The sequence below is a fragment of the Lagenorhynchus albirostris genome, chromosome 4 (genome assembly GCF_949774975.1).
Source record: "Lagenorhynchus albirostris chromosome 4, mLagAlb1.1, whole genome shotgun sequence".
NCBI classification, from domain to species: Eukaryota; Metazoa; Chordata; class Mammalia; order Artiodactyla; family Delphinidae; genus Lagenorhynchus; species Lagenorhynchus albirostris.
Window position 1 is genome coordinate 116884309 of NC_083098.1, and position 144179 is coordinate 117028487.

Here is a 144179-nt window from a genome sequence, read left to right on the forward strand (position 1 = left end):
AGGACCCCTACGGACTGCATGGCCTGGAGACGGGGGTGGGGTGGGGGTGGTGGGGGGGGGTGGGCCTGTCCCCGAGGCAGCCTCACGGGCAGCGCCCCCATCATGCGGACACACCAGCTCTGGCCTGGCCTATGGATTTAGGTCACCATTACACAACTGCAGGTTATCAGGAACTCCACTCTTTAAAAAAAAAAAAGACTTGTTTTTAAATGTTTTATTACAAAGCTTTTTTAAAAAAATGCTCAGCACGTTAACTCAAACTGGAATGACAAACGTTAGATGACAGTTTGGGGCAAAGGCTGTGCCTTGCTATTTAAAAAAAAATGGGTACATCAATGCTCATTTTAACAACTGGCTTAAAATTCCACTAATTGGCTAATAAAAACAGATACAAATACAGAACATTTAAAGTAATAACAATTCAAGTGCTGGGCTTTTTACAACAAGGGGGTGAGAAGGAAAGAAATGAAAATTCACTGCAAACTGGTCTGCTGAAAGTATCTGTTAAGGTTTACCATTTAAAAAAAAGAGAAGAGATCATAAGAAAAATAAAATGAAAGAGGACTGCCAACTGCTACCCACAGAGTGGACTGGCTGTTACAGTTTACTTAGCTCTATCGGACACCTTACAAAGACAGGCTACTATTATTACAGGTAATTCACCGAGAAGCCCCTTAGCGGACAAGATATCCCTCAAAAGAAGAGGGCTTCTTTTCATTTCGTTTTTATTTCAAACTCTTCCAGATCTTTCGATTTTACTTAAAAACCTCATCGCTAGCAAAATATACAAGAAGATTAAAACTAAAAAGTGTAAATTAAAAAAATTCAAGTTTAAAAAAAAAAGAAGCAAACAAGATTGATCCTTTTGCACTGTTAAATAAAAGCTTGAGGAAAAGAGAAACAAACATGAAGCCAGAAACAAAGAGGGAACTCTTCCACAAGTTCCCTCCGGGATGCTGACGGCTGTGCTGCGGCCGCTCCCAGGGCTCGGGGCAGGCAAAAGCAGCCAAGTTACTGTCCTTGCCAGGAGGTTACAGGTATGGAGGCGGGATGCTCTGGGAAGTGCACGGCGGAGACGGGGGAGGAAAGCTGCTCAGCTGACCCAGGGCCTGCTAGCATGCTCATGTGCTTTTTTTCTTTTGAAAAACCTTGTATGCTTTTTATTGTGGAACATGGCTCTCGCAGTAGATGAAAGGGGGTTTGGCAGTGATTGTCTTTATGGATCAGCGTCTCTAGCAGTGACCTCAGGGTGAAGTTGGTGTCATTTCTCCTTTGGGGTCGACTGGGCAAGCCGTGGAGACAGTCTGGGTGTTCAACAAGCTTCCATCTCCAGGAGAGGTCCCGGGGTCGCTGCCTTGGCTTTGCACGTGGGGAATGAGCTTCGTTTTCCACCTCAAGAAGGAACAAATAAAGTACTGTGAATGTGAACGTGCCACAGACCTTTACAGATTTTAACCTCTGTTTCATACAGCACATGTCTTAAGATCTCTGCATTTAATTAATCCATGTTGTTGATCTGGTGATGGCTAAAAGAGGTTGCCCTATGGTAGCCCTAAATCCTCAGGCTATGTTAGAGAATAAGTGTACTTTACTGAAATGTTTACCCTGGTTCCATGTATGTGTACATAAATGTACAGGGTTACGATGTGAAATACACATAATACTTTAGATCATGGTTTAAAAAAAAAAATCTGTTGGAAAAACATCAGGAGGGAATGGCCAAACATGAATCGTAATGGCAAGCAATGGCCAAATCAGGGAAGACTTGTCATTCTAAAGTGTTTGGTCTTTTTAGTCCACTGTGGGGAGCCAGTGTAGGATTTTACATGAGACTAAACCACACGCAAGTTAGTCAGTGCCCCTCACACTCCTACAACAAGCCCCCTTGTGACCGGGATGGTCTATGTCCGCTCATATTCAGTCATGAGGTGCATACGCTTCTCCAATCTTCGACTTTTCAATTCTCAAGAGTTTTTTCCTTCCTAACAACCAGGATCTCTAACGTTAGCCTTGGAATGTATACTCAACAAGTATTTAAAGATACTGCTGATAAGAGCATTCAGAAAGGAGAATCCCTACATCCCAGAAGCTTTAATAATCTGAGTTTTAAAAAGTGATTAAAAATAAAATATAACATTGCAACAAGATGAGACAAAGACAAAAGGAAAGTGAAAGCATCTCCAAGGTCAACTCCTTTCTGGAGAGCATCCGCCTCCCCTGCTTCACACCAGCTGCAGGGAAGCACCTACTCTACCTGGGTCTTTGGCACCTCAGACGCATCTCAACTCTTTGTGCTTGCAGTGTCCTTGTTATTAGCAGACATTTCCTTTAAAAAAAATTAATTCTAAAAAGTGGAGTGCATTCCCTTTATGCTTCTTATTTGAGTGGAAAGACATCTTAGAGGAGAAATAAAAGGAAGCTTTGAGATAGTTTAATAATGAAAACTCAACTCAACTCTGGGTAGCCAGTTACAGTCTACACCGCGCTGTTCAGAGAAGATGGATCTGTAGCCCGGGAGCCGTGAGGACGGGCTCTGCCAATGCCTCTAAGGGGCTCAGAGAGTGCGGGGCGCAGAGTGAGCCCTGCCATTAGGGCTCTTACCAGCCACGTGTTAGCATCATCAGAATCACGGCAACCACCACCGCTGCTGTCCCTCAAAATGACTTACCAGAGCTGAGAAGAAACTGTTTACCCGGGTGGCTAGTGAACAAACAAAACAAGCAAAAAGCAAACTGGGAGGAAATCAGCCACAGAATGTTGCCTTCAACAGAATGAGGTCTTCAATGACAGTTTCAATTCCTATTCTCCTGCTTCCCCCATTTAACAGGAAAACCACACTACAGCTTTGTGGTTTTTAAACTTGACGCAGAGTAGAGATGCTTCACACAGGAAGATGGAAGAGCTGCGAAGGGCCCTGGCTTTCCAAGGAGACAGAAGCAGAGCCCGGGCGGCGGTGAAGGCAGCGCCCGCAGACTCCTATCCACACCGTGCTCGGGCTCACCGACTCTCAAAGGCCCGGTCCCGGTTGCTCTTGCTGGTGAGGAATGGCGAGCAGCCCCGGGCTGCTGGAGACCAGTGCTGTGGTTCAGGACAGACTGGCCTCAGCCGCCAGGAGCGCCTGTCTGCTCACGGAGACAAACTGTCCCTCTGCTGGGACCCATGCCCACCCCAGCCTCAGGCTGACTCCGAAGTCAGACGGTCAGCGGCCTGCGTGGCCCTGCGGCGGCCTCCACTCTCCTGCACTGACCACTCATCGAGTCGCCCTCTCTCCTCACGGCACCCAGAGTGCCGCCTCCTCCCGCTTCTTGAGAGCATAACAACGTAATTACTAACCCGATCCTGGCTGGCCAGAGTGGCCATTTATCCCAAGGATGATACACGCTTCCCTGGGAAGAATTTCGACATCTCCTAATAAAGTCAGTGCTTTCTACAGTCTCACGTTTCCCCACTGTTGTGTCATTATCTTAGTATCCTCTTATAAATCCTCCTGAAAAGCTGGTTTCAGAGGTGCTCTGTACAACTGCCAACCAAAAAGCGACTCTTCCCCACCTGGGATGCTCTCCTTATAGTGTAGCTAGTATTTAAATAGGTGCGCAAGGAAACTGCCTATCAAATAAGCCGCCTTATTTGAACCTGGTTGCTCCTTTAGAATATCGGGTCACCAGGGCAGACCAGTCTTACCCCCAGATGGGAGAAATGGGGGTAAAAGGCCTTGCAGTGTTGCTTTACAGACATAAAACAGGTCAAATCAAGATTCTTTTCAAGAAACCACAGGCATGAGGCTCGGGAGACTGGCGACTTCCCACATCTAAGTCTTCACGGGGGGCTGCAGCTGAAGCTGGGCTGGCCAGGCGAGCCCCGCGCAGCCCAGCCCGGCGGTGGAGTCGGTGTAATCAAAGCCGCAATTACTGCGCCCGCTTCAAAGGGAGCTCGGAGCCCCGTCTTACCCGTCAGGCTTGGGCTCCCTCCACCAGCACTCACCACGCATGGGCCATTTGCTGAGTGGGTGTGAAGGAAGCACAGGAAAACACCCTCCCCCCACCGTCTCTCTGAAGCTCCTCTTCTGGACCAGACTCCAATCTGGACAAAATATCCCACTAACCAAATGGAAGCAGGAACCCAAACAGGCGGAGTCGCTTAAGAAGAGCCCAAGCGGTAAAGGGACATCTCAAGATTTCAAGAGGGACCTGCGTCTGGAAGACGACCAGCACTGACCGAGGCATTAGGGCCTTCTAGGCCTTGGCTCAAAAGATGTGATGAGAGGGAGAGGGGAAATTCCTTCTTCTTACGTGCAAACGTAAGCCTCCACTGGGAGCCAAGCGTGGGGTCAGCCCATATCCTTGAGGTCCTGCGGCCCAGCCCCCTTCCCAGGCTGTCCCCACAGCAGGAGGGGCTGCGGAATCAAGCCCATTAGAGGCCGAGGTGGGGGCGGGAGGAGGGGCGACGCGTGACCAGGACCCACCGGCTCAGCTGGAGCCGTGCCTGTAAGCTCACTTCCCCGTCCAGAAATGGTGAGTAACCCGAAAGGAAGCTGGTTGGAGTAAGAGCTCCTCCCTCCCCCTCCCACATGTTACTAGCAAGGAGTGGGAAACTTTCAAGTGTTTTTAGTTATGATGTGAAATTTGAGGGGAGAGTATCAGAGATCAGTCTGTGAGAGATGAAGAGAGGCGGGGGCTTTGCAAAGATCGCCCTCCTCACAGCAGCACACTCCGCCTCACGCCTACTGCCTAAGTTCTTCTGCCCCACCTCGGGGCAATCGGACGCAAGCCTGCCATTTCAGGGCGTGAACTCCCGCGCTGCACAAAGCCGCCTGTGGACGCAGAGAGCAGACTTCCAGAGCAGGAAGCGAGCGCGACAGAGCTGGTCTGGCCCTGCTGTCCTAGAGGGAACTGAGGCATCTGGTTGTCAGCGGCTGGTGTGAGGGGCCCCTAGAGATTCCCCAGGCCTCCTGGTTCCCCATGGGTCACAGGAGCTGGTGAGGAGGAAGGAAGAAGAACAACGTGCGCCGAGCGCTGCTGTGCCAGGCGCTGGGACACGACGTCATGCGATCACGACAGCTCCGCTGACTTCAGCGCGTTTACACACAAGGATCCTGCTGCGGGAGGGGCGAAAGGCCTTGCCTAAGGTCACCCAACCTACAGGTGGCAGGATTAGCTTTTGAGCCCTAAACCTACGTTCTCTCCAGCACACCTCGGGGCTAAATTTTCACTCATTTGCTTCTCCTTGCCTACCTGCCTGCCGTGCCCATCACTAGTCAGCATCACTGCGGAGGTGGAGGTGGTCTCCATCTGGACCACTGCCCACCCCAAGAGGCTATGCTCTGTTTGAAAGCAGGGTGAGAAAACAAAGGGCCTAAGAAAGTAACTTTGAAAATTAAATCTCTAAGATTGAAAGTATAACCTACAAAGGCCACCTTCAGGTCTTTGAAAGTAAGTACTACCCAGTATTTGAGAAAAAGAAGAGATGATAACGCATCGTTAGGAAGGTTAGTGCTGACTCTTTCTGCAGCTGAGCTAGTCCTGAAGTCCCAGCATCAAGCCAGTCAGTCCCCCAGTCGCCAGCCACAGCTCTGACACCAGATGATTCCCAGAACGTGGAGGAGGGAGGGAGGGGTCAGCGAGACAAGGGGTCACTGGCCCTGGGCTTGGATCCAGGTTATACAGACCGAGGCAGGGTCACTGAATCTATGCGGTTCCTTTCTGTGCGGTTATTCAAAGCGTAACTGTGACCAGTGAAAGCAGACTTCTTCGGTAATGCCAAGATGACGCTGAGGCAGGCCTGGAACTATTGATAAATTGCTCGAGGGGGAAATTCTGGTTTCCATCTGCAGCTGATGGTTTCTCTTCCTGATCAGCCCTTGGTGTCTCCCTCCGAGGACGTACACCACCATCGGTTGGCTGGGCCTCCCAGTGTAGGTCTCACCCACTAGACCTTCACCTCCGCTGGGAATACTACCGAAACATTCTCGAGGAAAGTTTTTAATAAGAGACCCTCAAAACCCATTTTAATTCTGTATATTAAAGTGCTTCAGGAGGACAGTAACTATGGAGACCCATCTACCCACCTCCAAATTCTTTATCCAGTTCACCTTTCTCTCTACAAGTTCTCCTGCACTTAAAATGCTAACTTCACCTTCTAAAAATGAGGCAACAGAATGAGCACACACTTCTGTGTGTTTTTCCTTTCCGCCGTCATGTAGTACGAGTCTACGTGTCTAAGTATATGGGGCCTAGGGAGGTGACAATGTGTTGTGGGTTCTGAGCATGAGCTCTGAAGACAGAGCTATCCTGAGCAAGTTACTTGAACATGCCACACCGGTTTCCTCGTCTGTGAAATGGAAATAGTTAAGTCGCTCTACCTCATAACGTGTGTTGAGGGGATGAAAGGAGATAATACACATGACAGGCTTGGTAAGTACCTGGCATCTGAAAGGGCACAATGAATGTTGGTTACTGCAGTGGGTGGAGATTTGAGTTAGAGAGAGACAGAGCCAGGTGTGAACCTGTCCCTGCTGCACACCAGCCACGTACGTGGCCCTGGACAAGTTACTGACGTTTTCTCATCCCTCAAACAGGGCAGAGATCCCTCCCCATACGGGGCTGCCTCAAGGACGGGAATGGAGAGGCTTCTATTAGAGCACCCAGGACAGGATACGTGGTCCAGAAACGTTAGTTCCATTTCTGTTGTTCCGATCTCACACAGCATGTTCGGGGGTAAAAGCAAGATTTATACTACTTACAGAACTTCCGGTGGAAAATTACGACCAATAGAGAATTCTGGAAAATCTCTCATGAAATATTACAAAATATCTTATCAAATAGGACGTCTGCAGAAACACACCGATAGCTGGGAAAAGTAATCCCAAGAGGGCAGCAAAAAATTTGTCATTATATTTACAGAGACTGTATCTAAAAATTTAGAAAACTTCGGGTTAGATTTGACTTAGGACTTAAGCAGAAAAGCGGGCACTACTGTTTGAGGTGCTTTCATTTTTTTTTCTCCTCGTTCTGTCAAATAGAATAGAGTGACTTTGCTAAGGCTCACAGACAGTTCTAGGCAGGATCACCCCACTCCTCTGGATCTGCTGACTGGCAGCTTCAGACCCAAAGGACACAGCTGAGGAAGAGGAAGTGAAAAGGCCTCAGGGCCTCACTGTAGTTATCAAGAAATTCAAGCAAAAAAAAAAAAAAAAAAAAGCATATTTATCCTTCCTAATAAGAGCACCCTCCATGCGCCAACTCAGGCCCCATTTACTTTTAATGTATATATTATTCAAATAAGCTTTGTTTTCTGGTTCCCAAATCTACAAAATGGATCAGAAGGAAAATTACTTTAGAGGAGGGGTACACAGTCCTAGACAGAACAAGAAGACACAATAAATAGAGAAGAGCAGATATTAAAAAAAAAAACCCATTATTTGGGGTCATCTAGAAGGGTCAAATGGCATCAATTCCTTGTTACCATTTACCACATGGTACATTACACTGTAGAATAATGGCATGAGTATTAAGAAATATTTCATTGTCACGTACTCTGGTGAAGAAAGAGGTGCACTCACAAAAGTGAAAATTAAAAATTACATGTTTTGATACTTAAAGAGGTAAACCTAGAGTTCTCTGGGAAACTCCGTTATCCAGAAGGATGATTTCCCTCAAGTATCTGGATGGCTCAGTGAGAAAACATTCTATCAAACTCCATTTGTCCAAAATAATTTTTTTATTCTATGAAGTCTTAGAATAATAGCATGGATCTTACTTTCATAGGGCTTTCACGAACAATACTAGATATTGCGTATCTCGAGAGGGTTGGAATAATGAGCTTCATTCTTCTCTCCGTCTACTATTATTTTTTCATGGCACGTGATCACTCTTGCTAGCCCAGGGTCCAGTTTCCTGTTTGTTTCCCAAGGCAACTTAAACACAGTTCTAGCTCTTCTGACCATTAAAGAAAGAGGGGGAAAGACCTGATGGGAAGGGCACTGTAGCACAACAGAGATTTTAAAAGCTTTCACCGTATGTACGACCCTCTACCAGTCCCTTCACGGATGCACAGTTGCCTAGATGAAATCACCCTGTCTGCTGATCTAACAGGCCCAGCCACCAGCTTATTAGTGAGCTGTGGTGGACGCCTGCTGGGTGGCAGCCTGCCTCCCTCTGGATGACCCCACTGCCAACACAGCCCCGGTGGGAGCGGTGAGCCCCCGACAGCTGTCTTGTACTGTGTGGCCATCTGTCGTGGCCACAGTTGACGGCAGATGGGGGTAGACGTTGGGCCCAAGCTGGGCTAGCCAGGGTCCCTTCTCTGGAATTTGACTTTGTATTGGTTTATTTTTTTGGCCACGCGGCACGTGGGATCTTAGTTCCCCGACCAGGGATCAAAAGCCTGTGTCCCCTGCAGTGGAAGCGCAGCGTCCTAACCACGGGACTGCCAGGGAAGTCCCCCTTCTCTGGAATTTGAGAGTTTTCTCTTTTGGAGACTGGTACTGTAAGACTATGTGAGCTCGAGGGGTTCTGGACACGTGGATCAAAGAACTGAGGAGGCCAATCTGCAGAAGGGGAGGATGTGATTTGGGGGAGGGGCAGATATAAGAGACAGCAGAAGCGTCTGGACAGTTTTCCAAGCCCACCTTCTAGTGCTCTCCTCGGCCTCCGCACGATGCTCCTGCACCCTTAAATAGAGGCGCTCAGCCTCGCGGGGGCTGTTTCTGCTCCTCGTGATGAAAAGGCTCGCGTCACATGAGCGCGCGTAAGGCACTCTGGAGAGTGATTAGAACGTGAAGACCTGCGGTCCACGCACAGCTTGGTCTAGCCACACGGTGCCGTGAGGCAGCCACCTCCGTTTCAGACCGCGTGCCCAAGGCTGCCCTTGCTATCAGTGTCTGCATTTTCCTGCTGAACGGTCTTACTAGGGAGTCCCTAGTAAGAACACTGCAGTCCAGTGTCATTGCTGTGTGAATTCTCTGCAAGTGTTCCGCTAGCTCACGACACGTCTCGCAGGGGTTTGCAGCCAGACGTTAGAGGAGGGGAACGCGGGTAGGCTACCACCCCAGGCAGGGACAGACCTCCGTGTCCTAGGCACAGCACACCTGCGATCCTGACAAGACAAATGACGCGCCTGCGGTCGTTTCCATCAGGATCCAGACGCTTGGCCAACTGGCGGGCGAGGTCCTGCACTGGCTGGGCCACCACTCAGAGGGCGCTCAGGAGGAGCCTGGGGACAGCACTGAGCGGGGTGCAGGCGGCCGTGCTGATCTCCCACCTCCGGATGTGAGGCTCCCTTCCCTTCCCAAGAGCTCCTAACTCTGCTGTATCCTGTGTGGTTAGTGGCAATTCTAGGCTAAGTGCCTGACACACTTAGTGCCTCATCGTGTGACAAAAAGATGAAGGATGGAAAACAGGGCATCGTGTTTTCACTTTCTCACTATCAAAGCCTTAATTTTTACTCTGAGACTTTGGACAAGCCTTACCGTTTCTCTAGCTGCTTCCAACTTTACTACCTTGTAAGCACTTGGCTTTGCTTTCTAAGTAGACATGCCAACCTAGGAACAAATACCCAGAGGCTCACTGATACTTACTTAATGGGGGTGACGACATACGTACTTAGGGAACAGAGTTCAGAGCAAAGATTAGGCAAAAGCATCAAGTTCCCCAGGGTGAGCTTCAAAAACTACACGAAATAAATGTTTTTCTCAAGGAGACCGCTGAAAATATTTAGACCTCTCCCCGACTCTTAGGAGGACAGGGCTAAGTCCCGAGCTTCAGACAACGCTCCTAGAAGACCTTCAGGGTCACAGTCCTCTCGCTAGTCCTGCACATGACTCCAGTCTATAATGGAAAGCTAGAGACATTTTTTTTTTTTTTCTTTGCGGTACGGGGGCCTCTCACTGTTGTGGCCTCTCCCGCTGTGGAGCACAGGCTCCGGACGCGCAGGCTCAGCGGCCATGGCTCACAGGCCCAGCCGCTCCGCGGCATGTGGGATCTTCCCGGACTGGGGCACGAACCCATGTCCCCTGCATCGGCTGGCGGACTCTCAACCACTGCGCCACCAGGGAAGCCCTAGAGACAATTTTTTTAAAGATGTAAATCCAAGCACTGCACAATTAACTGTTGCATTCTATACTGTACTAGAAATTACTTCTCCCACACACCTCTTGGTGCCAGGGAAATAAAGGCGAATGTTTTTATTTAGTAAAAAATATATACTAATTTCTCAGTTCAGCAAGTATACAAGCTGAAGATTATGCCAAGGCTAAAATCATAGTGTACAGAAGTATGTCTGTATGTGAGTGCCCGTATGTATCTCTGGGTGCGTTTAACCAGAGATTTTTTGCTTTTTAAAAAAAGATAGCTTGTTTCTACTTTTAAACTAGACCTTTGACGTTATATAATCAAATGAAATACACTGAAATATCATAAGAATATCTTTTCAATCTATATAACTTTAAGATAGTGGACTTTTTATGTTTTGCTAAAGTAAATATTAGTAAACCAACCTGTAAAGTTAAGTTTTTAAGTTAGTAAACTCAGAATGATAATTCTCTCCAGCTTTTCAAAAATTCTAATTCTCTGCTTCTTTAATTCTTTATGAATCTTGATTAAGTTAGGAAGAAAGGGAAGTTCAGTATTTGATGATAATCTCTGACTTCTGACAAACTCCTGACGTTACATATTCCAAATGAAACGTGCACCAAAATACTGGAAACTCAAAGAAAGCAACTCGATCATCGTTCTATCAAACTCAAGAATTCCCCCATGACTGGGCACGCAAGTGTTACCTACTGCAGGAGGCCTTCCTTGAGCTCGCTCTGATTTCCGTCACCTTTGTTTTTACACACTGCACTGTATGCACTTCCTTGGTAGCATAAAACATATTATTTTATAATTATCCATTTGTACGTCTGCATCCTCTTAAACGGGGAGTGCCTCTGGTAACGGACAGGGTCCATTTGGCAAGTAACCCCACTGCCTAGAGCAGTTCCTGCTTGTAGGAGCAGGCCTCACTGGATGTTGGCAGAATGAATAAACAAACAATTGGCATTTTATGATACTGGCCTGCACAGGAGAACGTGTGTAAGTCTCACTGCCTGAGGCCCTGGGCTCCCAGCTCCCACAAGCGGCAGGTTAGTTAAAAAAGCTAAGGATGAATCTGGATTTCCTGAATGATCCCACAGCTTGGGGATCACCTCCAACTTGGAGGAATGTCTTTTAAGGATCCCGTTTCCAGTAATCCTAAAGTCTGCTGCAAGGTGTTGAGACTGGGTTAATGCTCATTTTTTTGTTTCAACTTGATTTCACCAGAGTGAATATTCTTATAGAATACACAAAAGTAGAAACTCACAGGGAGATGGGGACACAGCTGGGTGTATGAAGCAACTGCAATGGCATTTCCCACCATTGGGAAATGAGAACGTATTATGTGAAACTCATGTCTTTCAAGGCACAGAAACAAGTTTTCAGAGGGCTTTTGTGTTCACAGAGGAGTCTTTTCCTGATGGGTGGGGTCTTTTCCTTATAGTCCGCTGTCCCACTCTAGTTCAGGGTACTGAGAGTTCCCTAGCATTTGAGCTACACCATGGATTGTCTAAGCTCAGTGATCTAATAGGAATTTCCTTTAAGGGCAGCAGGATAATGTTAAGTTTCGCTGTGCAGAAAGAAACCCTCTCAAAAGTCTCTTCACGTTGGAGTCAACGGTGTCCTCCCTGTCTGGGCACTGCGCTCTGTTAGCTTTACCTTCCTGCAGGGAGGGCCGTGACTTTAGAACTTCCCTTCAGAACTGAAAGCAAGTCCTGCGAGCTTTCACAGACACTATGTGCAGGAGCAAGTCTAATCAAACATTTCATCTGTCTTCGGCTTTTTTATAAGGTGGAGCCAGCACTGGCGGGACTGAAGTCTGGCAAACAAGGAGCCACGTGACGGCATCCGTGGAGAAGCAAAGCCCCAGACTAGAGGCAGTGCTTCTGGGCACTCATCCTGTGGAGGGGGAGGGGAGGCAGGAAGTGATCTATACAGGAATTGAAGAGCAAGCACATCGTGGACAAGTCGTTTTCAAGATCATACAGGTGCCTTATAGTTATACAGAGCCACTCAGACCTAGAATGAGGACGACAAATTAGTAAACAAAAAAGAGACCCGAGTCCCTTTACTAACACTGGGAGGCAGTGCAGCCCGCGGGAGCACAAAGCAGACCAGGACGTTGGGACCTGATGCGGCCGGGAGCGTAGAGGCCAGCAAAGCGCCCCTTTCACTTGTGCGTAGGAACCAGTCTCCAGCTTAAACCTACTGCCCCGGGCCATACAGCACAGGGAGGGCTAATGTGAGAGCCCAGTGTGGCCTCACTCCTAGTCTGGTCTAAGCTCTTTCTACAACAGGGTGCTCTGTTGGCCTGGTCTTTCATTTAGAACAATACACACAATACCCTCCAGGGAAAACAGCTGGTTATTAGTGAGTGTCACTTCTCAGAAGGGCCTTTCATGATCTTCAAGCCAAAGCCGACCCTCAAGTCACTCCCTGTCTTATTTTTATTATAGCACTTACACTTTCCTGTTTGCTTTAAATCAGCTGCTCTCCCCGAGATGTAAGCAGTACAGAGCGGGGACCTTCTGAGCCTTGTTCGATACTGTATTTCCAGTATTATGGAGCTAACTGGCATTTATAAAGTGCTCAAAAAATGCGGAATAATGACTAAACAAGTCAACTACTATGCAGATAGAAGTTTCTGAATTCCTAAAACAAAGAAGGGGATGGGGAAACAGTAGGGATAGTATCATTCCTAATTTGCGGAAATCTTCATGAATGCAAATCTGACCTTCTCTCTGCTTAGTAATTCTTATCAGATGACTGCCAGTGCCGCTCTCTACAACAGGATAGTGGGGAGGACAGAACTTCAAAGGCTGCATGACTGATCCAGCAACGAGAGGGGAGAGGAACACTGGGGACTCTGATTAAGTGCAGCCCAGCCGACGGGAGCCTCACTGGTCGCTGGTGAAAATATTTTTCTTGGGGGGAGGGGGGGAGACTTTGTTGTGTTTTTCTGGGACAGGGCAGAGGGGACACCCCTTGACCTTTAGAAACACAAGTTAAGTGACAAGAAAACACCATGATCACTGTAACATTGTTTTAAAAAGAGATATTTGGGACACATTCTAGGACAAAAATGCATTCAGCCTAATCGTCTAGTTTAAAATACTACATAAGGTTAATCATTAAGGATGCAAAACTAAATATCAAAGTATGAAGCAGAGAAATACATTTCTGCATGATTTTTAATAGAAATAGCATTAAAGATTTTGGTGCAAACAGAGGACACAGTAAAATCAGCGAATGTTGGTCCTTAGCACGGTATGCTTATCAGGGTTTTCTGTTTCGAGGCAGAGCATAAAAAGGGCTGCTGTCCATACCTAAGTGTTTGTTTAGTCATTAAAAGGACAATATTCTTCTAAAAAAATGCAAAGAAGAAGTACAAGAGCCTGTGCTTGCTACTAAAATTACTTCTGAACTATGATGCCATGAGCACCTGGGGGCAGAGCCTGTGCTCCTATAACCAAGCTGGGGGGCCAGCTCAGAAGAGGTCCTCAATTAATAGCCGTTAAGTTGAATTAAATATGAACATCATCTGTGATATTATTTTTCTGATACCTTGTTTGGTCACCTGTATGAAGGGCTGATCTTCTTTTCAGCTGGAGAAAAGCCTACCACTCAGCGCTAGTTTAGAAGACTTTTGATATCATAAAACAATGATGACATTTTGAAGAACCTGGGGAACGTGAATAAACATGAGGAAAGTTTCACAGAGGAGAAGGCAGCTGCATTAGGTCTTTGGGGTGGCGTCTAGGGAGGGAGGGAGGCCACATACGATAAACAAAGAACCCTAGCGGGCGGCGGTTACTGTTCCCATTTTACAGCGGAGGAAAATGAAGATTAAAAAGCTCACGCAGATTGCCGGGGCAAACAGCTGATGTGAAATTCATACCTATTTGGTACCCAAATCTCTGCAGATTCCCCTGGGAAAGTCCGCTGAAATTTGAGCACCAAAATTAAGTTCTGAAAGATTAAGCGGTCATCTGGTTCTAGTCAAGAATGAAGTGACCCGCAGGCGAATGCTCTTCTCCTAAGAAACACCACCCTCAGGCAGAGGAAACGGGCTTTCCAAGCACAGGGACAGCCCGTGCAGCGGCCTCCACCTGTCTCAGGGACGGCAAATAATTTTGTTTGGACTGAGCCCAAGACGCATGGTTGGAGGTGAGGCGGGTCAGAGAGTGGAACCCCCCAGGACAGGGGAGACGCAGATCCACCCTGACGTGGTCTGCACTGCGTCCCTCAGACAGTGGGGAGCACTGAGCGTTTTTAAGTCGGGAAGTGACACAATCCGTTTGTGTTTCAGCAGATCCCTCTGGGAGCAACACAGAGGATGAACTGGCAGAAAGGAAGTCTGGAAGCAGGAAAATTATCCAAAGGCTTATTACAATAATCCAGATGGGAAGTCTGAGCACCTGATCCGGGGCTGTGAAACTGCTGAGTGTGAGAGGAAAGACTCGAGACAGACCCAAACGATAGAGCTGACGGGACTGGGATGTGGGTTCCTAGAGAGAACAGAATCAAAGGGAGCGCCTCTGAGAAGAACTTTCACAGTGTAGACACACCGTGAACTCAAAGCCTAGCAAAGACTGAGGCAATTTACAAAGCCAGGTTCCCGCCAGGGATGGTGGTCAAGTGGTCAAAAGTCAAATAACTGCAATAAAAAGAAATGAGATAAATATCACCTATAAAGATGAGAGTGAGATCTAGCAATGGTTACCAATAAAGAACTTGATAGAATACAGTTAGTAAGTCCCCATGCCACATTTTTAAATAACAGATAAAACGAAGCATCCCTCTCTTTCTCACTGGAAACAAATACATTACTTTTTAAGCCTCTGTATATCATCTCAACTGAGAAAAAGTCTCTATACCACAAAACCTTCCAGGTCCTGGGCCAGCCTGAGCTCCTCCAACACAGCCCTGGGTTTGCAGAGTAAGATGGCATTTTGCCGGGTTTCGTTACTTGTTTGTTTCTGAAGCAGGCAGATTTGCCACTGGTCAGTAAGGAATGGCTGACAAGAGTTAGGGGAAAGAGAACAGAGAAAGATTAAAGGGGCAAAAAGGGGAAGAAGAGAAGAGAGAGACACATACTATATTGCAAATCCACAGCCGGTATAAAAACCATCAGATGTTTTAAAGCACTGATTTGATTTTGGTGGCCTTTCCTCTCTAAAGGAGCAATGCTGAATGGCATCAGTACAAGCAAGAAGATTCACAAGCAAGTGCCTCTGTTTATAACTAATGTCAGCAGTAGGACCAGAGAGTCGTTCTTACCATGTTTCAGATGTAGGCAGCTGTCATTCTTGGACCTGTACCTGCAGAAAATTGTGTCTTTAACAAATTTTTATTGAAGAGGTTTTTGTACATTCCAAATACGTAGTAGCTACAATATAATGTGGACCTGTTTGCTTTATTTTTTATGGTTCTTATACCAGCCAGTCTTATTTGTGCCGTACAAGTAGAGGCCTTATCTTTTATGAAAGAAAAGGGGAAATAAACTGGACCTCACTGATGGATGCCTTGAATTAACGTACACGAAAGATAAACCCTATCATCATGTTTTATATTTTTAAATAACCCCAAACCATAGAAAGGATTCTCAAGGGGATATAAGGTAGCATATCAGAGAGTCATCATAAAAAACTGTATTGTAAGGAGTTTTGCAAATAGAAGAACAGAAGTGTTAGAGAACACAGACAACAAAAGCAAAAACAAAACCTTAAAAACAACCACAGTTAGCAACCAGGAATCCAGGTGACAGGGTTTGCAAGAGCTTTTTAGGTGTACCTTCACATAGTCACATTTAAAAGAAAGGTCTTTCAAACATTTTGAAAGAATCTCAGGAAGAAAAGCAGAGTTCAAGAATCATATGTTATAGCTGAAGAAGAAAGCAGCGTGTAGAAAGATGCAGACTGGTCTTTAAAAGGTGCTTGTCAGAAGCACGAGAATTGGCTGGAAAGTCACATGGTGCCTACCTGATGTAGATTCCTGTAGTTTCTCTCTCTTCCTCTTCTTTTTCTTACCCTGGAAGAAGACAGGCACATGTTCATGTTATAGACTGTACTGTGAACACACGGATGAACGTGATACAAAAGGACCAGCAGGTGGTCAACCAAGAGATCAAGAGGCCTCATTTTCTCTCTCTCTTTACCATCTGTGCCTAGAAACAGGGCAAGAGAAAGAAATTCTTATCTGTGACCTCTGTCTCTATAGCTTCGCATTTAATGTCATCAGTACGGTACTGACGTAAGCAGTGGTCATACACACACACACACAGAGGATGATGATGTCCTAGGGCAGTGGCCACAGACCCCTCCGCCCCCCGCCCACCTTCAAGGAAAGCCCGCTTAATAAGGAGACCCTCCTTTTACTGCAAAGCACCACACTTAGGACCCACTTCTGGTAGTGTCGATGACAAATCTTCCTCACTGTGAATTCCACCATCTAATTAAAAATCCACAGTGTTAACTGAGGCCCCCTCAGCTCCATGGCACAGACAAGATGTAACTGAAGACAGTAGTAGAAGGGTAAGATAGAACCTGAGAAAACTTAGAAGGTAATTTTAAAGACTGATTTATGGCAGTTAAGGACCCTGCTTCCTAAAACAAACACAATAACGTGAATATGCTTGCCATTTAAAATACATTTCAAAATCATCTTAATCACAAATTTATAATTTTAGGTCCCTCTGATAGTAGTTTAATTTTCTATTTTTCTTCATAATTACTTTCCCCTCAAAAAATAATTGTAATAGGGCATAGACACGGCATATATTTGATTTCTATGAATAGTAAATGACCAACCTAGATTAGGATGGTCTTTTCAAATAAGTGTCATAGGACACATATCACATCCAGTATCTCTATCTTATGTCTGCTGTAATAATCACATTCACAAAAAATAAAACCATAAGATTATATTGAGTATATTGTGTGAATATATGAAAGTCTCTACTTTTATGCACCTCAAGATAGTTTTTCTTCATGTCACATGACCTGACCACTGAGGCTTTATATCTTTGGAAAGCTGACTGAAACTATCCTCACAAACACTAAGGCGAACAACAGATATTAGTGACCTGGGGAAATGGCGTATCAAAAATAATGGAGTCTTCTTTCAGAAGATTAAGGTGCTCCAGGAGGAGGGGCATCTGCTATCTCCCTTTCAAATGCAACGACTATGGTTTCCAGAAGGTGCAATAAGGTCGTTTCCTGTGTCTGGAGCCTTCTTCCTCACCGTCTCCTAGCTCCCATTTGCCCTTTAAGACTCACCTCAGGTGTCATCTTGTCCAGGACCCTTCTCTCCCCCCACCGCCCCCCGACGTCAGCCCCAGGCAGAGCTCACCACCATAACGTAACTCCGCACAGGTGTCATAATGGGCTGTGGCCCTGGACCCCTCAGCCACATGGCTATCGGCTCACACGAGCACCGCCCGAGTCTCAGCACATCTCTGCCACCCAGCACATGCCTAGCACGTGCCTAGAACATGCGACCGTGCCCTGACATGTCGGACTGATGTTGCTTTGTGAAATAACCTGTACTATATCCTAGGTATACATCAGTGCTTCAGAGAACTTACATTTATGGTACACAAAAGGACCTAAGGAGTTTGAATGTATTCATGTCAGCTTAACACAAAAAATTCATGTGTAGTAAACACATATAAAATTTTCATTAAAATCATATATAGTACTTGGGTTTTAAGCACCACATTTAAAAGCTCTAATAATATAAATAATACACCTAAGAAAATATGTGCACTGATTTATGAAAACCAGTTATAAAAAATGAAAGTTATAAAAACAAACTGAAGTTATAAAATCTACAATGCCATAGAATAGGACAACTTGATATTAAATCATTGAGATATATATTTAATATGATTGCAGTGAGCATCAGGATATCATTCTGACAATGAAATGCTAAGATATAGGGCATGCATCTTATTTAGACTGTACTCCTGTACTCTTATTTTAAGAATACTGTAATATCTTTAGCTAAAGTGATACCACGTGACTGACTTCTGTTTGCCTTAGTAATTAATAGGCTTATTTTGACTGTTATAAACATTTTAAGTAACAAAGCTGGGCTTCCCCTTCATTCAAAGAGATCCTAAAATCAAGTTACGCAAACAATTTCCTTTAAAAGTTGCGCAGAGGAAAATCTTTAAAGGTAAATTCACATAACACCGGTTTTCTTTAAAACTACTCTCTTCCCGTCTCTCCACATGGAGAAAAGGGGAGAGAGCAAGAGGGAGAGAACGTGTGTTTCTTTTATCTCTTTTTAAAAGTGGAAACTCACTCCTTAAGGATCAGAAACAGAAACTTCACTCAAAGACATGATATCATTCATATATGTGGAATCTAAAATACAACACACATAAATTAGGAGTTTGGGATTAACAATATACACACTACTCATATATAAAATAGATAAGCAACAAGGACCTACTGTATAGCACAAGGAACTCTACTCAGTACTGTGCAATAACCTATATGGGAAAAGAATCTGAAAAAGAATAGATATATGTATATGCATAAGTGAATCACTTTGCTGTACACCTGAAACTAACACAACATTGTAAATCAACTATACTCCAATATAAAACAAAAATGAATAAATAAATAAAAAGAAGGGTGAGTTTGAAAAAATACAACACAAATGAACATATATCTATGAAACGGAAACAGACTCACAGACGTAGACAACAGACTTTTGGTTGCCAAGGGGGAGGGGGCGATGGGGAAGGGATGGACTGGGAGTTTGGGATGAGCAGATACAAACTATTATATATAGGATGGATAGACAACAAGGTCCTACTGTATAGCACAGGGAACCATATTCAGTATCCTGTGATAAACCGTAATGGAAAAGAATATGAAAAATAATATATATATATGTATAACTGAATCACTTTGCTGTACAGCAGAAATTAACACTGTAAGTCAACTATACTTCAAAAAAAAAAAAAAAAGAGAGACAGTCAACACACAACACTAAATCTATGCAAAGTCACAGCACAGCAAAGCTCTCCCAGAGGTCAATGAAGGAAGGCCACTCTTCCCCGTAAGGCCAACCACATCCAAAAGAGATCCAGGATGGGGTTAGAGGAGGACACTTCTGAAACCCTTTAGGTGGGGGACTGATCTTCCCACTTAAAGGGCATCACGAAGGCTCTATCCAGAAAATACTAATTACGGCCCAGAGGATGGAAGCCCAGTTCAGGGAGAAAAGTCTTCAACTAAAGCAGACTTCCTAAAAAGGTCCCGGAAGACTGAGCTGGTCCACCTGGAGGAGGAGAGAAATGGCATAGACTGTGAAGTCTGGGGGACCTGGGTGTCCCCTGTAGCTTAGCCACTACATGGCCCTGGACCAATTGCCTAACCTCCTGACAATTTAACTTCCCTCATCTGTAAAATACAATAATACTGTTGATGCCACAGGATTATTAGAAGGACTAGAAAATAACACAAAAAGCATTTAAGACAGTTCTTGACCATTGGCATATAGTATTGCGCTGGCCAAAAAGTTCATTAGGGTTTTTCCATAGCATCTTACAGTACAACCCAAACGAACTTTTTGGCCAACCCAAGTAGTTATTTAAAACAATCAAGACAACAGTTCAGGAGAGATGATGAAGCTGCTGCTCCCAAGTCACGAAAGGAGGACTCTTACTTCCTGTGTCATAGTTGTATCCAATGTTCAAGCTCCAAACCCTGACCAGTAGTGACTTGGCCACACACTGGCCACACACTGATTTACATATTGATTCATGGCTTCACCCTCGCCCTATTTTTTTAATTAATTAATTTATTTATTTAACATCTTTATTGGAGCATAATTGCTTTACAATGGTGTGTTTCTGCTGTATAACAAAGTGAATCAGCTATATGCATACATATATCCCCATATCCCCTCCCTCTTGCATCTCCCTCCTGCCCTCCCAATCCCACCCTCTAGGTGGTCACACAGCACCGAGCTGATCTCCCTGTGCTATGCGGCTGCTTCCCACTAGCTATCTATTTTACGTTTGGTAGTGTACATATGTCCCTGCCACTCTCTCACTTCGTCCCAGCTTACCCTTCCCCCTCCCCGTGTCCTCAAGTCCATTCTCTACATTTGTGTCTTTATTCCTGTCCTGCCCCTAGGTTCTTCAGAACCATTTTTTTTTTTAGGTTCCATATATACGTGTTAGCATACGGTATTTGTTTTTCTCTTTCTGACTTACTTCACTCTGTGTGACAGTCTCTAGGTCCATCCACCTCACTACAAATAACTCAATTTCGTTTCTTTTTATGGCGAGTAATATTCCATTGTATACATGTACCACATCTTCTTTATCCATTCATCTGTCCATGGACACTTAGGTTGCTTCCATCTCCTGGCTATTGTAAATAGAGCTGTAATGAACATTTTGGTACATGACTCTTTTTGAATGATGGTTTTCTCAGGGTATATGCCCAGTAGTGGGATTGCTGGGTCGTATGGTAGCTCTGTTTCTAGTTTTTTAAGGAACCTCCATACTGTTCTCCATAGTGCCTCGCCCTTCTAAAAAAGGACAATTCCATTTAATGTGAAGTCTGTCCTAGCGGGCACTCTGAATGCTCGTCTCACAAGAAACATGAAAATGATCTTCAAATTTTTAAATTAAGAGCTTAAGTAATCAAAATCATTCCCCTCTATAAAATATGATACAACTAATATCACTTATAACAGTCTTTCTCAGTAGTTTTTGCTGTATCAAGACTACATGAGTAAGGTATTCAAACTCTGAAGTAATAAAATAATTGGCAATATAAATGAGGTATTTATAAATGAGGTATTCCCAATGAAATTAGTACAGCTTAAAAATATAATACCTACTCCATCTGAATAAAATATATAATAGGCATCAGGGTACGTTAATATGAAACGAACAAAAAAATGTTTTTTTTACCCGGTTTTAATTAGTCTGTGCAAAACAGTCACTGGAATATATTGTTTGTAAGAATCCATTTTGGAAAGAAATCTGACAATATATATCAAGAGGCTTTAAAATATTTATAATCTGTACTCAGCAATTTCACTAGTGCTTCACTACAATTTCACTACCGTGAGTCTATCCTGTAGAAATAAGTCCTAAAAACTGTTACGCACAATCCACTGCAGGATAATTTCCAATTATTAACAAAAGAATAGCCAATGTCTAAAAAGCAGGGAAAAAATGGTTAAGTAAATTGTGACATTCACTCAGTGAAATACTGTATACCTGTTAAAAGTGATATACAGAAACGCTATGCCGTAACAGAAAAACGCTTATTATAGATAAGAGCAAGCAGCATGATACAAAGGCATATGTAATACACAGCCACCCACCCACACATATCCAAGTAAAAGGTAAAAAGCTACGCACAACACACCGCTGTACAAAGCAATTATACTCCAATAAAGATGTTAAAAAAAAAAAAGATATGCACAGAAAAAATACTGGAAGGTAGTGTAACTAGTTATTACTAATGCTGCCTTCACATGATGAGATTATATGCTTTAAAAAAAATCTTTTTCAGGCTTCCCTGGTGGCACAGTGGTTGAGAGTCCGCCTGCCGATGCAGGGGACATGGGTTCGTGCCCTGGTCCGGGAAGATCCCACATGCCGCGGAGCGGCTGGGCCCGTGAGCCATGGCCGCTGAGCCTGCGCGTCCGGAGCCTGTGCTCCGCAACGGGAGCGGCCACAACAGTAAGAGGCCCGAGTACCACAAAAAAACAAAACAAAACAAAACAAAACAAAAACAAAACAAAACAAAATCTTTTTCACCAACATTTAAATAATAAGGTTTTCTTCGATTTAAAAAATTTTACTTAAAAATTTCATTAGCATATAGCCAAAAAAAAGCGACAGCACAAAGCTTTCAGACTGGAATATATCCATGAAATCTTTATTATAAAGTTCATTAACTTTCAAAAATAGAGAACGGTGCCAGCATTAGATACACTCTACAACACATTTCCTTCACGAGAGCAACACAGAGGGAGAACGAGTGAGAGGAGAGAGCCGTTGGTGTGCATAAAGTGCTTACATAATTGTCTCTTGCAGACCAGCCTGGATAGAGCTGCATATGTAGCTGTCTTTCCTTCCGCGCTAATTCATAATATTTAGCCTGCTCTTCACGAGAGAGGGCATGCCACTGAAAAAGAAGGGGGAAGGGGGAAAAAATCAAGTGAAAGCAAAACAGCGACAGTATTGTATGTTTCATATTTCAGACACTGAAGAAAGAAAACATTAAGCATTTAAACTTCGATTTATTTTTAAATGGCAGAAGACCACGTGTCGCAGAAATCCACCTAGAGTTCGGTGGCTGGAGTGAGACTCAAACTTTGATTTCTCTATTCTGTTCTCACGTTACATGAAACCTGTCAAAGCATCCAAAGTGAAATGGCCTGTCACCCAGCCTTTCTCTTCTCCAATACAAATTAAAGATAACATTCACTGGTGAACCTCAACACCCACCTTAGCCCTTTTTCATAGTTTGCAGCACATTCTGACATCTGAGCCCAAGCACCATTTATTTATGCAAAATGAAGTAATTTCCACAGATATATCCTCACCTCCCATGCACTCTCCCACTCTGTCATGTGAGGAATCTGAAACCTTCATCATATGATCCTGTCCATAAAGCAAGACATCAAAAGTCAGTCTGTCTCAGTCTCTTCACCCTCCCCTCACACTTATTTAAACACTAATTGTCCACAGGGAGAATACAGATAACGCTGTGTAATCAAACATGCACACTTTATGGCTGTGTTTTTTAGCTTCCTTCGGATGGAAAACAAGGAACCTGACTAAGTTTATTTTGCCATCTAGACTTTGAGACCGTAGGATCTAATCTGGGGAACGTAGCAGCTGACACCCTGCAAATTTTCCACTTCCCTTTAGGTAACATATATTTATTTATCATACAGAGCAGAAGAGTTTATGCAGGCAAGGTGCTGTTTGGGATTTTTAGCAGCCTGTACCGGCACTTTGTGTGTGTTTGCACACAACTTACCCCAGGCCCCCAGGGAGCAGTTTCCAAGTTGGTCCCCCTACTTCCCAAATGCCAGGACCTGTTGCCAGAACATCCCAGGAGAACTGGCTGCACTTTGGGGAACCCACTGGCTGGAGGTGACGGCACAGAGGCGGTGGACCCGACGCCACACCACTGCGCAGCTACATACACGTGCACATGCACGCGCACACGCTCTGCGTGAGCCTGGCTCCCAGTCCAGGGCTCCCAGCTCTAGGGTGTGTCGCTTCCCATTTTGCTAACTTCCCCTTAAAGGCTGGGCGATTCTTTCTCATTCACCTCTACCCTGCATATTGATTTTAATTACCCTGTTCTTGTTTTTTTAAATGATAAGACAAAAAGAAAAGAAAGGTGTGACTGGATTGGGGGAAGGAGGAGTGAGGGAGAGAGGCTGGTGAGCAAGAAAAGGCTGCCCTCCAGGACAGCGATCCAGTGGTTAGGATGCAGCCCCCAGAGCATGGCAGGGATGCTCTCCTCAAGAAAACGAACACCTGCTGCTCTTGCCTGTCAGAAGAACAAGAACCTGATCTCAAGGAGAGCACTAAAGCACCTTCGGCCTCCTTCCATCCTCCTGTCCAGAGGCTGTGGGGCTTACAGGCAAGGCAACCAATTCCATTTCCTTTGAAAAGCCCCTTGAAGGCCAGGGCCTCTGTGCTGGATAGAGCAGATGATTTCATTTTTCATTGCTTTATACGTGCGGAGTGTAAAGGTAAGATGCAAGGCCCACAGCGGGACTCGGCCTGAGTCTGAAGGCAAATCAGGTAACATGCTTTTCTTTTTAAAAAAAAAAGGGCGGAGGGGGGAGAGGAGATGGGGAGGTGGCAGGAAACAACAACAACAACAACAAAAAACCCCAAACACCTGGGAAAAGTTACCTGCGACACAAGTCTTTGTACTAACAGAGTAATCACAATTAGTTAAGCGGAGCCTAAGGAGGCACGTCTGGGGAGCAGTGGAAGTTTAGGCAGGAAAAGTCACACTGCCTCTGTCAACTGACAGCTTTTCTAAACCTGAGGTACTGACCTAGAGACCTTCACAGGGAGAAAAAGCCGAACTGGGCACAGCGGGAAAGATCGGCCTACACTTTTTTTTTAAAAAAGACTGACCATTAGTGTTTAGACAGTTCTGGTGCTAACATGATCAACAAGAGGCAAAGTGTTATCCAAAAGGAACAACAACAAAAAAAGAGACTAAGAGAAAAAAGGTAAGGATAGAAGTCTTACTTTGTACATCTGTTTATTCATTTGATAAATAATCTCTCTCATCCTACTGCAGTATGTCAGTATAAAGATATCTTTTTTATAAATATAATTGTTTGTAAATATATTTTATAGTATAAAAAAGCTTAAATAATTTAAAGTATAATTTTAGGTAATTTATGGCAGCTTTATAACTTGCTGAGAAAATCTGGCATTGTAAATAGAACTTATCTCCCAAATACGTATGGAGGTTGGGTCTTCTACCCAAAACAAGCAGTTAATAAACAAGCATGAATTTTTCAGTTACAGCAGGAAACTTAGGTTGACAAGACCCCAGCGAACAAAACAGCAAAGTTCAAGGAGAAAAAAAAGCAGACCACAGACTAAACTGTTTACTTGCTTACCTCAGATTGCTTTTAGTTCCTTGGTATTATTTCGAATTCACAAACGAAACATCATTTACCAGAGTAAAACAGTAGGTGAAACTATGTATTAAAGTTTTGCACTGAAAACAAGAATAAAGTCTGATGCAGACAAGAAAGATGATCTTTCTTTACAGGAATTTCTGAAACACAATTGACCAAAAATGCTTTTCCATCTCTTCTGCTTACTGAAAGATTCACCAAGTTTTTTGGAAAATACCCATTTAATTTGAAGAGACATTCTGACAATAAATATGCAATAAGTGGACTTCCTTTAGTAGCCTGGAAGGTCTGAAAACGAAAGGCTTATTTTAAAGTAGTATTTGTGTTATTATTATTCAGAATACGAAGTAGAAAACTTTGATGCATTCATATGAACGAACATTTCTATGCTAGAAATACAGTAGAAGTGAATAAAAATCAGAAGATCAAATGTTCTAGGATGAATTTCAGGCCCACTATTAAGAATTCTAATTATCCCAATGTAAAACTTCATGATTTTAAAGCTGGGAACTTTAAAGAACTAGCAAGGACTACCCTGCCAGAGGCGGAGTTATGAAAGGATAGAAAACCTGATCTTAATCAAAGATCTCAGAGATCTATAAATAGAAACAGGTGTCCAAATTAAAACCAGAGAGAGACCTTAAATGAGAGCCATCCTTTAGGACACATGCTCTGATCTGGGGATTGTTAAGGGAGCTGAGAAAGTAGCAACTGTTGGAAATGTGCATTAAAAAGAGGAAGCATACATTCATATATTCTTAACTCTATAGAGCAGGAAAATAATTCCCACTGGAGGACCATGGACCTTTAACTCAAAAAAGAAACAAACAAACAAACAAAAAAAAATCTAAGAGTTTTACACAAGCGGAAATAAGAACCCGTCTTTTCCTCTGATTTCTTCTTTTAAAGGGTCAGGGAAAATCGTCATCAGCCTTTAAGCTTTCAAGGAGGAATTCTTCAAAAAATGATGGGAATCACTCATCTGCTATGATCTGGCTTTGGAAATCATTGTAATTATTGTTATTAAGTGTTTAAGAATCCACAGGGAGATAGAGTACTGTACACAGGGCACCGAAAGAGCTATAATCTACCACTGCATCCCACCCCTGAAACCCTGGTGTCTTGCAGATTGGAAATTGCTGCATTTTTATGCTCTCCAACAGGAATCGATAATACAAGAACGCCTGCTTTCCTCCATCTGCTTCCTCACGTGGACTGGTAATCTCCTAAATGTTTTCTGTTATGAATGCTGAAATGTATTAGGTTTGTAACAAACATGACAAAAATTATCAACAACAGCTAAAACATGATCTCTAGGTCTCACAAAGGTTGTCAAGACCCTCCTTCTCCTGAATGTTCATTTGCAAATCATGAATTTCTTGAGAGGGTGCAAAAACAAATACACAGGGTCATATTTTAAGAAGCTACCGGGACTTCCCTGGTGGCTCAGTGGTCAAGAATCCACCTGGCAACACAGGAGACACGGGTTCGATCCCAGATCCGGGAAGATCCTACGTGCCCCAGAGCAACTAAGCCCGTGCACCACAGCTAAAGAGCCTGCGCTCTAGAGCCCATGAGCCACAACTACTGAGCCCTCGTGCCACAACTACTGAAGCCCAGGCGCCTAGAGCCCGTGCTCCGCAACAAGAGAAGCCACTGCAATGAGAAGCCCCGCGCACCGCAACGAAGAGTAGCCCCTGCTCGCCACAACTGGAGAAAGCCCGCACGCAGCAATGAAGACCCAACGCAGCCAAAAATAAACAAATGAAAACAAAAAAAGCTACCACACATATATGAAGAGCATCAACAAGTTAAGATGAAGCATTTCTAAAATTACAGTGTAATTACAGAAAAATGCAATTTGAATTAGAAAAATTCAAATGTTCTCCACCACCCATCAGATACCCAACTAAACCCATTTCAATCCTGAGAAAAGTACTGGGAAGGACTTGACTAGCCTCTGGGCTGGTGGCTGGACAAAGAAATCTAAGAGTGTCTGTCCTAGCTGTAAGTCCAGTTCCTGGTACATGACAGGTGCTCAGAAAAATATCTTCGCATGGGTGAAAGAAGCAACAACAAAAAGAGAGGCAGTCGAGAAACCTGGCCCATGTACACGTTAAGATTCAGAGAGCAATTTTCTAGAAAGACTTCTCAGGCCTGTGCCACTTCTTCCATTTAAAGCTTCGAGGTGGAACGATCTGCTTATGTCTTGCAAGGTGCAGCCGACCACATGTGCTTGACAGGGTTCACCCAGAAGCGTGGCTGGTCCCGCAGGCCTTTCTGTAGCCCCCTGGGTGGGCTAAGTGGTTTCCTGCTTCAGAGTGTGCACGCACACGCACGCAATGCACGCACACGCAACACACGCAACGCACGCACACACGCACTCGCACACGCACGCAACGCACGCACACACACGCAACACACGCACACGCACTCGGACACACACACACACACACACACACACACACACACACACACACACACACACACACACACACACACACACACACACACACACACAGCTTCACCTCACCCCGTTCATCACATGGCTAACCCCAGGCAGCTCTCAGGCCTCAACTACGTTCTCAGTGGGCCCTTCCCCAGCCACCCTGTGGTTCTTTCTCAGATCCTTGCTCTTCATACAATATTTATCACAATTTTAATTATATATATACTGGGTAATTATTCGTCTAATATCTGTATCCTGTCACAAAACTTCAAGCTCTACGAGGGCAAGCACTACATCTATATTATTCAGCAATAATTATCTAATGCCTACCACAGTGCCTGGTACCTAAAAGACACTCAAGATATATTTGTTTAAAGAATGATAATAGGACAAACAGTTATCATTTTCAGGAAGTTTTCTATGTGCCAGGTACCATCTCAGTTGCTTACAAGGCACTGTATCATTTACTCCTCCTAAAGGCTGTCGTGCTCTCTCTGTTACTCCCCGAATGGCGGTGGCTGGTGACTATACAATGATTCTATGACTACCTGGCATGTAAGTGCATTCGGGCAGATGTTACTGAAGAGGTTCCGTGGTTACCGTGAACATCTGCAGACCATCCCACTACTTACCCTTCTGCCTAGAATCTGGTTGATAGCGGCACTTTCCTTTAGGGTGCACTCCGCTACGACATTCGCTCTCATTTCTTTCATGTATAACATAAAGGCATTCAGAGGCTTCTTGATGTGAGGTCTCTTGGGCTCCTGCTCCTTCCTCTGTTCATGCTGAGGCTTCCTAAAGGGCGGGGGTGGGGAAGAGGTGAGCCCAGTAAGGAAGACATGGCAGGAGAGAAGCAGAGCATCTGCTTACACCACAAGTCCAGCTCAGGCTGGGACCACCCTCTGGGCTCCCTGTAAGCCCCCAGAACACCATCAACTTAGAAGAGCACCTCATCAACTCCTTGTGGATAAGGATCCTTTGGGTTGAGGAAGTTTACCTATAGCTATAGAAGGGGTGAACACAACATGGAAATGGGCTTGTGAAGATGTTCCATCTAAGCTTTTAGATGCTCCTTGGTCACCTCGGGAAAAGCTGAACATACAGTGCGGGGGGTCAGTCCTCCTCCAGAACTGAGGTTCTTAACTTTTTTGGGGTCAACGGCCCCTCTGAGAAGCTAATGAAACCTTAGACTCTCTCCCCCAAACACACGCACACTGGTTTTGCCCGTATTTGCAGGGGTTTTATGGACGATCACGTGCTCCCTGCCACCCCATCCATCCTCCCATCCCAGTACAAACCCTAGATTAAGAAACTCAATTACTAATCTCTTCGGACAATCTAGCCCTGCTGTAACAGCCTGGGATGACCCTGGCCCGACAGGAAATCCTGGGCTTGGTTTGCCCCTTTCCCTTGAATTCTGTGCTCTTGAAGCCTAGATGCAGGGCGACTGCCTTTGCAGAAGGAAATGCACTGAACCCTCCAATCTACTTCGCTCCCGTGCTCCTCAAGAATCGGAACCCAATTAAAGCCTTGGAGTAAATGGCTAAACCGCTCAAGTTACTCAGTCGCTATGCTCTGAAGGTCACCCCCCTTTGGTGAGTTTCCCTGGATCTTTTGAGGTCTGTGCTCCTCTTCAATCTCAGACCCAGAACCAGAGCAGTGAGAATCAAGCTTTTGAGGACAGAGCTTCTGAGGCGGGGCTACACTGATTTCCGTAATAACAGACAGGGGGCAGATTCAACAGCAGCGAAAGAGAAGAAACTGTGTGGTTTAAGTCCTTAGTACCATAAGGCACGCGCGGGTGAAGACGGGGCACACTTACACGTGCATTAGGTCGCTGTCAGTGTGCGGGTGTTCCTGTTTGACCTGAGGCGTTACGATAGCTGGATGTGGGATGCCAGTTGTGTGGGGACCGGGAGGACCAGGAATCATATGATGAGAAAACCTAAAAGAAGGAAAGACAAGAAAACAAAATGTACCGCTGTAGTGAAAGCTAGACAGAATTTCCAAACAATCCACTGACTGCTATTGGCTGACAGTGAAAACACACCTTCACACGCAGAAGTATTAACTCTAAGTTAGAGCAGGCTGATGATTAATTTCTTTCCTTTCTGTATTCAGGTGGAAAATATTTATAATTACGTGCCACCTCACAGATTTTTTTTCAAGCTAATGGTACAATCTGGCATTTCTCCTGGGAGGGCTCTAGGCCATAGGATTTAAAAAAAAAAAAAAAAAGTGAGTCACTTTTCTTGCAAAGCAGTTTTCAGAGAAGAATTTCAAGAACAATTACTGGAAATATAACACTATATTAAGATTTAGCTTTTTAAATGATTAAAAAATCGAAAGACATCACATTTTAAACTCTGTCTACATTCCTAAGCAAACCTTCACATTAAGAGTCTTCTTCTCCTGTTGGCTTTTTTCCTAATACTAGGAGAGAACAATTGAGAAGACAGGGGACAGGAAGATTTGTTCAGTCCCCAATTTAATAAGGTCACCATCAACATCACCCCAAATAATTTTCTACACATAAAGAAAGTAGTGTTTGAGAGATCCGGACTAATGGAAAACCGATAACAAAATTAAGGGGAAGGATTTAATTAAAGGGAAGGATACAGTTCTGCTTCAAGGTAAGAACTACGTATGCTAAAATGAAGGCTTTTTCCCAGAGTATACTTGTAGAGCATTAAACAAATCTTAAAATATCCAACTACCATCCAACACAAAGGAGGGAAACTGCCATGCAAGAAAAATAAAACAAATGAAGACAGTACTTTCAACAAGCTCTTTGGATAAGTTTGGATACGCTTTAGAAATTTTTGTTTTTCAAGCTCTTTTAAAGTCAACAATTTAATTCAACAAAAACAACTTTCTCAGGTCTTTTCATCGCCGCCTGTACAGTTAATTCCTTCTTCTGGGAAGGAAAGAAGGGACTCTGCTTGGATATGTAATATTTCAGAAACAAATTTTTAAAAATTAAGGAGGCATGGGAAAAATACAAACATTTGATCAAATCATCATGCTCTGCTAACTGTACCATTTGCAAAAATACATGATGCTGGTTATTTGCCCGTGAGAAAATCCCGTCGTCACACAATTCTTACAATGTTAAAAAAAAGTGTACAGAGAGATCTGGGGAGAAGGATAATAATTTCATCCTCTCGCAATCAGCTAGATTTACAACCTACTGAAAAAATAACGTTTCTTAAAAAGCTGAAATTCGCCACAGAAAACTGCGCATTTCATACCGATGTAAAAAAGTAAAGATTCACAACCAGTTACTAACCCGACAGTTTGACTTCTAGCATGTTAATGCTAACTCCCTTGAAAAAGCCACATTGAACACGCAGATGACACACCACAAATGTGTGTGTACATCAAAGCACAGGGCACAGAAGCCATCCTTTCCAGAGGCAAAAGCATTACACACAGCGGTGTGGCACAGCAGACCTCACAGAGCTTCGCTTGCACCAACGTGTCCACACGGGGCCTGATTCACACACTAGGACATGCAGCCCCGTATGGCCTGACAGCCTGTGAGCACCGTCCCCTCTCTTCCGACGGCCTTGGTCCCGAAGGCTCTAGACTGGGCGTTTTCAAACACTGGCACGTGAAACTGATACAACTTTCCTCATAGAGAGCAAATTAGAAAACTCAGATCAAACCAGTCTCTATTCTCCCCCCCCCGACCCCACCCCCATCATATTTTGAATCGAACAAGCTCTTCTGATAATGTCCCCTCTGGGGACGTTTCCCGTCCCACAGTCAGGTGGCAGCGAAGTCTTCTGGAGGGAGACGCGGGTTCCCGGGGCGGCCGAGTCCATCCCCCTGGTGGGCGTGGCTGGCGCTGCTGGGGAAGGACCCTCCGGGACGCCTAGTGTGGGAGCCAGGCACCCTGCGCAGACAGACGCGCGGGCCGAGCCGTGCACCCGCCCGGCCAGGACCGAGAGGCAAGCAGAGGCGCGCGAGCTGCAAGCGCAGGAAGGGCAGCCTGTCCTGGAGCGCCCGGTTCCACCTCCACCTACCTGGACATGGAAGTGTCGACTGACAGGGAGGATGGGTAGGGTTGCCTGAAGCCTCCCGTGACGGGATATACAGGCTGACCTTGCCTGAGGTCACAGAAGAAAGGAACCCATCAATGACAAAGCATGACTTACCAACCAGCAGTAAGAGTTTCAGGAGGGGAGGAACTCAACCAGAATTTGGGGGGAGTGTTACCAGGGCATTGCTTCAGTCACCCGGCTCCTTCCCTTCCTGGACACCCTCCGCCCAACCAAAGCATCATCTGCCTTGAAGGAAATCTCCCACCGCAGTCCGTGAACGACCTGTCGTCTATCCCTTCCCCTCTCCCATCCCCACGAATGCTCTGAACAACAGGTAAACAATGTTTTTACTGAATATAACAGAACCTGAGAGCGGTGAGATACTCCTTTTAGGTTAGTAGATTCTTTATCAGAATCTTTGAGCATTTCAGGGAAGGGAAGAAAGAAGGAAATAAAAGTTTATATTTATATAAAAATGAACAAAGTTTTTAAAACACTGCACTTCCCCCCCCCTTATATATCCATGCTACAGGGAAGAAATAAAAGATCGATTCATCGGAGTTATTTTCTCTCTCCTCTGAGAATTCCATCTCTCCCTCTGCTTTTCCTACATCTCACACTTTGCATTTACACGGTCTTTATTTCCAGATGCCACTGATGCAACTCGGCCCAGGATTATTGCCCCTGAGTAGCTAAGTTCAGAGAGAATAATTGATGGAGCTTTGAAAATATCTGCATAATCAATTAAATTCAGACAGAGTTATTGACTGAGAGATTTAATGCAAAGAGAAGAGAGAAAGCTGGAATTTCCATGGCAGGATGAGCCTCCTTATGAAGAAGAGATAATCTAAGGATGTCAAGGTAGGGAAACTGGGGCCTTGACGTGGGAGCTGTGGGGACTGAGAGCCAGATCAAGAAAGGAGAGAAAATATCTGCTGAAGTTGCCGCGCTCTGTCCATGGAGTGAGCGGTGGGGAGAGGAGAGGAAGGGAAGTGGGAACAGGGAAAGCCTCACGCTAACAATAAAATGACAAAAACAGGCTACATCACATGCAGTGATTCTTTCTTCCCTAAATACATTTCTTTTCCTTTACCTTTACAATTAAAAAAATTTGAAAGGAGTGTTACGGATTTTTCAGAAATAACAAAATAGAGAGCATTTGGATTCTGAAAAGAGAAGTCCAAACATCAGTTTTTCACGCCTCTGAACTCAAACTGGTGCTTATTTTATTAAAATTCAGAAGATGCTTTTGCACTTGCATTTCTCCCTAGTTATCTGTCATTTATCTCACTTGCCCATTTATAAGCAAAGATCGATATTCAATACATCTAAGGTTATGTTTCAAAAATATAAGTTGTTCATAAAGAACTAGAAAAGAAAAATCCACGCTGAACACTTTGTACAGGCATAGCAAATGCCCAAAGCCACAAATTGAATCCATAAAACTATAAGCTTCAAAGCAAATGCTACACAGCCATTTTCTACACATATTAGCAAACGAATTCAATCCATTTCAAAGTCTGTATGTTTTTAATCTTTTAAATTGAAATGAAATAAAGTTAGCACCTTGCTTGTTGATGTGAAGTTTCTTCAACTCCAGTGTTATCATTCATAAAGCTAATTTCCATGAATAGGAAGTAGAAGAACACGTGTTCAAAGGCCTAGCTAAATGTTGCAGGAAGGATCTTACCAGCCAAGAGGTGGGGTAATCTGTCCAACACCACCCGGAGACAGGGGATAGAAGGTAGGGATCTCGGGAGCTGGAGGATGTCTGGACATGCCTATTAAAAAGAACAACAGAGAGGTAGAGTTTTCAGATTCATAGGACATTCGACTTTAAGAGAAATAGAAAGGCAAGCAAATGCGTGATGTCATTAATACTTAAGCTCTAGAATGAAACAGTATTTATTTTTCAGATCCATTTAACAGAAGTCAGTTTGTTAACTTTTCTCAAGATTTCAGCATCTGAGAAAACAGGTATTAAGGTAGTACATCTTGAGGAGCTCCTGAAAGAGTAAATATGCTGCTAGTAAAACAGGCATCAAAATAAGACTTTAAAATTATTTAGTTTGCCCTCATTATAATATCACTTTGGTCAGGAGAATGGTAGACAACTGTTTTTGTGTAGAATGGAAAATGACAGCCCTTCATAAGTAGAAGGCCTGCCATGGTGTTCAAGGATTAGGTAAATTGCTACTTTCAGATTTTCACTGGCTCCCTTATGGACACATAGATTTGGGAAATGTGATACCTCAGAGGATCAAAGATTAATTAGAAATCATCTTCAGCCCCATAATGGTCGTACTTGATATGATTCATTTGGTCTCTGCCACTTCAGCTCCAGCTAAGCTCTTCATCAAGTTGAGTCCTCTGGGCTCCAAGGTCAAGCTGTTCTGGATTAGTTGTATTCCACAGAAAATGAGAGTGCCACCAAATTGTTTCTTGAGCTCACACTCCCTGGAGCACACTGCCCTATAACTGTAAAAACCACCTGAAGGGGCTTCCCTGGTGGCGCAGTGGTTGAGAGTCCGCCTGCCGATGCAGGGGACACGGGTTCGTGCCCCGGTCCGGGAAGATCCCACATGCCGCGGAGCGGCTGGGCCCGTGAGCCATGGCCGCTGAGCCTGCGCGTCCGGAGCCTGTGCTCCGCAACGGGGAGAGGCCACAACAGTGAGAGGCCCGCGTACCGCAATAAAAAAAAAATTAAAAAAAAAAAAAAACACCTGAAGATTGTACCTAATCCTAGTCCCAGATGACACCTCTTTGTTTATATCTCTTACCTTGGGTACAGAAAAGAAGGGCTAAGATGCACACATAAAAATGCAAAATAAAAACTTAGATTTAGATTTGGGGGAAAGTGCTTCGGAACAGAAAAGAGCCACATGAGTTTCTTTACATAGCTAATCTGGCTTTAAAAGGTCATTACCACGTGCAAAGACACATTCCCAGGTTTAACACCCAGCATATGCATTCAGTGGCTGTAATTATATTAGCCGGTATGCAAATTAGGTGAGTATACAGAAGATGCCCTTTAAGTATGCTGCTTTTTTTTACTATTTAAAATGTTTATGAATTTCATTTGGATCTTAAAAGATACTGAAGGCCTTGAGCATATGGGAATGGCTTAAGAAGTGTCGCCTTCAAAGTGGATGTTAATTTGACTTTGAAGTTAGGACACACTGTTTCTCAACTCTCAGAGAAAGGTCTTTAATCTTTCTCTTAACAGAGAGTTTACAGGAGATCATCTGAGGTTTTACTGTTTTTAAAAGAATAGTCTAAAATCTCCTTTTTTGATCTCTTATCACTTTCAAATTTAATGAGTATTCTTTTAATTCCTTTATATCATCAATTCACCAGAAGCACTGCATACAATGGGACCCAGGGCATTCTGCGGATCCACTCTCTCCCACTCAAGCAGAACCACTGGCAGCTGGTTTTTGGAAGCTGGAAGTTCACCTTAGCAGAGTTACCATCAAATCTCCCTTTTTTTTAAAGCGAGAAATACTGCTTCTTTTGGTCACAGTAGACCCCAAATTTCATACTCTGGGATTTTTTTTCTTGGGTCTGGGGAGGTAGGGGCAGCAGGGGTGCCTACAGTGGTGATTCTTGACGTATCAGAATCACGGGGAAGTTTCTCCAACTCGCTGCCTCCCTCACTCTGACACTCTGATACCTCTCCAAGCCTCAGGTTCTGCAGGGGGGCTACTCCGTTTTGAAAAGAAAAACCAGGCCAACTCAGAAGAACTTGGAAAACTTTGCGGAAATTTGCACTTGAAAATCGTAATTAGAGATGGAATTGTCTGAATTGTCTCCTTTAATCCCTTTGTTGGGGAGGTGAAGTGACTGTTCAGGTACCTAAAAAATGCGATTTGTCCTGGGATCTTATCTCTGGGATGCAGAGAAGTAGCCTGCTTTCAATCACATGTCTCTAAGCAGACAAGCTTGAAAGCTTGCTCTCCACTCTAGTCCATGTTCTGAGTACACTGAGAAGGCTGCACTAGTGATTCTGTGTGGGAGTAATCTGACAGAACAAAAAATACAAACTAGCTGCATCTGGTTTCACAGCTTAAGAAGAAAGGAGGGAACTACCATTTACTTAGCACCTGCTACATGCTAGTTCCTATGCTGGGTATTTAATTTGACTCTTCCTATTAAAATTCTACTCATATTTCAGATACCTCTCTCTCCTGGAATATTCTCTAACTTTTATTGCTCTGAGAAATCTTTCTTCTTTGAATTTACAACATTTCATTTGTACTTTTAACATGGTACTTAAGATAGTCTTCACTTTGCTTTATAGTGAGGTTGTACAAATGATTTCCTGCCTGAGCCTCGTACACTGCTTGGAAAAAAAGAGACCGTGTTTTCCCCATCTGTGCATCAAACTATGGCTGTCTCCGGACGAGGCTCTGAATATACTTCTAAGCGACTAAACAAATGAACAGGTGAAATAAATGGACCCATTCCCCATGCTGGGTCAGTACTATAACCGTTTTGCACGTACGTACATGATGTGGCTTAGGTCATTACATGAGTAGAAGAAAGTGGATCTGTGTTTTCTAAATAGCTTATTGTTGTTTTAAGATCCCGTTTCCAAAGATTCCTAGAAGTGTGTGCCTCTCTACCAACTCCTGCGGTACTTTAGACACATTTCACATCATTCATTTAATGAGTATGTATTGAACACTTAACTATATTCTGGAGGTTCTATGCAGTATATCCTTAAAAAATTTTTAAACTTTTATAAATAACTTTTATAAACACAGCTAAAATGATTCTGGTGTCAGACTGCATGGATACAGTCATTCTGCCACTCACTAGCTATATGGTCTTGAGGAAGTTATTTAATTATTATTCTGTAAAATCAGAATGAAAATGAAATAAGTGTTGTTGTGAGGAATAAATGCATTCGTATGTAATACTAAGAAGTGCTTGGTATATAGTATAAGCACTATGTTGAGTGTTTGTTGTTATTTATAAGGATACAAAACATATAAACAGGTACATAAACCCAGTATTTCTTAAAAGCTCTTTCAACATTTTTATCAGACACAATGAGTGGAACAAAATGAGGGGTATTAGCTTCCCTTGCTTTTCCTACAACTAACTACACCTACACACCTGCACCCCGCACCCTATCCCAAAACACATACTGAGGGAAACGTAAAACCTAATACGCTTCCTAATAGGAAATTAACCTCAAGTTATTTTCCTACAAATGAGAATGGGTTCTGCTGACAAGCAGTTTATATTTATCGGATAATTCCATCTAGGGTTAGAGTATGAACACGATATTCTTTTTTTTGGATTTGGGGGGGGATAAAGCTAACCAGCTTCCCAAGGAACTTTGAAATCAGCAACTCAGCACCACCATGTTATAACCAGCTGTATGTGATATACCAAAAGGCAGGCAGAAGGAGAGAAAAGAGAGTAAATGCAAGAGATCCAGTAAGCCTTAGACTTTTTTTTCCCTTATACTTATTTTTTGGTGATCAAGGTACCCAAATATAATGATATGAACTCAAAATCATGTAAATGAGTACTTTTTAAAAAATTAGTTCTTTTTAAACCAAGGTTTTATATCCCCCTAACTACACGGTGATGAGGTACATGAAGTCCAGGACAAAAAAAGTAATTAAAAACAGGATTTTTATATTAAAACAAATGTAGACTGTGTATGGAGTAGAATGCAAAAATCACACGAATTTTTAGAACAAAATACTTCAAAGAAACTGCAAGCAGACAATTTCTGTTCATGCCCACTAGTCCCTTCTCTAGTTCTAAAAAGTTTGTTTAAAAAAAAAGGTTGGAGGAGTAATGATATAAAGTACAATTAGCAAGGTAGGGTAGCCGTAAGATATGGAAACAGAAGAGAAAGTGTAATTGTAATTGGTAGCTAGTCAGAAAATTGTCTGTTTCAAAAAACTGAACTCTCCTAGGGACTTCCCTGGTGGTCCAGTGGGTAAGACTCTGCGCTGCCAATGCAGGGGGCCCAGGTTCTATCCGTGGTTGGGGAACTAGATCCCGCACGCATCCCACAACTAAAGCCTGGCGCAGCCAAAATAAATAAATATTTTTATAAACCAAAACAAAACAAAAAATTGAACTCTCCTAGAATTCCTGAAAGAACAACTTCTGAACCATCATGTGTTACTCCTTTAAAAATTTTTATGATGTTATTTTTTTAAACAAGTCCGTTTCAAAGTGCTCAGAACAGGGACTGGGGTATAGTAAGTACTATGTAACTGTTAAGTAGATAAATGGTTTAAAACTAAATAAAACATGCTGTTGGATTATTTTTGCTAATAGCTTGTTCGGGGCTTTTATATCTATCTTTAACTGTCACCCGCATCTTTATGGTCCTCAGAGGCCAAGGTCATATTCATCATATGGTCCCCCTTGGCCACGGCCAAGGTCATATTGGTCATATGGTCCCCCTTGGCCACGGCCAAGGTCATATTGGTCATATGGTCCCCCTTGGCCACGGCCAAGGTCATATTCGTCATATGGTCCCCCTTGGCCACGGCCAAGGTCATATTCGTCATATGGTCCCCCTTGGCCACGGCCAAGGTCATATTCTTGAGCTTCCCTCTCAAACTCAGCCTTCTTCCTAAGATGCCTATTTTAATTCCCTTTCTCACTACATATTCACAGACCTGTCTCTGATGTTTCTTATTCTTTGGAGGTCCTTGACAAAAGGAAATAGAGGAGAGGAAGGACTGGAAATGAGGAATAAAACAGAGACAAACCCAGAAACATCAGCCTTGATGATTTCTGCCTTCTCTAAGTAAAGGTACCTGGGCTCCACTCAAGCGAAGTCCAACGGTAACTAAGTCCTCAAACAGTCGTCTTTTTAATAAAGGTGGGAAATGAACATGATACATATTTAAACTAGAAGTGTTCACAGCAGTGGGAAAAACACCCAGCCTCTGAACTCCACTTTTTATTTTACATACTTACTATATTTTGTTGTTCACTATCGATCAAAGATAGGCCTGGACACACGGGTGAAGTGCTGGAGGTGGCACATTTGACCCCTATATACATTCTCTGCCTTCATGTGGTTTTGCAGGACCCTTTATTTTGAATGTCTAAAGAGCCCGTTGAGGTCCAAGTATGTGTGTACGTGGGAAGAATAAGGGCTATGCTGTGAACAAACTCCCCCTCAAAGTCTGCTCTAAGCTGACATGACCAGAAGGCTTGGGGAACCCGAGCTTTGTGTCTGACAATGAACCCCCACACACACCCATCAGGTTAGAAAACAGGTGTCTTGATTTTTCAGACCGCTTATGATGTGTGTTTCTCTGTAAATGATACAGAAGCAGAACTTGGTAATAATGTAGAGAAGCAAAGTAAGACTCACGTTGCTTTGACTTTAGACAGAGATGGTTTTGTATTTTAATTATATTTATATCTAAATTGGTGCTGGGAAACAACAAAGAGAGGAGAAAACACAACAGGGATATAAAGACCAAAAGAAATCACAAAAGGCTCAAAAAGGAAACATTTGAGGAAAAAACAATCTCCTACTTTATCCCTTTTCTACCTTTTTTTTTTTAAACACTATCATCAAACCTAGTACATGCTAAAATAAACAAATACGGCAGGGGGCACTGAGGACTGAATTTGTAATATATTTTCACAACATATTGGTTTACACTGTGATCATAGATCATCAGAGCTGTCACTTTGAAATGACCCTTCAGTATTTTTGTTCTGTTTTCTTTTTTTTTAATCCTGAAAAGAAAAGAAGCCAACAACAAATTCTTGTATGCTTATTAGATGTGGCACATATATACAATGGAATATTACTCAGCCATAAAAAGAAACGAAATTGAGCTATTTGTAATGAGGTGGATAGACCTAGAGTCTGTCATACAGAGTCAAGTAAGTCAGAAAGAGAAAGACAAATACCGTATGCTAACACATATATATGGAATTTTTTTTTTGTTTGTTTTGTTTTGTTTTTGCGGTACGCAGGCCTCTCACCGTTGTGGCCTCTCCCGTTGCGGAGCACAGGCTCCGGATGCGCAGGCCCAGCGGCCATGGCTCACGGGCCCAGCCGCTCCACGGCATGTGGGATCCTCCCAGACCGGGGCACGAACCCGTGTCCCCTGCATCAGCAGGCGGACTCCCAACCACTGCGCCACCAGGGAAGCCCCATATATATGGAATTTAAGAAAAAAAAAATGTCATGAAGAACCTAGGGGTAAGACAGGAATAAAGACACAGACCTACTAGAGAATGGACTTGAGGATATGGGGAGGGGGAAGGGTGAGCTGTGACAAAGCGAGAGAGAGGCATGGACATATATACACTACCAAACGTAAGGTAGATAGCTAGTGGGAAGCAGCCACATAGCACAGGGAGATCAGCTCGGTGCTTTGTGACCACCTGGAGGGGTGGGATAGGGAGGGTGGGAGGGAGGGAGATGCAAGAGGGAGGAGATATGGGGATATATGTATATGTATAACTGATTCGCTTTGTTATAAAGCAGAAACTAACACACCATTGTAAAGCAATTATACTCCAATAAAGATGGAAAAAAAAAAGAAATTGCTATCAAATAAATTCCTCTCATCTCCTACAAATGTATTATGACCCATAATAATGTATTGACCCATAATAATGTAAATGTATTATGACCCCAGTGACATGTGTGGAGGCACTTGTGAGGTCACTCAGACTGATGAGATGAGGCTCCTTGCTTATCCAAAGCGGCCTGGGGAGGGAGGCAGGGCTCTCACCTTGTTTGGAGCTGACATCCGACGGGATGTGTGACGGGTGTGATCCTGGAGAAAAGTGCTCGTCGCTGTAAGTGATGAGGGGGGTGAGAGGATGGACTGCGTGGGATGGCTGCACCACGGGCACTTTATTTGACTGCAAAGTAACCACAAGGACAGCCGTTAATATGGACGCCCAGCTCCTGTCTCCTCTCCCCGCAGAAGTCACACAACAGCGGTCACTGGGCACCAGCACAACCCGAGAATCCTCTCCAGACCTGGACAACTGAATCATCTGCTCTACTCACTTAGATCTTCAGGATTTTCTCATGTTCGGTACTCAAGTACATGAATATCCCACCAAGAAACAACCAGTTATTTAACCAAGGCCCCTTTGGAGATTTAGGTTGGTCACTATTATTCCGTATGACGTAAGTTCTAAACATACACATTTACACTCCCCTTTTGGATTATCTCCTCAGGTTAAAGTCAGCAAAGAGCTACTGGAGCAAAAGTTGTGAATGTTTTATAAACTCTTTATTCATTATATATGTTCGGCATAAAAAAGGCACTCAATAAATATTGTTCAAAGAATACATAAATGAATAAATATTGTCAACTTGAAGGGCAACTTTTAAAACAACCCAGTATATATAAATCTGCTGTATTGGTATCACCTTAGTTTATAAAATTCGTCATTCTAGAGTTGTACATCTTTAAGAACCACATTATACCATATAGTTTTATAGTTTGGTCAATCAAGCATGACCATCATTCATTATGCTTTAGAGCTGCTCAGTTCATCTTCAGGTTCTTTAGTTTCTAGAAGTCTTAATTGATAAGAGCAAGTTCCCAATCATGAGCTTAACTGCGTAATGTGAAATATGGCTTGTCAGAACACTCTAACTTGTTAGCATTTATATTTTAACATATTTTATATGTCTTATATGTGTTTAAAAGTAAACTTTATTATTTAATTTGGAATTCTAAAACAGTAACCCGTTTTAGAGGTTCAGGTTATTTATCTGGACCTCATCAATTTGAAATCTGGAATTCTTTTGTTTGGCTAAAGTTGACCCCGCCCCCCACCCCGCCCCCAAGAAAGTGCCTACAAAGCAGATCAGTAATATAAACAAGATTCAGGCAGTTTAACCTAATCAGGGGATTGTTTTAAAAGGAACTCTACCCACCCCCCCCCAAGAGAGTAAACTCAACACCATTATATACGTGCAAAATACGTTCCTGATTTTAAATTCATCTCCTAGTTAAAGCAGTCTCGGGAAGATCTCTATTTAGAAACACTACCGTAGTAAGTAACTTGTGAATTTAAGAGGAATAGACTATAATGAATTGTAACTATTCTCTCATTCACTAGTTCAGACATGCCTTCACCACAGCCAGTTTGAAATAGTGAGACTGTTACCGTACTACAGACTAAAATGCACATGAAATCACTTTCTCCGGAAACAAATATCTGTTTAAAACAAATATTTAAAAAATGTAAGTGCCTGAAAACTGCACAGTGTAAACTGCTTAAAATGTAGGGACATATCTGAACGGCTGAGGGCCCATAACACACTTGTGTGTGGTGGCCGCACCTATGATGTACTCTGATTATTTCATGTTTTTTTTACAAATTAGGTATAAACGGTACGTGGCTCCAACAGGAAAAACCATCCTCTCAGGAAAATTAGGAATAATCATACTAGTAACACTTAATTCTCTTTACAGTTAGTAATTCTCTACACCCTATCATTACAACCTGCGCCCAAAAGAAACTTACGGAAAAAAAAAAGCAAGGGGAAAAAAAAAATCACACTTTTTTAGACAATAACATAATATCCATACTAGACTTTCCCCTATTTTATAATTATCAGCTTCCCTCTAATGGCAGAACTTGCGTAGCTCATATAGCCCTTGGCATTTATTAAATAGAGCACCATTATCAAAGCCACATGCCTTTTCTCCCTACACTTCTGCACAGACATCTATGCACATAAATGTGTAAAAGGTTAAAAAAAATCTTTCAATGCTTTTCAAGGGTTAATGATGCAGTTTGTCAAATACACAGAATGAGCTGCTTAAATACTTAGAATGCTAAATGAATGCTTCTTAAATATTTAGAATGCTAGAGGAAGTGGGAGGTGGGTGGGTGTGACAATATTATTATTATAAACCCTTTTAAAGACAGCAAAAATCGCAACACCCAAATGCTAAAATGAATGTATTTCAACTATAGTTTAGAATAACTGCTTTGAGTTTCATTTTTCAGAAGTTGCATAAGACGCATAATCGCCAAACAATCTACTTAGATATTTTCTTGGGGTAGTTAAAAAAGCACTGCAGAAATCTTCTGGGAAAAAAAAATATGTATTTATTTTGCATGCCTTTCTCATTTCCAGAGCACCACCTTAAGGGACCTGCATTCGCAGGCAGCATCTTCTTGACGTCTGACCTATCCCTCCAGCCATATAGCTCAGAATCCGGTGCCATGAATTTTTGTTAAATTATGCTATCCTTGCTCTCCTCTTAATTTTACGGCTTTCAAGACAGATTTGCTTTCCTGTGGGAAGGAGATAAGAAGCTGAGGATTTTCATTTAAGCTCTGGCCTTGTCTTATATTTTGCAAGATGGATAGCGGAAGCAGTACTAGTAGGTGTGCTAAAGCCAACAAGGATTATGTCTATTTTTGTGGCCAAATAATAAAAGCAATATGAAATCTCAATAACATGAGCGAGCCCAGTTCTAGGGTTTATATCTTGCCTCCTGCTGATCACCTCTGCTACATATACAAAAGGGTCCAACCGACACCACGGATGCTGGGCACGTCGCCCTCACAGTCAAGTGTCCTCAGCCCTGAACAGTGGGCTTCCTCTGACATCAGGAGCTGCTGATGCTACACGCACACACAAGGCGAGAAGCCACGCACTGCGACTTTGTGTTAAGTTTTAAGACAGACAATATAACCATTCTTTTTTATCGCCCACCTTAGGGTTTTTTCTCTGTTTTTTGAACTTTTTATTTTATATTAGAGTACAGTTGATCAACAGTGTCGTGTTGGTTTCAGGTGTACAGCCAAGTGATTCAGTTATACATATACATGTATCTATTCTTTTTCAGATTCTTTTCCCACTTAGGTTGTTACATACTATTGAGCAGAGTTCCCTGTGCTCTACAGTAGGTCCTTGTTGGTTATCTCTTTTACATACAGCAGTGTGTGCATGTCAGTCCCAAACTCCCAACATAACCATTCTTAATTCTAGTCTTCTCATCTCCAAATAACAATGTGCTGTATATTGGGGAGGGGAGCGTGTGAGGAGAGAAATAACTAATCGACGACTTAGCTTCTATAGACAAACTTACGCAACTACGTTATAATGCCTAGTTACAGGTATATATGCGGGCACATGTGTATATTCATTAAGCACCTAAAATGTGCCAAGCACTGTTCTAGTGCGGATGGCCAATACAGACAAGGTCCCTGTTCTCACGCAGCTTCCTTCCTAGGGGCCTGGAAAATGGGCATGCGAGTATTGGAGACTAAATAAATAAATAAATGTATGAAAAACAAAACAAAAACCCCAAGCAAAATCTGAAAAGACGACCTCAAGTGCTATGAAGAAGAGGAACCAGGTGATAGAAGAGACAGTGTATATCTCATCATATGCCTTCGTATCACATTAAAGCTGTAAGAAACCGAAAGTTCATTTAGTCCAAGATCCTTATTTTCTAAGACAGGAAGCTGAAAAACAGAGGTCACCAGGGAATGGGTGATCAAGCCATGACTACTGTCAACACTTACAGTAAGACAGCCTTACTCACTACACAACTCCAGTTAACACAGGGCCACTGGGAAGAAAATGGGAATGGAGACCCCCAGGCGCACTTAAGAGAGTGGAACCAAGCAGTAGAGAAATTACCATCTTTCTGGCTCCTACTCTGTGCTGGGAACTGTGCACCTAGTACTGTACCTAATGGGACCCCAGTCTCCTGACTCCCCCTCTGGTGCTTTTCCCAGCATACAGCTCCCTGTAAGGGAGGGAGGAAGGGCAAAAATCATTTCGATTCTTTCTCATTCACAGGTACAGTCAGGTAAGTCTTAGCTTCCAGAGGAGAGCCACCAGGTACTCCCAACGTGTGTCCTTTCCTTGATCATCTCAGGAAAACAGCATGCACAATTATCCACCTTTACAAGACACCTGGCAGCCTTAAGTCGTCCCAAATTCTCCACGCCTGCTCAGAGAGAGGTTCGGTAACTTGTCTACACTCATACAGCAGCAGGTGGCTAAGCCCGGCCACAGACCTTCATCTTCTGATTCCAGCTCTGCATCTCAGGCAGGTGATCAGTCAGGTGAGCAAAGGAAAAAGATGGAAAGAGCAGGTACTGGAAAAGGGGTAGAAGATATCAAGGGTGGATTCGAGAACACAGCTCTCCTGCCTACACTCAGCACGCATAAGTGGCCATTCAGGAGGAATCCCGCAATCTTTTCCCAAACTGGAAAAACCACCATCAGGCCACCCTACCCGCGAAGCACATAATGATTAGGGTAACTAACACTTAGCCAAGTACTTCCTAGGTACTAAGCACTTTATAAGTATCTTTGAGGCAGATACTATCATTATCCTCCTTTTCCAGAAGGGGAGGCTGAGGCACAGAGAAGGTAAGTAACTTTCCTGAGGACCCAGAGCTAGTAAGTGGCAGAGCCAGGTTCAAATGCAGGAAGTCTGGCTCTAGAGGCCACGTTCATTACCATGCGGCCTCCCTGAAGAGCCCAGCTCATAAAATCCTGGACACCGAGTTGACCATCTGGGCCGTAGCTGACAGTACGTGACATCCATGAAATGCCCGTGTGGTCTCTGTACCCCACACAGGAATCACATCAGACAAAGAGGCACCTTAGTAGAAGTGGTTAGAGCTGGAGACTCAACAGCCACCTTTCTCTCCAGGACTGGAAAACATTCCAAGGAAGCTAGCTTGGCTGCCACCCAGGCTGGTCCCTGCACGTAAGGACTTCTTCGGCATCACGGCCAAGAAGACCCACACCTCCTGCGGACACGAAGTGGGTACCACTTAGGGACCCGGAGAGTCAGCCCCAAAGCAGCATTCCCAGAAACGACCCACTCACCGCTGGCAATAACTCGAGCTGTCGTGAATGTCGTCAGCCTCTGAGGATGTGGTCTGGGAAGGACTAAAACGTGGTTCAGCTCCCTCCTGGCTAAGGCCGTGGGCCTGCTGGTAAGTGGAGTAACTGGGGGGGGGAACCTGCCGGCCTCCTGGCTAGTCCCCGCTGTGCACATCTCCACACCTCCACTAAACCCACAGTGCAGGATCTGGCTGTGCATAAAGGTCCTGAGTTCCATTTCAACTGGCTGTGCATTTCATCAACAGTCCTCCCGGTAATGGCCGAATCCAGGGGAATCTTGACACTCCACCAACTTACCGAGATGAGGAATTTCATCTGGCCTAAATCGTTATAGTGGCATTTTACTTTTTATTAAACTCTTAATAAGTCTGGTGTTCGTGAAGTAGAAGCCGCGTAATTTCGTATCGTGCCTTCCCGTCCTCTCCTGAGAATCTGAGCTTCTCAAGCCTTCCCACAAAGAGCAGCAGATTTCATTTGCCCAAAAAGGATACAGTGACTCTTGCATTTGCGAGAACTCAAAAGTAACACTTGGTACTGGAAATCTTTCCTAAGAGCCACCAAAGCTAAACGCCTGATTCAGATCTGCTGCGGCTGTCAGATCTCAGATGACTACCGGCTGAGAGGCAGCAGCTCTTTTCAGATAATGATGAGGTCCCAGACTTTGCAGACTTCCCGAGCAGGAACTGATAAAACTTCTAAGGTTCGCAAAGGACAAGTATTCCACGAGCCCAACTCTGGAGGCAAAGGAATGGTCTCTACTGGACACCTGGAATATCTTCCCTAAGAGAGGAAGGAACATGTTGTAGGGAAAGGAATTAATATGCACTGGACACCCAGTAAGCGCCCTCATTACGGCCATGCCTTTATATCTCTGGCTGACACTCATACACAGAGGTGGGCGGTATCATCTCTACATTTATAGATGAGAAGGCTGAGTCCTTTTGGACACAGCTAAGTAATAATCAGAGGAGAGAGAACTTGTGCTAGCACAACTGGGCACCCACGTCCCTGACTGTCCTGCCCCACATTGCTCACTACTCAGCTCCTCTCTCCACCGCTGCTCCAAACCACCCTGCCGGCTGAGCATGGCCCGCCCTGGGCTCAACTGCAATGAAGGGTCTGGGCAGAACAACGGGCCTGTTGCAAAAGACTGATGTCACCAGCGGGACTCCAAACAGACTGATGGAATTGCTGATAAAATGAAAAGGTGTGAAGCGCCCTCCGTGTTCCCACTTCTCTATAAGGTGATGATTTCTATAGGTTTCCTCACTGAAACCTAAAGTCACCCCTAAGTTAGGTGTTACAGTGTACGTTAACACAGAGAAGAAAGCCAAGGTTCTGAGAGGGTAAGCAGTTTATACAAGATCACACAGGATGTTAAGCGGCAGAGACAGGATTTGGACCCAAGTTAGAGACTCTGAAGTCCACAGCTTGTATCCCAAGGAACCAAAACCAGACAGTGTCAGCATCCTCTGGTTGCCAAGTGGATGAGATGAGTAATAATACAGTTTAATATTCGAGTACGTGGGAACTGGAGGCAGAGCGTTCAAACATTCAAACACCAGTTAGCTGCTATGCTTAGGTAACTCACTTAATTTTTCAGAATCTCGGTTTTCCCATATGTAAAATGGGTAGACTAATACCTCACAGGATGAAGGTGAGGATTAGTGAACAATGCAAATAAAATATCTATCGAGTCCTGGCATATAATATATGCTCAATGAATATCTGTGGAATGGATAAAGGGAAGAGGAAAGGGAAAAGAGGGCCAATAAATGAATTACTCTGCTCCCCAAAGTTCAAATCACTCATCTCTAAGACACAGTACATTTTAGAATTTAGAACTGTGCTTTCTTTCAGATGAATTACCCGCCAACTCTCCCTTCTGCAACTGGTTTAATAGGAAGACAACTGCATTCTCCTATCTGCTTTCACATTCAAATCTCCAATTTGATATGTTATTTTGGTTGAAACACAGGAAGAAAATCTGACCTCACACAGATACGTTGTTGAAAAGGGAAGGATGATTTTAATCATTTTTTCAGATAATTGTGGCTCTTCTTCTTTGATACTAAACCAAAACTCTACAAGTGGTAGTTGAAAGGCTTGCTGCAATGTGGAATCAAAAAGCTTATCAATGTATTTTTCCTACTCTCACATTAAAATCGATTGCTCTGTCCTGCACTTTGAATTCACCCATGTATCATTTTGCATTGGGTCATTTGGAAAACAGCCTTCACTGAGTTGACATATTTTGTTGCACAATATAAAAATCACATTCATTCATGTCATCACTCATCTCATCAGAAAAGCTTTAAGGATTTGGGAAGTTATCAGGCCTACAGCAGCAGTTCACAAGTTTTCTAAAATTCTCATTTTTGCTTGAAAGCTCCGATTTTATCAGTGGCAACAAATGCTATCAAGTGTTTTCACTGAAGAGAGAGACTCACCTTACTCATTTGTGAGAAAGTATCAGCCAAATACCAGAGTCCAAAGAACCACAGTTTGTCTGTCAGTTATGCAGTCAAGGGGTCAAGATTTAAGAAAATTCAAAAAATTTCTACTGCTTCCTCAAGGATATTCTAAGTGACACCGGCATTTCTGCTCCCCTGGGAGGGTGTTGTGGTGCAGAATTCAGTGACTAGTAGTACCTCTTGGTGCCAAGGCACCAACAGTTTTACCCACTGTTGCTCTTGGACCAATGATGCAAATGCCTACACACGGTGGAGAAGACAACTAATGTGCTGCCGTTATCACGACAGTAGTTTTGACCTCGTGGACACCCTATCTCAGGGGGCCCTTTGAAAACGGCTGCCTGTAGGAAAGTAATGGTACAGAAATAGTTGTTGATTGTCGATGATCCAAAGCCAATAAGGTGAAAAGTATTATTTTTGTTCAGCTGAATTCAGAGAGAAATTGATTAACGGGTTACAAAGGTAGAATGCTTTCATGATGTACTAGTTATCATTTTTTCCTTCCTATTTGCTAGTATCATACATCTGTAAATCAAGAGAAATTTGAAAAGCAAACAATCAAAAGTAATATATACCACATCCTTTTAAATAACATTAAAATTTTTTTACACTCCTTCAACTCTTTTAACTCAATATAGAACCCCAGAGACCTGTGTTCATTCATTCAATGTGAATTATTTTCTTGAAAGGAATTCTTGACACATAATAGTTGGGAATAAGGATTTGCACCCTTTGGTGCTAAGAAGCCTTCTTCAACTTCCTCAGGTACACCAGTCATCACTGGCGCTATGCTTGCAGCCCCAGGACATGACGCCATGCATTTACCACACTGCATTGTGACTACGTGTTTGTGCATCTGTTTCCTAGATAGAGATCAGGTCTTGGTAACTCATCGCCAGTGTCTAGCATAGGTCCCAGTAAAGTGGAGACAAACAGTACCTACTTCTTGTGACTAAAGGTCTGAATGAGGCTTTCAACACTAAGAAGTCGGCTCTGCTCAAGAAAGAATTCCTACCCTTAAATTAAAAACAGGGATTGGTCCTCGTGTTTTCTATTGCTGCCTGAAAAATTATCGCAAATTTATCAGCGGCCTTAACACATCACAATGTACTGTCCCTCAGTTTCGGTGGGCAGGATCCTGGCACGGTGTGACCTGTTTCTTAGCTCAGGGTATCACAAGGGTTGGCCGGGCTGAGTTCCTGTCTGCAGACTCTGCCAGCTCTCTCTTGCTGTTAGTCGGATTCATTTCCTGTGGTGATCCCCATTTCCCTGCTGCCTGTCACGGTGGGGGGCCACTCACATTCCTTGCCAAGCAGCCCCTACGCTGAGCATCAAACGTTTCTTGCTTTGAGTCTCTGATTTCTTCTTCTATGACCTCTGGAGAAACCTGCTTTCCAAGGGCCCCCCGTGTCAGGGGTAGGTCAGGCCTACCCCATAACCACTCTTTCCTAAAGCCAACAATGAGAGTAAGAGAGCAGAAGTGGGGGGCAGCTCTGATCAGCTCAGGATGCTGCAAGACCTGATGCCATCTGTTAAGACACAGATCACCCCCTTCACTCTCTCAGTGTTTCTCTGTTTGCAAAAGGTTATCACCAATTAATCTTCAGCAGATAAAAATGAAGTACCATTACAAACGTTATTTATCTGGTGTTATAGTTCTTCTGGCTACACTATAAAGTCCTGAGGTTTAGTTTTGTGTTTTCCTCCTCTCCTTTTTGCTCTTTTTAATCCAGGGACTACCTCGTCAACAGCGTGTTAACTCACACGCATCAGAGTTGACGGCAGTGGTGGCTCAGAGGGGAAGGGATAAGAGAGGATTCAAACATCTTCCCCTCCCCTCCTCCCAACGTCAGGGAAGTCAGGGAGAGCTATGTGCAAGGAAAGTTCCAAGGTAACTACAGGATCACGGCTTAAAGAATGGAAAAGGGCAATCACTAAACAGGCTGAGGCTCCAAACAGATTTATCTTGAAGAAAACGTTAACAACCAACATATCAGATTTCGGCCAATTATCTGCCTTTTAAGAAAATTTTTAGAGAAATCATTATTTTATATTTAAGTGCAACTCTCTTATTACAAGGGTCTATCTAACCTGAAGCTTTTGGCTTAATTACCTGACCCTAAAGAGTCATATAATTGTCTTACCATTTATTAATCACTAATAATGCACTAAATGCTGTAAGAAATAAACAGGGTAGAAGGGAAATATATCAAAGTTGTAGGTTAAAACCTGGATGCTTGAGTGAGAAAGACAAGAGAAGGGACATTCACGGAATATTTACTATATTCTAGGAACTACGAATGATACACACTTGGGATCAAATTTATTTCCTCATTTTCAACTAAGGAAACAAACTGAGGCTCAGAACGGTTAAGTTCTGCCCAATGTCACATAGGTTAGCTCGTCAATGTTTGAACCTGGATTAAATACAGATCTGTTCTATCCCAAACAGAGGAACTGTTCACTGTGAGCTGCTGAAAAGAATGGCAACAAGGGGAATAACTCATTCTGGGAGCCTAAAGGGGACCCACACCTTTCAGTCACTGGAGTCTATAACTCAACAGACTGGGGTTAAGCTGAAAAAAGATCAGAGTAAAAGGGAAAATGACTTATAATTAGGTAAATCTGCAACATCCTATTATTTGATTGATTTCACAACACCTTCACCACACCCCGAATCCTCTGAGTGCTGCATTTATTTTTCATGTTAGAGGCTGTTCTTTGAAAATTACGAGAAAGAACTGGAGTCATTCAAGATAAACAAACCAACCAAAGAACAAAGCAATCAGGTTTGAGATTTACTGTGCTAGTGGTAAGACATTACGAGATGAGGCCAGACAGTGGCTAATTCAGAAGCTGAATAAAGGGGTGAAGCATAGGTGAAAGGAAGGATCACTAGATTCTAAGCAAGCAGAGACTGCCTGGGCTACGGGCTGTAGGAGTGTGGGGTTCTGTGGGGTGCATAGGCAGATGTAAGATTTCACAGCGGAAGGACATGGGGTAGGACAAGATGCCAACGGTTCGCAGCATCTTCTGGATCACAGACATCGTGATCTGAGGAAAGGCGGCATGTAAGTGTTTTCATAAACAAACACAATCACACATTAATGGACCGGGGTGGGAGGTTTCAGTGTGTACGGGGGAGGACAGGGTACGGAGTAGCCCATGGACCCTAGATTAAAAACTGCTGCCCTATTCTAAGAGATAAGTGCTTTAGCAATCACTCAATCATAAAACTTTATTATTATTAATAAGCTGGAGTTTAATTAGCATGTTGAAAGTAGTATTTGTGGGGGTCACTGGGAAACAATGAAAGGCAAGCAAGTCAGTGAAGGTGGGTGAGAAGTCAGGGCCGGGGCCGCCTTTGTCTACCCCAGAGAGCACTGAGCACAGGTAGCAAGTGACAGTTTCCTCTGTAGCCCAGAGACAAGGCTGTGTAATGACAACAGGCCAACGGGAAAGGGCAGAATGAGGCAACTCCAGGAGCTCTAGAGCCAGAGAGGGAGTGTACTGCTTCGGGGTGAGTGGATCCCCAGAAGTTCTCCTCTGAATCTCATCGGCCATCAATCCTGAATAGACTCGGTCAGGTTTTCTGGTGCTGGTCTGAGCACAGGCTGGTTAAAAGAGACTCCCTCCACCCACTGCCCAGGGATAGATATTCAAAGGGAAGGTTAAGTCTTCCTACTGCCACCACAGCAGAATCAATCTCTCATCCAGTTTCAGAGGGTTGGAAGATTTCCCCACGGCACTCAGAACGTCCAGTCCGAGAACTGGATGACCCCAGATCTCCTTGGGGGAGAGGGGAAGGGGGGAGCCTGCATGGGGTAGAGGGCAAGGAAGTCCCACAGCTACCCAGGAGAGTGGATGAGTTGTTTTTATGTCCGGGCTGCAAACGGATGGTACAAAATTCCGCAGGAGCAAAGGCCAACAGGCTTAAACCTGGTATTTTCGTATTGAAAAGGGATCCTTCACACTTAAAGTAACTAGGAAAAGCATGTGTCTTATTTTAGTTTAGATAAAATCGATTTCTGTCTTCAGATCAGGTGTGAAACATTTACAGAACAGTAATAAGAAGGCTTATGTGCCAATTCTGTCCCTCAAGCGGTCTCTGATTTTAGTAAGTACCATACGTGTAAAATATTCTCTGCTTAAAACTGGGTGTTTTGAAAAGTGAAAAGAGTAACATTTATGTCTGTGAGGGACCCTCATTTTTCTACACTATTTGCTAAAGAGTCTTTCAGAAATCAAAGACAGAAATGCGAATTATTTGGGGTTCAGCTACTAACAATAACACTCTAATTGAGAGCTACAGCTTACTAGGAAAAGCAAATCATTTTCTGTGAATGTGTAAATGTGATATTTACACTGTAAGATACGCATGAAAGCTATTCTACAGAGCTATGCTGTCCAATATGGTAGCCACTGGTCACCAGCTTTTGAGGGCTTGAAGTGTGGCTAGTCCAAATGTAGACGTGCTGTTAAGTAGAAAACGCACACCGGATTTCACACAGTTAATGTGGAAAAAAGAATGTAAAATATCTCAGTAATTCTTCACATCGATTACATGTTGAAATAACATTTTGGTTATACTGTGTTAAACAAAGTTATGACTAAAATTGATTTTACCTGTTTCTCTTTACTTTTCTGATGGGGCTACGAGAAAACTTTAAATTACATGTATGACTTGCAGTTGTGGACTCACATTATATTTCTAACAGACAGCTCTGCTTCACAGTTTGAAAATCTACAGGTAAGAATGCACCTTTCCCTATTATACTCCAATTTGACTTAAAACAAATAAACAAAAAAAGTCATATTTATTATTAACAAAAGGTCCTTTTATGGAAAAGGAAACTTACAGATAAACTGAAAATCAGAAAAGTTTAGTGGTAGAGCTGGAAATTAAACATTGGATTCCAATATCCCATACTGAGGGCCAAGTCAGTAAGTTTAAAACCAAATATTTATATGACAAGTAGTGTAAAACTATACATTTCATATTATAGCATGAAAGGAATTACTAAATGATATCTATCTTTTATAGGTCAGTGAGCCTTTTGAGTAAATGGTGTGTTGCACAGCGGTTATATGTAACTTCTTCCACTTGTCAGCACAGATTACTTTTAAAAACACCTAATACACATTTTCAGATTCATTACAAGTTAATGGTTAACTCACTCCCTGATGGGTAACCATCTTTCCATCTCACACCAGAATATATTGTCTGAAAAAAAACAAAACCCAACACACTAGAGTTTATCTTGAGTGAAAATGATGCTGCAGACATCACCATTTATAGGATATACTTTCATGAGTCAAGGAAGAAAAACTTTTGCTTGGGATTTGAAACCAAATTCTTGAAATAAGTTGAAATGGAGGCATAAAACCTGAGTGACAAATGAAGTAGACTACATAAACAGGGTTTTATGTAATTTACTACATTTCGATTCATCTTAAAGCCCACAAATAAGTCAAACTAGAACAGCAAACTTTCCTTGAAAATGTTCGTCTCAATGGTATAAAAAGAGGAAGCAAAATGTAAAGACCCTTTAAAAACTCAGTTCTATTCATATATTATAACAGAGAAATGCCCTATAGCCAGTGGAAAAGTATAGCAGCAAAAACGACAATAGCTATTCTCTGCCGGTGAAAAAGGATACTTCCACGAATATAAAATCAAAGATAAACTCTATTTTGTAGCATTTATTGTGAATAGGAAATTTCCTTTTTGAATTTTATTTTGCATCCTTTTTGGGAAAACTTGCTGATGAACTCAAGGCAGATACCGAATGCCTGATCTACAAACCTTTCCCAAGAGCAACCTAGGTTACTGTTTACTTACAGCACTGGATTGGAGTTGGCTTCTACTAGCCCTCCAGAGCCGACTGCTAAATTTTCAGGAATTTTGAGAACCTGTTAATATTATGTTGGTAGCTTGAAATTGGCCATGGTGGGATTATTTATACCATGAAAATTGGCAAATATGAAAAGTCACTGCCACTTCCCCCCAAACTTGTTGTTAAACATGAAACAGCACACCACTGGCAAACACTGAATCCCTTCCTAAATTACCGGGTGAAACAAACTTTTCTTTCCTTATTTCTCTTTGACAAGCAACAGGAACGTATTCTCGATCTTTGTCTGAAACCGTTCCAGAATAAGACGTTTCAAAGATCGTCATTTGATGCGATCTAGGATGACCTGAGCCATGTCCCCAGGCCCTGCTAACACTGGGAAAACGTGTGGCGGCTGGGCATGAACTACTCTGCCTGGTTCCCTGCCATTGGGCTTCAGCAGCACCGGGGTCTGAGTCAGCAGACAGGAGGAGCTCCACCACGTGGCACTGACAAGAGAGGTGTAGAAGATTTGCTGGCATTTTCTTCCCTCCTCTCCTGGAAATAGTTCATGCAGCCCCAAAAAAGGATAAAATGCTTAATGGAATTACTTTTGAAAGTTATCCGTAACAAATGAATTTTACACAGAAAAGCAAATAATTGAAACTATGTCATACATGCATTAAAGAAATCAGCTTCCAACATGAGGGCGGTATACCAAAGAGCAATTCCCCAGACAAACTGCACAGAACCGGGTACTGGACTCAATATTAAAAAAGAGGGAGATGAGAGGCTGCTGCCTTTACAGCACTTTTACACAAGAAATAGGACATAAATACTCTGTAGAGAATATGAGAATCAACTTAGGGACCTCTGAAAGCAATTATGAATCTTAGGGAGAAGTGTAAAGGAGCAAAAAGAACTTAAGGGCTAATTAAGGAATATTCTTAAGACACTATACTCTTTGCTTTCACAAAGCTTTTGCCTGGGTTTCTATACGACGGCTGGGGGTAGTGGTCAGTTCTTGGGCAGATAATTGCATACTGGATTTGAAGTGGAAACACCTGGATACTATTCCTGGTCCTACCTGTTGTGTGGACTTAGGCAAATGACATACCCTTTTTGTGTTTCAGACTGCTCCTTCAATGAGGCTAATATTTCCCCAGCTAAGTGTGTATAAGGATCAAGTGAGATCATGCATGGAAACACTTTGCAAATGGTAAAACACTATGTAAATACAATAGTTAATTCCACTTTGGAAGAAAAAGAAGTCATTAATCTCATTTCCTACACTGAGAAAGTTATTACCTGAGTCCACATGCATGAGTCTGGTGAATACCAGATAAAGCTAACTTAGAAATTTGCTGAAACAGTTAATCATGGCCTCAAAGAATCCTCTCAATCACTGTTTCACTACTGATTTGCAGCCTTAAAGAAATCTCTACTCCCTATTCAGATAACTTCTTTGTGTAAGAATGTTTCTTTTCTGATGCAAATATGCTACACTATGGTCTATCTAAATGCACGAAGAATATTTCAATTTACCTCTTTAATATGTGTCACCTGCTCCATCTGAATACCACTATTTTAACGATGTTTGAAGGTAGTGGTTGACTTGCTAATACAAAAAGTGGAAATATATACGTACTGGGGGGCCAAGAAAGCCCGAAGATGACCCATAAACCCAAGAGGGAGCAAGAAAGGTAAAGCCACGTGAGGAGCGTAAGGCAAGGCTCTCAGGTGCAACAACTTGAAGTTTTTGAGTCTGACGTTTTGGGATTGGATTCCCGCCATCAACAAATGATAAAAGTGTCGGCCCGAGTATCTTCCATGCCATCTCCAGTACCAACGACCCTGTGATCCCAAGGGTTTCTAAAGCTTTGAATGCCAATAGTTTAATATTCTGTAGTTCTGATTCTTCTAGTAGTAACTAGGAGGAAGGAAGAAGGTCAGGGAGGTGAAAGAAAGAACTGCATATAATCAGAGATGACTTACTTACCTGAACATTTAAAAAATCAGTTTGAAGACGCATCAGTGTCACACTGCTGATGGGGCCCTGGCTTGCTGGCAGCATGTACTGGTGATCTGAAGGAACATCCAGAAAGCTTACAGAACAGATGTGAGACAGAGGGCGAGAGCACTTTCACTGTCATGAAACCCGATTTCTCCCAGTGCAAAGACCTGTAAGACTGTGCTAATCGTGACAAGGGTCAGAACTTCCAGATGAGATGAGTCATGCTGCCAAGATTCCACTGAGGGCTTCTCCCTTTCTGCAGCAAAGACAGGAACCACTGTGTACTCCTGCACCCCAAGTCTACCTTGAATCTCCGCCACTAAATTAACCTTCAAAGACAAACCCAGTTGGACTAGTCTGTGACTAAGAAGTGGCAATCCCCTGTCAGAAGGGCAGGGAGATGGCAGCCCCCTGAGTGAGGTGCACTTGCACCAAAAGGCCAGTCCAGAGTCTGCACTGACAGAGTGAGCTAATGTTCAGTACTTGTAAGTGCGATGAATTGTATGGCTACGGAGTTATGGTCCTACAGAATAACAAACATGGAAGAAGAGTCCTGCTTTATTTCAGGGGTCTAGGTTCCTGGTTTCCTCTAAGTACTTTACTGCAAAGAGGATTCGGCGTTGGCAGTTTGGTCTAGCTAGGAATAAGCCACTCCGAGGAAAGGCTGATGTCTTGTGGGGAAAAGCCAGAACTGAACTATGACAAAACAACCAATTTACATTAGTTTACAAAGTGTCTTCATGTCCCTTCTCTCATTCGGATCTTGGCATTGCCCTGGGAGAAAAGCATTATTAATTTCCCCATTTTTCAGACAAGGACAAGAAAGCTCAGGGAAGTCCAACACCACAAAGTAATAAGTAAGAAAGGCTGGACTAAATCCTATTTTCCTTCACGTAACCATGATGCAGCCCATTTTCTGATTATCCAGTGGCCGACAGCCTCTCTCACTAGGTTGGGAAAGTTGACCTGGAACAGGTCACAGGGCCTCAGAGGCAGGCGTGAGAAACGTCAAATTGTAAAGGCGTAGCCAATCACCACAGACCGCCCCCCCCAAACGCTATCATCATCTGTGTTTATGCTTTAGAAATAGTTATGCAACGTACTAATGTATAGTATAATCAATCAATACATTATCCACAAGCCTTGCAATTCCCAAGCCAAGCTGATGAATGGAATGTCAAGAAAGAATATACGCTATCATTCTATTTAGAAGATTCCTGCCTCATACAAGTAATCATTTTAAGGAACCTATGGGCCTCTGTTTTTCACCTTCCCTTTAACTTCCAGTTTATGTGAACAATGGTCATTTCTTCAGGCTCTCAAGTCTTTCAGCTAATTAGCAATGCTCAGGACACCTTCCCAACCTTGATTACTACCGCTGATTCTTGAAAATAATTAAACTTTATTTCAGCAGAGTTTGAATATGTCTATTAAAAAATCCAAGGGAATTCATTTTCTCCACCAACCCTATTTAAGCCAGCTTAATGTGGCAATAACATAAATCACTGTAAGTAATAAAGTTTTCTTGTATTTAACAGAACCTGAAATTTTCCAACTCAGATTATTATTGCAATACTAACTCAGTTATGTGTTCTCTAACCAAATATACTGACTTGTTGAACTCCTGCCTCCCTTAAAAATGTTTTAACTAGGTGATATTTAGGCCTTTAAAAATATTTCAAAGGAATAGACAGGAAAATAGTTTTTCATTTCCTCAAAAAGTTAAACATAGAATTACCATATGACCTAGCAATTCCACTTCTAGGAATGTACCCAAGAGAACCGAATGCATGTGTTCACAGAAATGCTTGTACACAAATGTTCACAGCAGCATTGTTCATTAATAGCCACAATGTGGAGCATTCCAAATGTCCATCAACTGATGAATGGATAAACAAATTGTAGTATATCCATACAGTGGAATATTATGCAGCTATGAAAAAGAATGAAGTTCTGATATATGCTAGAATATAGATGGACCTTAAAAACTATACAAAGTGAAATAAACCAGACACAAAAGGCCACATATTATATAATTCCATTTCTATGAAATGTCCAGGATAAGCAAATCCATAGAGACAGAAAGAAGAGTCGTTGCCAGGGGCTGAGGGGAGGGAAAAATAATTGGGAGTGACTGCTAATAGGTAGGGATTTCTTTTTAAAGTGATAGAAATATTCTGGAATTAGACAGTGGTGATAGTTCCACAACTTAGAGAATATACTAGAAACCACTAAACTGTACAATTTAAATGGTAAATTTTATGTTATGTGAATTATATCTCAATTTAAAAAAATAAACTAGAGGCGCAATAACTGATTTGGACTGAATGAAGGCTAATTGTACTGTATATGTAAGGCAAATCCAAGCGATATTTTACTGTGTATGTGAATTATATCTCTGAACCTTGTAATTTTACATACAGTGATGACAGGGCAATCTCAGAAGGCTAAACTTGGGATTATATATAACCAAAGCACAGCCCACAGCAAAAGCGTGACACGCTGTGTGTGTGTAGGGACACAGATGACACCCACATAATCAGACTGAGGACACATCTAGGAGCGAGCCTCCCCTTCCCTCACAGACACTTTCCTGGGCCTTGCTCACGTGCTGGCAGGAAGGCTGTTATCGGCCCTGTGGTGCCCCTGCCCTTCCAGGAGCTCTCTCTGGAGTCGTTCCATAAACGGCATCAGTCTGACTGTGGGCACTACCGCAAATGGACAGAAGGGAACCGGAAAATTTTCCAGGTGTTCTCCAACCTACCATAGGCTGATTAGGGTGTTGGCAAGCCTCCTGGGAAATGGCACTGACTTCTCAGCTTGCTCTCAGCTGTCAGGTCGACAGACGGGCATGCTTCACGAGAGCTGAAGAGAGCACACCTTGTAGACTCGGAGTCTGGGCACACACGGAAGGAAGGGCTCCAAGGGCTTTCTGCTGGCCTGGTCGGCAGGCCACGTTCACAGCAGAAACCTGGGAAGTCTCTATTTGTAACCTGGAGTTCTAAGTACTAAGGTTGATATTTTATCCTATTCTTAAGAAGGCAGTGAGTTTTTAAAGTTACAAGTGTGTAAAGAATCCGCTGCCATGTAATATCCACTTAAGAGGACTCCTGGGCTTGGAATAAAAAGTTTAATGGCCACGCTCTAATTTTAAAACATTGTTTTCACTTCAAATATCTCCATTTTCCCGAGTGGTTTCAACATTAACTTCAATCCTGTTCAAATCATGACTTTTACCATTATACGTGAAAATTTTAAGTTTTCTATGTTATTTCTCTACAGAGGATTTGGCCCAAAGTCTTACAGTAGAACAACGGAAACGATCCCATCTCTTCCAACATGGAGTCTCTGGCAGGGCTCTCATTAGCCGCCCGCACAGGATATGCGCAGAATGACTCCTGGGCTTGAGATGAAACATTTTATCTCATACCAGATGGGGAAAGTTGCTACTTCAAAGTGATCAAGAGCAAAGCAGTTTACTGAAGTGGGATTCAAGAGCTGGAAGGGGCCTAAGGGCTCACACAAATCTGACTGCCCTCAGTTGGCCGGTTCGGGGAGCGCCGTCGCCTGGGGACGTGGTCATCTGCATCCGGGCCCCAGATCCAACGCTCCCCTGCAACAGCATGCCACGACCAGATCAGCCAAAACCGCTCAAAGGTGAGCCCAAATCTGGCTCAGAGATTAAACAATCCAACCAATTCAGTTCACTCCTACCCCATTCAATAAACTTTAAATCGGGCACCTACCATGTTAAAGTGCAGGGCCAGACAAGGAAGGGTGGCAAAGGGGCCAAAGATAAGAAAAATCTCACCTCTGTTCTCAAGGAACTTGGTATCTGCTCAAGGAGGTAAGACACATATGCAAGGAACTAGAAGGTGGAGTATTCGAAGCAAAGCTAGGCCAGTTGGGAGAGGAACGAGTCCAGCAGGAGGTAACAGGATGGAGGGGTGGCAGCGACAGAGGAATGGTCACAAATGCGAGCAGCAGAGGACAATGGGCTGGACGTGACGGCAGACTGGGTGTGCTGGTGAGGGGAATGGCAGGACAAAGAGCCTTCTAGGTTTCCAAACTAGCAGCCTCAGAGAATGCAGAGGCTGCCTTTGTGGACTAGGTTGCGGGTAGGCAGGTGGGTGAGAAGTGATAATGGGCTTTGTTATCTCACACACGTTCTGAGAACATTTTAGGTCCACCGAGGGGAACAAAATTGGGTGTTACGGCCTTTGACTACCATGAAGTCTAACAGACCACTTTCGCTCCCCCCTCCCCAACTCTGCTGCCTCTCACGGCCACTTCCCCTGTTATACATGACCGCACACTCATGGACCAGTTAGGGTATTCATGTTGTTTTCCTTTCATGAAACAAAATTAGCAAAGTGACTTTCATGAGGTCACTGGGCTAGGAAGAGGTAGAGCTGGCGCCAGACTCCAAGGAAGGCCCATTATCTGAGTCCTTGCCCCAGGCCATCCCGTACCTCCAAAATGCTACCTCTATTGTGGACGAGTTTCAAAGACCAGTTGCAGAAATACAAATTCTTTTTCCAAACCCACTCATGTTAGTAAAAAACATATAAGAAAAAGCAACCTCACAGGATCATCAAACAACACTTGATAATGAATGGCACTTTACACATTTATAGTCCCTTTCAACTTTCGACGAGCGCTCAGAGAGAGGAAACCCAACTGACTGAGGAGGCAGACAGGTTGAAAACTGAGCAGTAACAGAGGGATGAGTAGAAATGAGACAGCAGGCTAGACACAGACAGTGTGTCCGCCGGATTCCAACTTGAGCCTGATTGAAAAATATTTAAAAAATCCACACCTGGGCTTCCCTGGTGGCGCAGTGGTTGAGAGTCCGCCTGCCGATGCAGGGGACACGGGTTTGTGCCCCGGTCCGGGAAGATCCCACATGCCGCGGAGCGGCTGGGCCCGTGAGCCATGGCCGCTGAGCCTGCGCGTCCGGAGCCTGTGCTCCGCAACGGGAGAGGCCACAGCAGTGAGAGGCCACAGCAGTGAGAGGCCCGCGTACGGCAAAAAACAAAACAAAACAAAGAAAACCCCCACACCTCACGTGCCTCTTATTATAAAAAGGCCCGCCCATTGGTCTTGGTGGAAGGCTGACTGGGCTTTTAAACAGTCCACTCTCTCTGTCCTCATTACACCCCTCGTCATTTTTATCCGCATGAATGTACCGACTCATGCCTGGAAGAGGGGCTGAGGTCAGTGACCTCTGCAGGCAAACACGATGGTGCTTATGGGCACAGAGAGGGAAAAGGGTTTTTTGAAAATGTTCCCCATACTTGCAGCCTTTGGTCTGGGAAAAGTGAAATTTCATACAGTACCTATGGACAGAAAAAAGACTGGAAATACATGCACTGAAGTGGGAACCACAAGGTTAACTTGTCAGACTAGAGGTGATCTTGTCTCTGGCGCTCTTCTGTACGCTCCAAAATTTCCACCAAGGATATTATGCATGAGCCTTACAATCAAAGAAAAAGACTTTCACAACAAAGTAAAATTTTAGTGTTAACTCGAGCTTTCTTGTATAAAAAAACTGTATACTATGAACTGTACTCTGGATAGCCACTGAAGTCAGCCTCATGTGTAAGTTTTTTGGTTTTTCACAAAATTTTGCCCTATGTTTCTGTCAAGTAAGTGATGATCTTCACGCAAACACACTGAGAACACTGAAAGAAAAAAACAACCGGGGTGTTATGGCCTTTGACTATCATGGAATCCAAGAGTCCACTTCCACTCCTCCCCCCCCAGCCCCCGCTGTCTCCCGCTGCCATTTCCCCTTTTATTGATAGGAGAAAGAAAAAGATATAGAAAACCTAATACAGGTACACAAACCCATGCGGACAGTTACCACGTGAAGGTCTTATAAACCAGGATACCCTCAGAAAGCACAACTCTGAGGACTCAGAGCCAGACATCTACAGACAGCACGAAGCTGGCTAGAAAGGGACAGCTCCCTGGGCAGGGACGGGCTGAGACGGAGAGCCATGAAGGGAAACACAACCACACGGAACTCGAGAGAGAGGCGGAAGTATCGACGAGACCCAGTCATCTATCTATTCAATCGCTCTGCAAAGTGTACAGCTGCAGGGACCTCAACCTGGATACGCGGCTTTACAATAGTCTGCTTCAACTTTGACGTTTCCTCTCCAAATGGCTCAGATGTTCCACATCAACCTTCAGGCGCTCTGCCAGAGATGACAGTTGTGCAACCAGCCAAACATCGTGCTGGCAGTGAAAAGATCTCAGTTCATCATCTTATCTGCCATCAGTTTGTCACATCACCTCTTTCTTACTTTCGACTTCTTCTAGATTTGACTCACTCGTAGGACACCCTTCTCTCCTTGCAACCTTATCTGGTTAAGAGGTGCTGCACTAATGTTCTACTGGGCTCGGTTTTTCCTACCCAAATTAAGGCAACAACACGCACAACAACTGGTTATCTGCCTTCTGAACGTGTACAATAACTCGTATTACAGCACGGGGGATGTCTCACAGCCTCGGCACTGGGAACGGTTCCACCAAGATAAGAGCAGTCACGTGGTCAGGAGAAAGGCCTCCCACCTCATCTCACCAGCTCCTTCCCATGAGGTAAACAGGATCTGCCAGGAAACCCGTACAAATCACTACCTTCTCAACTTATTAATAAGGCACACTTGCACGAGGTTAGGATTAACTGTTAAATATGAGGTTTAAAAATAAACAGAGGGCTTCCCTGGTGACGCAGTGGTTGAGAGTACGCCTGCCGATGCAGGGGACACGGGTTCACGCCCCGGTCCGGGAAGATCCCACGTGCCGCGGAGCGGCTGGGCCCGTGAGCCATGGCCGCTGAGCCTGCGCATCCGGAGCCTGTGCTCCGCAACGGGAGAGGCCACAACAGTGAGAGGCCTGCGTACCACAAAAATAAATAAATAAACAGAAAACAAGCAAACTAGTCCTTCCTGTTGAGCTGCAAGTTTCTCTCTCCTCTCTCGCATCCCTACCCCTATTAACTCTCTTAATTACATTAAAAGGATCTGGAGCAAAGATCTTACTAGTAATTAGGGGTGACTTATGTGTGTTTTTCATTCTCTATCTGTGAACCAGGAATATAGGATTGGATCCAGACCAAGTATGAAATTCAATAGGTCCCTCCTGTCCCCAGCTTAGCATGCAAACTTTGATGTGTAAAAACTTACATTTCTACCTAGGGATATAGTTTTGATAACAAAGGAGCTTGGCAGACAAAGGATAATTTGTTAAATCTGCTAGAAGCTACTTATCTGCTGTGGGCATGCGGATCTCTACGCATATTTGAGTTAGCACCTGTGTGGAAGAACTATTTAAATTGGAAGAAAGAAGAGAAATCCACTCCCTGTATGGCCATCAACTATTCCTCCTTAGTGTTTTTTAGCCTGTGCACTTTCTCAGTGCTCAATCTGTTTCAATGATTAACAGACGAAAGCTAAATGCTGTTCCCCTGCTGGAGGCTGTCATCTAGAAACGCCTCAGAGAAAAACGAGGAACAAGCTGTCTTCCAATATAGTAAGGGGCTGAGCTGTGGACTCTGGAGCCAGGCTGCCTGGCTTTGAATGTCACTTCTGCCCCATAACAGCTGGACGATCTCTGGCAAGTCACTCCATCCCCATGTGCCCAGTTTCTTCACATGGAAAGTGCGGAACAAGAACAGGAGCACGCCTGAAGGACTGCACGAGGAATACACGTGTTACTATCTGCAAGCCCCTTAGAACAGTGCCTGGCTCACGGTGAGTACTATGTCAATGCTGAACAAAAATAAATGCATGTGGAGTGCTTGGAATGGTGACCAATGAGCACTAGATATTACTAGCCCTGTCTAATGTAAATTTTAAACTAGAAAACGGAAGACAAAACATTCAGGGTCCTGAACACTAAAGACATTCCCTGAGGTTCTCAACTATGGCCTCCCACCGTATTAACAGATTCTTAAAAATCCAGACAAGTTGTTTTCCATCAAGTCCCAAGCTCTTGGGGTCGGAGTGGAGGGCAGGAACAGCAGGTCCACAGAAATACCCATCTGCCCAGCCCCATAATTAAAAACAAGTCACCGTTACAGAGCGCAGATGTGTTTGAAGTTCACCGGAGCTTTACAATACAGTACAAATTACTTTCTCCCGGTACTTCAAGCAATTATCACTTTTAAAGTCTACTGGGGGAGGGGTGTGAAAGGGAAAGTAATGGGATTTGTATCAGAACCGCTTTTCCCTTCAATTGTTTATATTCAGCAAGGGCGAGTCGCCTCCAGTGGGGAGGGGAGATGGGGAAGAAAGGCAGGTGGTAATAATGTTGGCTCAACAGTTTTCCGGGTAGAAAATTAACATCCTCCAAACAGTATGTAATTGTTAAATTTTTCTGTCTGCTTATTTTGAGTACAATAACAGGGGTCACTAAGTATTATAATCATTTCCTTATGGGACATGTTTTCACGCTCTAAAATTAACACGTTTTCGTATTTTATACTAGAATTTCTCACAAGCATCCTACAGTATGGGTATTTACTATCTCTACAGTGTAATAGCTTCAATCTGCCCCTGGTGATACAGCCATTTGTCTGTTGCCTAGAAGGTTCCTCCTAATAGGATGATTATAATTGTCTTTGAGATGGACACTTGTGTTACTGGCATTTAATAAACAAAAAAAGAAAGAAAGAAAACAACCCACAAAGGGGGTTATTTTCAATAAGGAAACAGACACATGAGCGTTCTTTATTTCTTCACCCTCCCAAGAATGCTCCCCTCTCCACTTCTCTCAGGATATCATCCCAGCTAATCTCTGCCCCTCCCCTTGCATGGGCACTCCATGCAGGTCTCCTGGTGTGGTGTGAAGCTGACAGATCTGGGTTCAAATCTTGACTCTGCACCATTGGTAATCCTTGTCTAAATACACCTCTCTGTTTCCTCCATTGTAAAATGGAAATGTTAACATCCAACATCTAGTGTTAATGTTAACACTAGATGTTAGTGTTATGAAAAGGATTAAGGAAAATGTAGAGAGAATTCACAGCCCTTAGTAGCTCTTCAGTAGTACATAGCAATCCTTCATGTTATTTGAAAACTTGGATGGGTCCTACAACCATAAGGTCTCTGAAACCTGTCCGTATTGAGCATTTATTAAATTGGAAGAAAGATGCATCTTCTTTCTATATGCTGAATTTCCTAAAAATTGGGCAAATCTCCTCTAAGTTCTTCTTAAGCAGAATATAGGGCTAATCAACAACTTACCTCCCCCTCACCCAATATTTCCATAGGATACACCAAAGAACACATGAGTCACAAAAGGAAGAAGAAAAGATCATTCATGTTGATGATCTGAGAAGACGCCTACGAAGGTAAATGAAGGATGCCCATCAGTGAGATATACCCCTGCAGACTCAACTCTACTTTCTTTCCATTCCCATTGTTGTTTCCGAATGTAGCTAAGGCTTTGATGACTTCACGAGAGCTGCGTTTTTATCTTGATTCCCAGCACACCGGCCTATAGCTATTTTTTGAAAGCACCACCTGCTGAGCGTACCTGGGGATCCAGCTAATGAACTGCATTGTTGGCTAAGTCACCTTTCAGCAACCAGGCCATGCTATAGAGTCCCCACAAACTCCTGCTTGAGGGGAGGACAGGAGGGAAAAACAAGAGACGGCTACAAAGAAGAGGTTCTTTACCTTTTGCAGCTACCATATAAATTCCCAGCCCTGATTCTGACACTTATCTCCACCACTTAATAAGAGGGAGAGTTAAAAAAGAATGAGCTAGAGAAAGACAAGATGAGCAAGAAAGGTCCTGGCATATCAAAGAGTGGCGGACGAATTTAGGTTCTATGCTGAAGGTAGACTACTGTCACTATACCTTCTTACCCATGATGGCAGTACCTAGTTCACAGGGTTGTTAAGGATTAAGTGAGCTACTATTAGTCAAGTTTCTGGATCAGTTCCTGGCTCATAATAATGACATACATATATGTTTGTTAAATAGGTAAAATGTAAAAATAATTCAACATCTGCTGCACAGTAACCAAACGTGACTCATACCTAGTACAAACGGCCTAACAGGAATGTGATTAGTACACGTGCCTCATTTTAAACTCGAGCCCTTTTACAGATACAGCCCTCTCAGAGAAGGCAGAATCAAGCCAAGGTCTACCTCCACATAGTAAAGTGTTATCTGTCCCTAAGACGTCCCCCAGAGATCCCAGAAGTACACCGTTAGGCAAAGTCAAAAAAAAAGCACTGTCAGAAACTGCCCCGGTGGAGTGGAAACACCACTAGGAGAGGCAGGGGCCCAGGAATGGAAGCCGGGCGCTGCCATGAGTCCCACAAGCTGTAAGCTGGAGACTGCGCCGCAAAGGTGAGATATGTTACCGAAGTGAAAACCATGCCAGGTGTTTAATTAACAAGGCTGGTGGAAACCATTCTCTTGGTTTAAGGTCATACATGATCAAAGTGAGGAAGAAATACAGTAAGTTGGTAAATTCACCAACTCCTAACTTTTAATTTGGAAATCAGAGAGCGTGCATGGGACAGAAACTTTCTGATGAAGACAGAGAGGAGGCAGGTGGGAGGGGCCCACCCCGCCCCCGAGTGAAACGGGGGACCTGGGGAGCGCCAACTGAGTGACTGCCCCTTGACAAGTCCTGAAACTAACCTGCACACAAAGAGACAGAATTGTTGTGGGTGTGGAAGGGGAAGTGGGGACCATAGTCAGGGAGCACCCACCCTGCCACAAGCCTACCTCCTGTACAGTCAGGCTCACCTAAAACTTCCTGTTTTTGCCGCAGATCACAAGCACCTGAAGCCAAGTCTGCATCTCATGCTGTCAAAATACCAAAACAGAAAAGACACATCTACAAATGTGCTCTTCGAAGAATTCAACCAGATGCCCCTGGCACTCCTGAAAACGGGAGGAGGGGCAGATACACAACAGCAAGCGCAGGGTGGGGAGCTTGGGGCCCTGAACACACAGCCCGAACGTGCGCCGAAAGGAGGGGGACGTAGGGAGGATGAAGCAGCGAGTGGCTACTTCTCCCCTTGGGCCACCCATTGTCACTACTGCTCAGAATAAGCATTTTGAGTAAAAGACAAGGCAGATTCAAGTTGAAGGTTGGTTTGTTCTACTTTCAGCTGTAAAAGATTTAGCTCTGGACACAAAGCCCATGTTAAAAACCGCTGTGTGAAGACAAAGAATGAAAGAAAGGCAACAGAAGAGTTCCAAGCAATCTGGGCTTCCTTCTATTTTTGTCTTAAAAGGCAAGTATGTGAGGGCAACTTCAGGAAGTTTTAAATACTCAAAACTTCTTAACCTATTTTATTACAATTTTTCAAAACTCCATTTTTTCATTGTAGAAATTCAGCATATTCAAGCCAACAGTTGCAAGTATTCAGACTTGCCCAGAGTATTTACCATTCAAACAAAACAAGAAACGTAAAGAAAAACTCCTTCGGAGATTTTCTTTCTCCTTTAGAGTTAACTTATTTGGTAAAAGAACCAACCTTAAAAATATTTTCCGAGTCAAGTAAAGGAATGTATAAGGACAAGCAGGGAGGAGGACCAAGCTTGCCTAAATGACAGACATAAAAAAAGCCATACAAACAATGGTATCACCATCGTAATCACTGTTGTTGTCGGTACAGCAGGATAATTAAGAAATATGAACTGGGCCGTTTGAGAAAATGGTTTTCGCAGAAATCAAGTTTTCATCACCCCTACCATTCCAAAGGTCCTGTGTTAAAGGGGAAAGGTTAAAATGAGGAGAACACCAAAAGCACAGAGGTGAAAAGGTACACAGTTAGGGGAAATAGCTCAAATTAATATGAAAACAAGGGTTCTCTAGGAAATATGGAGACAATTTTGGTGCATATGAGCAGACAAACTCCATGAGCTGAAGATACGAGATGATGCTGTTTAGGGAGAGACACTGACTAGGAATGAGCAGCTGCTACAGGGCAAGGAAAACACCCTGTGCCCTGGAAAAGGGTTTACGGAGGGCAGTTAGGACCACTGTCAGAGGCACATGTCATACGTGATACATCATTTGTCCTTATCAGTGGAAGCGTCAGCTTCCTCTGTGAACACTGCCCCTCAGCGGCCCAGGAGTGTGTTACCCCAGGCAGCAGCCCTGGGCATGGTGACGGCGGCGGGGGTGGGGTGGGGGGGGTGGGGGGGTGTTTGCCTGCCTGGGGAGAAAGGGATGTGGGAGAACGGCATTTGAACTGGGTTCCCTCTGGCCTGCTACGGACAACCTACGCCCAAGAGGCTGCATTTAAAGCAACTGATTTATTATCCACTTTAGATTATAAGCCGTCAACTAAAGGTCCCCTTCCCTTTATATATACACTGGTATAACTGATATATTCTCCTCTGTTGAAGACAGAAGATTTTCTCCTGGCCGTGCAAATACCCAACTTTATATATTGAAAATGAGCTGTCCAAATAAATCAGCCCAACAGGCACAGCTTAACATATGAGGCAACCTGAGGGTGAGAACGGGAGCAAGCAGAAACCGTACAAAGACCTGACGACGAGAAGTTAGATGTAATTTGGTAGAATGCTGGGAAGCTGCCTCTTCTCTCAGAGGCTACGGTGAGCCCAGGTCATTCCTCTGCTTTATAACCTTGAGAACATTCCTACTTAAATGTTATTTTAAAGTGGTTCACTTTGAGAGATAATGGTCTATCCAGAAACAGTTTTGCTAATAACCCCAAAATTGCTAACTCCGAGCTCTCCATCAAAAATAGATTAGTAACTGATGCTACAGTAAGAAAACTGCCATCAGAACAATAGGACAGGGCTTCCCTGGTGGCGCAGTGGTTGGGAGTCCGCCTGCCGATGCAGGGGACAGGGGTTTGTGCCCCGGTCCGGGAAGATCCCACATGCCGCGGAGCGGCTGGGCCCGTGAGCCACGGCCGCTGAGCCTGCGCGTCCAGAGCCTCTTGCTCTGTGGCGGGAGAGGCCACGGTAGTGAGAGGCCCGCGAACCGCAAAAAAAAAAAAAACCCAAAAAAACAATAGGACACAGCTGAGGTACTTATCAGACCTGACGAGGTTAAAGGAAGGAAAAGAGTTTTGCGGCTGTTGTAGAAATATACAATAAGACTCCAACCTCTTTCTGCTTCTGGAATATACTAGAAAAAAACAACATGTAACAGAAAATGTTGAAAGACTGCACCGAAACTTTTTCAAAGAATCAGAGCAGTGAGAGACCTTGAAATTCATTTAATCCTGTCCTTGAATTTTTCCAATGAGGAAACTGAGGCCCAGAGAGGTTAAGAGGTCTGCCTGTAACACACACAGAGATGGCTTAGGTACACCTGTGGTTTGAAGCCCTCAGGCCAGGGGTACCCTTTCTCGTTACCTTGCTTTCCCTCCCCCTATGAGAAGCAGTTATGGAAGAGTTATTTTTATAGGGAGAATTGAAGCCACCGACTATGACAGAAGGAAAGGAAATGGTGGTTTTCATTTTGAGTGAAGCTATCGACTCATGATATGCTCACACCCAGGTAAGATTTTTGAGCCTCAGGTAACATAAGTAGCAGGCCTTGGTAGCCGAGGCTGTTGTGTGGGGTTAGGACTGGGGTCCAAACAGGGACGAGATCGGAGGACCACGGGCTGGACTCGGCTCACAGGACAGAGAATCGACAGGTTAAGAGAAAGGGTCCAAGCAGCCCTTCGCATCCACTTGTGACTGCATTTGGCCACGGCACCCCAGTTCACCTTGCCATGGCTACACGTACAAAATCCACCTTGGAAATAGCTTGCCAGGAGCGCTGTTAGAGCTCAAGGCAACCCGGGACCGTGCGGCTGAAGCGCAGGCTCTGGGTCTGGGTCTCGGTTCTCCTGCTCACGTCTGAGCGAGCCTGGCTGCGTTAACCTCCCCGTGCCCTGGCTTCCCATAGGGTACAGATAACAGGCTCTCCTCCGCGAAGTTAACAGATCCAGAGCACTGAGAACAGTGCTGAGCACGCGACGTGCACAAGTCGTTTGGGACTGGCTCCTTCCACGGCGTCAAGGCCACAAGCCTCCCAGGGTGACGACACGTCGCTTCCAGGCACTGCGGCACACAGTTCACACTCACACATCCTCTTTTCTCTGAAAGGTTAACCTTTTTGTCTGAAAGACAATTTGGTTTCTTTCTTTAAAAAAAAAAAAAAATCAGCTTTTGTTTCTCCTTACTAGAATTCTCAACTCATGTAAAACATTTAGAAAATCCAAATAACAGTTAACAAAAACTACCTGATATTGCCACCCAGAAAAAAAACACTTCAACACAGAGATAAACTTCTTTCCAATCCTTTTTCTCTATTGGTTTCACACACATACATTAATTTAAAAAACAGAACTGTGACGTTTTGTGATCTGGTTTTTTTTACTGAATACATTGTGAATATATCCCCTTATTGATTATGTTTCATGACACCACGTTTTAATGGTGGCACTATCTGGGGCATAATTTACCACTTCTAACATCTTCGACAAGACTTGACCTCCACCGTCCTAGTCTCACCTTTTATATATCCCCAAAGAAAACAGAAACATAACGATTAAAGCTTTTTGATGGTGACCTCCGTACAAGAATTCTCCCTTTTGTTTCTCCCCAGCTCAGTCAGCCCTGGTGCCCAGAAAGTGGCTTCCAGAAAAGCTTCTCCATGTAGAGGCTGGACCTTCTGCATTACTAGACTAGGGAAGGGCAGCTATTATAGCCAGCTGAGTGTCACAGTGCCAGGAATGCCTGACCTTTCCCAGGGCTTTGATCTAGCAACCTCCTGCTGGGAGCTAACTGGCCTGGGCTGCTGGGGAGGAGGGAAGTAAGATGGGGGGTGGGGAGGGGAGAGTGAAGGACCCTCCACTGGGCAGCGAGCCAACCTCCTGAACCAGACTCAAATGTCCAGCTGGAAGAATTACTTAGAGCTCACCTACCAACCCCACATTTTAGAGATAAGAGAACCAAGGCTCTGGAAGATAACAGGACTTAATTAGTACTTGAGAAACACAGCTTAATATTAGCAAGGATAACAGCCACAATTACTATTACTACTATTGGGAGCATTTACTTTGTACCAAGTACCGTGCTAAACAAATGTTTAATCCCAACGACAATCCTGTGAGACTGTATAATTATCCCCATTTTAGGAGGGGGGAGTGATGAGTCTTGGAAAGATGAAATGAGTTCCCTGAGATCCCACAGCGGGTACACAGTACAGGTAGGAGTCAAATCCAGATCTGACACCACAGTACGGGCTCCCTCCAAGCACACTGTAAGAGTGATTATTTTTATTTCCATTGCATTGTTTTTTTTTTAAAAGATGAGCTTATTAGTACTCACTGTTAATTTAGAAGTTGGCAAAGAATCCACGCTTTCATCTCTCTAGTCATCTTTTTACAAATCCATCTTTCTGCATTTGCTAAACAGTGACATAAAAATATTCAACAGATCAATTTGCTGGCAGTCAACCTCCATATATTTCATATGATGGTTCTGGTAATAGCCTGACTGTAAAGTTTAGGCTAAATGTGAACTACCAGCTGCAATGATATAGCTGAACTAGCAAAGAAGGTGACAGACTTGATAAAACACTTTGTCTCCAATGAATGACAAACACAAAGACATTTCTTCTACATTTCTCCTAGGCCACTGCAGGTTTGGAAAGGCCTCAGGCCAGGGACTGTCCCAAGTACATAATTACCATGCTTCTCTTAGATGATTATCAGGTAGAAGACAAAGATTTCAAATAGTTTGTTTACTTCCTTTTTTAAAGGCAGAGTCTCTTCTCAGAACGACTCATGTGAGCAATTTAAAACAAACAGCTGTGGCAGGAGATGGCCAGCCACTGCCACCTGGTTTGGTGGGTAAATGTGCTGAATCTATGTGCGTTAATTTGATCAGTCTTGACTCATTTTCTTTAATGAGACAGTATAACACAACATCCACCCAACCTGTTTTCTGGATTTTGTTTTACATACATTTGTTGTTATGGTCAAATCTGTTCTTGAGCTTCTTGTTGGTGGAAGCAAAAAGTTTACAACTATTTTTTTTCCAAACACGTATTTTTGGTGTGCGTATATGACAGCTATGCTCCCTTGTGAGGGAGCTGTACTTCACCGCATGTGGTCTGTGATCAAACAGATTCAAATAACTTACACCAAAGAAAGAAACATAAAAATAAAATTTAAAAAGGAGGATTTTATTCAATTTCTTTGCCTTCTCATTAGATCAGCTATGTAGACTACAGATGCAAATTCTGCAGGAAGGTGGGCTTCTCAGTCTTGATATTTTTTTCATTTTCTAGAATATCATACGGATACATGGGAAGATGATTGTTCTTTCTCACTCTCATCTCTCTTAACTGTGCTTGTGGAATTCTAAGGTCTAAAGGCCAAGAGGAAAGGTTGTGATCACAGCCCTGTCTGTAGAGGTGAAGGCCAACTCCCACATTCAGGATGAAAGCTCAAACACCAGGTTACTGAAAACCATGTGCTGAGGAAAAAAGCAAGTCTTTGGGTTCTGAATCATTTGTTTTTGTTTTCTGTTAAATGAGGAAATCTTTTTTACTTTCATTTAGAAAAGACCATTGCTATTCTTGATCTTTGAGTGAACACACTGAAATTTTATTTTAACTAAGAAAGGACATGATAGATTCTCATAAATTTTCACTCAAGAAATTTCTGAGCCCACTTTAAATACATAATAGGCTTCAGATTTATGGGGTTCAAAATGTCATTTAATACTATTACAGTCATGTACAAAATGACAGTGAGAATTACCCACACTTAAAAAATGCAAAAAAAAGTAGCTCAAAACACTCAATAACATGTCTTAGGTCTTGCCAATATGGCCTATTTGGGATTATTTTGAATGGTGTGGTTTATCACCAACAGCCTTTATTACAAAAAAAACAAAAAAAAAAACCTTGTATGTATCTGTGCATTTGGCAGCCTACAATCTTTCCCATGAAAAAGCTTAAAAGTTTCACTCACTAAACTAGTAGTTCTCAAACTTTTTGGTTTCAGGAGCCCTTTAACTCGTAAAAATTATTGAGGACCCCAAATAACTTTTGTTTATGTGGATTATATCTACCAATATTTACCACACAGAAATTAAAACTGAGAACATTTAAAAGTATTTACTTATTTATTTATTAAAAACAGTAGTAATAAATTCATTACGTGTGACTATAACTGACATTTTTATGGAAAATAAGTGGTACTGTTTTACATTTTTGAAAATCCCTTTAACATCTGGCTTAATAGAAAAGAGCTGCCTTTTCCTATCTGCTTCAGCACAAAATCTGTGGTGATATGTTGTTTTGGTTAAAATATATGTAGAAAATCTGGCCTCACACAGATATGTAGTTGGAAAAGAGAATTATTCTAATAGCCTGTTTAGATAATTCTGAATATTCTCCTTATACATGCAGTATAATGGAGATATTATACTACATTGGACAAATGATGGTTTCTTAAAGGTTAGGTGCAAAATGAAATTTGAAACCATACCAGTGTACTTTTCCTACCCTGTCGCATCAAAATCCATTAGTCTCCATTGAATGGATCTTTCATCCATGTATGATTTTGTAATAAGTACTGATCATTTTGAATATGTTGGTTTCCTGAGTTATTGCAGATCTTCCAAATATTGACACATTTTATTATACAATATCAAAATCACATTTGTCAATACCCCCAATGAGCTTATTAGAAGAGTCTTTAAGGATTCAGGCTTCAAGCTTATGGAGAGGGATACAAGACTTCCAAAATTCTAATTTTTGCTTGAAAGTCTGAATTTTATCATAGGTAACAAATATATTGTTTTCCTTGAAGTGACAGGCTTAGTTCTCATAAAAGGTCTACCACAAGGGTCCCCAACCTGCGGGCTGTGAACCAGTACCAGTCCATGGCCTGTTAGGAACCAGCCGCACAGCAGGAGGAAGCAGCAGGCAAGCGTGCGAACCTTCATCTGGCGCTCCCCATCACTCCCCGTCGCTCACATTACTGCCTGAACCACCCCCACCCCCTCCCCGCCGGTCCGTGGAAAACTGTCTTCCACGAAACTGGTCCCTGGTGCCACAAAGGTTGGGGACCACTGGTCTACCAAGTCTAAATAGCCATATTTGATCATCAATCATTCTGTAAAGTAAAAACTCAATCACACAGCTGTTTTCTTGAGACAGCCATGGCACGTCACTACACACGAAAAGTACCTTCTTATGTGTACTTCTCATTCATCACCAGAATATATTAAAACAAAAAAAAGACTCAAAGGGTTTAGGTTTAACAAAATAACTTTTACTGTTTTATCAAGGGGCACCAGCATTTTTTAATTGAATTCATGATAGGAAAGAATATAATCACTATTAATAGAGTTGGTACTACAGCCTTGATCTGTGCTGTTGCCACTAGTTTTACTCATTGTTACTTTCATACTACTAGTGCAAATGTTAACACAATGAAACAGCAAAAAGAAAAAAAAGAAAGAAAAGAAAAGGACAATATTATATGTTATCATGAAAACAGTTTTGATCTCATGGACCCCCTCAAAAGTGTCTCAGGGACCCAGGGGTTCAGAGACTACACTTTGAGAACCTATCTAACTAAACCAAACCTGCTGATACTGATCCACTCAACTAAGGAAGTTGGTTTTATTTTTGCTCTGAGAGAAGAATAGAGATACCAAAGCACAAGCCAAGCATACCCTCGTATTTTGAGTACTACAGCGTAACCACTTTCCTTTTCTTACCCTCTGGACCAGCTGTTCCCAAAAACTTGGACATTTTCTGGCCAAGACTTTGAAAGACTGCTTTCTCAAAGTCATGAGTGACTGCTAGCAGCAAAGGAGGATAGTCCCTGGTCTGGACTCTGCTGCAATCACCCCTCATGCCTCAATCATTCTCTTTGATTCATCACATATTCACCACACCTTTAATCTTTCCTGTTTTGCTCTTATGAGCATTTAAGGCTATAAATTTCCCTCTAAGTATCACTTTGGCTGAATACCACTGGTTTGATATGCCAACTTTTAATTACCATTCAGTCCTAAATAATTTCTTTGACCTTTGTGGCATTTAGAAGAGTTATCCTTATTGATAAAAAAGTTTTTCTGGTTTCCTTCTAAATTAATAGCTTTATGATAAGAGAATACAGTTGTATAATAACTAATCCTTTGAAGTTTGGTAACACTTGATTCCTGGCCTAATATTTTATATCCCAAAGCAGCTGGATACAGCAATCCACATAATCCATTTGAACAAGCTGTGTTGTTCAAATATTTTATAGCTTAATTATTTTGAGGAGGAGGAGGAACATCTGGTGATTTATCAATTATTGAGATATGCTGAAATCCCTTATTGGAATGTAGATTTGTCCATATTTCCTTATGTTTCTGTCAATTTTTCCTTTATAGATTTTGAATTTGTATTATTATAAGCATGACAGTTTAGCATTTTATTTTCCTTTGTCTGATAGTATAGTTCTATCAGCTTATTCTGGGTTGGTCTTTGCATGTAATACCTTTTACCTTAACTTTCATAATTTTCCTTTTTTTGTTTGGTCTCTCCATATGAATTCTGGAAAATTTATTCAGATCTCTCTTCCATTTCATTAATTCTCCCTTCAGCTAAGTCCAATCTGCTCTTAAACCCATCCATTTTAGTTTTTAGCTTTAAATGCTCCATTTTTTCCTTTCTAAAAACTCTGTTTCTTTCTTAAAACTGTATCATATTTCTACAGTCTCTTGATCTTTACTCATATATTTTTCAATTCCCTTTTCTATTTCTTAAGCATATTAAACTAAGTGTATAATAATTCTACTTTCTAAAGCTGTACTGTCCCATACAGTAGTCACAAGCTGTATGGCTACCTAAATTAAACATTCAGTTTCTCAGTTGTACTAGTTAAGTGCTCAAGAGCCGCATACATTATGACTACCTATTGGATAACACATATGACAACACTGATTTAAAGACTCTGGTGTTTGACTCAACTGAATCTGTTGAGTATGGGGCCGTGTTTTCTTGTGTGCTGTGACTTTCTTTCTTTCTTTTTTTCTTTACTATAAGTGCCTATTTCTTGTAAGTTTATCTATGGACATTCTTTGAGACCTATTTTAAAGGTAGGACTTCCAGAGGGAACTTGTCTCTGCTTCTGCTATGTGTTGAGAAACTTTACCAAACTAGGATTCCTTTAAAGAAAATTTTCAGTTTGAGGTCTTTAGTCCACCTGGGTAATATGAACTTGGGTTGCAAACCTCAGTGAAAGCCAGCTGTGTTTACAATTCTCATGAGAGTATTTTTCCAACCTTCTAGTCAGCGCCAATATTTGAGACAAGAAATTTTCCTTGCATTTTCCTGGGAAGGTGGGTTTATTGCTAGTTCACCTTTATACTGAAGATACAGCTTTTGGCATCCAGCTTTCTGCTGGGATTGGTGTTTTTCTTTTACTAGACTCTATCTACTTTTATTCCTGTGTACTCTGCAAGATGTAAACTGAAGCTTGATTCACTACATTCAACAAAAGCCAGCTTCTGTGGGCCATTTACATCACTGGGTTCCTACTTTTACTTGTTGATTGGCCTCTGAGTATCCCTTACTTTCTAGTTAGCTGACAGATGCATTCAAAATGTATATTTTGACAGTAAGTTTTTTATAGATTGGGTATGTGTATGCATGTTTGTGTATGCATCATTAATGTGCATATATTTGTGCATATATGAGCGTGTGTGTAAGTAAAATAGATCTCCATAATTTTGGCTCATTTCAGCAGAAGGGTTGGTGAGAGTACCTCATTCACCATGATGCCAGAATTAGAAGACCACATCAATTTTCAAGATGCCTGTTGCCAATTTTAAATCTGAAGTTAATAATCAAAGCTACTACTTAGGGAGTATTTTGACTTATCACCTATCAAACATGGTATTTTAGAAACTTTCAAAACAAATAACCCTATAATCTAAGAATTATTCTTTCAGAGGTTAAACAAACTGTCCCTGGTCTCACAGTAAAAGACAAAGGCAGATTTAAATCCAGATCTGTCTGACATCAAAAACTTTTCTCTTGCAAAATGGTATGGTATTATCAATCTAATTTACATGAAATAACTAAGGTTCTGGTCTACAACGTACGTGTTACATGAAACCCGAGGGGACGTGTTTTTCAGTTTTCAGAATTTTCATATGTATGTCAAGTAATACAGGATGTAGACTGTATGTCTACAGGATGTAGACTGTATGTATATGTAATACCCCCAGCAGAGTCAGGGGCAGCACCCCTTAATCAGTTAGATGAACATTCCTTCAGCAAAATTCAACAAGAGTCACACTAAGTGGGTTAGATATAGGCTATAAAAAGTCTCACATCAATTTTGGTCAGCTCTGGTGACCAATTAACTTATGAAAACACTTTCAGATTTCAGAGTGTTTTTGGATTTCCACACTCTTTTATCTGCAAGCAATCTGTCCAAAGTTCATCTTGGACCTAGGATTAGAGCTTAGCTTTTCTAACACTTCCTTCTAGGTATCACCAGAATTGTTTCATATATTTTAATGTAGCAATATTGGTACCAAGCTGTGGGAGAAACATTACTTTTGACTCATTAAATCTGAAATGAATTCTCTGCTGAAAGGCTAATCATATAGAATTTATCTCCTTCCAACTTAGAATTTTAACTTACCAACATCTTTTCCCATTAGAGACTAGCAATTATTTTTCTCTGGACTAATGCACTGAGCTTATTAGTATTCATTGCACTTACTAATTCAATATAATTCAGTCATTTTTATATCAATATTACTTACAGTGGTAGGATGCCAGCTCTTTTAAATATATCTCACTATCGGTTTTTAAATTTCCCACTGCTACAGATAAAATGTTTAGTGTTTTAGAATTTACTTGATGCACTCGTGAAAATCTGTGAAAGTCCAGCAGATATGTATATATTATTGATAGCTTATATGTTATCAGTGGGATTTTGCAACTTTGAGGTCTCCCAGAAAAATCATTTGTTTGCTGCGTAACACTACCTTAGAATCTTTTTTTAAATACATTTTTAAAGCACGTGAGTTTGAAAGATACTTCAGTAATCAGACTTTGGAAACAGCTAACCCTCAACAGATGCTTTAAGCACAGTAGTGTGAATGTACAGTCTTACCACCAGAGAAGAGAGGTCAAGGCTTGCCTGAGACTTCAATTCAATGTAATCCATAAATGCTGATTAAATCCACTATTATACTCGTACGAGGTAATCCTAAATGTATTATGTGGTATTATTTAGAACTCTAAGTTCAAAAAGTTACTAATCATAACAGTGGGAACACTAATCATATCTTTTACCACCAAAACCCACAAAACTACCCAAAATCTCCAGTTCTTAATATTTAAGTTCTTAGATGGACATGAGACAACTTTACTGGAGTGGGGTAGTTTCTTGTTGTTTGTTTCTGGAAATGGTCCTAGTCCAGAGTCCCGTGCTCTTAATTATGTTCTGAAATGCTCTTTTTCTACTAAGGACTTAAAGCTCCAATTATAAGTCCCTTAAGTTGCAAAAACTTTCACATACACATGCATAAAAAAGCCAATTCTAGATTTCTGATACTAATGAAAACAGATATCATGGATACTTTTAGTAAATGTTCAGCAGTTTTTTTAGTCAACTATGTCAACTTTCTCAATCAAATTTTTTCATCTAATCAGGACTTAAACGGATTAGTTTGAATTTGACCTTTTTGTGCCTTTTGATATAGGTGTGATAGGGACAAAAGAAAAATGGGTAAAAGAATCAGTCAGGGGCTTCCCTGGTGGCGCAGTGGTTGAGAGTCCGCCTGCCGAGGCAGGGGACGCGGGTTCGTGCCCCGGTCCGGGAAGATCCCACATGCCGCGGAGCGCCTGGGCCCGTGAGCGATGGCCGTTGAGCCTGTGCGTCCGGAGCCTGTGCTCCGCAACGGGAGGGGCCACAGCGGTGAGAGACCCGCGTACCGCAAAAAAAAAAAAAAAGGATCAGTCAGGATAAATGACAATTGGAATAATTAATCAAGACTGCAATTGAATAGTTTCTCAACATATTCATCTCCTTATTTTTTATCCTTAGGAAAAAAAATGAAGTTCCATTCATTACTTCACCATTCGTTGGTTTGTGTACACATGGCTCTATTTTAGGGGCTAATCATATAAAGGTGGTCTCTGTCCTGAAGAATCTGTGCACAGTCTAGTGAGAGGAATGGGATGTAAATTAATAACCTTCAATACAATGTGGAAAATGCTGTAAGTGAGGCATGAATAAAAAAAAATATTCTACATGAGTGATTAAGGCCAACTAGGGCTCAACTAGAGCTTCTGAGGAGAGGTGACATGTGAGCCGGTAGGAGTTTTCCCTGCGGAGCGAGCACTCAGGCACACTGAAACCTGGGAGAGGCCCGAGATGGCACCTGGGACTTCCCATCTGACGAGTCAATTCTTTGGATTATTCTTCAGGAGGGCTCCTAAGGTTGTTTCAGAGCCTTCCAAATTTGGGGGACTAGTAAAGGAATGAAAGACATCTAAAAGTTACTTATTTCATTTATGAAGTTGTGTACCTAAGAAAATGCTGAGGATGTGATGACTGCTATATAAATCGTTGACGCCGAATCTCGTGACCCTCCAGAGAGAGGCTGAAGAGAGCTGGAGGGAGTGGGGGCAGAAAGAAGCAAGCACAGGGGTTCACTGACGTAAATAATTATTTACGATTCCCACTGTGTTGTCATCAATTTTATGTTCTCTCTTTTCTCCATGCATTTGAAAACCATCCATCCTCAAACTACCTCAGGGACTACAGGCAGTCTCCTGAACTTGTCTACAGTACATCTCACTTACAGAGCAGGTACTGTAGCTGCTTCTCACTTATTTAAGCAGAAAATGTACTGTAGCATTCTTGCCACTGTGAGGAATCAGAGATTTTAGGAATGTAAATACATAGTGGGAAAAAGGAAGTTATAGAGAACTTATGGATGTAGGGAGTATAACACGTCAAGATAGTAAAGGCTGAACTATGGGAAACAGGAATTTAAGGTCTCAAATTGTTTGGGGCCAGGCAAAGAGAATGAGGTCAAGGGCTGGGTCTCTGTCCTTGCGTCCTCTTTTATGGGGCTTTTGACCATGGCCCTGAATCTTCTCCGTAAGGTCTGGTGCTGGACATTTCAATCCCACAAGTCCTATTTCTTTATCTTTCCAGCTGTTGGAGGTTTGCTAATGCAACACATGCAGAGTATATTTTCGTAATATATGATTTGCTGGGGAAAAAACAGCAAATGAATTATGTACGGTTCTTAAGAGAGAGTAGTACTCTCAAAAAGAAATATACACGCAAACCCCAGTATAAAAGTGACAATATTCACCTGTTGTGGAGTTCCCACAAAAGGACCTCTTACTAACGGAGGGAGTCTAGCAGTCAGGACCTCCACAAGGACCTTCAGTCTTGCCCTCCAAAGACACGTTAGGCATTCAAGAAAAACAACAAAAAAGATGAATAAAACTGCAACAAGAGCTCCTAAACATCAATGTTTACAACATAAGCAAAATTATTTAGCTGTCATTAAAAAAACCTGTATCCGTAAAAGCTTGACAAGAAATCAGTCACTGGTAGAAAAGCAAAGTGGGATTAAAATCTGAAGGAAAAGAAAAACAAAACGACGATGTATTTTTCTTTAAGGATAAATTGATCACTGAAAGTAAGGAGTTAGGGCTTTTTTTTTGCCCTTTGGAAAGACATCACTTATTTTATTTTTTAAAATTGAAGTATCGTTGATTTACAATATTGTGTTAGTTTCAGGTGTACAGCATAAAGAATCAGTTTTTTTGCAGATTATATTCCATTATGGGTTATTACAAGATATTGTATGTAATTCTCTGTGCTATATAGTAAATACTTATCGCTTATCTATTTTATGTAGTTTGTATTTGTTAATTCCATATTCCTAATTCGTCCCCTTTAGTAACCACAAATTTGTTTTCTAAGGATATATCTTATTTTAAAGTTGACTTGAAACTGTTCTTTTCTAAATTGTGAAATATATTCATTTTAACTAGAAAATAAATATATAGTTAAGATACAGCGCCCATTCTTATTGAAAGGATATAAATATCTAAACAGATAAGATTACAAAAATGCCAAAAATACATATGTATATGGGAAAGGACTAGAAAATAGAAAAGATCATGAATAATCAAAAGAGGTATTTATTAGGGTAGTAAGGCTGTGTATGGATTAGCTCATCTGATTTCCTTTGTTGTTGCCTTAAGACAGATTAAAACTAAGAGGAAAAGAGCGCCTAAAAATGCCTATTATAAATGGATGTTTGTAGCAATCAAATAAATATCACAGATAAAATAAATGAACACTTCCCACACTATTAAATCACAGGCACCATTTTCACTTCAGAAAAGGCGGCCAGGTAAAATCCCAGAGAGCGTCCACTGGGCACCATCTTCACCACTCCCTGTGCCCCACACCCCATGTTGAATCAGGACATCTCTTCTGTTTGTGTTCTTTCTCAGATTCCTGACAGAACCAAACCTGCTGCTCCCAAGGGAAGAAGAAAGAACTCAGAAAACCAAGTTTCTCTGAACATCTTGCAGGATTTGTGCCACTTCACAGTCTTTCTGATTATATGCAACTCTGGTCAGTTCCAACCGGCTCACTAGAGAGAGACAGAAAAACACAAACCCCTTCCATTCCCAAGAACCAGTGGTCAATTAGAATGCTCCCTTTGCCTCTAGCATTACAAGAGCACTAGAATTCCAAAGAAAATTATAATTTTGGAGGAAAAAATATCTCTGAATCATAGATTCTCTAAGCTTCAAGTCATAATTTTTTTTTTTTTGGTAAGGAGTAAGTTAGAAGCTCAAACCATGTATAGATTGCATGAATGTTGAATGCTTTGTTCTCAGAAAACATGGTCATTCATGAATAATGGAGAGGCAGAAGGAGAGAGAACAATCCAAGTAAAATAACACTTTTCAGATTCTGAGAAAATCCCAGATACAGAACAAAAATCCTGCCCTGGGCATTCCACTTAAAAATATATATGGAATCTAAAAAAAAAAAAAAAAAAAGGTTCTGAAGAACCTAGGGGCAGGACAGGAATAAAGACGCAGACATAGGGAATGGATTTGAGGACAAGGGGAGGGGGAAGGGTAAGCTGGGACGAAGTGAGAGAGTAGCATGGACATATATATACTACCAAATGTAAAATAGATAGCTAGTGGGAAGCAGCCGCATAGCACAGGGAGATCAGCTCGGTGCTTTGTGACCACCTAGAGGGGTGGGATAGGGAGGGTGGGAGGGAGACACAAGAGGGAGGGGATATGGGGATATATGTATACATATAGCTGATTCACTCTGCTATACAGCAGAAACTAACACAACATTGTAAAGCAATTATACTCCAGTAAAGATGTTAAAAAACAAACAACAAAACTATCTTTGGTTGTTCTCCTCATTCTTCATACGTCTATCCAACAACAAAATGTTCTCAGTTAATTCAGGTCATATCTTGGCATTCAAATTGTTTAATAAAGTTAGAAATATACTTAGTTTATCTTATGTTAGTTATAGCTAGTTGCAAATCCTAGGTACAAAAACATGGTATCAATATTGGGTACTTACTTACTAGGGTATAACCCTAGGAAGCACGTTGTATATTCTTTGAACAATTTTCTTAGCCTGTCTGAAGTACCAGTAATAAATGGTATCAACTTAGGAGAGAAACACTGTCCTCTTAAACCACGTTATGGGTAGCAGCGCCCTTCACAGAGTGAACAGTCATTGAGGCAGTTGGTAGTGATCCCATTTTTCATTTCTTTTTTCCATAACATCATCAGTCCCAAGATCACTTTAAAAAAGTACTTGATTCATTTCCCTTTGAGTTTCAGGATGAGTTAAAATAGTCCTTCAAATCTCTCCCTTCATACAAGAACTTTCAGAGAAGCAGCTGGAATTGAGGTTAAAAAAAGAGGAATGACAGCCTGTAACACAGGTGACCAGAACCGATTATTAAGTCTGCTTATATGATTCGCTTTAAATGAAGCCATTAAGAGCTTGACAGATAACTATCCACCTGGATAATAATGTTGATGAGATCCTTAAAGACACAAGAAGGCTCTCTTATGTTGACAGTCCTATGATGCAGTGTTATCAGCCTATGATTACATTATTAACTGTTTACAGTTCATCAAAAGGCTTTCTAGTTAATTTGCTATGAAGTGAAAATGACATGTTCTCTTCCCTGCCTTCCCAAGTTGCTTCCTGGAGCTTAGGCTTGTCCTTAACCAACAAAGAAAGAAAATGAATAAGCGCACGTATTTTTTATTTTGGTCTTAAACAGCGTCTGACTGTCACATGGCGGCGGGGGTGCCACATAGAAATCGTTTTTTCTAACGTAAACCACTCGAAAGTGCCTCCGCAGTGCCCACACGACTATGCAAGAGGCCCTCACAGAAACACGCTTGCATGTGTTATTAGACAGAATTTTGGTCAAAAGAAAGACATCTGGAAACACTGTCAACTCCTGAGCAACTGCATCCGAGTCAGTCCCCGCAAACTGCCTAAGTGGTCTGAGAGGAGGCTGCAGAAGACCAGCTCGTGAGCCTGAGCCTTGGGTAGTATCTGGCACAAGCCAATACGTGCTACTAGTCACCAGTACGGCTTCCGTGAGGCACGGGCTCTTTGGGAACACACAATAAAAATTTTAAGTTTCTGGCGGGCTAAAAATCAGACAAAATTCTGCCCTTGGGCAGCTTACCATATAGTATAAAGCATATCTTATAAGAAAAAGCTTAAAATGTAAAAAGTTCCCAGTAAAAAATTTAGTGGTGTGCTGTATAGGGTATGATGAGAAAACAAAAGAGACTTTTGTTTGTTTTGCAAACCACGCAAGAAATCAAGGTTATTTCTTTGTAGTTCAGCAAGTGCACTGACACGATGTTAGGATTCAGGTCAACCTGGAGGGAGATGTCAAACGCAAGTTCAAAGTGTCTATCGATGACTTGGATGAGGATCTAATTAGGCAATGCGGTTCAGGAATCCAAAACATTATGGGACTCAACTGATGTGCCTATTTGACCAAGATGAAATTTAACAAGGATAAATAAGGTAAGGCACTTGGGTCCAAAGAGAATTGATTTCACATCCAAAAGCATGTGAAAAATGTAACCCAGTAGCCTGGCTGATATATTTCTTTAGTCCTCCCTTGCTACTGCTGTATCCCCACTGACATTCTAGAGACAACAGATCTTCCAGTGGGGAGAGAACTGTTCTTCCTCCTGAGCCAGGAATACTATTCCATCTGTAGCCCAAAGTCTTACCCGTCGTAAAGCACCCTCTTCTCAATGAGCCTCTTCTCGTTGTCCCAGTTAGAATTCCTTTACTCCTCCCCTACTCTCCTTCTGTATTTTGAGTTTCATTTACAGCCCTTTCAAAATAGTAACTTGGCACAGAATAACCTGGGCCTAGACGGCAGGCACCATGGGCCTCTCCAGGTGTTTTCTTCATGGCAAGTACTCAGTACTGCTTACTGAATTAGCATGCCTCAGAATCACCTGGAGGACTTAAATCAAACACAGGTTTCAGGACCTCGCCTGACAGAGTTCTCCGTAGATCTGGGATGGGAACAGAAATATGCTTTTCTAAGAAATTCCCAGGTGATGCTGATTCTGCTGACCCCTGGACCACACTTCGAGAACCTCTGACCTCTGGTCAGATCAAGCCCATGAAACAGAAGTTTACCACACAACTTTTATTTATAATTTAAACTCTACAATGACTATAGCATTCTGTGTAATCGTGAGACATAAGTAATAAACGTAAAGCAAGTACACGCTTCTCCGTCGGTAGGTGCCTGCACTCTGGCATGTAGGGTTGGAAGAGACTTCATAGGTCCAGTTTCCTACTCAATGAACTCCTTGACAACATCTTAAAGAGGGGGTTGCATGCCACCTCTCCACCTCCCCCCACCCCAAAGAGTGATCTCAGTGTTAGAGATGTCATCACGTTGGAAAATAATCCCACTTTATCGCCAAGTATGTGAGAAAGTCTTCCCTAAACTAGGCTGGTATTTGTCTTTCTGAGATTTCTATTTACCCACCGGGTACAGGCCTACAATCTAATCTCTTATCTAAAGCCCTTGGGACCATAGGTTTCGTAACTTAATTTTTCAGATTTTAAAAAAGTAATATGGTACCCATACTACATATCGTATGCTGTCCTCAGTGGAGTCCAGGGTAGTACTCTATAATCAAACATGTTTTTATTTTTGCAGTGAGGCATCTGAATAGTCACACTTAGTGGAATAAAGATTATAAATAACTTCACATTGATGAGAGTCACCAATTTGCCACCAAATTTACCAAAACACTCAATTTTCAGGTATTTTTCAATTCCAAATATATAAATAAAGGACTGTGGACCTGTATCAGTTTGTCCTTTGTGATTACACGAGGTAAGTCTACTTCCTCTCCCACCCTAGCTAGCAGTCCTTCAACCATCTGAAGACTGCTATCACACCCCTCCCTCTTATCCACTGTGTCTCCTCCTACATGTCACCATTCTTCCAAATTATCAACTGATAGATTGATCCAGTGTAATGAAAGAGGACCAGGTAAAAGGTCAACTACTCATCCTAAGCAACCTTAGTTCTTTACTTAAAGTTCAAATGTGCAGAAATGTAGAGCACAGAAGGAATAGTCAAAAGTGGCACTCAATCCTCGAAAAGAGAAGACTTGTGAAGCTGATGAGGAGACAGTGATTCAGTTAATCCAAGACATATGGATGAAGTATTAAACTTTATCTCTACGATTCCAAAGCACAGGAAAAAAAGAGAATTAATCTTTGTTGACAACTACTCTGTGCCAAGCACTGTTTGATGACTGACATACGTGATCTCCAATCTTTACAACTGCTCTATGAAGTAGGTGGTATCGTCATTTTATATATGAGGAAATTAACACTTTGAGAAGTTAATTGCTCAAGGTCATACTGCAAGCCAAAGGCAAAAGGAGGATTCTTATTACCTGATTCCAAAGTCTAAGCAAGATCCTTCCAAGGTACCCAAAGGGTACTGATGAATGGCTCAGTAAGTCCGTTCTTAGTCCTGCCTCTATATGCATTTTAATCAATGAGTTTAAAGGGAACGAAGATGCCTGCCTTCCAAATTCTGATAGGACAAGAAAATGGCAAGAATAAAAAACACTATCACTGGATCCAAAATGACCCCACATGGCTAAAAATGACAAAGTAACACTGAGAAGGGCGGTTTTAATATGGCTTAGTATGAAATTTTACAAGTTGATGGGTCCATCCACCACCATGTGGGAGGAAGACAGGAATTTTAGTTGCCGCAAATTAACTTTAAGCCCACATGCCAAGAAGTGATGAAGACTTTAAAACCTATGGTTGCATTAATAGAACTCTAATGCTTAGAATGAGGGACCCCACAGACCCAACATGAAGTATTGAGGAGTTCAAACCTCAAGGCTTTACTGAACCAAAACAAACGTAATGGGGTGGGGGGGCGGGCCGACCAGAACAGCAAAATTTCTGAAAGCAGAGGCTTGGAAGAACTAAGAACGTTTAGCCTGAAACAGGGGGAAAGAGTGAGAGGAAGGCAAATGACAGCAGTCTCAAAAACACATGAAAGAGTGACTCCATTTATTTTCAGTGATGGCCCTGAAAGGCAGCTACCTCTCCCCATGGGGGTGGGAGATGGTGGGAGGGTGAGAGATGAGGGAGTTACTCTCGCAGAGGCCTGGCCTCACCTGGGGAGAGGCGCAATGCCGTGTCTACCAGCCAGAATGTTAGACAAGCCCACCTCTAAGGCACTCCCCATCCCCAGCATTAGGGTTAAGGGCACTGAACAGGGGCCTTCGGCAGCAACGCCCCTGCTTTGTCTGTAGAGAACCTCTAACAGTGGGAATTGGGAGCAAGTAGGCCAGCTGAGTGACATTTCAATGGACTGCCAGCAGGGAAGAGATTTTTAGGCAAGCAGAGACTTGTAGGCCTCCTCAAGCCCTACAGTGTAGGTAATTATCCACTCTGAATCCTTCAGGGGCTAACCCCACTAGGAGCCTGCAATCCCTTCTCCCCTTCTCCCCCTCACCCCGTGGGCTGGCTCCAACGAAGCTTTTCTTTTTGGCTTCATCACTCCCCTCCACCCCCCATGCAAAAGTACATCAAACGGTATGTGTGATTAAGTATATCCTTTTAAAATTCCTTAGGTTGACTTACTCCTTACCCATTCATAAAGAAAATCAGTTACAAAGTTATTAGACAAACAGGCCAACTGAACAAAAACCGGTCTCATTTTACCTGGAAGCAGTGTAACCGCTCATAGGAAGGGGATGATGGGGGGTGAAAAGCAAATCTTTCAAAGGTTAAAATTCACGTAGAAAAACAAAACAAAACATGGCAGACAAGAACAAAAAACCTCTGAACTTAAATGCAAAATGATTTCCAGAAGATTATATTAAAAACTTTAAAATTCTAAGGCATGGTTCATTTTTTCTAAGACGCACAAGCAAACACTGTGTGTTTGAGTTCTATGAAGAACTCTTACCTCTAAAATTTCCGTGTGGTGTTGGTCGAGCATTTTATACAATTTATATCTTTCTATCATGTCTGCTTTGTCCTTCTACTATATATATTCCCCCAAACCTTCAATACTTCAGTTGCACGGGCTATTCAACCAAATATTCCAAAAAATCAAAGCATTAATCTTCATAGAAATGTGTGTGCTAAATTGCCAGGTCAAATACTTCTAATGAAATAATGTTTCTAATGAAACATCTCCTTAATTTCCTTTTTTTTAAAAAAAAAAAAAACAACAACAACTTTAGATGCTTATGCTGCATAGTAACATTCCGGTTTGGAAAACCCACTCAAATCTGGAAAGCAACACACAGGATCAAATACCAGAAGTTTGCCTTTTAGGAGGTCTTATAACTGCAAAGCTAGAGGCAACATTTACATGTTTTACAAAGCATGCTGTTTAATTCTTAGTGTGCCGGAAGAGTTAAACAAAATCATTTAGGGTCATGTGCCCTCCAATAAGATTTGCATTTTTTTTTTCAAAAGCGTAAATGGTTGAGATTGTTTACCCTGTTATGCTTGTAAGATTTTGAAAGCATGTTCTAACTCCAAATAGCCAAGAGTAAAATGGGAGATACCGGCCAGTAACTCTTATGAAGTTACTATATAGGTTATGTAATCACTGAAATTTTTTTTTTAAATAAATTTATTTATTTATTTTTGGCTGCACTGGGTCTTCGTTGCTGTGCACGGGCCTCCTCTAGTTGAGGTGAGTGGGGGCTACCCTGAATTGCGGTGGCTTCTCTTGTTGCAGAGCACGGGCTCTAGGTGCATGGGCTTCAGTAGCTGTGGCATGCAGGCTCAGTAGTTGTGGCTCACGGGCTCTAGAGCACAGGCTCAGTAGTTGTGGCGCACGGGCTTAGCTGCTCTGCCGCACGTGGGATCTTCCTGGGCCAGGGCCCGAACCCGTGTCTCCTGCATTGGCAGGCGGATTCTTAACCACTGTGCTACCAGGGAAGCCCTGTAATCACTGAAAATTAAATAGCTACAACTAAGAGCTCTAGAGTGTTCCTTTAAAATTCTGAGAAGTTGATCAAAACATCATTTTTTGTACACCTTTAGTATGTACAATTTTTATCTGTCAATTACACCTCAAAAAAATTGGAAAAAAATCTGAGAGATTGTCTGGTCCTTTCTGCTGAGGATATAGCTATTTACCCAGACTAAGTTTCTTTTGGCTTGTCAAAAATTCAGAGGTTTTATTTTAAATATTTTTAAATGGATGTTAATTAACCTCAATTAAAATGTACATTGGTGCCCCTCTCCTAAATAATTCTTCAAACAGTACAGAATTTTGAAGTTAAGAGGAGTAAAACTGTTAAGTAAGTTATCTTCAGTAGTTTTTACAAAAACAACACAAATCGCCAAAATTGGAGATTTCCTATTAAAACAGACGGTCCAAGTACTATTTTAAATTCCACATGGTTATCTTCCCACTGCAACTTAGATTTTAAATGTTGGAGTTCGTATGTGATAAAACTGCCCTCAAAGGCCTGAGAAGAGGAAGGTAAAGCAGCACTGACGACTGTCCGCACGATGGTGAGAGGCCGTGAGTGCTGGTAGGCAAGAGGCGCAGTCTGGACGCAGGAAGGACAGATACTAGTCACTGTGCTGCCCAGAGTCTGCTTTTATCCTGGAGGATTTACAATAATCCAGTAACCTGAATCTTGTTTGTCTCATCCACCCTGAATATTATCTTATTATATTATAAATTTTAGATCCTTAACCAATTTTTTATTTGTAACTCAAAATATCTGAATATGGCTCTCCTTTTCACCATTCCAAATGCTAGTGAATTACACATGGATAGACTCTGTAAAAAGAACTTAATACTGTCCTATGGAATGTATCCAACTAACAAATACAATATGTGAAAATATAACACTCATGTAATTAAAATTTTTTCCTTTGAAAGAGATAAGCTATTTCCTTTAGTGTATTAAAAAGGCTAGAAAAAAATGTGAATTATGGTTTTTTTTCCTCAACTCCAAATTACGAAACCTAAGAGTTAAACAAATTATTGACCATGTATTTTCTCCCATGATTATGCAGCCCTTAGGATCATTACAACAAAACCCCTTATTATTGCATCTTCAATAGACGTTCAGCCTTAGACGAGACATGCTGGACTCAACGTTTCCCTCCAGAGCCTGGGCTCTACTCTGGGAATGGGTCATGAAGAAATTCAAATACCAAAAAATGCATAAACAGATAATACATCTCAAAAAATTAGTAGCAAAATGCAAATTATCTTTTGAGTGCAGAACAGATGTGTTCTTTTCTAACATGAACCCAAGAAGAGCTAACATTAGTACCTAAACATCATCTATGTTTGCATCTGCATTACCGTTACACAGAGTCCCCACAGTAGTTACTACTATTACTTCCATTATACAGATAAGGAAATGGAGGATTAAAATACTTAAAGCGGCTTGCTTAAGGTCCCACAGCCATTAAGCGGTGGAGCTGGGATCCAAGTACAGGCCATCTAACTGATCAGCTCTAAACACTGCACTATATGTACATGTACATCCATATATATACACTCACACACAGGGGAATGTGCCTGACAATTTACCTAGCATGTACATTTCTACATAAAAGGAGCTTAGGGACGGCAATCTAGGTGGAAGAAGGGATTAGAGGTTCCATCTTGAAGAATGCTTTTACTTGGCATAGGTGTTTATTTGGGGCAGCTGCTGGAGGCAGTTTATTCAGGATATTGCTGGAGATCATGGAGGCTAGCCCACCCTCACACCCCCACCCCCCAACCCCTTGGAGCTTCTACTGCCTGTGTGACAGTAAGCGCCCTGAGCTCAGAATTTAGGGCTGGGATGACAGGTGCTTCCACCTGGGCCAGAGCAGAGCTTGCTTAGGGCATGGTACCTATGTGCTGCACGTACACCCTGCCCCATTTTCCTCCTCTGTCTTCTTTCCTTCCTTGCATGTAAATGTAAAGACACTTATAACAACATCTGCTAAGTAACTTGGAAGGATGACAAAACGGGATTAAGGATAGGAAATGGAAGAGGGAGACTGGAGTAGAAATGCAAGCCGAACCCAGCCTGAAGGAGAGTCAGAGGACAAAGGCCTAAAAATACTGACTGCAATTCTCGACCATAGCTTAATTATACGAAACTAGAAAGAATCTTCACTTCTTGTCTCAAGGCCTACAGCACACCCTTGCAAGCTTCAACGTATAATAAAGTACATTCATGAAATAGTTCAAACAAAAGGCAAGTCTTTTCGATTTGTGGAAATGGCTCTACCATTTTTCTCCTCATTAACTCTGTACTAGGAAATAAAAGTTGCAACCCACAGTGTGTGGTTGTTTTCCATTTGGGTTTATTTAGTTTTCAAAACAGTGAGTCATCTGAACTTATGCAAATGAAAGTTATGATGATTTTACTCAAGTGATTAACTCCAGTTTATAAGTAGAACAAGTTTCTTTAAATAGCAGGGCATCCAGTTCTATAAAGCCAAGCTACCTTGTTCTCCCTTAAAATCTGGAGACTTATTACCCAGCAAGGGGCAAATCAGGCTCCACAGTGGTTGTGGAGGTGGATGCGGGTGGCTCCCTGGGCGGAAGCTCAGGTACACTACTCCATCAGTGAGGAAGGTAAAAAGAAACCAAGGGAAAGGTAAAAGTGTAATCTGTGCTGCTACTTTATGAAAGACCTTTAGGGAAGCTCATGAAGGAACTGTATCTTGGGTAATTTCAGAAATGTTTACAGCTGTAAAATGAGTGAGCAAACAGGTTCACTTTTCTATAAGAATATCTAAAAATACAAGCCTTTTAAACTCTAACTTGGGTTCATAAAAATACATACTGGCTCATATAGCAACGTGCTGGCCAAACTGCTTCAGATAGATAGTTAATCTCCAAAACTATCTGCCATTACCCACAAGAAACAGAGGAAAAACACAGATTTCTTAGCTCAAAAAAGAATTCATGGGGGCTTTCCAGCTCTCCTTAATAATTTGGCTTGGGGAAAGAATACACACGGTAGAGATTTGCCTTACTTTTCATATAAATCAATGGCTTTCAATAAACATTAAGGAAAACCTCTCCTCAACTTATATTCAAAATATCAAGGGATTATTGAAACCCCTAATTTGCTGTAAAGTCTGTGGCAAGTGTTATACCTTGAGTGAAATGCAATCTAATTCCTATGTGGTTATATTTAAAAAGGGTCGGTGGGCGGGGGGGAGGGGGTGGTGGTGGTGGCGGGGAGAAGCAACGTTATTAAAGCCAATGCTCCAGGCAGCCCTGGAGCAGACTGGATCCAGTTTGAAAAGAACTGGCAACCCCAAAACTTTTTGATAAGATAAAAATTCATTGATGTTGGCTCACACGAGGCCCACTTCAACCCTGCACTTGTCCTCCGAGTTTCCTTGGCATATCTGCTCCTTTCCTCTATGTGCTTTAGCATAACTTTATTTTTCTCTTTTATCTTTCGATAACTGCACCCAGGGACCGGAGGGGATTGATTTTTTGTTTTGACTTATTGTTTGAAGATCTGTAACTCAAAGCAGCTCTCACGCCTCTGATGTCTAAGCTGGAGCGGCATAAAAGGTAAATCCGGGCCTGGGTAGCAAGCTGAGCAGCAGCAATACCATTTTATAATCAGCCATCTAGGTTTTCATCTTCTTCTGCCTTCCCTCCCACCCCCTTTAGCTGGGCTAGCTGGCAAAGTGCGAGGTTACTCCTACGCCTTTGTTAGGTGACAAGAGCAAGTTAAAATAAAAATAAATGCCTCGACATCTTTGCCCGCCAGAGCTCTGAGACTAAATATACTTCTACTTACAGCAAAAAGTTATTTCCTACCTAGAAGAAAGGCCTTGCTTTTATTCACAATGAAAGGAAACTTCAACGCATTTCAGAAGGCTGCATTAGAAAAATATAACCTGTGAAAACAAGGGACGACAGAACAACTGACAAAATCATTTTCCCAAAGGGCTTAAGTTAAGATGAAAAAACGTAAGGCTTCTTTGAGGCAGATTAACAAATTCAAAACAAAAATGTGACTCTTGAACCGGAAGATGTTTAAAGACAGACTCACATATGTTAGGTCAGAAACTCAGTTGTGTTTTCAGAGTTCGGTGTCAGCGGTATAAATTCCAAATTAGCAAATGTAATAACCCAAAGCTCTCTTTCCCTCTTCCAGTCTAATCCTCAAATGATTAGGATTATTTCTGCCTTAATTAAGCTAACTTCACATTCACACGCTAGTATACATACACATAAATACCCACACAAGAGTATCTAAGGGTCTGTTCCCTGAAGTTGTTCAGCCTGATGAAATATGGTTACATATGCAAACATTACCGCCCAATTGTAACCTCATTTTCTGCTCTGCTGGACAGCGTGACCAGCATTTGTCATCATGCCTCCCCCGCCCGCCACGTCATTCGTATGTCTGTAATTGTCATCGAGATGTGGCATGTCAGCAGGACTCCAGTGTTCTCTGCACCCTGTCTCCACAGTCACTCAGGTAACAAACCCGTAATCTCGTCCTGTTTTCATGATGGTTGAATTACACATAATTGTTTCTGCACAGTGATTGATTTCTGCCTGAATAGAGACCTCTGCCTTTTTTCAATGCAAGCGAGTGGCAGCCAAGTCTCTCCATCTAGGAGGAGGCAGCAGCCTTTGAAGAGATCAAAGCCAAGGCCGCAAGCAGTTGTGCGCCCTGGGAATATGGAAAGCCTTTATGCTCTCAACCCCATTTCCAGCATCATGTTGGACTGCAGCTGCATTACATTCTGCCAGCATTCTTAATGCTTTTAGTATTGACTCTGACATCACCAATAGCTGTTTTAAAGTAACAAAAGCCGAAAGATGACTTATTTTCACAACTCTGTAATTGGAACATGCAAAGATGGGGGTGGGGAATCAAGAATGAAGGGGAGGGAAGTACATTTGCTTTTAATTTAAAGCAGCACAAAAGAAAGCCCAGCCAAAGAAAAAAAATTATATAAGTTTTCACAAATGAAAAACATGTTTTTCATATGGAAAAACCAGCAGGGGCATTTTTATAACTCAGACCACACAAAATGAACCGATGGCTAAACACACGCTTTTTCAAGCCTGAAGGGTAAAATGAAAACGATGGGGTAAGTGACTCCAATTGGGAAAGGGACTTTAACATGCACTGGGTCTGAAGACACCTGATGCAAGGTGAACCTTGCAGCTCAAGAACTGCCCCCTCCCCACTCCTTTTTCTATTAAGGAGAGCTGAAATTTGCATCTGTAATACATCACAGGTTCACTCGGGAAATTGTAAATGCATAATTCCTTACTAATAAGAGAAGAAAAACAGGAAAGTCAGAGGAGCTTTTCAGTTCTGGCTCCAGATACACAGACACACAGTCTGCCATGATTACACCTTGGCATCTGAATCAAAACCGGAAGCCACCAAACAGCAGAAAAATTCTTAAGGATACGATAACCAAAACATATCAACATCAGTGTCCTACTCTTTCTTAAAATCGCAAATAACAGTGAAGGTATTTCTGACTGTTTAAAAATTAAGGCATTTTGGACACTTTTATTAAGCACACTGTGTAAATAATCCATTACTGCCTTTAAAATCAACACAGAAAACAAGCAGGTCAACCATAAATCATTATACTGTGTCTCCAGGGTTACGTATAGTGCTATCTATGTCCAGTAATCTCCACTCCCTAGCTACCAGAAAACCCTCTCATATTCCAATTCCAGTACTTAAATTTCTGCTTTTGAAAATATCTGCCCCAATGAATATATGTAGCTTTATAAAGAAGCTCCAAATGTAATATAGGACGAGACTTTAGGGCAGAAAAAGTGGAAAAGCAGAACTTTTTAAGAACTTACAGAATTGAATGCATCTCATTTATTAAAGCCCCCTTTTCAAAAAGATTTAATATCGTTTATGTAGCTATTAATCAATGAACCACAAGTCTTTTACTTTTTCAAGTCTACGAAGTTCTAAAACTTACTGACATCGAAGAAATGCATCCTTTCCCTCTGCACGAAATCTTAGTTTTGAAACACCAAGTAACTGGTGAACAAAAGCTGCCTTTGTGTTTCTGACAGGATTTTGAATCAACAGGCCTGGTTGTAGGGTCCCCAACTGTAAATTTTCTCTGAAAAATTTGTCTGAAACTCTGCTGAACTGGAAAGTTCTACCTCAGTTTACTGGGCTACAGTTTTGATGCTTGTTTTATTTGGGGTTTATTTTTTGGTTTTGTTTTGGAAAAAGGAGTGCAAACTACATGAATTTAGACTTGCAACAACAAAATTCAGCAAGGAAATATGAATAACAACATTTCAAAGTCTAGATCTTCTTCTCTTGGAAAAATGCTGTCTTTCCTGAATTTTACCATTTTTCAGAAATTGCCAGAAATAAGTTCCAGTTATTTTCTCTGTGTTGCATTCCTAATAAGCTTATCACATTTTCTGTACCCCAAGGCCCCAATCTAATTTCAGATTATCAGGCAAAACCCATTTCTTTATGATTCTATCAGGAGCGCTCTCCAGCAAAGTAACAAGCAAAATGGCCACTGGGAGCATCCCCTGCTTCTCATTCACACTTGAGGGACAGTCACTACAGGCTAACCGAACCCAGGCCCCCGCTCACAACCCAGCGTCCCACTCTTCCTAGACTCTTTCTCTTGAGTCCAATACTCTTCAAGGTTCTCTTCAGAGAAACCTGAATTTAGAATTTTAGTCACCTGGACAGGATGTGAAGTGATACAGCACCCTTTGCTCAGCCACCAGCCTTGAGAGCAACACCACGGCGGCTAAGCAGAGACACACTGAAAGCACAGGGAATCTCAGGTGCCGCGGGCTCCCCAACTCCTAAGACTGCCCCTCGGCCAAAATTGCCATAATTGAGAACTGAGGTGACAGCACTGTAATAATACACAGGAGACTCGTTATATAGCATAATCTATACGCTGGCCTATTTATCTTTCCCTTCAGGAAGGACTATAATCTCTTGGAGGACCTGGAGGGCTTGCATGCTGCTGACTGAAAAGAAAATACAACTGCCTCCGAGGTGAAGGGTGGGCGAGGCAAGGCGGGTGAAGCACAGGGTGAAGCACAGGACGAACAGGCACAGCCCACGCCTGGGGTCGCTCCAGGTGAGGCATTTTCATCACTTCGTACAAGCGTTTCTCCTTAAAACCTTTAAAGAATCAGACTCTGTGCTTCTCCTTTGGTAAACCATTCTAATGTTTATTAATCCCTCCCTCTGAAGTAATTCTTCCAACCTCAATTCTTTCAACAATTTAAGCCCGTTTTCTTTGGATATTCCTTCAGCGAAAACAAAGCTGGTCACCAACTCATTTCTGAAGAAACAGTCTTACACTTAGGGATGATTTCAAACTGCTCTTCTGCCTTGTCCAAGTCAGATGACCAGCTTCTTATCAGGCAGGTCCCTCTGGGGACATGGACAGCCACAAGAATATGTCAAGATTTGGATGGTGTCCAATTTCCAATGTGCTCGTGAAAGACTGAGAACTGTCTCAGATAGCAGAGGGCTTTCTTTTCAAGCGGTTTCATCACTTGCACACACACTGTACAGTTTTGGTTGAAAATAGCAAACACCCCAGCGCAGACATCTAATCTAGGGGAAGGAAGGCAGCAGAATTCTCACACAGCTGCTGGAGGGCAGGGCCACAAGAAGGGCACACAGGAGATACCGCAAGTTCGGCATGAAGCGCAACCTCCGATGATGTAACTTAGCTGGGCCATAGCAGGGTCACACATGGCCAACAGCCCAGCGTGCGGCAAACCCAGGCGACTCTGAGCCATCCGCAAGTAACCTACACGCAAAGAACCTACTTAACCGGACAAAAAGAGGAGTATTTTCACGGGTGTTGCAGAATCTGCTGGTCTCATAAAAAAACCCTCACGGGAAACACACAGCAGCCAGCTTGTCAGAAGTATCTTATTGGATCAAGTAGCAATACAGCTTCCCTTTACTTTCTCCATCAATCTAGAGCAGTGGGCTATAATGGAATATAGGAAGAGTACACAGCATCATCCGCTGGGGTGCAGGAAGAAAACATTACAATGTCCATACTTATTTTTATGTTAAATCACTTAAGCTTTGCAAAATATTTCTAATATACAGATTGTCACTGGGCAAACGCCCCCATTTACTCTGTATGTCAGATGGGCAAGAAGGCAAGTGGATTGAAGACAATGCTAACAATGAAAACACAAGTAAAATCAAGAAAATGGCAAAGCTAACAGTTATCCTACTTCTAATAACCACTCTTTAAGAGCCTATCTTAGAGCTAAAATCTAGGATGAGATCTGACAAGAAGCTAACTGAAATAATTAGAAATTATTTATTTTATCTGAAATAAGAATTTGCAGCTTCCATCAATGACCATACACAGTGCCCTAAGTGTATACTCTCATTTGAGTTATTAGATAAATGTGTAATTCAGCTATATAATTCATAAATAATTATACAGTGGTCAAAGGTTTTAACTGGTAGGGATCTGCAATCAAAAGTATTCTCATCACTGAGTTATGTATCTGAAATATCAACTGACTTTAACTTTCCTCCCTCCCGAAAAAGACTAAATCAACTCATTTTCTCACTGTACTAATGCTCATGCCGACATCAGAGAGGGTATCCAACCTCTGCAAGGTGAGATTCAGCCATGAAGAGGCAGAGGAAGAAATGAATGAAGTAGTGATAACATGCTACAACATGAAGGAACCTCAAAGACACTATGCTAAGTCAAAGAAGCAAGTCACAAAGGACCACCTATTATGATTCCATTCTTACAAGATGTCCCAAACAGGGAAATCTATTGAGACAAAAAAAAAAAAAAATAGATTAGTGGTTGCTTAAACCTGGGGTGGTGTGGTGAGGGAACAGGGAGACGGTGGGGTGACAGTTGAAGGGTACAGGGTCACTTTCTGAGGTGATGAAAATGTTCCAAAACTGACTGTGGCGATGATTCCTCACATCTGTGAACACGTTAAAAACCATTAAACTATACCCTTTGAATGAGTGAACCGTATGCAACGTGAATTACATCTCAATAAAGCTATTTAAAAATAAGTAATCACTGAATAAATGCTAAATAAATGAATAAATTCCTCCTCCCCAATTAAAAAAAAAAGGCAAAGTTTCGAGAAAACCCTCCCAGACATGATCCCCCTGAGTCAAACTACTGTGGGACTTAATCCTTGTCCACAGGGCTACCCTGTGACTTTAAAAGGACCAAATGGTTGCTTGTGGCAATGCAGCATCTGGATGACAACTGTGGGCAAGGAATTCTAGGAACATACTGGGGTGTGCGAAAAAGAGGAAAAGCAGAAATAGTTATGGGTTGGTTCCCTGAAGCAGACCTTTATTGGTCAGCAAGCCCACTGCATGGAACTATTCAAATTACATGGCCATGGGTTAGTCTGCAATTGGGGCGCCCCCAGAGGTTACTAATGGGCAACGAGATGCCCTCCCAGAGCCAGGTAGAAGCAGTACTGGGTTCATTTTCTTTGCTTCTCAAACCATCAGACCTTGCTCTGCTCTAAGAGCAGAAACACTCCTTTGCCAAAGCACTGAGGTCAATTCTGATGCTTTCAGTGCCGATAAAACAGCTCAACGGAAACGCACATCTCATGCAGCTCAGCAGTCTGGCGCCCAAAAGCCCAGTGACTGTGCTTCTCAGTCCCCGCAACCACTTGTTCCCACTGTGAGACAAGAATACCAAGGCTCGAGGGTTAGGAACCCCTTCAGAGACAAACAGCCGGTCAACGACTTGCCTAACTTCTTGTATTTTTTCCCCACCACGAAATTAGCAACAACAGTACTTAAAGAAAAAATTAAAAGCCTTTTAAAATTTATTTTTCCAATCCTAAGGAAAGAAAATTAATTTTTCTGCAGGTAGCCAACCATTTTCAAACTTCACATTGCATACACATCATTGAATTCATTCGTTAACTATTTAGACAACCAACAAACATAAAATAAACACCTCAGATGTCCCTGAATTACAAACCGTTTTCTCAATTGTAGGCTAAATGTCAAATTTCTCTTGCTCTTTCCATCTTGGGAGGAAATATTTCCTTTTGAAAAATTTCACCTCTGACTAATTTCCCCAATTAGATACATGAGAACCCCTCAAAAATCTAGTTAATTTGATCTTACATTATTTAAATTTGGCTTTAGCTTAGAATTATTCAATAAATGGTATAGAAGGCATGAAAGCGAAGATCCTCAGGCCTGCGATTCACAGATCTATCTTGATACCTATTCCAAGCAGGTAGTCATTCCCTGCCATGGATTTTGACCAAATATTTCCTATATGCGGTAACTAAGTAACATCGTTTTCAAAGCAGTCGTTTCCTGCTGTATTTCCAACTCTCAGGAAATCTTTCAAACTGTGAGTAAAGAAACAGAAACAGAGAGGTAAAAGTAATGTTCCCCTTGGACAGCGACCAAGTGGCTGATTCTGCATTTGGGCTTAGCCATTCAAGATCCAGGGCATGTGTTCTTAGCCCTACATGACATAAGCCAAAGGAAACCTGTCTACCTTCCTGAGCTTCTGTTTTGCCTAATTCTAATTGTGGTCAAGTCTGACAATAACTCTTAATGTGGTTAAAGAGTACACAGAGCAAATGTCTCACAAGTTAAGGTTTCTGGTGGTGGTGCTAATGAAAGTGACACAGTACCAACAACTAAGCAGAGGAGGGTCTGACGCCTAGCCTTCATTCTTACCATCAATCAGCTTGGCGGTGATGTTGATAAACTCGCCCCTTTAAAATGCTTTATGATGGGTGTGTTAACTTACTTTAAAAATAAATAAATAGGGCTTCCCCGGTGGCGCAGTGGTTGAGAGTCCGCCTGCCGATGCAGGGGACACGGGCTCATGCCCCGGTCCGGGAGGATCCCACATGCCATAGAGCGGCTGGGCCCATGAGCCATGGCCGCTGACCCTATGCATCCAGAGCCTGTGCTCCGCAATGGGAGAGGCCATGGTGGTGAGAGGCCCGCGTACCGCAAAATAAATAAATAAATAAATAAAACAAAATGCTCTATAAATTATTGAGTTCTTTTCTTAAATAGTCTTAGGTTACTTACTATGCGTAACTTTTAATTTTAAAAAGTGTTTATTTATTAAAACAACTCTCCTGGCCCAACCCAAACAGAACTATCTACACAAGCATTTTAAAATAACTAAACCAAATACTCTCTATCATACATCAAATGGTCCATACTGAACTGAAAGCAGGTAAAGAAAGGTTGGCACATATGAAAACTACAACCTTCAGGAACTGTTCAGTAGGCCGCACCACTGCAGGAAGACCTGCCCACTCCTGTTCCCTGGGTCCTGCTCACTCTGCGTTCAGCCGTGGGTGTCTGCACGTGTCTCTCCCTTCCTAAACCGTAAGCTGCTTGAGGGTGGTGACCCTGTCTTCACTCTCATGTACGTTAACAATGGGGCTCAGCACAATGACTTTCAAAATAAGTACCTTCAATGAACGTTTATGAGATGAATGATAAGTCACACCTGAAATAAACATTCTTTGGTGTTTGCCTTCGTTCTACCAGGAAACCTGTTTTAACCCTAAACTGGAGGGTTAATTCAGAAACTGCTACAACAACAGGTATCTTCTTCTGATAGTGAAATGAAATAAAATGTTTTTTCCTGGTTACTGTACCATCCTACAAGAGTCAAAAGAGTATCTTCTCTTCTGAAATAACTTATAAAAAATGAGCCAAGCTAATGCTGGAAAGCATTTTCTTGGAATCAAAATGGTTAATATGCTTTACATATAAAAACCTCTTATAAATCAAGAAAGGTATGATCAAGTGATTCACATAAACATGTAAAAACACATATTTAATCTGAAATCTGCATAGACTTATTTCTATAAACTATTTAATTCTACATAACCTAAAAAAATAGATTATAAATAAATATGCATTTTTAACAGGGTTTCATTTAGCATTGTTTCAAACAATTAAAAACAAAAAAATAACACCCATAATTGAGGATAAAATCAATAAACTGAAATATTCTTATAACTGGATGGTATCCAGCCGTGACAACTGATGATACAGACCTTTACATATTCATATTGAAAGATGAGCAACAATATCTTTTTAATGAAAAAGTTATAATAAAATAATAACCTTATGAACCACCTTATAAAAGTACTTGTATTATAGGTACAGTGGAGAAAGAACATCTTAAAAAAATATATAAATGAAACCATTATATCTGAGTGACAGAAATACAGGCAGTTTTATTTTTTTCTATTCTTTAATGAGTTTTCCCCTGACTTTTTAAAAACAATATTACTTTAAAACGACAACAAAAATCTCCTTTTGAGAGAAAGAAAATTGTTTCTAATAATTATTTTCTTAACAAAAAAAGTTTCTTCATTTTTTTAAGGAAACCCACTGTTGCAACTTCTCAGGAATGATCACAATTCCAGTTAATCCTAAACTAATTTCTTTTACTTAACCTAACATCACGATACCACAAAAATCACCACAAACAGCTCCTAGAAACGAAGCACAAACCACATTTTAATTGCTTATTGTGCAAAGAACACTCTTCGGCAGCAGATTTTTGCCTGTAAATACTCAGTTCTTATGGAAGGAGGCAACATCATTCACCAAAGTGATTCCAAGACTTACAAAACCTTTGGCCACACAGCTGTTTGATTAAGCTATTTAGTCCTTAAGACTTGAGGACACTGGGACCCTAGAAGTGAGCAATAGGAATTCCTATACAAGTCAGACATTTGTCACCTAAGAAACAAACATTTCCTGGGAATTTTCAAGAACACATTGAGCAATCACATGGTTACGTGCTGAATGAACCAGAAGACAAATTTCAAGTATTCTTAGAGCTTGCTAATCAAGCCACCACTAAAGCTGAACCGTTTACATTGTTTAATAAAACACAAGCATAACAGACACTTTTAATCCTCAAAGTGATTTATCGACATTGACTAAGGATTATTCTTTAGGGGGGGAACTAGTTTATAAAACGGGTCCCAGTTCCTAAATCAAGGCTATCTGACTTTGAATCCAAGTTCTACCGCTTACTAAGCTTTGGAACTATAGCAATCAATATAACCTCTCTGTGCCTCAGTTTCTTGAATGGAAAGATGGGAAGACTAGGTAGTGTTCACTTCATAGTGTTACACTGAGTATTTAATAAGAAAAATGCAGGTAAAGTGAACTCATTAAATATTACATGCTAGTATATTAATACTATTCCTCTCCTCACCTATAGGCAATATGCAGTTCTGTTTTTCATAACCACACAGAGGCTTCTAATCAAGGTCCAGGCAGCTCCAGAGGTAAGTGATTTTGTGAGGCACAAAAAATTAAATAAATTAGATAAATTATGGACCAAAATGATGTCCATAATGTAAAATGTTTGGTTGCAGATACTGAGAAAACACAGGACAGTCCTTAAGCCAAACTCATGTATGTCTGTCCTAAAACTTGCTCCTCTTTCTAAATTCATTATTTCCACTAATACTTCCCCCTCATCATCAGGCTAGAACTTTCACCATCTTTTTTGCATCTCCCCTAATTTTCCCTCCCTTCGCTACATCTAACTTGTAATTTGCTCTTTCTAAATTCATTATTTCCACTAATACTGCCCCCTCATCATCAGGCTAGTACTTCCACCACCTTTTTTGCATCTCCCCCGATTTCCCCTCACTTCGCTGCATCTAACTTGTTGCCTTTGAACTCTGTGTTCTCTATTAGCACCATAGCTATTACTACCAAACATAATGTTAAAGACATTTATAATTCCATATACTATTTTATTTTATGCTTGCAAATACCATATAGATTAAGAATCATTTACATCTTCCTGATGAGAAATTCACTGATTCAACAATCATCTAGCATCTTCTGAGTACCAGTGGCAGTGATGGCAATGAAAACTGAAGTTGCAGAAGGCACCCTGCAGTGAGAGTCAAGGCCTGGTCCAAGCATGGTACCACTACTTACTAGCTGTACATCCTGGCAAATTAACTACTTTATCTGACCAAGCATTTCTTGGTCTGGTCTTACAGCGGTCCTTAACCACTTCCATGGCCCCTATGCCTCAGTTGCTCAAACCTGCTTATGCCTCAGTCTTCTCATCTGTAAAATGGGGACACTGGGGATATCACTGGGTTATTGTGAGGATTAAATGAGCTAATATACATAAAGTGCTCAGAACAGGTCCTGGCACTTACTAAATACTCAAAACTAATACCTAATTCTATCCCATGGATTATACTTAATGCTCAGATAATTTCTAAGCTCAATTCAGGTCTGTGATTCTGTATTAGCTTATATTTTATTAAAGTGTCTCCATTTAAATATAGATTGATATCTGGTGTCACTGCCCTATATTAATGAATTTAAAAATTTTCTGCTCTATTTATTCCACAAATATCCGTGGAGCAACCTGCTCTATGCCAGGTAGTATAACAGGCTGTGAGCAGCAGAGATGAGTAAGACAAGCTCCTTATCCTAAAGGAACTAACAGTGAGACAGAAAGACACGGAGACAACCAATGATTATAAGATGTGGTAACGGTTATGAAGAAGGTCCTGTGGGAACCCACAGGAGAGAGCACTTAGTCTTAACTGGTGGTGCAATCAGAACTTCATGAGGTACCATTTAGCCTGGATCTTTCAGGATGAACAAGACTGTGCTGGCAGGGAAGAGGGAGCAGGGCATTTCAGGGAAGACCAAGCTGTAATTACCTGAAGACAGGGATTTGGGAAAGCGTTTAGGATGCAGGTCTGGAAATGTCACTGAATCGTAAGCTGCAGGGTCTGGTGGTAAGGAGGCAAGGCTTGCAAGGTGGATGATTCCAGATTGCATAAAGCTTTGAAAATAATGCCAAAGAATGTGGGTTACGGGAAACCCCCTGAGGTCTGACTAGAAGTGAGCAGGGTGCCAGTGGTCTCCATGAGGCATAGCGCTGAACTGAGCTGAGTGGAGAGAAAGTAAGCTTTGGGGCCAAAGTGCCTGACTGCTTTCTAGGTGTGCGAGTCACTTGGGATATCTAAGCCCAAGTGAATTAAATTATTGAATGTCTACTTGATCAGTGTTTTTTCAAACCTTACTGTAGGTAAGAATCGCTAAAGTACCTGGTTAAAAGTGTACGTGGTACGTGTTATGTCCTGCTTGTTGCTTCTGGTTCAGGACATTTGCAGAAGGGCCTACATATGTGCCTTCTGAATAAGAATACCAGTAAATTCGGATGCAGTTGGTCCGCCTTCCACAGACACTACTACTAATGCAGAGTGCCAGGTACTTTCGTAAGTAGACGAGGTGGCAGTCTATGTTGCAGGTGAAGAAATCAAGGTCCAGAGAGGAGGTAGCTGGCTGCAGCCGGTCACTAGCAGACCCCGACATCTAGATCTTCAGACCCCAAACGCAGTGCTCTGCTGTAGCTCCCGTCGTGTACGCACGCGCGTCTCACCACCGTCCGGGCTCGCGGTCTGATCAGGGATTATGACTAAGGAGATAAACACACTCTCCTTCGCCCCTCCTCCCTAGCCTGGCAGCGGCTGCAGGCTTTGTCTCTCCCACCCCCTCACTCACTTTCCACAAAGGAAAGCGACTCATCTCTGGTGATCTGGAGAAAGAACTGGGCCAGGACGGACTGACCCTTTGTTCTCCCTCTGGGGGCCAGCTTGCCCGAGCGTGGGTTTGTTCTCGTCTCCAGTTCTATAGGACATAAGCTCCCTGCCCCTGTTAGGGAGGCCTGTGACTTAGTGGTGTGTTCCATCTGGGGAAGTCAAAGGAAGTCCAAATTCGTGTCACGGTTCAAGCCACGTTCTCCAATCCAGCCTTATTAATAATGAAGTTGACATTCTGCTCCCCATCTGTCCAGCTTCTTGTCTATCGCTGGACTGACTCTTGACTAGGAGAAGGCATGACACCAACCATAACCAAATATGAATGTAGTCAAGTGATACTTCTAAATACCGACTTCAAACAAATATTTTTTTAAGGTTAAATTGCAATGTTGGGTTAACCCCAAATTAAAAAGGTGCATTCATTGCCTTTGACTCTACAATTCCACTTCTAGCGATTCATTCCAAAGAAACAGAATTTGCGCAAAGATGTAGTTAGAAAATATGCATTGCATCACAATGTTGCTTAAGATAGAGGGAAAAAAAGTGACACCACCTAAATGTCTTACCAACAAAACTGATTAAATAAATTAGGCAATAAATTAGGTATTAAAAATGATGTTACAGAAGATATCCACTGTATGCTGGTGGGAAAAAAGCAAGTACAAGATGGTATATTATGTTTCCATTACCATGAATGTATAACATATACTTATGTGTGTTTATGTGTGTTTCTAAATGTGCATAGGAAGAGGTCTAAAATGCTGCACGGTGAGTTTTGAGATCATCTCTGACGGCAGGACCCTAAGAATTTAATATTTGCTATTCCTTTTGCTCATCTGAGTTTTCTAGCGTATTGCTTTTTAAATGAAAGTATTTTATTTTCATAAAAAATAGCTAAGCATTACTGAAAAGAAGTTGCCAACAACATCTTCAAAATAATAACTTTTTGCTTTACATTTAATCAACATTATGATTCATTTAATAAGTGTTTTATGTTCTGAAAGACGAATTTGGTTATCTTTTATGAAAATAAACAAGTCTTCAGACCTTAAGAAGGGAAGGGCAGTGACTCTATCACTTACTAAACTGAAGCAGGTTCCTGCTGCCCCTGAGGATGGGCCCTTCTTTTCAGCATGGAGATTACTACACCCAACCACAGTTTCCATTCACGTAAATTGCCTAGCACAGCACCTGGCGCATGACAGTAGTTAAAAAAGAAAAAAAAAAAAAGTTAATCGTTTTCCCTTTCAAAATAATTTCTTGAGTTTTAATTTTAAACTTTTAACATATACCAAAAAAAAAAAAAGAGTAAAAACCAATTCAAGCAATGTCTGGGAGACTTGATTCTTTTCCTAACCCTGCCAGATACTTAACTGGTTAGCCCATTTGTAGTAAACGGTAAACAGTTTTTACTTTGGTACTCCTGGTTTTGTTTCAGACTTTAAAAAATCTTAAGTGTTGGGGTCTAAGACAATGTTTAACACACTTGAGATAAGACCACAATACCTTTTTCCTTTGGTCCAAGTCATATGAACTAGTGTGCCAAGATGACACGTGTTCATAATTATTACAAGGTATAATACATGATGTTTAAAACTGAAGAAGTCTACCAAGAAAGCTAACTCCACACTGAAATATATTTAACATTCACTGAGTTTTACTGAAAGAAAAAGAAAAGTCTTGAAAGGATGAAAGCTGTAATTTTCCAACAAGACTAGGAAAACACTGATTTCTCTCTGCTGCCTGGCCAACATATCCCCCCTTGGACCTCATTTTTTTTAGATGCCACGAAAGCTAGAAAGACTTAAGTCAGAAGAAAATTTGAAGGGGGAAAAGAATAACTCTCCTGTCGTCCTCTACATTCACGCGGCTCTTAAATCTCCTCTCTATATAATGTTTGCAGTGGAGAAAAGAAACCCAGCTGCTAAAGGAAAAAAAGGTTTCCTAAATAAAAATCAATTATTACCCCATCCAAGGAGTTAAGAGTTATCTGTCAATTTCATATCAAATGTTAGAAGGATATGAGATTTTTAAACAAATCTTAAATTTAGAAATCCATTCCCTCACACATCTCATTCCCTTAGTAGAAGAAAATCAGGTGCTCTCCTAACAACTGCGAGAGAAAAAAGAGCCCAAGAGAAGAAAGCTGTCTCTATAAAGAATATAATGACAATTCCCAAAACTTTTATTTTATGCTAACATTTTCTAAAAGTTAATGTAAGGCCTTGACCCAGTGTCCAATTTCCAGGCCTGCATGGGGCCATGGTAAGAACCAAAAATGTCTCCCCTTTCTCAGGAGCTTCTTGGATACAGTCAAACACCTCTTGGGGCAGAATTCCTACCAGGTGGGCATGAGGGCTTACGCCATCTGAGACTTGTGCTTTGCTCCCATAGCTAAAAAACCGAATGCTTTCACAGGCTTTGTGCCATCTGAACTGTACATCCACCATATAAGGTAGGCAACCAGATATTAACATGCCTCACGATAAACAAGGAAACAAACTCTGATAGAGGTCAGGTACCTTCCCAAGGCTTTGGGGGAGAGTGATGGACGTGGGTCTAGACCCCAGACCTTTTGATATCTTGCCTAGGACTTCCCTCCTCCACAGGCCCAGCCTTCACAGGAGGATCCCTACCTCTGCCTGATACAGACTCAAAAGTTTTGCTCTCCTCATTGCTGAAGAATATAATCAATTTACAACACACACTGGCCTAGAAGAGTCAGCGCTGATGCTACCATACGTATTTAAAAAGAACATGCAGAATTTTTTAATATCTCAAAATACCTCAAGTGTAACTGAAAAAAGAAATGTCCTTTCTACCTGGGAAAGAATAAAAATGAATTGAGAAGCATTAACCGTACGATACAGAAACATAATTGAAGATGGTTTGCTTCTTTATTACTTTATTTCCATCTCAAGCACCCTTCTGAAAAAAGCGTTTCTATCACCTCTTCTTCAATCAGGTTTCTAGGACATAAGTAAGAGATAAGTACTTCTTATGATCAGTCCTCAAATGAGGACCAAATCCCATTCTTTTTCACTCTAGCAGCGAGCTCTCCAGCTGACTGTTTTCAGCTGTTACTCGGAAACAACATTCTGAAGGACTCTGACTTCCTCATTAAAGACAATGGTCTAATGCTCTTTTTTTTTTCCCCACTGAAGCAACAAATCAGAGAAAACGTAAAATAATAAAATACTAAGGATTTATTTAGCAGACACTTTCAGATTTTGCTTTTCATATAGCGTTTGGTTGAATAAAGACAGATCCTTTGGAAATATTCCCAGAAATACATGAAAAATTTCTACAACATTATTTATTCAGCAAATCTACTGAAGTGTCTATCCCGTGCTAGGCTACTCATGACATATAACTATCTCATAATTCATCAGTCGTCCATGATCAACTGATCAACTATCATTCACAGTTAATAGGCTTTATTGCAAAACTTTTCAGGATTTAAAAAAAAGGATTTATAAAAATATTTTTCTGTATCAGCTTTTAACAGTTTTGGTAACTGTTTCATTCAGAAGCTGACAATAATAAGAGAAAATTAAAACTACACTAGAGCCATTCCTCTTTTTATGTTATCGTACCTTCCCTTTGTCCACCCCTCATTCAACCTTTCTCTATATTGAGTAAAGTAGTAACAGGCTTCCTTTTTAAAGCGAACATAACAGCAACAGTAAATTACCATGACTAAGATCAAAACTTGATTCTGCAGAACTGTCACCAAGTTCCATACAGTATTATACGTGGGCATAGCTAGAAACAACGGTCAATAATCAAAAGGTTTTTTTAGAGTCTACTTGCCTCCGGTTAGCTGCAAAAATACAATACATTTCTAGACCCTCTGTGAGGCAACATCTCTGCCAGTCCTACTTCTCCTACAGACGCGGGAAAGAGGACACGTAACCTAAACTCTTGTTCGCGCTGTAATGCCCTTGCAGTTTTCCCTGTAAGGATTGAAGGCAAGCAAGTAACATTCTTCGGTGAGCTTTATACTGATCTACATAGAGCAAGTGGATAATTTCAGCAGGCTTAGAGATTTGGCTAGAATGGGTATTGTGTATAAATGTACTGCTTTACAGAGACTTTACAGTCCTCTGAACAGCCTCTGATAATAGTCTGCAAATAGTCCCAGCTAGATTGGCTAGATTATCAGAAGCTGGGAGTTAGCAATCCCTGTTCCCTATCCATCCTCTGCTCAACTCCTGACTCTCCTTTTTGGTGCATTCAATCTCTCCCCTTGCTCATCTTTGTTGTTGGTCTCCAGGGCATTTTCGGGCTTTGTGCCTCCAAATCTTATAGACTGATAATTTATACGCTTAAAGTGACTTCAAAGCTTACAGCAGAGTCTACAGTTCCTACAGGAACTTCACGAGGTCACAATTAATATTTAAAAAGTGATCACCAATCTAAAATATATTTTAAAAATTATTTAAATAAAGTCCAATGGCTGCCTTTTCCAAATGAGTAAGGACCTGCTGGGACAGTACAAAGCAGTACTAAGTCCCTTGATTGCTACAGTATTAGCTTTCTACAGACTGGCTCAGTTTGGCATAATGACTGAAGTAATAACTTTAAAGATACAAAGTTTAAATGAATACCCTCTTTTTAAAAAACTTCAGTCCCATGACAGTGGCACCTATATAATGCTGAGCTCTACCTTTGCCTGGGAATAAAACATATGTGCCTTTCTGCCGGCCCATGGAAGTGCTGACACATTTTCTCTCTAAACTTCAAGTTTATCTTGAAATCACAGGGAAACCAGTTTTATAAAATTCCGATTTTGTCTATAATACGTAAACAAGGAACGAGGGGAGTCAGAGAGGAATGGAATGATCGAATTGCTTAAAAAAATGTCAGTCACATAAACCACAAACAGTTCTGCCTAAAGAACTAACAGGATTAGTTAAAAACAAAACAAGACTCAAAAAGTTGCAAAAATCTCTCAGTTGATACTGTGGAAGAATACTCGTGAGGTAACAAGTTCGAGTCCAGATAGACCCATTTATGAGGCCCTTACTCTGTCCTGTTGGAATTACACAAGTCAGTCTGCAAGACAGAAATGGATCAAAATAGTTGGGTTGATGAGAGCCAAGTCTAGGACCTGTAAGGGGGCAGGGGAACGGGGTATTTCAAAGAGCAAGATTTTCTGCAGGTTGGCTTAATGGTCTTGTTTTATTGAAACTGGGTTGTTCTCATATCTTTATGAATGAACAAGAAATTTCTAGGGTCATTTCAGAAAAATCTATCAACGAAGGATCACACTTGTGCAGTACCAGGGTCACATGTAGCATGGGCTCCCAGGACACTTGAATTAGCATGCCATTCGGTCATAAGATTTCTAAATTATCTGAAGGGGAAATGGCAATCACTCCCAGTTATTCTGACTGTGGTCCTTTCCCAACTTTGTAGCAGTACAATTAAGATGAATCAAACAAGGATTTCCCCGGCAGTCTAGTGGTCAACACTCTGCACTCCCAATTCAAGGGGCGCAGGTTTGACCCCTGGTTGGGGAAGTAAGATTCCACATGCCATGTGGTGTGGCAAAAAAATAAATAAATAAAAGATGAATCAGACAGAAGAGTTTGGGGCCCTGAGGAACTTTCCCACACATTCTCCTGATATCACATTCAAATCTGAGATAGAATATACTTTCTAAAACTTAACTTCTCCTGAACTTGAGGTAAAAGGAAAATTTAATATACTTAGCTTCAAAAAGTACACAACTTAGATTAGAAAATTTAAAATAATTTATTAGTAAGTCAAATGAAGTAGCTCCTTGCAGTAAAGTGAAAAAACACTTAAAATTTTTGCTCAAAACATAAGCTATAGTCTCCCTGTACCCTTGAATTAAGAAGCCATAGTCTCCCTATTATTGTTTCTGTGATTATTTTCACAGCCAAGCAGCAGTGTGATGGACAGCTGGATAAGTGTAAGCTTACTGATTAGACATGTCCACCTACTTCCTTAATTCCAGATGTGAACAATGGCAAAAATCTAATTTTAACTGTAAGCAAATACAAACATGGGCGGGGGAGGTTAAGACAAAGTTATAATAGGTAAATTCTGTTCATCAAAAATCAAAATGTTGATTCCCTTCAGGTAAAAACCATACAATAGAACTGAGTTGCTCAAAATAACAACAACAACAAAAAAAACCCGAAACGTTTTAATAGCACGGTCTACTAAAAATAAGAAAGATGAAATTCAAACAGAAACATCTTCCTTTCCCACCTAAAAATCCATCCTCAGATCACAAAGAAACAAACGATGCAGTCTGCAGTACTATCCTGGCCAGGTGTTGCTGTGGTTGGTGTGACCCGAGCTGCAACGTTTGCTGACGCTTCCTGAGCTAAGTCTGCTGCTTTTCCCTTGAGCAGCTAAAGAGAAATGAGATGTTTCTCTTCAGAGAGAGGTGCTAAACATTTGGGTTGCATGAGGGACAAATGGAAGTTTGACACCTAAGATGAATAACCACAGTGCATGGGGCCAATGGGAACTTTCACTATGTAACGCCAGCCGAGCTCACTGTCACACAGTATGCAAGCACACAAGTACCAGGACCCAGCGCAGGAGGCAAAGAACTATTTTTTCCTTTTAATACGTTACCATTGGCCTCCAAGGATTTTCATAAATAAGACTCAGAGAAAGTCTTCGGAGTATGCTTTTAATAAACTCTCCAGGGCCCTTGCTGTGAAATATTTCAAAGGCTCCTGCATCCTCTCACACTCGATGAAGGCGACCACCTCAAGCCAAGGTTTACCGTGCTTTAAGAACTCATGACACCAAAAGTGTCATTATTACAGGTGCTTTCTTGCTTGGCCCAATTTATCTGAACCAAGAAGTCTTATTTAAAATTCTATGAAACACCCTCACAAGATTTCTGGTATAGACACACCTCTAAGAATTTCTGTTCTAGAAGGATGTAATTAGCCGATTAAAATTTCCCTTCAGATGGAAAAAAAGAAAAAAAGCTCGATTGGCAAAGGTGGTTCTCCTGTGTAGGTAATACTATATTTAGGCCATGGGTAAAAGCTGTGCGAGCATACATATGTCAGCGTTTGCCTAAAAAAGAGCAGACACATAATAGAATTGTTCAAATGAGCCACCAGCAGAAACATTTCTGTGCATGCCAGTTGGATCATCTGCAGTTACATGTGAACAGAAGATTCTGTGTGGGGAAGGGCTGGTCAGGGCCCTCCCTCACCCCCAGATGTTTTTCTAATCCTAACACCTGAGGGCAGCAGATACAGTAAACAAGCAGTTGTTTGTAATGCAAATCCAAGTAACAGGGCTGACAGGGGACTGCTCCCAGGCAAAGCCCAAACCCAAATGGTCACCCTGCTCCTGACTCCTGACACCCTAGATGCAAACCTATCACTGTGGATGTCAGTTGCACAAACACTCAGTCCTGCTAAGGACAGAGTTAAAGAGAAAGAGGCAGAAGTGTGGTTAGGGGTAAAGAGGAGGGGCTGCCTTCCGGTTAAAGTGTTTTGGGTCTCAGACACACTAAAAACAGCTGTTAATTATTAAAAACCAAAGATTTCAACTCACTTCGGTCAGACCCTAAAAGAAAAAAATCGAACGTTGTCTCGTGGTTAAACCTGAAAAGCTTCTCAAATTGTGCAAACTGCAGAATATCCCAAGAAAGGTGCCTAAAATAAATGTGTTCTAAAATGTAACAGAATAAAGCAACGCAGCAGATAGGAGGGTAAGGTAACTGTTTCCTGACCACACCCCTTTCCTCCACTCTACACCCACCAACATTTATTCTGGCCACAAATCTTTCCCAAACAATGAATGACTGTTCAATTCACTGACCTCAGAATTTTAATACATACACTAACAATAAATACTTTCCATTCTAACAATTTAAAATGATTAGTATACTGAGGGGGTAAAAATGCTGGTTTAAAGAGGAAGAGAAGCTTAATTTTCAGTATTCTTAGGAATAATTTATAAATATCAATAGACTTTAATTATACTGACTTTTTAAAAATTATTGCTTTGAAAGCAGAAGTGGCTAAAGAATAAATTCCACAAATACTTATTAAGCATTAACCGTGTGCACAGCCTAAAAGTATAAGATTATTTTGGTAGCTATTTTCTATTGTTACCAAGTCAGAGACTATAATTTGATTTGTTGTTCTAAAAAGCCTTCAGCAGAAATCTTCAATTATTCCCTATCTAAAACATAGTCTCCTCCCCCTCCCCTCCAAAACATCAACAAAAGAAAAACAGCCCAACTTTAAAATATCTGAATGTACGCATATTTAATTCAACAATATAAAGTCTCCTACAAATTTTAAGACTCAGAAACATTTATTTGGGTGGTCTCTAAATGTTAAAAACCATATTTGCTTTTATTAGTTCATTCACTTTTTAGATAAGAGATTTATATGTACCACACACACATTTCTATCATTAAGTATTAGAAAAGCCTTTTAAAATGTGAAATCGCTCTTTCCTATAACAACCATCACAAGATTTCCAAGATCTCCATTTTAGCTGCTATATACAAATTAGAAAAATCTCATTCCCTGCTTAAAAGGTCACATATCTTTTTGGAACTTGTGGGAAAAAATTATAACTTCTAAATCACAGTGCCCGCATAAAGTGGTTGGATTTCATAGATCTATCGCTTCAATAGTTGAGGGCCACAGATAATCAAGATAACCATAAATACTCTTGTTTGTTGATGACTGATTAGGAGGTATTCCTCTCTCCTACTCTGTAGTATCTCATGGCTCCCAGATTCTGTCCACTGAGGTATCAGTGATAGTACTTGCCCCCAGATGTCTGTGACTGATTTTTTTTTTTTTCACTTGGTGAAAGCACTGGGCTAATAAGGCAAAGACTACAGGTTCCATTTTATAATCCTAGATTGACTCGCGGGAGGGCCAGTTAGACTGAAACCCTCATCCTCAACACCCAAATATACATGTTTTTCATTGGGGTTTGGGTGGTTGAGGGAGAGTGAGGCCGGAAAGAAGGTATATACATTGACGGAGCAATAAAAACCCATCACTACCTACGAAGAGACAAATCTCAGGGAGAACTCCATCACCAGCACATTTCACATTCATGTACTACAGAGGTAACCCTTTAGCTGTTTTCTTACTATATAAATGAGGTCTCCATGTTATGCATAATGTGTAAAGCAGCTATAATGCCACTAGATTTTTAAAACTTGAAAGTTAACTGAACACCGAGATAAAAAAGAACAATTTTCATTAGAATTATCTTCAAGTGATACTTTCTTAACAATTGACAATAACACAAAAAATAGCTCATTCCTCCCCACCCCCAAACTGATTTTAAAGAAACATTAGCTAACACAACAAAATGAGACACTGTTTTAAAAGCTGAAGTAACATTTCCAATATTCAGCTCCAAATAAGCCAAAGGAGTTCTGATTCTACATAGCTTATGGGCAATGAAAGACATACAGCACTTAGTTAATTGAAAGATTAAATCAATTTCTCTCATCAGAGTAGAAAGCAAAATACTCATAAAATCATGAATTTGCTGATTTAAATTCAATGATTCCACGATAGCTCGTGATCTGTTTTTTATTATCTTAACCAATACCCCAAAAGCTAAAATTCCAAGTGCAAAACATCAAAAGTAGCAATATTGTATGTGAGGCAGCCATTCCTCATAGCAGGTCTTATTTAGCAACGACTGGTCACACATAATGAAAGCATTTCCAGTGTCTTTAAAAAAACAAACATTTTGCCAAAATGCAAATTAATTTACACTTCTGAAATAATCTGCAACATCAGCATGTTACTCACTGTTCTCGGGATGGGCGGAGAAAGAGAGCCATTGGACATGTATGGGTCATTATTCATGTTTGGCATCATTATGTACCCGGAATAACTCGAGTAAGAGGGTCCCTTGTTGTAGAGTCCTCCATCTGGATGCTTTCCTGAGAGAATGCAAGGAACAATCAAATGTGCTTTGACTTCCTTTTTATATCACTGTATTTTTCATTGAAAAGTTAACAGTACTACTACAAATCACACCTTACATAAGAGATTTGTTTACGAAGTATTGTAACTGGATTATTATGCTCTATTTTAGATTGACAGTATTTATTCCCTTAAATGGCTTAGCAGTGAACCAGATGTTTGAAAAACATGTGGTTCAATTTATTGCCACTACTGACTGGTTTTTTACTGGTGTTTTTACAAAAATAAGTGTTATCCATCTAACTTAATTTGTTCTAATACTAACAAACTGGACTAAGAAATACAGACACATGAAAGAAGACACAAAGCTGTAATATAAATATACTAGGCCATTCAGCTCTACCCACACGTATATATTTATACACTTGAAGTTATGCTCCATCTTACTGGCAAACTCAAAAATTCTACCTGTGCTTCTAGATTTCTGGAAAATTTCTAGATTTTTACTGAGGGAGCAAGTTGTATCTAGCATATGGGCAACTACCCAAATTTATGAAGGATTAACTACAGGAGACTTAATTTTATGTGCTACACTTCCATCACTCTGGTAAAGAAATGTGTGTTTGTTCACTGTATACATTTCTTCTCTTTAATCTGTGTGACTACTTTGTAGCTCAGAAGGAAGCCTGATATTATAGTTCTCTTCTCTTCTTCCCCTAGCTGACATATTGTATATGCGAACACCTCATTCTGGTCAGGCCAATTGTAAGTAATTAAAGGAGAACAGAAATGTAGACTGTTCAACAAGGGAACCCTAAAGATTACAGATTCTTTTAAAGTCACACGGAGTTCTCCTTAAATCTTAAAAAATATGTAGAATTTTTACAGTTTTGAGCAAGAATCGGAAATGGGGAGAAAGTCTATCACGTTCCATATGCATAGTTCTTAATTTTAAGAATAACATTTTATATTTTTACAAGTTAGATTCTTCTTTACTGAGCCATATTTAGTCTGCGCATACAGTGCCTGCCTTCTCACTATAACAAGAAACAGCAATTTCACAAATGAAAGCCCATTTGAAACTATTCTTGTTGGAAAATAAATTGGTGTAGACTGTCACTCTTTATAACAATGCAGGAAAAAATAGTAAAGATCTACAATTAGAACTTTAGGTAAAATGAGAAAACTAATTATAGGTATTCCTCTTCCACAAAGAATCTGGAAGCCAACAGAAATTCAAAAGCCCCTAAATTATTCAGACAGTTTTTAAATTATGTAACTATACATTAGTGATAAGCAATAAGTTTCCCGGGTTTTCTTTCCCATTTTGTTACAACACAGGCACAGTCTTATCACATATGATTCGAGTTTCTTGGATGCAAACAAAAATAGCAAAACATACCTACATTCACAAATTGCACACGTTAAATGTTAAGGTTGGGAGAGATAGAATTGGCGTCTTACCGTCATCAGGGTGTTCTCTGGCCTTGTCATGGTAGGAGTCCTGAGAGGTTTGTGCTTGTCTGGCCACCTAACAAGACGAATCCCCACCCCCAAAAGAAAGATCACTTTAGAGTTTGTGACAATAATGATATAAGTGTGTATCCACTGGTAACTCAAAAGAGGAGAATCAGGTGCAACTCAATCTACTTGTTTATTAATCTAAGAGGATAGGCTAAGGCTGAGTACTGGGAAATCTTTCTCTTTTCAACATGTGTTTTTGAAAATTATCTACCCAGGACTACCAGCTATAAATGATAATAACAACAGAAACAAACTTGCGAACAATCCATATGCTGTTCTGACCACTGTTTACTAAAACACAACAAGGCTACTTGGATACCTAGTATGACAAGAATTTGAGTTAACGGCGGCGTTAATCATTTTGATGGCTTCTTCAACCACTGTTTACTTCAATCAGAGCTGATTAACAGTGGGCTGAAATATTTTGCAACTGAAAATGACATTTAAGGAAAAACAAGCCCATCACTCACAAATGGAGATCTTAGGCAACTGTCCCAAACCAATCCCAGCAGGAGCTCTTCTCCTCATAAGCCACCATGGCTGGCTCAGTGCAAGCTTACAAGAGAAAAGTAAACTGTTCTGTGGTTAAAGGGAGGAAAACTTGAAAACTGGGCTATAGACTTCTAAAAGGTAGCCCAGCTAATATCAGTTTTGGTAACCATCATCCACCCAGACTCAACCACCTGCAAATCAGCGGTATTACCCCTTCACTGTCTTCCTTGGGTCTGCCCCATGCCCACTTACCACTGGTAAAGATTAACAGAGCCCTAATAGGAGTTCTGGACTTCAAATGCAGCACCCTTCTGCCCAAGGCAGAAACGTTTAGAAAATGTGAAGTGCGTAGCAACTTTACTTATAGAAAAAGAAAGGACGAGGAAAAGGGGTAGAAATTTTAAAAGGCTGCTCTACAAATATGAGTTTGGCCTCGAATGTTTTGGATGTCATTTGGTTCCTCGGACATCTGTCCTCCCACTGGCCTCCCTCCCCCCATACACACATAGTCACAAATCTTTTAAGTGGAGCTGGGTGTGCCCTGGCCACCCCTAGGTTCCCCCCTAATTGGCATATTGGGATGAAAGACTCAGGGTATGGAGAATACCCCTACGCTCCCCTTAGAACCCAGGCCCCCGGGCTTCCAAAATGCGTACTCACCCCTGCCATTGGGATAAAGAAGGCAACTCTGAGGTGTTCTTAAACTTACTGTTTAAAACCCAAAATGTCCCCGCCCCCAAAACCACACGCTTTCTTTTTGGGGGCAGAAGGATGCCATTTAAGGAAAAAGAATATACCCTCCAAATTTCTTTGGAGGGAAAAAGCGTTGGTGAAATCATCTGAGTGTCAAGACTTTTCTACCGGATTTCCTCCAAAGAGTTTCCCAGTTGTTGAACAAGGGTGGCCAGTGGAGTGTCGGGTATCAGGGTCCATCCGCCCCCCCTCCCCCCACTTCTGAAGCTCTCCGCGAGGCCTGAAATAGCCCTTCCGCGAGGTCCTGCTCACTGGCTTTCTCTCGCCAGCACCCACGTGTCTCTCTATTTACTCTACTCGGGTTACCATCGCTATCGCCCGCAGCCGGCCAGGAGATCTGATAAAGCGCTTTCCACCCTCCCCTGAGTGAGTGCACTGGTTTCCGCTGCATCTCTTCGACTCGCCCTTCTTCTGCAAAGATTTAAAGGCCTGATTCGGGCCCAAACTAACCCCAAATATAAGCGTACTTTTTTTCTTTACGTGGCGATGATTGGAGCAAGCTAGTGTTGCGGGCGGTACTGCGAGCCCCCCCCCCCGCCCTGGGGTGGCTCGGCTCGCCCACGGCTGCTGGCAGCCGGCCCCAGCGGCCCAAAGGACCCGCGCCCGCACCGCCCCCGCCGCCCGAGCGCGCGCCCCCTCGGCCGGCCGGCTCCGCAGCGGTTGGGACCGCCCCGCCTGTCCCCGGCCCACGCCCGCCTCCCCTTCCTCTGGCCTGTGCCTCTGCTCGCCTTTACCTAAGCCTTTGGTGGTTTAACGCACTTTTGCAGAGACATCTACCGAGAAAGATAGCGGGTGCACTCTGTTTTCCGTCCTACGGAAGAACTTCTCAGTAGTGTTGTTCAGACATACTCGCTTTAATCGCACTCCCTAAACCCCACTAAAAAGTCCTAAGGCCAAACATGATGGGTTAAGGGCAGGTTCTCCTGGCCGCAAACCAACGGTTTAAGTCACCAAACCCCAAAACTGATCCACTTGGAATGTTTCCCAGCACACCACACACAACACACACACACACACACACACACACACACACACACACACACACAAAGAAAGAACAGTAACCAGGAGCCCAGCCACCCGCCCCCATCCCCCCACCCTGCAGACCTAATCGGGACCCTTCAGCCAGGGCTCTCCAGCGCCTTCCCTCCCTTCTTCCCTCTCTGCTCTTCCCCGGGACCCGCCACGCCTCTCAAAGCTCGGGGCAGTAGCCCGCTCACCTCGTGGCCGTTGCTCGCCGGGATGATTTCGGATTCGTTAACCAAGGAAGACTTGATGTCGGCTAAGTCACCTTCCTCTTCAGGGTGACTGATCTCGGCGAAAATCTTCTCCTTCTGGGGATCGCCCTCGTCTTTGAAGGGGATCATCTCGTCCGTGGCGCAGAGTTCCGGGTCCCCCCCACCGCCGCCGCCTGCCCCGGAGAGTTGGGGCATCCCGACCACTCTGTAATCTCCGCTCCGCTGGGGGAGCACCCCAGGCGACAGCAGAAAAGAGAAGGGGTCAACGAAAAGGGGAGGAGGAGAAGGAGAATTGAAAGGATGCGTGAGGAAGGAGAGCAGGCGGAAGCCGGGCTGGAGAGCGCCGGGCTGGCGGCCGGCAGCCGGAGCTGCTGCAGCGGCGCCCGCGCCCCGGTGGCCGCCCGTGCCTTCCCACTCCGCAAAGACCTACGCCCGCGCCCGTCCCCGATGCCGAAAGACACAGGGATGCGAGGGCCGCAGCAGCTGGCGCCTCTGGGGGCGTCTGTGCTGCGCGCTAGGCTAGGCTGCCCGGGCGGCCGCCCCACGCCCCCAGCGTCTCCGGGGTCTGCGCGCGGAGGACGCCAGTTCCGGAGGAGTTTTGACTCTCCAAAGGCCAGTGGAGAGTCCGTCGGCGCGTCTCTACGCAAATCTCTCCACCTTTGCTTTCCCAGATGCCGATCTGGGAGTCTGTTTTCCAAGAAAAGAAGGGAGCTAGGCAAAACGGCTCCGTTTGTCCCAGTAGAGGCGGTGCAAAGAGAATCAGAAGATAACGAAATGTCCACTTCCTGGAGGATAAAAAAAAAAAAGAGCCACCCGGATTGGAGATGTCCGTTTTAAAGCTTCTTATTTCCTTCCCTTTCGCTTCGGTTTTCCGTCTCCAGGAGCATTTAATCTGCCAGAGGAAAAGGTGGGGGCGGAGGAGGAGGGAAAGAGAAAGAGAAGAAGTTTGCCAAGAATAAAGTTTGTGTCGGCGAGTGCAGGGAGTCGGCAGTGGAGGGCACGGCTGGGTCTCGAGGAGTCACAGCAGGGGCCTCGGACCCAAAAGATTCTGCCGGGAGCTGGAGCCGACACACACACACACACACACACACACACACGCACACGCACACGCACACGCACACACACACACACACACAAAACCCGATCCCTCTTTGTTCCCGTCTCGAGTTTCCTCAGTCTGGCTCGCTCGCTCTTTTGCTCGCCGCTCTCCACGCCTCCGCCGCACCGCTTGTCAAAGCAAAGAGCTTCACCCCTCGGGTTCGCCAGGCCCGGGGGAGGGGGACGCCCCGAGCTTGGCCGCGTGCGGGGCTGCGGGCGCGTCCCAGCTCCTCAGCCGGAGAGCGCGCAGCCTGGTCCCTCCTCCGCGCCCTGCCCCGCAGGTGAGCGGCAGCGCCTCCTCGCCGCTTCTCCTCCTCCCGCGCCTCGGCGGCGCTGAAAAGCTACCCTCTTGCGTCGCTTCTCCTCCCCTTCCCCTCCCCCGCCTCCAGCTCTCCTTGGCTGCCCGCTGGGGGGTGCGGAGGGGGGGAGGTGGGGGACGACGAGAAGGAGGAGGTGATTGAGGACTCTTTTTTTTCCCCCAGAGCCTGTAGGACGAGTCCTAGGTTTTGGTGTGTGTGTGTGTGTGTGTGTGTGTGTGTGTGTGTGTGCGCGCGCGCGCGCCTAGAGGAAAGATTCAGGCAACTTGGCGAGCGCAGGAAGGACCCGGCGCTTCTTGAAACCCACGAGAGAGACGCTTTGCCCGCGTGAAATTTACAAGAAACTCTGCCCCAACGGTTTAACTTCATCATCTAAGTGTCTCTTCCTTGTTCCCTTCCCACCCACCCCCCTCCTTCCTCTGCCAGTCTCTCCCCCACCTCCTTTCCTCCTCCCTCTCTCCCTCCCTTGCTCTACCAGTGGGAAGAAGATGAAAGAGAAGCCGCCGCAGCTGTGATCGACACCACATTGATAGATGCTCTGACAGAGGGGATGAGGCGGGAATCGGGGACACAGAGAAGGAAAAGGGGAAAACATAACACATTGCTCAACTAATAAGACAGAAAGGAAGCAAGAAGAACAAGAAAGAGTTGTGGCTTTCCTAAATACATTGTAAAAGGACAAGGGAACACATGCTGGCAAAAATAAAACCTCCAGGCTTACCGAGAAATATAGGAGGAGGAAGGAAAAACTGAAGACTGGATCTTAATTATCGTTTTTTAAGCAAGATCTTTTTCATTACATCCTTACCATGGGATGCTCACAGAGAGCTATGCTACAGGTCGCTCGTGGATTTTCGAAGATACATGCCACGATGTGTGGGAACCTCATAAAGAATGAAAAAACAACCCAAGTAGGGGGAAGAAAAGGCAAAAGGACCCAGGAGAGTGAAGCCAGTAGCAGGAGGGAGGACAGGGCAGTCTCTGGCACCTCGGACTGCGGGCTCAAAGAGACCCTTGAAGATGCAAATCCGAATCCAACCTCAAAAATTCCCCAGCCTCCACCGTCTCTTTGATGCATTTTGTACAAGGACAGGACTTTTAAGGAGATGCTTTGTGAAAGTTACAGTATAAACGAAGCTGAAGTTTGAAAACACATTACATTTTATTCCTTGGCTCTCAAACCCCCTCAGTTAAAAATCCAGGCAAAATTATTATACCCAATACAGTAGCCATCTGTAAAACCTCAGAACAGTAAACAAGAGGCAGGAAGAAACGTGTCTTCATCTCCCTCAAACTGAAAATAGGGAAAACATTACAGAATCAGACTTTAGCCGTACTACACAGGAATAGTCATGCAAAGATCCCTCTTCTTTTCCTAAGGGGGAATTTGCATGCTGCTAGACATCGTATAAGTAAGCCCTTAACAGTGCTCTAAATGAACACTCAAAACTTCACTTACTGATAATTACTTGATAGAGATGGGAATTCACTAGGAAGCAATTTTTAAAACTATCATTTAAAGGGTTCAATTGGTCACATAGAGCATGGCCAGTAGTCACACGATAAATTCTATCTGGGGGGTTGGGGTAAAAGTAAAGGGCTAGTGATGGGAGCCAGGAAGAGTAAAACATTAAATCCACTGTAAATAGCTGACAGTTCTATGCCTTAGAGGAAAAACAACAACAAAAAGAATAATCTGCCACAATGTGTAAGGCAATACTAAAAAGATGGGGAAAAACCCAATTTTATTTTTTGGGTCGGTAGCATTATGCAACTTCCCTTGAAGTTATGCACGAGTGTGAGTGTAATGTCTCAGAGATGTGAACACGTAGCTATGTCAGACATTTATACCCTCTGTTCTAAAAGAAATATGGGAAAACAAAGTAAAAAGCCCTCCCACAAATGCTCCAATTTGACCGATAGAAAAAGAACTGGAAAATGCAGTTTCACCAAAGCAGCCAGAGTAGACGTTCCTTTTCATCAAACTGTCGGGGGGCGGGGGGCACACAGAATGGCCAGAGGGTATTTTCTGGAAGCCAAAGAGAGATTAAATGACGACTCCTACATCCCCCACCCCCCGTTAAAGTGTTGCAACTAATTCGAATCCCATTTACTCCTTCATGTTAATTATCTGGACTCCCTGAGTCATTTGGAACTCAGCTCCCGGTGTCCTGGAGATTAGGAGCTCGAGAAGATGGGAATTTGGGGAACAACAACTAGTGGGAACTGTTTACTAGAAGGGCCGAGGGTAGGTGGCTGCGTTCTATATTTTGCGGCAAACCTCTCTTCTGGAAACGTTGTTTCTAACGAAATCACCCAGCGCCTTACTGTCTGTGCGTGCTGTTTTCCCTCCCCGTGGCGTGCGGGGTGTGGGCTGATTGTCCTCAGCATTGCTGCAAATCTTCTGACGAGGTGCACTTAAAAGGAGCTTGACTAGAAGACATTCACTCAAGTTTTTTTTTTTTTTTTTAAAGCTTTGTCTGGGAGGGAGATTGACATTTCCACGTGAAGTCTGCCTCTCCCGGGGGGAAAAAGCTGGGAGACGCAGGAGGGGCGAAGTAACCCTGGGAAGATGTTCCTCCCTCCCTACAGGTTCAGTGAAGTTCCTGGCAAAGGCATTTCTATCACGGAGAGGTCTCTTCTAATTCGCGCGAGGGCTGCTATTAACATATGCAACCGCCTCTTCGGGCGCAAGGTCCGGGATGTGATGGGTGCGGAGCGGGAGAGACACCGCCGCCCGCCGCCCCCTTCCCTCGGATGTAGAGGCAGGTTGTTCGTGTGAACTCGGGCGAACGACTGGAGGTTAGCTGTTGCAGGTTCACTCCTTCAGGATGTGGGTTTCAGGGGGCGTTTTGATGTGATTTAATTCCGACCGTGAAACAATTGCTAGGGGCTGGCTGGCTTGCTGTTGGTTTTCCCTCTTTTGGTGGCTTTGGTTGGTTGGGGTTTAGTTTGGGAGCGAACTGTGACTTGTTTTCTATCAACACTTCCTTCTGCGCCGGGCGTCGTCCCCCGCGTTGCGCGTGGACGGGCGAGACGCCCACTCTGCGCCGGAACAGAGGAGAGGGGGCTGCAAAGACGGTTCTCGAAACCCGCAGAGTAAACGCGGTCCAGCCCCCGCGGGTGCGGACTGGGGAACTAGGAGGTTGACCCACACCAATACCGGAGACCCCTCCTCCCCGCCGGGGGTGGGGGGCGGATTTTGCTGTCGAGTCGAGTCAGCTACAGACACTCAAGTGAGTCCTTAATTACAGGGAGGAGAGAAAAGCGCGGTGCCCTTCAGAGCCCTCTCCGCCTCCTCAGCCCTAACCCCCCGCCCGGGCTCCGGGTCTCCCCCTTTGTGTGGCCTGGACTCTCTCCCAGCTACAACTTTGGTGGGATCCCAGAGGAAGGAGGTGGCGGGGGCCTACGGAAGAGAATGCTGGAAGAGAGAGAAGCGTGAAGGACTAGAAAAACGAATAATGTGATTCCAGGGATGGAACTCCGGCACCCCCGATCTCCCACCCCAGTGTCACCAGGGGACTAAAGCTGTGGGCATCTTCAGTTTAACGGACTTCTCGGAAAGGGGAGGGGGGGATGGCGAGGGAAACGGCAGTTTGTGTCCCAGGGGTTCTTCCGCCTCTTCTGGCTTCCTCCTAAGACAAACAGACTCAACCCCCCCACCCGCCGGGGTAACCGAGAACTCAGGGGACCGTGAAAATGTCGTTCCCAAATCTGGCCGCCTGCGGACGCCGGGCTTCCGTGGGGCCGGCGCCCCTTGGCGCCCGCACCTCCGCGCAGCCTCGCGGGGTCCGCCCACGGAGCCCTCCGGTGGCATCTCCCGTGCTCGGGCGGGCCGGGCGCGGGATCCGCGTCTCGCTGGGGTGGGTGTGGGAGCCCTCCCACGGCCCACGAGGGAGGGCCACACCCCACCCTACAGTCTGTGGGCTCGGCCGGCCGACCCTCTGCCAAGCTGGAGGCGAGGGCTCACGTCACGGGGGCGCCCAGAGGGAGAGGAGGCAAGCTGGGGTGTTCAAGGACTGGAACGAGCGGACGCGGAGTGGGTTTAGAGGAGGGGCACGGGCCAGAGAGAGCCCCGCCACGCGCCCGCACCGCTCGGCTCCGCGACAGGAACCCCCATCAACCCCCCTCGGGGACTCGGGCTCCCGCACAGAGGAGCCGGCGTTACGTCTGGGGATCCCCAGAGTGGAATGGAATGGAATGGATGTGGGAGCTGGAATACATTTGCGGGCAGCAGCTCGCAGCTCGCCTAGTGGGCTGGACGTGAAATGCTTTTTCCTCCTTTCTGAAAACTTTCCTCAGGCGTCTCAACTTGGCGTGCGGACCAGCCTCGGGCTGCCGGCTGGTAGCGCGAACGCCGCGGCCAGCCCTTCGGCCCTTTTCCTCCGCCGCTGGTTCTCCTTCACCCGCCCTCAGGCCGGGGACGCGCGCGCTGCGCCCGCGCAAAAAGGCCGCTCGCGCGCGCGAGCCGCACCTTATATCCGCGGAGGGCGGCGCCTGCGCAGGGCCCGGCGCGGCGGCGCAGCCTTTGAAGTCTTGGCGGCCGCCGCTTTCATCCTTTCTTTTTTCCCTTGCAGGCCCCTTTGTGTGACTAAATTTGGCAAGAATATGGATCCGAGCCAGTCTTTCCACGTGTGCTCCCAGCTCCCAGCTGAGAAGGCCAAGGGTTCTCTTCCGGGTAAGGAGACAGGGAGAAAGATCAAAGAGTTTGGGGAGCTGGATCTGAAATGTGAATTGAAAATAAAAATCAAGCCTGGACACATTCCAGTTTCTAAAGCAAAACCAACCCTCAACAGAGGCCGTCTCGCTAGGACTCTCGTTCTGCCTCGGCTTCCTGTACTCTTTCTTTCCCGCAACCATTCTTGAGCACATGGAGTAGAATAAAGAGGACATAGGGAAACAGTTTCTCCGGATTTTGTTTTGCAGTAATTTTATTACGGAAAATATCTTGTTCGTAATTACCGTTATGTGAATCCGAATTTCTTCAGCCATAAATATTGTTTTATTTCAGTATGTTTCACACTTTATTCTGCGGCCGCATTTGAGAAGAGAACGTGGACACACACGTGTGCACACGTTCGTTGTGCAGAGTGCTGCTTTTTCTACACACCGTACGGTGTGCCACGTAGTTTTCCTTACCAAAGCACTCACTAATCACGGCTGGTCTCTATGATTTGAAATCCTGTTATTGGCCGACTTTGGAAAGCTTTTCTGACTCGCTGAGTAGCCAGAAGTGGCCTGTCTTTATGGCAAAAACACAAAAACAAAAAAACACCCTCTAAGGCCTCTTCTTGAATAGACTTTTTCAGCAATGTTCTGTTGTTTCAGAAGTAACCGATATAAAGAGACAGCTTTGCAATAGCGTAATGCAAAGGGTCGGAAATCCTGCGTTGAAGATGGGCGCCATCACTTCCTCTCATGCTGTGGTGACCTCGGGCAAACCATTAAACCTTGTCCAGAACTCAGTTTCCTTTCTGCAAAATAGGTGTACTAAGAGCCTACTTAACAAGGGTGTTGTAATAATTCAGTGAGATCATGCATGTAAAAATATGTACAAATGTGGGTATGAAGCAAAGACGATTCTTAAGGAGACCTGTAAGTTTTGAACAAAAAACTTCTAAAGCACTAGGAATCTTTACCACAGGGGCAAATGGCAATGGTTTCACACTCAGACATCCACTGTTGAGTTACAAAGGCACCAAAATCACCTTGGCGTTTGTTATCCCCAGAGTGAGTGTGATGGCAGAAAGAACATTCCAGGAAGAGAGGGTATGTGCCTTAGCTCTTCCTCATGTGTACGATGGACTCTTAATGCATTGATAAATTGCTGAGGAAAAATGGCACTGTGTGTGGGATATTTTTGTGAGGCATTTGGCACAGCTCCCGGTAACTCTGCTAATAGCCTGGGGTAACAGGGTGGCCTGTGAAAGGAGCAACATGTATATGGGGAAAATACTCAAAAACAACAACAGAAATACAGACCCAAGGAGGGTGACTGGAAAGGTGTATTAGAGGTGTTCCTTGGGACACCAGAACTTATGTTTCAGAACAGGATGTGATTACATATCTTAGATGGAGGCATCTCAAGGTTACAGGGCAATAAAGATTATGGCTCGGGCTGGCTGTGAAGTGACAGGAGAGCCATATGTGTAGCACTTTGGGCGTTTAGCTGAGTGTGCTTCATGCATGACCCTTTCTAACCTAAGGTAACCCCACGGACGGAGTCATTTCCTGGGCTCCACCTCCCAGTATAAACTTTTCACTGTGACCTGCGTTCAGAGTGATGAAAGCAGGAGTAAGGGGTGGTGTCCAGTGTTCCAGTCCTCTGTTACTGTGGCCCAAGGCTGCCCAGGTACAGGATCCTCCCGAGATGTTCCAGCTCTTTCCACCGTCTCTGCTAGCAGCAACAAGCAGATTTCGCAAACAGTGTTGAAGGGACTTTCTAGCAATGTGGAGGCGGGGTGGGGGGCACTTAGGAGAGGAAAACCTTCCAGTTTTAACATAGCTTTTCCCCAAAGTCCCAGATGAGATGTGAATGCTGAACAAGTTCACTGGTCAACTTCAGTCCTTCCTTTCACTCTTCTTTATAGACGCAGCCATTCTGATTATTCTTGGCTGAAAGAGGGACATGGGCCAAGGCGCCAAGGGTTCTGTCTTATTTTGGGGGGACAGTAGGGAGGCCCTGAAAATACTCAGGGAAAACCTGGGGCCCTCCGGAAGTAAATAAATTCTCTGAAGGGGGTGCGTGGCTAAAGGATTTTCTTACTTTTGTAAATTTGTTTCCTCAGTGAATATGGTAATAGGGGTGTTTCTTGAATCATGGTAAATGTACCTCTTAAGATGGATGACCTGTGTAGTCTTCTCAGGCTCCCTGGGCTGTAGGAGCAGGGCTCCGGGCTCTTGTCAGCACCGGGCCAGCACCTAATCCCTGGTTTGAGGCTAGAAGCCAAAGCCACAGCCTTCTTGCCTGAAGGCAAGAGCGGTACCAACAGAGCCATATGGAGATTAATGCAGAACAAGGTCATTAGTCTCATTGTTTATCCAGTTACTGGCAGCATAGATTTGTGTAAATTTCAGCTACAGTGGTTGCAGCCTGCCTTTGATGTGTGTAATCTGTACATTTTAGTGCTCCAGGAAAGTGCCTGACTGACAGGAACTGCATCCAATGCCCAGAAAACACATCTACACAGGCACAGTGAAGCATGGAGCTGAACAATTTTCCAGTGGGTTCCATCAAAGTAAATACACCAACCTGGAGGTTCAGGATTGAGCCTCCTTTTTATCAAGACATGACTTTTGGGGTTCCTTGTGATTGATTTTTATTTGTTTTCATTTGAAACTGGGTACCTACTTTACACCTTCCTTTACCTCTCAGAGGAGGAAGGACTTGACCTACATAACATTTGACCTTGCGGATGCTTTCTTTATTTGAAGTACTTCTGTCCAGAGAAACAGACTGATTGTGCAGCGTTATCCAGACTAATTTATACATTTATCCAAGACACAGCTTCTAGTTCTTTCCTTAACTCTCTCTTGAGTGTGCAGCTATGCTTAAATTAAACTCAGAATTAGCAATTATGAGAGTAGTTCAGAAGGTAGACAGAGCCAGCGCAGATAGTTTAGGCTACAAAATTGTCATCTGGCCCAACGAAATACTTTTCTTTGGCAAAAACAAAGCTAATTTGCTTGATCCGAATCGTACTTAAAGGTCCTGCCATCCCATTCTGCCAATTACAGATCTCAAGTTCACTTCCCTTAGGTTCAATTGACAGAAAGCAAAGGACAGAGATAAATTACTGTCCTATGAAGTTTGACAGTGATTTTTGACTGCCAATTCAGATAACTCTACAGACTCAAAATATATTTTGAGGCTTAAGTTATCCAGATATTTGACCTTTGCTGTTCAGATTCTCTGGATAATTTTTAGATTATTTTACTTTGTATCGCAGGAACAGCAAATCTCCAGTGGCTGAGTCAGACAGGCCTCGTAAGATCTCTCTTGCGCTACTGCCTCCTGACTGGTCTCTGGCTTCCACTCTTGCTGGGCTCCACACATGCCCCACAGCAGCCCACGCGTCACAGACCAGCCAAAGCCATCCTCGAACATTTCCTAGTCATGGTGGCTTCCAAGTCGCTACGTGAGCTGGCTCTTGACTTCTTCTACTCCTCGTTCACTGTTCTCTCCTGCTCACCACTGGCTCTCCTGCTCTTCCTCCAGGGTATAGAGTGCACACACACACACCCCTTGGTCATTTACTTGTTGTCGCTTCTGCCCAGAAGCTCCTGGCCAGGTCGATATTCGCAGGACTCACTTTTTCACTTCATGTTTCTACTCAGACGACAACTCCTTCTCAGACCTTGTTATCTAAAAAACAGCCCACTCCCACATCACCCCAGTTCTGGGCACTCCATCTCTTACAGGCTTCATCTTTCCACACTCTCACTGCCTGACATATTTTTTTATACTTATTACCTTTCTCTCCCACTAGAACATAAGTTCCATGAGAGTAGGGACTTTGTTTTGCTGTATCCCCGCTGCCTACAACAGCCCTTGGTGCCCAGAAAATATACTAGGTGTGTGTTGAGTAAGGAATTAATATAGACTTTGAACCCTCAGTTTCCTTATCTGTAATACTTCCCTTGTGGAAGATCACATATATTTGGTATAAAGTTACCTGGTATATAGTATAAGCACTGAGTAGGTAGTAAGTATAATTGTGTAGATCTGTACTGCCAATACAAGTATAATGCGACTTAAGTTTAAATGAAATTAGGAAGCTAGAAACACATAAAATTAATTTTAATAGTATATTTTATTTAACCCACATATCCAAAATATTACCATTTCAACATGTAATCATTATCAAAACTTATTAATAAAAGATCTTTATTTCATATTAAGTTTTTCAAATTTGGCGTGTGGTCCACTGACAGCGCTCTCAGGTTAGGCTAGCCCTATCTGGAGGGCTCAGCAGCACATCTGCAGTAACACGATGGCAGCTGTAGTCCATCAACCCTTTAATGATACGTTTTGTCCAGATCGTCTTTGTTTCCCCCCCAACCCCCCATACCTTGCACAGTTCCCTGAAAACGGTGATCAAAAATGTATCAAAGAATATTATGATAATATGTTGTTATATACTCTTTTCACGGCAAATATAGGCTTTCACCTTCATGGGAGGGTGAAATAAGTGTGCGCACTAGCTTGAGATGGCGGTCAGCATCTTAAGTGTACTGTAAACAGTTCTTTGCACGTAAGAGGGGCTCAACGAAAAGTGGTTCAAGTGTGTTGCTGGATTGTTTCTTTGAGTATTTTTCTACATTCTAAATAATAGATTTACTATCGAACCTTGGGAAATATGTAAGTTGAAGATTTCCTGTATTATGTTTTCAAGAATGACTTTCTCCTCCCCTGCAAAACTGCTAAGCTCGATGTTCTCTAGGATCAAAGTTTCGTCAGGAAATAAATAATGTGGAGAGCTCCCACTCCCACCCAGACTTCGTTTTCAGTTTTACTTCCTCAATTGCTTCTTGGCCACACATGGGCCAGATAGTAAATCTCCCTCTGTCCTGTGCCCGGAGTTTTCAACCAAGATACCTTCATAAGGCATTTAGCCTTAGGCTTAGGCAAATGCTTTATAGTTGCAAAAATCACTCCGCCCGCTCTGCCCATTTAAGCCCTGATGCAATAATGAGAGCAGGATAATTTCCTGGAAGAAATGGGTAAAGAAGCTTCTGGTGAGGTATCTACCTCCAAGGCCTTGATATACCTTTATAGTAGAAAGGCATTACTTGGATATAAGTACAGGAAGATGTCATCCTTTACAGTGACTTTGAAAATGACCTATAGCGTCTTTCATCAAAAGTACAGAGAATTAAGGATCAAGCTTATGCCACCACTAAAGTGGAGGGTGTTTAAAGGAAAACAGGTCTGTTAACAATGATTCCCAAAATTATTTTGCCAGCAAGAAGATCATGAAAGATATATTCAAAAGACTCTTAATGAGATGTTTATAGGAAAGTAGGTTATAGCTTTGAAAGGTTTAGTTGTTTGAACTAGGGGATTTATTTAATAAATTCTAATATAGCTGTACCAGGGAGAGCTATGCAGCTATGAAAATGATGTCAAACAATTTTTATTCACTTGCAGATATATTAGTGATAAATTGCTAAGTGGAAAAAGCAGATTATAAAGGAATATGTACAATTGTGTCTCATTTTAAAAAATCCCTCTGTACGTATCATTTATTAGCATGCAAGCTCTGTGAGGGCTGGGCACTGTCTTGCTTACCACAGTATACCCGGCGCCTGGGACAAGCCCTGCCACAAAGTGGGCACTCAGTATCTATTGAATATACCCAGAAGTGTAGACATAAAATACTGACAGTATTTTTCCTTGAATAGCGGAGACATGGGCGATTTTTATCTTCTTCTTCGTGCCTTTAAAAACATTTATATGCAGTGAATCAATATTAGTAAAAGGGGAAGATGAAAAATGTTAAAATGTAATATGTTGAACAAAGATTTTAAAAATAAAAGAGCTGATCCTAGGGAATTCGGCAATAATAACAAAAAAGAGAGAAAAAGAAAAAAAAGTAAATCACCAAGGAAACGAAGATGATGAGGCAGAAGTGGTAGTGTTGGAGCCACTGCTTCATAGCAGACACAGTTTCAGGGCCAACTGGTGGGTATGTGGAAGTTAATACAAAGGGGCTCTGATCGTTTATAGCAATCAGAAAGGGTGGGCTTTTTAATTTTTAAGATAAAATTTAAACAGTGAAATGCACAGGTCTTAAGTGTACCATTCACTGAGTTTTAATAAATATATACATTTGTGAAATCATCACTCCAATCAAGATACAGAACATGTCAATCATCCCAGATATCCCCAGAAATATGGGATGAACTTATTTTGAAGCAACTTTTAAGCTACATTTTTCGTGACATATCATGTGTTCTTACTGCCTTGCACATTTTCCTTAAACTCTGTGATTTAATTCCTCCATTTGAAAAACTTGTCAGGTTGAAATATGCCTTTCCAGGACTTCCCTGGTGGTCCAGTGTTTAAGAATCCGCCTTCCAATGCAGGGGACGTGGGTTCGATCCTTGGTTGGGGAACTAAGGTCCCATGTGCCGCGGGGTACGTGCCACAACTACAGAACCCATGTGCTCTGGAGCCCGCGCGCCACAACAAAAAGCCCGTGTGCCACAACTAAGACCCAAATGCAGCCAATAAATAAATAAATAAATATTTAAATAAATAAATATGCCTTCCAGAAAATGTGCTAATAATATACTTTATAGGAAGGGAAGAAATGGAACTCATAGTATTTGGTTGACTATTGAAATGCTGAATTGAAACACTGACCAAGTGAATTCACTGAAATATTTGCATTGCAAATTGTTTTACAGTGTAATGGATGCAATGATGTTTGTGGTCCCAACAGACACAACAGTCAGAAGAAGTCTCGGGTGCTCTAGACACGGATGTTTGGGGGAGAAGACCGTGGGGGTAAGATGAGAAGGAAGTGATGGGGGGATCTCCAGAGGCAGCTGCATCCCGGGGACTTGGGAATGAGAGGACCTTTGGTGGGTGTAGAGACACAGCAGAGCAATACAGCAGATTAAGCGTGCCCCCAGCACGTGCCTGCTGGGCTTAGCATTCCTCTGGCCTCTGATCTAGTCCACTGGATACATGCAGTTGAGCGCAGCAAACAGGAGGGTCTCTTGGCTGTGGCACAAAATTGTACTCATTGGGGGGGGGGAAAGCACATTTCCTGGATTTCTCTTACGAGAAGTGTTAAAATATAGAGATGGGATGTAGACTGATGTTTTTTCCCCTTATTGTAAAATAGTTGACATTCTTGTCTTCTCTGTCTCTGTCTTTCTTTCTCTAACGTGAAGATAAACCTGGACTTCCAGGAAGGGGAAAATTCCATCAACTTAAATATGGGTTCAAACACCCATGCCAGAACAATCCAATCAGTAAACAGGTCAGAAATGTCCTAAAAGAGGGCTGTGGAATGAACTGCAGTAGGGTTCAGGTCAGACGATTTCCTAGCTAAGTGTCAGAACTTCTTGGGTTACTCTCCTGGTAGTCCAAAGAGATACGGTATGCTGTGAAGGAAATAAAAACAATAATGTGAAAACGACATTCAGGACTTGCTCCAGGTATGGACTGCAGGACATTCCCGAGCCGCTGTCTTGCCCGTGCATGCCTTTCATCTGTCCCCCTTTCTTCATGGGCCCTACAGCCTGTGGGGTGTGAAATCGCTTGACAAGCTGTTTCCACTGGTGAGGTATGAGAATTTCATAGTTTGACCCCTGAACATGAAGGGAATTAAGAACTGATAGGAAGGATGATTTGGTGCCCAAGGTGGTCAGTTGGTCACCAGAAAGAGTCACTTAGGTAAGAAAACACCTTTGCATAGTGACTAGGTAGGTAAGAAATTATAAGTGAGCTGAAAATTAAGATAATAAAAAAGATTCATTTCTATGAGAAGGCCAGTTGGACAGAGAGAAACAGTAAAAATTATAATCTGAGAAAAATAAGCGAGAGGAAGTTTACTTAATAACTAAATACTTTCTTTTGTCTCTCCCCTTCATTTGTAAACCAAAGTGGGTATTTTTTTGTTTGTTTATTTTCCATGCAAGAGTTAATGCCCTATAGTTAATTATATTCATTATTCCAACAATAGCAACAGCAAAAATGATCTTTAAATGAAAATCATCATTATGTCTATTTTTTGATTGCTAAATATGTAAAAAGGTTGAAAATCAAATGGACGTTGTATATTAGTTACTGTGAGTATTTCACTTACTATGGTATATTTTTTAAAAAATCTATTCTGTTTCACATAATGCTTGAAGTAAATTACATTTTCTGCCTCTCACATTTGAATACAGGACTGTTATCTTTGGGTTTCCAGCACTGTGGAAGAAACAATTTATGGAAGTAACTCCATTTCAGCTATACTGTCTCTTTCTGCTCCTTTTTTTTTAACTTTTTATTTTATAATGGAATATAGCCGATTAATGTTGTGATAGTTTCAGGTGTACAGCAAAGCAACTCAGCCATACATATACGTGTATCCATTCTCCCCCAGACTCCCCTCTCATCCAGGCTGCCACATACCACTGAACAGAGTTCCCTGTGCTCTACAGTAGGTCCTTGTTGGTTATCCTTTTTAACTATAGCAGTGTGTGCATGTCCATCCCAAACTTCCTAACTATCCCTTCCCTTTACCCTTCCACCCGTGGTAACCATAAGGTCATTCTCTAAGTCTGTGAGTCCATTTCTGTTTTGTAAATACATTCATCTGTATCATGTCTTTTTAGGTTCCGCACATAAGCGATATCATACGATATTTCTCTTTGTCTGTCTGACTTACTTCACTCAGTATGACAATCTCTAGGTCCATCCATGTTGCTGCAAATGGTATTCTGCTCCTTTTTTATTGAAGGAAAAAAAAGAAAAAGAAAGAAAACAACAATAATTACATTTATAGCCTAGGACTATGATCCTTTGAGTAAAACTGCTCTCACTTCTAGTTAACCAGGGGATGAGTGAGGTCCTATTTTCTTGGTTTCTTCTAGTCTTAGTAAGATGAAAGAAGAGTTTACAATCAAATAGAAATGATACTGCAGACATTATGACTAATTTATATAGTTAAAAACTCAGGATTGTATTCAGAGCAACATGTCACAGATTTAATTTAAAAGGAAAGAGCAATTTCTCCTTTTATTTTGGTAATTTACATTGTGCCTGAGTCAGTAATTGTGCTCCCAGCCTCTGATGCTGTGAACACTGATGAATGTGACTTGTGTTCATCCCTTCTGTCGATACTAGGTTTAAATGGAACTAACTCCATCATCAGGTTGGAGATAATTCAGAAGTATTGCTTGCTTTCCTTTTTCTTCTTACTGTCTTCTTTTTCCTATCTTCTAGATTATTGGTGCCTCACCAGATGGGAACAGAAGGAGATACATATTTACTGACTTATGTAAATTATATACAGCAGGTCACTTACTACAGAGACTACACATGCAGAATACCTGCCAGATATACCACACATATTAGAGTATGGAGCCAATATTTTGTTCATGTAAAAAGTAAAGCAGAAAGTTAAACCAATTATTAAATATCTTAGGCAAAACACCTTGCTGTAGAAGAAAAAGCTGTTTTTTTAACCTGAACTAGTCAGTTTAAATTAAATTGAGCAGAGCTAATATTCAAATATACTTAATTTTGTTGGGGGAAAAGAATCAGAGATTTCTTTTGGTTCCAAACAGTGCTAAAGTCACCGACACAAAGAGGGTGGCAAATGTAAGTCATTCCTCTTCACCCCTTCTCTCTCGAACACACCGCAGACGTGCTTTGGGGCCCATCTCTCCACCAAAACTGCAAAATCTGATGGTTGGGTCTCAATCTCCTTGTTTGATCCGCCATCTGCGTTTGACACAGTTGATTACTCTGTGTTCAAACACTTCCTTCACTTGCCTCTAGGGCGCCATGAGCTTCTGGTTCTTTCCTGGTCTCCTGGACCACCCTTCAGTCTCCTCTGCTTGCTCCCCCGTATTCTCCCTGACCTCTAGTTGGTGGAGTGTGCCCCTGTGGCTCAGCCTCTCAGCCCCTCCTCTTCTATGTAATTTATTCCCTTGTTGACCTCATCCAGTCTCAGGCCTTTAAATACACTGTAGATGCCAGGAACTCCCGGAGTCACATCCCTGGCCTAGACCTAACCCCTGACGTACAGACTTGCTCCGACTGCCTGCAGACCCGCCATTTGGATGTCTGATAGGTGTCTGAAACTTCACATGTTCAAAATCCAACTCCTGACCTTTCCCCAAATCTGCTCCTCCATAGTCTTCTCTCTCTCAGGAAATGATAGCTCTGTTCTTTTGCTGCTCATGCCAAAAGTCTTACAGCCATTCTTCACCATGATATTTCTCTTATGTTCCCATATCTAATCTACCTACAAAGCCTTTACTTGTAAAATATAGCCAGAACCAACTACTTCTCACCAACCTGGTTCAAGTTGCCATCATCTTTCATCTGGATTTTGACAACAGCCTCCCAACTGGTCTCCCTGTCTCTGCCTGTTGTCTGCAAAGCTGCCAGGGGGATCCTTTTAAACCTGAGTCAGTTCAGGTCTTCCCTTGCACAGAACTCTCCAGTAGTTTACAGTTTCACAAGTCCTACAAGACCCTACGTGATCCCCACTCACCCCTGACTTCTCTGGTCTCATCTCCTACTGCTCTTCCCCTTGCTTACTCTGCACCCGCCTTACCAGCTTCCTTGCTGTTTCTCCAATCTCAGGCAGGATCTTGCTCCAGGATCTCTACATAGGCTATTTCTTCTCTTCGTAGTTATCTTTCCCAGATCTTCACATGGCTTACTCCCTCACCTCCTTTGGGTCTTTCTGAATGTTTCTTGTCGGTCAGGTCTTCTCTGATCACCCTATTTAAAATTATAATGCCTCCCCAGCCAGTGGTACTCCCTATCCTCTTTTCCTGCTTTGTTTGTAACACTTACTGCCAGCTGACATCCTGTACATACTATTCATTTATTTATTGACTATCTTCCCCACTAGGGTGTAGTTTCCTGGAGGGAAGGGGTTTTTGTGTTTCCTTCATTGCTCTATCTCCAGGTACCTAGAGTAGTTCCTGATATACAGAAAGAGTCCAACAAGTATTTGTTGATGAAAGAATATCTATAAAAATACGTACATACCATTTGGTAGCACTTGGAACCTGTATACTTTATCCCTTGTTACTGTTGTGAGCTATGGATGGGTGGAGCTTGATAGTTATAAATAAATCATATTTTAAATGAATCAGAGAAACTATTACTTGAAGGAATTTGATGTCTTTTTTATGGGTTAAAAATCCTTTTTAAAATGACCAACCATACTCTCATTTGTCTATGTTGTCAATGTAGGTTTTCATCCTAATGACTTGCTTCCATAGAGGAGAAACTTTTTGACCACTCTGTTGGGCAGGCAGATATGATGGGGCTATTTCTAACTGATAGGGAGGAAAAGAAATTTAAATTTTAAAATATTTTAAAAAGTCTGGTTTTTTTAGTAACCTGGTATGGATGAGATTTGACCAGGCCCCTCAGGACAGTTGTTGGGTTAGGCTCTATACCTCCTGAACTGCTTCAGGCCTTACCAGGTATCTGAAGATTTCCCGGGGTGGAGGAATCTTAGCTTGGTGGTATGGGAGATGATTTTGAGTGATTAACAGGCTCACCATAAATTCCTTTGACTCAAGTAATGAGAAAGCTATTTCCTTTTCTATTCCCTTTTGACCTCAGTTTAGTATCTAGCAGCATCTATTGGAGCCCTGTCCATATCTCCACCTTTGTCAAGTCAGTGTACTACTGCCAGGCTTCCTGGTGCAGCACTTGTATTCTTTTCCTGAGGTCTTCTCTTGCCTCTGGGGCCTGCTTTGCTGCCCATAAGACAGCCCGAGAATGCTGGGGAATTAATGTCCCCATGATCAGCCTTTAACAGCGGTTGGTGTATAAATACCCCAGCTCTCTCACCCTTTGTGAGGACTAGTTCTGAAGTGTGTTCTGCACTGGCTTCCAGAGTTTGCCCAGGGGGATTAAGCTCCAGTTGCCCAGAGTGATCGCTGGCTTGATGACACATCATTTATTGGCTTCCTTCCCTTTTCTGCCTCACTTCCCAACTCCCTTATTTGTGTTTCCATGTTTCCTTCCCCTTTTAAGTAAACTATTTGCAATTGAATTCTTGTCAAAGAGTTTGTTTCTGGAGAAATCCAAACTAAGTACCAGTAAGACTTTAACTACTTCTAGTGCTGTTGATCTTCCTTATTGCCAGAGAGCTAGTTCAGGCCTCAGGCTGGAAATCTCGGGTCATTGAGAACATCTTGCTAGAATTACTAACAGTTGTTTTGTTTTCGGTATATTTATTTTTCAGTTACCTTCTGTGTACTATGATAATTATTTTATATTTACTATTGTGATATAACTGGATCCATTTCAGTTTAAAAAATGAGTTGGTTTAAATACAATGTTTATTAAATAACAAGACTAGTTAGTGGTAAAGGGATTTGACAAAAATCATGGACTTAAATGGCTGAAGTTTGGGCATGTTGAATAAGTTTGCTTTGTTGATATAATTTTTAAATGTTTCCTTTTGGAATATTGCACCTTCTTCTTCCTCCCTCACCCCTCATCTCTTTTCTAGGAACAGAAGGAAATAGCTATCACCCATAATCTTAACGCCCAGAAACAATTACTGTTGACATTGTGTTATATTTCCTTCCTGTTCTTTTCTAGTAATATATAATAAATGATGTGCTGAACCCATTCCAGTGAAGCTCCCTGACTACTATGAGTAAAGTTCGTTTTCACTTGAGTCACATTACTTGTTCCCTCACAGCATTTGACACTGCTGATCCTTCTGGAAGTCCCCGGCCTCACTGACTATGACACTGCTCTCCTCTCTCCCCTCCTAGGTCAGCTCCTTCTCATCTCCTCCTAAAGGCCCCCATCTCTGCTCATTTCTTAAATGTCAGGTCTTCCTCTGCTTCTCCCTGAGCGATCTCACCATCGCATGAAATCTCCTGCATATCTGTCTACTTCTTTAAGCCGGATTTCTATCCTCAGCTCCAGACCTACGACCTCCTTTCCCGGATGTCCCATGGCCACATCAAACTCACCATGTTCAAAATTATAGTCATCATTTTCCCCCACAAACCTGTGTTTCTTCTGTATATCCAGTCTCATTAATTTGAGCAGAAATCAGAATGTCATCCTTGGCTCCTTGCAGCCGATGAGGAGCCAGGTGCCCTCCTCTCCACCCCATGGTGCTGCCTCCATGCAGGCCCCTGTGGTCTCTGAAAGACCTCAGTCACCCCACCCACTACCTTATACCAAGAGTGATTTTTTCTTTTTATACAAAATCTGATCATGACACTTTCTTTCCTAAAACACTCTTCAATGAAGAATCCAGGAGAAATACTAAACCGTTATCTCTAGGGAATGGGCCAGGATCGTTTATTTTATTGCTTTTATATGACTTGATTTTTCTTTAACAATGAGCTTTTTATTGTTCCAATTAAAACGAATACAGAGAAAGATTTTCAGAGGAAAACACATTCAATGAGCACCCCCTGTTGCTTACAAGCAAGGGGCTGGAAATTCACTATACTCTGCCACTGATTCTCCCTCAGGCTTCCTGTTTCCCCCGCTACAGTCTTATGCCATATGTCTCAGGCATATCCTATAGGCTATAGGTATTCTGAACTTCCAGGGCTTTACTCAAGATATTCCCTCCATCTGCAATGCCATTACAGTCTTTGCCGCTTGTCCTGTATTTAAACATCCTTCATGGCTCAGGTTGTGTCACCTCTTCTAAGAAGGACTTCCCCGCTCCAAAAGGCATGACCGTGCTTCCTTTGTTGCCCATCCTGGAGCTTTAACCCTGTGGAAAGATCCACTCTGGGGCCCACATGACATTTACACATTTGCCCCTCCGGCCTCTTGAGAGCATGGACTGTGCCTCTCAGCCAGCCCTTAAAAAAACAACATAACGAGGCCTGTCATTTACGGAACCTCTCCCTCCCTGCTGTATACGCTGTGTGTCACATATGTCATTTCTAATCCTGAAAATAGTCTGCAAAGCAGAGTCGCTTCATCTCGCAGAATGAAAACTGAAGCTCAGAGCTAGGCTAAGCGTCACCCAGGTGGGTTTGCAGCAGAGCCGGGAATTGGAACTCGTGCCCTCTCCCGCCTCTAATGAAGGGCGTTGAAGGCAGGGGCCGAGCCTTACAGGTGTCGCGCTGGTAGCAGCTGTAGCATCATGACGGCTCCGTAGTCCATCACTAAATACGTGTCTCCGAATAATTTGGTAGGACAGTAGTCCATCTCACTAAAAAGTATTTTACCAGGTCTGTGACTTAACCTCCATCCTCTCTCTGTGTACTCTCTGAAAGAGATGCCCAAGGGCACTTCAAGGACCACAGAGCCGTCTGCAGGGGTGGGCAGTGTGTATCCACCCTTGGGTAATCTGCCCTGGCTGGATCGTTGGTAGTCATTTTAAAGTTGTTTGCCAAGTTCATTATGCAAGAGCATGTCCCCAGGGACAACAGCTTTGTCACTGAACAAGGCACAGACACAGACTGTGTCTCTGGGGGTAGGGACTTCACCTCGGGGAAACAGAGCTCTTAAGGGGACCAGCAGAAAGGTGTCAGTGCCGTGGGACTCCTTCTGCCGGTCTGGACGGAAACGATGGGCTGCCGGGCGCTCCGAGCATGGGAGCTGTGTGCCTGCGTGCGTGCGGCTGGGCGGTCTCGAGGGCCACCACAACTAGGGAGGCCAGTGAGGCTGTGGGCAAGTCAGAGCTGGCAAGGGTGGGGATGCTTTGTGCCTCCCTAGCCTGGCTCCAGGCTGAGGGGTGGCGGAGCCTCTTCTCGGAGGTTCTCACAGCTTCCCATAAATGTTCAGCCCGAACGCGGCTGGCGGAGGAGCAGGCCTGTGGCAGGGAAAATGGAACCCCTAGCTCCCTCGTGCTGGGGGATGCGGGTCGGGCACGTAGTAGTTTTGTGAGCCCGAGCAAAGGGTGTGAAAGGTTTTCAGTGTGAAAAACGCGTGTGACTCCCGCGACTGCAGAGGTAGAGGAGACCTAGTTCCTCCCTGGAGTTTGCATTCTAGGAGTGGGAGGCACACGTGCAAACACAGAAAAACCACACACTGGCGAGTGCCACTGGCAGGTCTGCTAGCCTACGGTGCATTCAAAGGGTGAGCGAATCAACATTCGCAATGTTTTATGCAAACGTGGAGTGCTAATCATATTATTATGTTTACATCGAGCACACTAGCACTTAAAGATAAGTGGAAACCAAACTGGGTCCGGTTGCTTTTGGGAAGTTGAAGGCTTCCTGCTGAACAAACAGCATTACTTTTTGCTATTCAGGATTTGGGCCACACAGTACTTTGATCTAAAATTTTAGTCGATAAAGAATGAATATTTATTGTTTTTATGAGCATTGTTTCGTATGAAACAAATTTGGGGGAGTGAAAAGGAATAAATATTTGGGACAGCAAACATCTAAACGCCAGTAGTTAATTTACTTTCTTACCTTGATTTACAATGGTAACATTTGGGTGGAGAGCTGAAAAGAAGGAACACTCTTTGTTCTTGTTTTATTTAGAATTTCTAACATCTAAAGGAATGTTTTTATTGCAAGTACATAAAATAATGAAAAAAAACCCCAAGGATTTAAATGCCATTAGAGAAGCTTAACCTCAGGGTGTTAAATGAGGAAAGGATATTCTAGCATATTTCTTTTGAATCTTCTTCTCTATTTTTTTCCTTCTTAAATACCTTCCAACTTCAAAGTTGTTGTTATAAAGAATAGGGGGGGAAAGGAGTGTTAAAAAAGGGGAAACAAGGGAGACTTCCCTGGTGGAGCAGTGGTTAAGAATCCGCCTGCCAGTGCAGGGGACACGGGTTCGATCCCTGGTCTGGGAAGATCACACATGCCACGGAGCAACTAAGCCCACGCACCGCAACTACTGAGCCTGCTCTCTAGAGCCCATGAGCCACAACTACTGAAGCCTGTGTGCCACAACTACTGAAGCCCATGAGCCTAGAGCCCATGCTCCACAACAAGAGAAGCCACGGCAATGAGAAGCCCGTGTACCGCAAGGAAGAGGAGCCCCCGCTTGCTGCAACTAGAGAAAGCCCGCACGCAGCAACAAAGACCCAACGCAACCAAAAATGAAAAAAAAAGGGGGGGGGGAAACAGGGACCTCCCTGGTGGCTCAGTAGTTAAGAATCAGCCTGCCAATGCAGAGGACACCGGTTCGATCCCTGATCCGGGAAGATCCCACATGCCTCGGAGCAACTAAGCCCGGTCGCCACAACTACTGAGCTGCGTGCTGCAACTACTGAAGCTTGTGCGCCTAGAGCCCATGCTCCACAACAAAGAGAAGCCACCACAATGAGAAGCCCGCGCACTGCAACTAGAGAAAGCCCGTGTGCAGCAAAGAAGACACAACGTAGCCAAAAAAAAAAAAAGGCCGGGGGCGGGGGGACAATATAAAGCACCTGAAGCTCCAGAGGAGTAGACTCAGGACCTCACAAAGTGAGGAGAACGGACTTATCCCTGGGAGGTTTGGGGCAGAGGAGACAGTCGTTATCTCATAGACCAGAGAGCTTTATTTGGATGCGTCAGGAGGTTCGTCCAGTCAGCATGACTAAACAGCCACCAGCTTCAGAGTCTTAGGAACCTGAAATCCTAAAATCATATTTAGAGCTGATGTGATGTTTAACAAGGGTCATCTAGAGGGAAAGCATCTGATAGGCTCAGAAGGTACAGACACTGGCTTTTAATGTTTCAACATACATTTTCCTTGATCAGATGTTGTTTTCAGGAAAGAAAATAGTCTTGTCTCTGAGACTTTGTCACACAAAAAAACTGTTCAGAAATTTTAAAATACTCAAATGTTTCATACTCTCTACAAGTGTTCAAAGGGCAGAAAAATAAATCCCCATAGCTTGTGTTTTTCGAGGCATATTGTTTGATTTCAAATTTGGTTTTCCTTATGTTTTGTTTGTTTTATATCACGATCACAAGCGGCATGGTGTAGCTATGGCAATGCTTATAGAATTTGTGTGTCAGGCTCTGGGCCACAGTGGCTGGGCGGTGTCCCACCCTGGGGAGCAAGGAGGAAGATGACATCAAAGAACCTGAAGACTGAGCACATTTACTTTTCTGATTCTAATGACTTTGTTTGGAAAAGAGTAAACACAATTACCTTAACAACTGAGCTGGGAGGCTTTGAGGGTTTAACACTGCATTGTTTTCCTAGGGAGAGGGTGAGGACCGCTGAGGATCATGAAGAACCAGGTGGTTTTGTTTGTTTTCATTTTCTTCTCAGAAATGCGTTTGCGTAGTTACAGAGCGTTTGATGGAGTTTCTTATAAAATTAACTTTGTTTATTTTCCTTATTTAAAATGGAACTAATGTTCATTATAAAATAATTTGAGAGGCCAAAAGAGTAACCCTTCAACGTTCTGTCACCAAATCTCTTTCTACATTTGTCCCCCTAGCCACCTGTTCCCCTACACAGATTTTATATCCATTTATAAATATACAAGGCCCGCCCCCCAAATAATAGCATGTTATTCATTGTTTCATTGTTTGCTTTTTTTCACTAAGTATATTCTGGAGGTCTTTTACTCTCAGTCCCTATAGAATTGCTTCATTCTTTTTATCTGCAGCATAGCATTCCATTATATGGATGTTCCCTAGTTTATTTAACCTGTCCTCTATTGATAGATATTTAGGTAGTTTCTAATCTTTTGCTATCACCAACAATGTGGCAATTAATATTCTTGTAGTTGTTGTGAGAGTATGCCTGGAGGGTAAATAACTAGAATTGGAATTGCTAAGTCACAAGGTATGAGCATTGGTGGTTTTGTTTGAAATTGTATTGCCTTGCTTTACATAAAGATCATTTATACTCCCGCCAGTCATATGTGAGAGAGTGCCTGTTTCCTCACATCCTTTGTAACACGGTGTGATATCAAACTTCTGGATCTCTGCCAACCTGGAAGGTGAAAATAGTGCCTTAATGTAGTTTAACGTGTACTCCTCTTATAAGTGAGGATGAACAACTTTGCCTAAGTTTAAAGAACTCTTTGTATTTCCTATTCTGTGAACTGTATGTTCCCATCCTTTTGCCCATTTTTCTATTGGATTGTTATTCTTTTTCTTATTGATTTGTTATAGTTCTTTATATATTAATAATGTTAGTCTTCTTTTCTGGAATATGAATCACAAACATTTTTACCATTTTGCTGTTTGTATTTTATTTTGTTTATCCCCCTCCCCTCACTATGCAGAAAATTTTTATTTTCATGTAGTCAGATATTCAGGTCTTTATCTTTTATGACTTAAGGGTTTTATATTATACTTGAAGAGACTTTTCCCAAAACAGGTTATTTTAAAAAATCCTTCCATGTTTATATCTATTTGTTCATGAATTCATATTTGATGTATCTGGAATTCATTTTGGAGGAAGGCATAAGGTAAAAAACAGCCTTACTGATATCCTACATTTTGCTACCTGCTTGCCTCAAAACCATTTTTAAAATAATGTATGTTTTCATTAATATTTTGAAAAATTACCATTATATATATTAAATTACCTCAGCAATTTAGTTCTGTTTCTGGACGTTCTGTTTTATGTCACTGATCAGTTTTCTAGTCAAAGTCAGTACCACTTTGCTTTTAAAACTGTAGTTTCATTATGTACTTTAAAATCTTGTAGAGTCGGTTCTCTTCTATTACTATTTTTTCCCCAAATTTTCATGGCTATTACTGTTTGCTTATGGATGTTGAAATCAGCTTGTCTAGTTCCCCCACAACAACAGTTAGCCTTTTTGTTGGAAACATGTTAAGTTTACAGATTGACATAGGGAGAATTGAATTTTAGGATATTAAGTCTTTATCTCAGAACATGGTATTTTTTGCTATTTTTTCCAAGTCTTTTTTTTTAAACATCTTTATTGGAGTATAATTGCTTTACAATGGTGTGTTACTTTCTGCTTTATAACAAAGTGAATCAGCTATACATATATATATACACATATATCCCCATATCCCCTCCCTCTTGCATCTCCCTCCCTCCCACCCTCCCTATCCCACCCCTCTAGGTGGTCACAAAGCACCAAGCTGATCTCCCTGTGCTATGCGGCTGCTTCCCACTAGCTATCTATTTCACATTTGGTAGTGTATATATGTCCATGCCACCCTCTCACTTTGGCCCAGCTTACCCTTTCCCCTCCCCGTGTCCTCAAGTGCATTCTCTAGTAGGTCTGTGTCTTTATTCCTGTCCTGCCCCTAGGTTCTTCATGACCATTGTTTTTTTTTTAGATTCCCTATATATGTGTTACCATATGGAGTCTGTCATACAGAGTGAAGTAAGTCCGAAAGAGTAAAACAAATACCAAGTCTTCTTTTATGTCTAGTAGCAGATTCGTTTAATACTCACTCCAGTAAAGAGAATTCCTCCTAATGAAATACTAGCAAGAGTATAAGTTCCCCAAGGAGTTATTCAAAGCAAGATTTTGAGTTACTTAACTGATGTATATTTCTAATCTTTGAGAATCATCTTTCTCTTTATTTAAATATACACAATCAATGGTTTTGCATCTGTGTGACTATATTAGTAACATAAAAAAATTAAAAACATTTGCAAAATTATCCTGTGTGGTTTTCTCCTTTGGATATAGTAAGAGGCCAGCAAGATAATTTTCTGGCCTCCAGCATTACATTCTCTCTCTCTCTCTCTCTCTCTCTCTCTCTCTCTCTCTTATTTTTGTATTTAAATTTTACTTAACTTTTTAAACCAAATCTTATATTTTGGAATAACTTTTTATTTACAGGAAAGTTTCAGAATTAGTACAGTGTCCTTGTATTCCCTTTACCCAGTTTGCCCTAATGTTAATATTTTAAATAACTATGGAGCTCTTGTCAAAATAGAAAGTAACATTGGTACGTTACTTTAAACTCTAGGCTTTACTCGGGTCTCACTAGTTTTTCCATTCATGTCATTTTCGGTTCCAGGATCCAATCAGCAAACCACAGTGCACTTGGTAGTACTGCTCTTTGGCTAACCCACTAACCATGTAGGCTCCTTGTATGGCTAGAGGAGAACCCCTGTGACCGCAGAATCAGATCATGTGATCGTGTGATACAGCCTTTCTGCCCTACATGTGCCTTCCTTTATTTGCACTGCTCCATTAACCTAACCTAAACGTGTGTGTACGTATGTGCGTGTGTTTAATATTAAGGCAAACCAACATTTCTATGTGCCTTTGGAATGTCTCTCCTTCAAATGCTATTGATAAGGTTGTCATACGTATTTTGATGAAACCACTGTTTGTTAAATCAGTAAACGGGTTCTTTTTCTTACTGTCCGCACTTGCCTCATCTACAGAGATGGGCTTTTTACCCCAGTGGTTAAAAGCATGGGGTCTGACAAATCTGGGTTCAGACCTAGTTCAGATACTTAGCAGCTGGGTGAGCTTGAGCAATTTACTTAATGTCTCTGAGCTTCGATTCTATAGAATGGAATGATCACAGAAACTTCCAGAGATAACACATGCATAGCCTGTAGTA

The 144179-nt window shown here is 42.6% G+C and overlaps 1 protein-coding gene across 4 annotated transcripts; it reads right to left on the minus strand.

Annotated features, from left to right (window-relative positions):
- Positions 1 to 247: 247 nt before the first annotated feature.
- On the minus strand, positions 248 to 117899 carry LEF1 (lymphoid enhancer binding factor 1). 4 transcript variants are annotated; one of them, XM_060147378.1, is made up of 12 exons: positions 117583 to 117899; positions 115061 to 115127; positions 113480 to 113613; positions 39986 to 40118; positions 32929 to 33019; positions 31221 to 31304; positions 29015 to 29137; positions 27825 to 27987; positions 22133 to 22240; positions 16052 to 16100; positions 15351 to 15391; positions 248 to 1392 (listed from the first exon to the last, which is right to left on the minus strand). In XM_060147378.1, exons 1-11 carry the CDS (start codon positions 117793 to 117795, stop codon positions 15357 to 15359), a joined length of 1200 nt encoding a protein of 399 aa, XP_060003361.1. In that variant the 5' UTR covers positions 117796 to 117899; the 3' UTR covers positions 248 to 1392; positions 15351 to 15356. The 4 variants fall into 4 exon arrangements, with proteins under 4 accessions (XP_060003361.1, XP_060003362.1, XP_060003363.1 ...); XM_060147379.1 differs by lacking the exon at positions 31221 to 31304; XM_060147380.1 differs by lacking the exon at positions 15351 to 15391.
- Between the last annotated feature and the right edge of the window lie 26280 nt (positions 117900 to 144179).

Coding starts and splice junctions, on each gene's coding strand:
- LEF1 (XM_060147380.1), bottom strand. CDS start 117,795: ATGCCCCAACTCTCCGGGGCAGGCGGCGGCGGTGGGGGGGACCCGGAA. Junction 16,101..22,132: donor GGTCTGCAAGAGACAATTAT/GTAAGCACTTTA, acceptor GTCTTCTTCCAG/GGTAAGAAAAAGAAGAGGAA. Junction 1,393..16,051: donor ACTACAGGAATCTACATCAG/GTAGGCACCATG, acceptor TTCCTTCTTGAG/GTGGAAAACGAAGCTCATTC.